The sequence below is a fragment of the Hyperolius riggenbachi genome, chromosome 8, assembly GCF_040937935.1.
Source record: "Hyperolius riggenbachi isolate aHypRig1 chromosome 8, aHypRig1.pri, whole genome shotgun sequence".
Classification (NCBI taxonomy): domain Eukaryota; kingdom Metazoa; phylum Chordata; class Amphibia; order Anura; family Hyperoliidae; genus Hyperolius; species Hyperolius riggenbachi.
Window position 1 is genome coordinate 248734105 of NC_090653.1, and position 121896 is coordinate 248856000.

Here is a 121896-nt window from a genome sequence, read left to right on the forward strand (position 1 = left end):
CACACCTCCTCCATCGAATTTGTTGATTTTACATTTTACACAGAAAGTAACCAAATCAAAACTAGAACATACTTCAAACCGGTCAATGCAAATAACTACATTCATTTTGACAGTTTTCATCACCACCCCTGGATTACACACTGAACACACCCTACAGCCAATACCGGAGAATTTATAGGAACTGCATTGACCCAGAACAATATGACATTCAATCCAATGTACTTACCGAAAAATTCACAGCCAACAAATTTCCCCTGCACAGTGTTTCACGTCACTTCTCCATTCACCACAACAATAACCCTGACCTATTTCACATCACTCTCATCGACTCAGTACGCGCATATCTGCCTGATGCCTTTGACATACTGAAAAAAACTGAGATGTATTGGATCCAGATTTTGAGGACCCTTGTTCCAGAGGGCCTCAATGAACAATTAGAGAAATTACATTAACATACCAAACAGATATATCTGCCTTTTTATCCCTGCCGCTCTCTTTTAGCCTTTTAATTCCTTTTATCATCTCTTGAACATTTTATGCTTTTTAAAAAATGGTATGATCTATATCTAGCTACCCTAATGATCGTACATACCGTTTATCGGTGAACTAATTGATGTTTAAAAGGGTTGGTTTGTTTCAAGCACCTTATGTTCATAATTTTTTATTAATTTTATTATGCCGGATTTTTGTATTTAAAATTGAATTTATGTAGATTGTTTTATCCCTACAGATGCACCACCATATATTCACCCCTAGATGGCAATAAGTTCCAGCTATACATGTCGCCCAGTCATTCATTATTTTGTTATGCATACGATCTTCTGTGCCTCCATGCACTGGGCCCCATAAATATTTTTTCCAATATAGAACCCCCTCCTAAGCTGAAACGCCGCCTAATCCGAGCAGCAAAGCGGCTCCCTCGCTGCAATTTTTCAAATATGTTATGCCCTCAGCGTGAGCCCACAAATAAGATGGCCGCCGCGTCCCTCCAGCCCTTACAGCGCATGCGCCTAATTTAAATAACACTACAGGCTGCCGCATATAATGCGGACGTCAATTTTGTTCATTTTATTTGTCCATGGGGTGCAACGTTATCGTTGCATCCCCCTTACTATGCTTACACGCAAACCATCTGTTTTGTACCCTCATTGGTGCGCCGTTTTCGACACACTTGCTGCCGAGTTTTTACACTTGTCAGCAGCCGATTGGCTGCTCATCTTTCCCTCCAAACTTCCTGGCCCCGCCCACTCTACCCCCGTAGCAGCCTCGCATTGGGCAGTACCTCTCTGCCACCACATTAATAGCACCTAGCGTCCTCAGCTTTGTACAGAGGCGCTATACGTGCTACCCAAGAGCTACTGGTAAGCCACACTTTATATACTTATTCTCCGCTGTGTTTTTCATGACTATCACCATTCTCATGCACATGCATAGCTTTGAGCTGTACTGTTTTCTAACTATAGGCTAAAAAAATCTTGAAAAATATCCTCCATAATGCATAAATTGCACATTAAGTTCTTTTATATATATGTGTCACCGGGTATAATCATATCTGGCCCACGGCCAAATATATGACATCCCCTTATCTGCATACATTTAGTTACCACATAGACAGGTCACCTTATACTCATTAATATGTTATATGGCAATATGTATATACCTTGCTATACGGGTACCCACTGTTTGTCTGTTTTCAACAATCACATTAACTTACCACTACCACTTGCATACAAACCGCATGCAAGGCTCATACAAGCCCTATGCCACAATTGGTACTAATGAATGGAATCTGTCATTTTTTGCAATTGAGATCTTTATGTATATGAGCCATACGAATTTGCTTTACATCACGTAGCTCACTGCAGTACTGTATGTTTTGTCTACAGTTTATCCCGTTATATTGCCTGATGAAGCGGGCTTAGTCCTGCGAAACGTGTTGCATCTATTGGGGTACTAATAAAGTGTACATTTATGTCAGACGAGTCTAGTCTGCTTTCGGAGGTGAGTCCACCACTGCCTCCCCAGCATCTTTTAAAAGTTGTAATTACTGTTTTTACACTGCTGGCGCCTCTGTTCATCAAAGTGATTATGTTGTCTTAGTTGTTGTTCTTTACCTGTAGACTGTACAATGTGCATTAGCAAGGTTGGATTTACACTTTTTCTGCCCCCTAGGCCAACTCTCTTGCAGCTCCTCTTCCATGTACAGAATGCCAATCCCCCCCATCCCCCCCCCCCCTAACATTCAAGTACAGCTGCCCCCTTCAGTTATATACAGATCCCCTTAGGCAGCAGCTGCGTATTTCTATGTGATGCTCCTTATTTTATATAGGTGGCCTGTGCGCTCCTCTAGATTGTCTCACCCAGCTCCTACACCTGTAGTGTAAATTATTGCAAAACCTCACCACCAGCACGGTGATTAATTCTGTGTAAAATGCTGGATCGCTACACCTGGGGGGGTGTCAACCACCCTAAACAATGGAAAGATAAAGGTGGAGCGCTCCACAGCATCCACACTGTGATGCACTTCCTGTAAGGCCCAAATTTGGATCCCAACAAAGAAACAAAGATGCTAAAATACAACACTAGTCTGGTAAATATCACATTGAAAATTGGATCATCATTAGATCAACAACAAAATAAAGCATAACACTAGAGCAGTCCGGTCGTAATAGGCAATAGATGAATAGTTCTCCAACCCACTGATTTCCAGCTGGATACAAAATCCACTTGGATTACATCCAGGAAAAAAGCTCCACAGCACAAATATAGTTCACAGTACTTGACTCTGAGTTCCCCTTAAATTGCACCGATCCACACGAATGAGCTAAATTACTCTTACCATCAAATGTGGCTGATTGTTTAAAGATCAGCAGACAGGGCATGCATGTATCTGTAGTTCCTCGACCCAGATTTCACTTTCCTCCTAAGTAAAGCTCAAAGAAAGGGACAACATAGCGTAATCCTGTTTCACTATCAAATCAACACCACCACCAGTGCTTGCAGCGTGTATCCTTAAGTTATAACACCGCAGTGAACAATAAGGGGAATGCACGCTCACCTATTACAATGGCTGATCCTGTGCTGACCAGCTAAACACGCTTTTTAGTCGGAAGTTTCTTCAAACTGCATTCAGACCTTTAAAACTCAGAAGACAGTGCTCCCATAGCATAATTCCATTTTAATAAGTAAACCATTACAATATATTGCACTCACATGTGTTAAAAGATCTATGCGCATTTAAAACATTAGGACGTCCTCACCGCCGCTTCCTTCATCGAGCGTCTTCACACACCGCAGCTGAGACCCCGCTGCGGTGTGTGAAGACGCTCGATGAAGGAAGCGGCGGTGAGGACGTCCTAATGTTTTAAATGCGCATAGATCTTTTAACACATGTGAGTGCAATATATTGTAATGGTTTACTTATTAAAATGGAATTATGCTATGGGAGCACTGTCTTCTGAGTTTTAAAGGTCTGAATGCAGTTTGAAGAAACTTCCGACTAAAAAGCGTGTTTAGCTGGTCAGCACAGGATCAGCCATTGTAATAGGTGAGCGTGCATTCCCCTTATTGTTCACTGCGGTGTTATAACTTAAGGATACACGCTGCAAGCACTGGTGGTGGTGTTGATTTGATGGTGAAACAGGATTACGCTATGTTGTCCCTTTCTTTGAGCTTTACTTAGGAGGAAAGTGAAATCTGGGTCGAGGAACTACAGATACATGCATGCCCTGTCTGCTGATCTTTAAACAATCAGCCACATTTGATGGTAAGAGTAATTTAGCTCATTCGTGTGGATCGGTGCAATTTAAGGGGAACTCAGAGTCAAGTACTGTGAACTATATTTGTGCTGTGGAGCTTTTTTCCTGGATGTAATCCAAGTGGATTTTGTATCCAGCTGGAAATCAGTGGGATGCTCCTTATTTGCAAACTCATTATTCCATTTGCAGGCTGTTCTTCTGTATGCAGCAATCCCTCTTCCATGTCCAGCCACCCCTTGGCCACCAGCTGCCCAAGGCCTGGGCCTGTTTGACCCTGAAAACAATTTTAAATCTCGAGGAACCTCTGCCTTTATTTTGCATGAGGCATAGATTTTAAAAATAGGTGAAGCTGTTTATTTCCCTACCCCCTATTACAGTGCCACTCATTATACTGTCTCCTTATTCTAGTGCTCTTTAATAAAGTGCTCATTATTATTCTGACCCCCAATTTAGTGCTTCTTTTCATAGTACCCCCTATTATCATTATAATAGTGGGGTGTCCTTCCCGCACGATGGGGGAAAATGCCAATGAACCCCTGCAAAGTACTCAAGGAACCCTGGGGCTCCAGGGAACCCTGGTTGAGAAAGCCTGGTCTAGATGGTCAAAAGGTTTCTCAATCCATTCTTGATCCCATCGCTGCTGTGCAGGGTCCCTCCAAACACACCTGACAATACCTTGTCAGATATGTTCCCTACTAGCGTTTGTGTGCGCAAAAAACACAAAAGAGAAAAAAATACATCTTTATTTCCCAATAATATATTGTCGCCATACGATGTACTAGGAACATAATTTAAATATTGTGTTTTCACATAGGCAGAAAACAAGTAGTTCAAGTATGGCCTTGTTCCCGCCACACGCAATCTGATTCACTTTTTAGTGTACATGCAAGCAGCCAATTGCTTTGACATTCACTTTCACACAAGACAGGAAGTAAGTAAACGCATCGCTGGATCCCGGCAACGTATGTATTTTAACACGCTCTGGCTCTGCATGCGCCTGCGGCAATGCCCGATTTCACCCACTCACACACCCTTAGCACCCTGATAGCAACGACACCCCATCCTGTGTCGGTGCTATCAGAGTGCTAATGAGAATTTAGGAGGCTACAGACCCGCCAGTTCCCCTGGTGCCACCACTGCATACAAGCACTGTGCCTTGTATAGTAAAATCTGCTCTGCATTACACATATCCACTGCTCTACTCTGCCCAAAGGAGAGGGGCCATAGAAGGGAAGAAAGAAAGATCACCCCCATTACCGGTGTGGGATGGGATGCGTTTTACTGTCTACATTATACAAAAGCTACCCAACACTACATGGGGGGGGGGAGGGGGGGTGAGCAGTAGGACACACAAAGTCTACTGGAGGCAAAGAGAGTTGTTCAAAGACTGTTGTGGGGTGGTGGCATATAACTTTAGTTTGCCAAAAGAGTCTGTGAGCCAGTCCACTCCACAGCAAAACCCTCATGCCCAGAGCCGGGACAAGGTCCTCCAGCACCCAAGGCTGAGACACCAAAGTGCGCCCCTCCATCCCACCCACGGTCCACCCCAGCCGTCACTGATTGCTATTAGATTAAGAGGCGCCCCAGGGCCCCAACCACTTAATCTCTAGCTATCTGACTTACAGTCACTGCCATGTATCCCCTTTTCTTATTTCCCTCTGCTTCAAACACAGTAGGTGAATGATAGCTGTGTGAGTTGTCCGCACCCTCCTACACTGCACCCGGAGACTGGAGCCTCTCTCGCCTCTGCCTCGGCCCGACCCTACTCATGCCACCCCCACACAATTATCAGGGCCGGATTTAAGCCAAGGCCACCTAGGCCATGGCCTAGGGCACCACACGAGCAAGGGCACCAAAGCAGCAGGCTAAACCGGTGCAGCATGTGCAAGCTTGCAAATGCTGCAATGCAGGGAGTTTAGGCGAGCGCCTGACCGGGGTACTCTGCTGCTAGCCGCCTGTGCACATTTACATTGTGGCTGGCAGCTATGGACATGGGCAGCATTTACGACGGAAAGGAAGAGGAAGCTTCTGCACTGGAGAAATGAGTGACACTGATGGCTGCTGCGGTGTGAAGGTGAGCTGGCTACCTATAGTCAAAGGGGGGGGGGGGATTAAGGGAGTCATCTGACGACCTATACTGGAGGGAATGGGGGAGGTGTAATCTGGCTACCTATACTGGTGGGAAGGGGGAAGTGTCATCTTGCTACCTATACTGAAGGGGGGCGGCTGGTGACAGTGGCCTTGGGCAGTAAAGAGTACAAATCCGGCCCTGACAATTATAGGTAGGCAGCTAGAAGGTGCCAAATCCCCCCCCCCCCCCCCCATTGAGGAGTGGAGCAGTATACATCATTTGCTTCCGGCAGTGGGACAGGTCCTCCTCACTCTTGTTTAGTGCAGCTCTGCACCATGCAGCCTATCCCCTTGCAGCTCCCATCTCTGCCATTTCTATGTCATGTGACAGGCAAGCTGATTGGCTGCACAGCATGGCTACACTGAAGAGAGGTGTGACCTGTCCCACAGCCACAAGTAGATAATGTATAACGCTCCACTTCTACTGCACTGTATATCATCACAGGAGCGTATGGAGGAGGGGTCACACTATGGGTTACCACACCGGTGACACCAACTCCAGTGACACCTTTGCTGTGCACTCTGTGATTGCTGATAGGAACAAGGCCAAATCTGTATTACAAATGATAAAATTGAACAGACCAAAGTTTTTAATGCTTATACAAACCATGCAATTTTTCTGTCAGATTGACTGATCGATCATTTCCAGCATGTCCTGATGTGCTTCGAGAAAGAGATCAATTTTATACAGTACTGATCTCACAATCAATCTCTTTCTCAATCGAAAGCAGACCCACCTGGTGGTGCCTTACCCTAAGCGGTAACTGGTGGTGCCTAACCCTAAAGGTGCATACACACATCGGATTTTTCCAAATGACCGTTCGTTTGGATGTCTGAACGACCAGTTGTTTGGATGTCAAATGTGTACAAACAGGCGTTCAGCTGGTAACGCTGGTTTTGACGGATCTGCTTGGCGAATTGGTTAAATCCAGTGTTATTAGCTGAACGACTGTTTGTGACGTCCAAACGACCGGTCGTTTGGAAAAATCCGACTGGTGTATTTACCTTAAGACCACCCTGGTGGTGCCTAACCCTCCCACCGGTGGTGCCTAACCTTAATCCCCCAATTTGTGTAAAATAAATTAGTATATGTTTATTTATGGTTTTATGTAACATAGAATAAAAAAAATGATAATGGAGGAGTCAAAATGTAAAAATAAACTTTTTTATACATAAGTTTAAGTAAGTTTGCTGAAAAACAACAATTTGTAAAATAGGTGAGTATAGCGGAAGATGCTTGCAAAATGTTGAAAAGTAAACAACTTTGTTTCTGAGAAAGCATAGGGAACAGTTTTAGAAACAAATATTCAGCTTTAGAAATAATTATTTGTTAAATAATGAGTTATTGTAACCAATACATTTGGTATGGAAATGAAAGTTAAAGATAACAAGCAATATAGTTGTTTTATATTTTCACAGCCCCCTTTTGTAAACAATATAATTGTTTTACATCAATGCAGCGCCCTTTTTATACACCTGGCGCCAATAGAGAAAAGATTTGTATTGACATGAATGAGGCGCTATTGTTACTGGATACCTTCTGCCACTGCCACCAACTGGTAGACTACAGAGTTGGTCAAAAGTTCAAAGAATTAAAAGCCCAACACAATAGCCGTGATAATAAGTGATGCAATGAAATAAAAATATTCAAGGCTGTTATCCAATTTTTTTCCCACCTACGTACAAGAAGGACATTGAGAATTGAATTGCCTGCCATGGTAATCTGGTATAGCTTTACTTGATTATACATTTTAGATTACAAATTGTGGGGTGTCTAGAGTAGAGTAGACAACATAATGTTGATACCTAAGGTATGGTATTTTGTATTACATGTATGATGTCTTCCTGCCTATGATATATTTTGATGCAAACTGCTGTAAATTGTCACTGTTCTTGAAATTTAATAAACAGTGTTTTTGTTAATCAAAAAAACTAAAACGAATGGGCATGGATCAGAGGTAATGATCACTGATGATCCCAGCACCCACTAATGCTTTTAAGGTCGCTTCTGGTAAATGAAACATGAAGACAGCTGTTAAGGGATACCCGAGGTAACATGTGACATAATGAGATAGACATGGGTATGAACAGTGCCTAGCACACAAATAACTATGCTGTGTTCCTTTTTTTTCTTCCTCTGCCTGAAAGAGTTAAATATCAGGTATGTAAGTCGATGACTCAGTCCTGACTCAGACAGGAAATGACTACAGTATGACCCTCACTGATAAGAAATTCCAACTATAAAACACTTTCCTAGCAGAAAATGGCTTCTGAGAGCAGGAAAGAGATAAAAAGGTTCAATAGTTCATAGATTTTAACTCTGGCATACTTCAAGGAATGTTTCATTGAGCAAAAAAATAAATAAAACAGTTACAACTTAAAAAGTACATTTAAACATAAAATAAAACTGTGGAAGATCTTAAAAAGTCATTTTTAGGAGAAGGAAGATAGATACAATCTTTTATTGTATTCGTTTATTTTCGCCTCGGGTGTCATTGAAAGTCTCTGATAAGTAGTTAACTTGCATCAGGCAGCAGAGGGGGCAGATCCATGTTCATATAAACATTAAGGTACCGGATTGGATAACTGCAGTCTCACTGCGTCAAAGATTGGTCTAGCAGTTTCAGGGCTCCGCCTACCAGGTAGAGGCTCCCGGTGATGAGGATCTGAATATGCGCTGCCTCTCTTAGCAGTACAGAGCCAGAGCTGGCTACGGGATTTTGATGGAGTAGATTAGAGTCCATGCTAGGGAGGTTGGGGTCCCTCCCTTGTGTGGCCCATTGCAATGCATGTGAGATACAGGGGAACACCAGCGAGTTGCAGTTTAAGAGATAATCTGCTGAAGGGGCGAGGAGCAAGGGAGAACCGCGGGGGCTGTCCTTAATCAGGGTGTCCACAGGCAGAGAGGGGGCCCAGGGATCACAGCTTCTCTCCTGCATTAGCATGTTCCACGTTTCCTGGTTTTCCAGGCATCGGATGAGAACGTTTTCCGGTGTCACATTGAAATTCTGCTGATCTGAAGAGAAAAAGAAAAATTTGAATTCTCCAAGCTGCTCCAGACAGTGGCTATTCCTCCTGAGTATAAACAGTAAATGTATCTACACTTCTCTGAGTTGTCAGACAGGATTCAGTAACTTCACATTACTTAACCTCCCTGGCGTTCAATTTCTGCTGGATTTCTGAGCAAAAAGTGGTTCAATTAATTTTCATGAAATTTTCCCCTGTAACTTACCAAAATGAGTCAAGCAAGGGGTCTAGTATACATTTTAAGTATACTAAAAAAAATTCAAGCACAAAATCAAGTCAAAGAAAGAATACATGTATTTTTCCCTTTCTGTCAGGCCACAATTTCCCCACTCTTCAGCTTTTTGGCAGAAAATGTGCAGCTTTCTGCATGTGTAGTTTCCCATTAGAATTCAGGAAAATTTGCAAATGAACGCAAATTGTAACGCGCAAATGCATGTGAAAAAAATGGAACCCTACCATAGAACTGCTGGACGAGCCTGACTCATCCATACCGTTTTTAGCTATTTTTCCATGGACAAGTCAGGCTTGTCAAACGGGTTAAAGGTTGTCTCCTTTGGGATGTCCTCAGACTCCATTAGTACCACACCCTCTAGGTTAAAGCAAAGCTTTTGCTAATAATGACAGTACAAAGTAACATAGAATGGAAAAATACTTAGCACAAGGGAAAAGCTGCCTGGCAAAATGCTTGGCAATTTACCTAATGGTCAGTGAAACCACACACCACTTCCATTAGGAATGCCAAAGATATGCTAAATCTTTATTATCAAATTATCATTGTTTTGGTTGGTGTAACATCCCCCCAAAAATTGCCAAAAAATAGTTAGTGCACCAAATATATATGTATACCCATTTTTATTCTAAAATAGGTCACTATATATCCCCTAATTTATATTCTGTTTTTACCTGGTCTGCGTGCCTTTGCTGAACTGTGCTGAACTGTGCAGTGTCAACACGGTAGTGAGAAGGCTTTTTTTTTTCTCAGCTACAGTGGCTTGCAAAAGTATTCGGCCCCCTTGAAGTTTTCCATATTTTGTCACATTACTGCCACAAACATGAATCAATTTTATTGGAATTCCACATGAAAGACCAATACAAAGTGGTGAACACGTGAGAAGTGGAACGAAAATCATACATGATCCCAAACATTTTTTTAAAATAAATAACTGCAAAGTGGGGTGTGCATAATTATTCAGCCCCCTGAGTCAATACTGTGTAGAACCACCTTTTGCTGCAATTACAGCTGTCAGTCTTTTAGGGTATGTCTCTACTAGCTTTGCACATCTAGAGACTGAAATCCTTGCCCATTATTCTTTGTAGAACCGCTCCAGCTCGGTCAGATTAGATCGACAGCATTTGTGAAAAGCAGTTTTCAGATCTTGCCAGAGATTATCGATTGGATTTAGATCTGGACTTTGACAGGGCCATTCTAACAAATGGATATGTTTTGTTTTAAACCATTCCATTGTTGCCCTGGCTTTATGTTTAGTGTCGTTGTCCTGCTAAAAGGTGAACCACCGCCCCAGTCTCAAGTCTTTTGCAGACTCCAAGCAGTTTTCTTCCAAGATTGCCCTGTATTTGGCTCCATCCATCTTACCATTAACTCTGACCAGCTTCCCCTGTCCCTGCTGAAGAGAAGCACCCCAAGAGCATGATGCTGCCACCACTATATTTGACAGTGGGGATGGTGTGTTCAGAGTGATGTGCAGTGTTAGTTTTCCGCCACACATAGTGTTTTGCATTTTGGCCAAAAAGTTCCATTTTGGTCTCATCTGACCAGAGCACCTTCTTCCACATGTTTGCTGTGTCCCCCACATAGCTTGTGGCAAACTGCAAATGGGAGTTCTTATGCTTTTCTATTAACAATGGCTTTCTTCTTGCCAGTCTTCCATAAAGGCCAACTTTGTGCAGTGCACGACTAATACTTGTCCTATGGACAGATTCCCCCACTTGAACTGTGCATCTCTGCAGCTCATCCAGAGTCACCATGGGCCTCTTGACTGCATTTTTGATCAGCGCTCTCCTTGTTCGGCCTGTGAGTTTAGGTGGACGGCCTTGTCTTGGTAGGTTTACAGTTGTGCCATACTCCTTCCATTTCTGAATGATCGATTGAACAGTGCTCCGTGGGATGTTCAAGGCTTTGGAAATCTTTTTGTAGCCTAAGCCTGCTTTAAATTTCTCAATAACTTTATCAGTGACCTGTCTGGTGTGTTCTTTGGACTTCATGGTGTTGTTGCTCCCAATATTCTCTTAGACAACCTCTGAGGCCGTCACAGAGCAGCTGTATTTGTACTGACATTAGATTACACACAGGTGCACTCTATTTAGTCATTAGCACTCATCAGGCAATGTCTATGGGCAACTGACTGCACTCAGATCAAAGGGGGCTGAATAATTACGCACATACCACTTTGCAGTTATTTATTTTTAAAAAATGTTTGGAATCATGTATGATTTCGTTCCACTTCTCACGTGTACACCACTTGGTATTGTTTTTTCACATGGAATTCCCATAAAATTGATTCATGTTTGTGGCAGTAATGTGACAAATTGTGGAAAATGTCAAGGGGGCCGAATACTTTTGCAAGCCTGTAACGATTGGGTGTGCAACTCAGACGTCTGATTATTGTGTGATCTGCAGAATCACAAATAATGCAGATTCTATACCTGATTATGTGGTGATCTGCAGTATCACCAATAATGCCAGTATAGATGAGAGGACACAGAAGTGTAGTGTTTGGTGCAACAGTTGTATAAATAATAGACCTTACCAGAGGAGCTGGTAAAGTACTAACAGCAAGAGTGTCAATAAAGTTTGGCTAAACCTTACCAGGGGAGCTGGTAAGGTACTGTCAGCACAAGCGACTGTATAGTTAACTAGACCTTACCAGCGGAGCTGGTAAAGTACTGTCTATCAGTCACAGGAGCTGTATAACTTAAACTAAACCTCAACAGAGGAGCTGGTGGGTATTAGTCAAAAGAGCACCTCACCAGTGGCAAGGGCCCACTGGTGAGTAGAGGGGTCAGACAGGCAAGGTTCGGCAACTGAGAGGTGAATACAGTACAGAAACTTGAGGCAGAAGAATAGTGAGTTATCAGGCAGAGGTTCAGCAACTAAGTCAGATAGGCAGAAGTACAGAATCGATAAGCAATAGCAAGGTCAGAGTATAGCCAGAATCATACACAGGTTATCAGTAATACAATATAACAATAGTCCTAGTCTTGTGTGAAATCCCTGGTTTCCTCCCAGATCAAAGCACACCGGATACTAGTCTAAGGTCTGAGCGCTAACACGAGTGTATTCGCAACAGCAGACGAGTTGCGAATGACCAGTGAAGGTTTAAGAAGCCGAGGAGAGCTTACAGCCGCGCCCCCTAGCAATCAGCCAATCCGAGCGGCGTGAGTCACCTCTGATGTCAGCCGACCGGCAGGTCAGCTGACACGCCTTCTTCCAGCATAAAGGACTGTGTGTCTCTCATAGCATGCAGGGGAGGCGGGGGAGTGGCAGGGAGAGAGAGCTGCCCAATGGCAGCTCAGGAAACCCTGTAGGAATGCACCTAGCGGGTGTTTTTAACAGGGTATTCCTCTCCCCTGTGCTTACCTCCGAGTTAGTGACAAATCTTGTCGCTAAACTTGGGGGGCTATAGCGTGATGGTGTGGGGGGGGGGGCTGAGAGCGGCGGTTAGGAGGGCACAGAGCCATGTCATTTGGCAAAGTTTACTGGACCCGGGCCTCATTGTGCAGACCACGGGCCGCATTCTTCAAATTCCACCCCTCCCTCCCTACAAAATTGCAAGCGGGCAGCGGGGGATTTGAAAGTCACCTCACTCATGGACGTCCCACGTCTTGTCTCCATGGCAATAAGACGTCATATGATGTGACGTCAGAACGTACCAGCGTATCACACGCTGGCTGCCGGCGTGTTATACACTTGCGCTTCCTGATGTCATGTGACATCCAGTTGCCATGGAGACGTGACGTGGGACATCTGTGATGAGCGAGGTGAGTTTCAAATCCCCCGCTGCCCACGCACAATTTTACAGGTAGGGAGAGGGAAAGAAGGAGAATCCGGCCGCCTGTCGGTGGGACGGAGAAGCAGTAAACACGGGCCGTAGTTTGCCCAGCGCTGCTTTAGACTGTAGATGGAAATTGATGATTATACCATAGGGCGGCATGGGGCGCCCCGCACCGGGTGTCGGGCGCCCCAGGGGGTGTCACCAAGGCCTCCCACAGAGGCCTGTGCACTGTGCAGGCAGGACAGGAGGGGGAAGCAACCCGGAAAGGAGGGGTGGCGGGGAAAGCGGCGGGGAGGGGGGCCGGACCCCCCACCTCCTTCACCTGGGTCCCCTCCTTCTGGCGCTTCCCCCTCCTAATTAGCAGTAGTTTGATGAGCGGGCAGGAGCGGGCGGAGAAGACTTACCTACTTCCTACGTTCCAGGTGATGGCGCATAGCGTCATCGTCACCTGACGCTGGTCTCCACCTTCTCCACCGCCCACTGTGCTTCCTGATTTGCGGAAGCACAGTGAGCGACAGAGAGACCAGCGTCACGTGAGGATAACGTTATGCGACATCGCCTGGAGCAGGTGAGTAAGTCCTCCCCGCCCGCTTCGCTAAGCTGCTGGCTGCTGCTAATTAGGAGGGGGAAGCGCCGGAAGGAGGGGACCCAGGTGAGGGAGGTGGGGGGTCCGGCCCCCCTCCCCGCCACCCCACCTTCCAAGCTTCCCTCATACCTGGGGCACCTATGGTACACCGGGGGCACCTATGCTACACCGGGGGCACCTATGCTACACCGGGGGCCACTATGCTACACCGGGGGCCACTATGCTACACTGGGGGCCACTATGCTACACTGGGGGCACCTATTCTACACTGGGGGCCACTATGCTACACTGGGGGCCACTATGCTACACTGGGGGCCACTATGCCACACTGGGGGCCACTATGCTACACTGGGGGCACCTATGCTACACTGGGGGCCACTATGCTACACTGGGGGCCACTATGCTACACTGGGGGCCACTATGCTTCACTGGAGGCACCTATGCTACACTGGGGGCCACTATACTACACTGGGGGCACCTATACTACACTGGGGGCACCTATGCTACACTGGGGGCACCTATGCTACACTGGGGGCCACTGTGCTACACTGGGGGCACCTATGCTACACTGGTAGCCACTATGCTACACTGGGGGCACCTATGATACACTGGGGGCACCTATGATACACTGGGGGCCACTATGCTACACTGGGGGCCACTATGCTACACTGGTAGCCACTATGCTACACTGGGGGCACCTATGATACACTGGGGGCACCTATGATACACTGGGGGCCACTATGCTACACTGGGGGCACCTATGCTACACTGGGGGCACCTATGCTACACTGGGGGCCCCTATGCTACACAGGGGGCCACTATGCTACACTGGGGGCCACTATGCTACACTGGGGGCCACTATGCTACACTGGGGGCACCTATGCTACACTATGCTACACTGGGGCCACTATGCTACACTGGGGCCACTATGCTACATTAAACTATACTGGGGCCACTATGCTATACTGGGGCAACTATACTAGCTATACTGGGGCAGTGGCGGTGCCAGGGGGGTGGTTTGGGTGCTGAAGCACCGCCTAATATTGTCCAAGCACCCCCAGCGTGAACTGATTTTCGGCGTCTAATAGACGCTGTGTCAGTTCACTGACAGCAGCAGCCCGCAGCTCCAACAGCGGCAGAGCAGGGCTACAGTAAAATGGCGTCCGAAGCCCTGCTCTGGAGACTAAATCTGCAATGCAGGGCTTCGGGCGCCATTTTCCCGTAGCCCTGCTCTCAGCGCGGGAGTTTCAGTTGCTGGCTGGCTGGCTGCAGAGGATCGTGGGAGCTGCGCGCCGGACGGAGGCCGGGACAGGAGGTCTGCTGCTGCTTCAGGTGAATACATTTTTATTTAATTTATATTAGCAGGTGTATCGACTGTTCTGGCCAGGTCTGCAACATGATTGAAGTGTTTTCTGGCCAGGTTGGCCACATGATGCATATATTTTCTGGGCAAATCTGCCAACATGATTGCATGTATTTTCTGGGCAAATCTGCCGACATGATTGCATGTATTTTCTGGGCAAATCTGCCGACATAATTGCATGTATTTTCTGGGCAAATCTGCCAACATGATTGCATGTATTTTCTGGGCAAATCTGCCAACATGATTGCATGTATTTTCTGGGCAAATCTGCCGACATGATTGCATGTATTTTCTGGGCAAATCTGCCGACATGATTGCATGTATTTTCTGGGCAAATCTGCCGACAGGATTGCATGTATTTTCTGGGCAAATCTGCCGACATGATGGAACGTGTTTTTTGGGCAAATCTGCCGACATGATTGAACGTGTTTTTTGGGCAAATCTGCCGACATGATTGAACGTGTTTTTTGGGCAAATCTGCCGACATGATTGAACTATTTTCTGGTCAAATCTGTTCACATTACGTGTATTTTCTTGAGAAAACCTGAACAATTATGTGAATTTTCTGGGGAAAGGCCCACTGTCCTTGTGTTGCACTTTTAAGCGGAACCCGAGGTGAGAATAATATTGGGCTGCCATATTTATCTCCTTTTAAGCAATACCAGCTGCCTGGCTGCTGTGCTGGTCCTCTGCATCTAATTCTTTCAACCATAGACCCTGAATAAGCATGCAGCAGGTCAGGGGTTTCTGACAATATTGTCAGAACTGACAAGATTAGCTGCATGATTGTTTCTGGTGTAATTCAGTTCACTACTGCAGCCAAATAGATCAGCAGGGCTGCTGATTGTTTAAAAGAAAATGAATATGGCAGCCTCCATATCACTCTTATCCCGGGTTCACTTTAAATTAGTTAGCTCTGCCCTCATCCGGTCATGGCCACGCCCATTTTTCACCACGTCGCGCAGTGCGCGCCGCATGTTTTAACCGCACCCATTTTTTGTTAGCTATACTGGTGCCACTATACTAAGGACAACTTTAGGGGGGGGGGGAGCGAGCCTACACCTGGCATTACCCGCCGTGTCACGTTTAGCATGCCACATTTGCTGTTTTTTTTTTTATGGGGGGGGGGGGGGGGGGGGTGTGTCTTTGTAATACCCAGCACCGGGTATCAAATGCCCTAGGTACGCCACTGCATACCACTTCAATGGAAAATTCAATTTTTTGTTAAAAAATATTCAACCCATTCAACTAAACTCTTTATATAGTGTAAAGATCCTTAAAGCTGGGGGAAAAAAAGTAAAAAAAAAAAAAAAGAAACACAGTTTAGTTATGTGCAGGATTGAGACTGTACATTTATACGTCATTTCAGGTTAAACTGATTTCTAAAAATATTTAAAAAAATAAATAAAAATTACCCTAATAAATTTACAGAAAGAAAAGAGAAACAACAGCAGTCCCATGACTGCTGCTACTCCATGCACTTCAGCAATGCTAACTTGGCTAGGCTTCAGGCAAAAACACTTTAACCACTTGAGGACCCACCCTTTACCCCCCCTTAAGGACCAGCGCTGTTTGATGGGATCTGTGCTGGGTGGGCTCTGCAGCCCCCAGCACAGATCAGAGGGCACGCAGAGCGATCAGATCGCCCCCCTTTTTTCCCCCCTATGGGGATGATGTGCAGGGGGGGTCTGATCGCTCCTGCTGGTGGCATGTTGCGGGGGGGGCACCTCAAAGCCCCCTCCGCGGCGACATTCCCTCCCCCTCCCTCTCCTACCTGTCATGCCCAGTGATCCGGGCTGCACAGGACGCTATCCGTCCTGTGCAGCCAGTGACAGGACGTCCTCTGTCACATGGCGGCGATCCCCGGCCGCTGATTGGCCGGAGATCGCAGATCTGCCTTACGGCGCTGCTGCGCAGCAGCGCCGTACAATGTAAACAAAGCGGATTATTTCCGCTTGTGTTTACATTTAGCCTGCGAGCCGCCATCGGCGGCCCGTAGGCTATTCACGGAGCCCCCCGCCGTGATTTGACAGGAAGCAGCCGCTCGCGCGAGCGGCTGCTTCCTAATTAATCAGCCTGCAGCTGGCGACGCAGTACTGCGTCGCTGGTCCTGCAGCTGCCACTTTGCCGACGCACGGTATAAGCGTGCGGTTGGCAAGTGGTTAACTAGTTTACAGGCGAGCAGGTCAGTAAAATTAATTTTTGTTTTCAAAATCTTTATTACCCTTTTTTCTGCCAGCCGATTTGTCCTACACGTGAATATCTACTGCCCAGCAGGTTTTAGACTTTTTGCACTCATTCGGTTTACTTAGGATTTTTGACAAGAAAACCCTACATGAAATAGGACAAATTATATATTGGTTTTTTTTCCGTAATGAATTGGGCTTGAACACTGAAACAAAATGTTGTACTTTTTCTGGAGATATAACAACATTTTTGAGTGAAATATTTTAAACAAAAAGTGAAATAAAAAATAAAAGATTTTTCTGTTGTGTTTTTTTCCAAAGAATTAAATGTACTGACAGATATGTTACTTTTTGTAAGAGCCCTGATTCTGCTGAATCCAACTATATAAGATCTGTACAGGTAGCCAGGTATAGGTGCCGCCAATACAGGTAGCTAGATATAGGTGTAGCCAGTATAGGTAGCCTGGAATAGATGCCACCAGTAAAGGTAGCCAGGTATAGGTGCAGCAAGTATAGGTAGCCAGGTACAGGTAGCCGGGTATAGGTGCTGCCATTACAGGTAGCCAGATATAGGTGCAGCCAGTATAGGTAGCCAGATATAGGTGCAGCCAGTATAGGTAGCCAGACACAGTATAGATGACAATGGGAGAGGGAGGGTCGACATCATCCTCCCTCTCCATGGGCTCCCCTCCTGTGCCCCCCTGCAGAGCTGGTGCAGTGTGCAATTAACTCACCTGCTCACTCGCACCATACGATGCGTCGCCTCTGGCAGCAGGCTTCTCTCTGGCCGCCCGATCTCTGTATGACGAGTAATCAGGAAGTAGAGTCATTGGCACTGGAGACGTAGAAGACCGGTGGCATGCAGAGCTCCCTCGCCTGGAACAAGGAAGAGATGAGTACCCTGTCGCTGCTCTCTTCTCTGGATGGGGGAGACGGGGAGCACTGACAGGGGCCCGAGATGAGAGAGTCAGGCTCCCCTCCCTACTGCTGTGTGGCCGCTGCTCCTTCTCCTCCTAAAAATGGCCCTAAGCATGCTGTCTTTTGCCTTCCCCCACCGCCGGGTGCCCCTGCAGCTGCATCCATAGCAGGGGTGATTGTTCCACCCCTGAGATAAAGTCTGGCTAGATCTGGCTCCCATTAATTTGTATTAGGATGTGTGTGCATGTAACCTCTGACTGGGTAAAGCAGGAAGATTAGGTTCATCCAACTGGCCCAACGTGCGCTCTTACCTGCGAGCTCCACTCCGGACACCTCTCTGATGTTCGGGCAGAAAACAGCGTAATCAAAATGGCAGGGCTGCAAAATAAGACATTTGCAAATATGTAAACAGTGTGTCTTGTCACCCTATACCAACAAGAATCTCATTTCTATGGGGTTGATTTATATGTTATTGGTGGGCAGAGGAGGGCTGCAGCAGCTGCACCACTTTGCTTTCACTTTCTCCCCTCTCTTCATCTACTGATGCCCATGAAGACTCATGTTGGCGGTGACTGGCAAAACACATGTGCAGGAACTGCTCTCTGCAGCCACCCCCTGGCTCTGTCCTAGTGGAACATCCCTCTGTGCTATGACATCAGCTCACTATGCGGCAAGGAGATCAGGTGGGGATGAGGCAGGCAGCTGGTAAATGGACCTTATACTGCGCTGACTCTGCACAGAGGAAGTTCAAACCCTCCCCATGCTGCATGTACCTTTGATTGTCTTTCCTAATTCTCGCTGCACCCAGGTGGACCTTTCTTCCCCAGGAGACCCCTCCTTCCTAGCCAACACCTCCTCCCTGACCAACCATTCCTTCCCAGCTACCTCCCTCAACCCCTGCAGATTCTCCATGTCCTGACTGACTTGATTATCTAAACTGACACCACCCTGAATATTCCCTCAATTCTCACTGTTCCCTCCATCCTTTCTTTCCTCCCACCAGCCTGATAACCTCTCCATTCCGGCTGACCCTCTCCACCCTGCTTATGTCCTGCACGCATCATCCTCATCCCCCCCCCCACACACACACACCTTCACCCTAGCTGACCCTCTCCATCCTGGCTATGGCCTGCACCCATCATCCCCACCTACCTCCACCCTGGATGACCCCTCCATCCTCACTTTCCTCCCACCTCCCTGTGTAAGCTCTATATTTAGGCTGACCCTCTCCATCCTGACTATGGCCTGCACCCATCATCCTCATCCTTCCCACCTCAACCCTGGTGACCCCACCATCTAAGGCTACACTCTCCATCCTAACTATCGCTCTCCATCCTGGCTGGCACCCCCTCCAACCTCTACCCTGCCTGGAACCCTACATCTTGACTATCTTCCTAAAATCCAAACCACTCCAATGCTGGCTCTGCATACGGAGAGGAAGGACACTATAAAGGAGCACTATAAAACACACACTGCCAGATCTACCATGACGCGACCCAAGGCAATTATTTCAGGGTGGCACATCTGTCTCAGTCTGCAGCAATATTCTGATGACTTCATGTACATTACAGGCAAAGCAGAAGACCTTGTAGACTATCCCTTTCAGCCCTCTGAAGACATCCCTTATGCTGGATACACATGGTTCGTTCCCGCACTCGATTCCCATAGATGCGCCGCTCGATTCCCGTCGATTCGTTTATTTCAATGGATCGTTAGGTCGATTTGGCATACTTTACATGGCAATCGACCTAAAAATCATCGAAATGCGCTCAGAAATGTTCGTGAATAATCGATTCGTCGGGAATCGAGCGGCGTATTCGATGCGGGAACGAACCGTGTCACACAGGCTAGTGACCTTATGGTGTCTGATTACGGACACAGTACAGAGGGTAATAGCAATCTGTATTACATATCTGGAGATCAGAGTGATCGGATTTGCCTGGAATCAACAGGAAACATTAACAAATGTATGGGCACCTTCATAAATATAAACACCAGGAACTATCAGAAAATGTTCATTTGTTTTATGGAAGTATCCTAAAATATAATAAAATCTTAAAAACAGGGCAATAGGATATAGATCAGTGCTGATTAGTAGTCAGATACATGTAGATATTGCAGGGCATTAACGGTTCACTCAGTTCAAAGAAAAACAATTATTCTCAATCTAATTGATCTTCTTTCTTTCTCGTGCTAATTGATTCTATTAGAAGCTTTGGTTACTAAACTGTTGTGTATGTGTAAACATCCTAGAATATCCTTTGGTCTTAAAACAGGTCAATGTTTATGACTTTCTGTAACTTTGAGTCATTCGGGCCCCCCCCCCCCACACACACACACACACACACTGAGCAGGAAAGATGAGGAACAGGCAGGGCCGGCGCTACCATAGAGGCAAAGGAGGCAGCTGCCCCAGGGCCCCAGAGCTTGTAGGGACCCCCAGTGGCTACAAGAGGGAAAAAAAAATTCAAATCGGCCTTATAGTTTTTGAGAAAATCGATTTTAAAGTTTCAAAGGAAAAAAATACACATTTAAAAACTTGCCGACTTTAATGGTTAATAGCAAATCCACCGTAAATGCTAGAAACCCTAAATTTGCAGGATATGTTAAGGAGATCATTAGGAATAGGAGGAAAAAAACAATTTTTCAAAAAGACCTTATAGTTTTTGAGAAAATCGATTTTAAATTTTCAAAGGAAAAAAGTATACTTTTAAATGCGGTAAATGTAACTTTTAGTAGCAAACCTAACGGTAGTGTAATTTTACATGCATCAAACGAAAGCGCAATAAATTTCCTGACAGCTGTCTGCTGTAGATTATGTGGACCCTGAGCCTATCATAGCCCGAATATTTTCTGGTATTGGAATTTCTAGATGGAACAATAATGTCAAGTAGTGGTTTTTTTTTTAAATTATTTTTACATGTTCACCTGCAATTAATACATGCTTGAAAATGCAGATAGGAAACCGAGAGCCCAATATAGTGTAGCAATTCAGCTAATCAAAACAAAAACAACAAGGGTTCTACTCACAAGCATGGGTTACCACACAGGTAACCACTAGCAGAGCAGGTTGGGAGAATAAGAAACATGACCCCACTCGGGTATTAAGAAGTTTCTCTCTGTAGTAGAGAGAAGGGTGGACTAGACCGAATACAAACATTTTGAACAGAGACGCCAACAAGAATAAAAACGTCTAAAAAACGTTTAAAAGGGGGAAGTTAATGGTGGACTTGTTTTTAACTGTTGCATTTTGGAGCATCGAATAAATGTTATTTTGGTTAAAAATAACGGCTTTCAGTCTGTTAATCTGCAAGGGGGGTAAGTCCACCATTCCTTTTAAACGGGTTTTAGATGTTTTTATTCTTTTTGGTGCCTCTGTTCAAAATTTTTGTATGCAATTAATACATACTTACTCTGTAGAATTTGCATAGCTCCCAACTGTCCCTCATTTGGAGGGACAGTCCCTCTTTGGGAACCCTGTTCCTCTTTCTCCCTCCTTTGCCCCTCTTCCAGGACTCATGTACAGATCTATGAAAATATATGTATTTCTACAGAAAAATATGTTTAATTGGGTCTAAACTTTATTCTCATCCTTTAAATTGATATATTTCTTATTTTCAAATGTTAATATGAAAGAAAATGATCCAGGATAGAAAGGACCAGTGTGGTTTGAATTATAAAACATATTTTTCTTTTGAAATCTTTATAGTATGCGTGAATAGTGGTGTGGAAGGGGGCGTGGTTAGAGGCATGGCAGGGGTGTGGCTTAAGTGTCCCTCTTTCTGATCTCAAAAAGTTGGGAGGTATGCATTTGTTGCCTTAGTTGAACAATTACCATTTGTTGCTTTGTGTTCAGTATTATGCTGTGGAAATATAGAGTATTTTTGTGTACAATTAACAGATTATTGTTAGTATCGGAATTAATAATGTGCATTGTGACTTACCTGGAGAAGTTTCAAGAAGCCAGTTGTGTCTCTATCACCAGAGGCATTAAACACCAGCACCCGAACCACAGAGCCCCTGCAGTGACATTACATCAAGGTTACAGCACACACCTAATGCCACTAAAGTGATAGCTGAAGCCTATCACAGCCGATCGCACTGATAGGCTGACGGGGGAGGGAGGGTTATACAGTTTTAAAAAAACAACAGGATTTTATTGAGAAATAACATAAATAAATTGTAATAGATAGCGGAGATACCGCCGCAGAGAGAAGCGGCATGGCGGCTATCTCCGCGTATCAGCCAGCGGCCTCTGCCGCGCGGTTACATGCTGAGACTTTGCCTGGTCCTTCTATTGCTCACAGGTTAAGGGCTACGCACGCGCGAGCCGAGCAACAGGACCTTTATGCATCTAGGAGGGGAGTCAGCTGACGCGCGGTCAGCTGATTCCAGCCAGCGTCCGGATTGGCTGAGTGACTGGGGCGGCGCTGTGGAGCATGGTTGGGTATATATAGGACAGGCCTGTCAGTAGCTCCTCGTCTGCTGTTGCAAATGCTATCGTGTTAGCGCTCAGACCCTAGTCAGATCCCAAAGTGTGCTAGAACCGGCCGGTGCCGGGGATCCACACTTAGCCAGATTCTGTTGATAGCTTAAAGTACTAATTGCATTGTTTATTTTTTATGACTTTCTGCTTACTCTGACTATCCTCCTGTTTGTCGATTCTGTACCTCAGCCATCTGATTCACGTTGCCGACCCTGCTTGTTATTGAAGCTGAATCAGTCTTCCGTTTCTGTACTGTACCTGTCCGCTCGTTGCCTACTCTGCCTGTCTGACCTCGCTACCCGCACCAGTGGGCCTAGCCACTGGTGAGGGAAATTACTGTCTGTATCATCTACTCCTAGGCTGCAGTACTGTCTGTATTGCCTACACTTAGGCTGCAGTACCTTCTGCATCAACTACGCCTAGGCTGCAATACAGTTCGTATCACCTGTTCCACAGGGGATCGTTAGTGCAGTACTAATTGTATTACTCCTCCTTGTGCTGTGCACCAAACACTACTAGGCTGCAGTACTACCTGAATCACCTGCTCCACAGGTGATCAGTTGTTCAGCTCTGGTTGTATTATCTGACATAGACTCTGCTGTCTCTATGATGACAGAGTCATGTGAGCCGGTCAGGAGCCGCTTTCATTGGCTTCTGACCGTGTCTATCAATGCCAGCCAATGGGAGCAGCTTACATTGATAGACACGGCCAGGAGCCAATGAAATCGGCTCCTGACCAGCTCACATGGCTCTGCCGTCACAGAGACAGGCAGAGCCAGTGAGCTGCAGTGAGACTCGTCGGGTTTGAGCGACACGATCGGCAGGGAGTGATGGAAAAGGCGGATGCGCACTGCGGGCGGTGATTGAAATCTACGTCCTACCAGCCAGGAGACCACCAAAACAGGGCGTGGATTTCAATCACCGCGGTACTAAATTAGTTAACAGAGAACAGAGGGACTCACAATAGTATTTTAAAGCTAAAATAGCAGTAGTCAGAGCACTTCTAGTAGGATGGACTGAATGGTGTCAATCCGAATAAACCTGCTTTTATACAAGAATGTGGCTCTCCTATCTCACACAGTAGGTTTAGGTAAGGCTTGGTTCACACATAAAAAGGAATCCTTTCAATTTCTGGTAGTTGGCATCAGAGTTTTGCATGTGTTTCTATGGCTGTGTTCACACATAAATCTGTACATTTCTGGTCCGGTCCTGTCCTGTCAGTTTTGTATGAAGTGGATGGATAGTCAGGGCCGGCGCTTCTACAGAGGCAAAGGGGCAACTGTCTAAAAGTCTCTGTGCGCACGGAGCCTTTGAGAACGCTCATCGAGCGAAACGTACGTCAGGCATACCTCTGCTCTCACACCGCCCCACAGCCTGTACTCGAAGGTTGGGTATGTTACAACAACTTTAATGGTTATGCTGGCAAAACTCTTTGTGTTTTATGGATAAGCCTGCACAAATAAAGCTTTTTTAAGGACACTGCTGTGGTGCCGGATCAATCCCTTTTTACATTTTATGAATATATAATTTTACTGACATTCTACTAGTGGCAATAGCCAGTGCCTTTTTTTCCAGGAGCCATTTTATATGTATGCAGCCGTTTTTAGGGGCAGGCGGGCGGTTAATGTCCCCCCCTTCCCGAGGCTTGCAGCGGTGGTGGTGGGGTGGGGGATTCATAGTGGCCGGGGGGAGCAGTAACTCACCTCTCAGAGATCCACATGCTGCATGTATTCTGCATCTGGAGTCTTCTGTGGCTACCTATACTGGGAGGCTGCATCTGGCTACCGCATCGCAACAATGTACTCGGGTATATGGGGGAGGGTGTGTGTGTGTGTGTGTGTGTGTGTGTGTGTGTGTGCGCAATTTTTACACCCTCGCCATGGGAGCTATGTAGCCTAGAAACTGTCCTGAATGTATTTGTTATCACAGCGTACTTACATCCCAGATTTCTCCTCATTCAGCGCCACCTGCTGGAACCATCTGACACAGGCCTTAACACTTTTGCTGGTGTGCGCTCCATCAATGTAATAGGAGATGGGACCTCGCTGCAGGACCTGCGCACGTCCCAACCACGACGTGTCCTGTAAGCCTACAAATGGCAACATAAACATCAAACAACAACTGTATTGTAGGATGGACACTGCCTCCTGCTGGCCATAAGGCCTAATTGCCAATTTAATCCAAGTATGCCTGAATAAAATGTATATACACAGGGAGATTTAAAGTACCCCTGAACTGGTTTTTAATGAACATATGTTTAACTCTATTTTATTTGTGGTGCTGTGACATATGTTACAGCACCATCCTCCCCCTCCAGCGCCCCCTGTGGCCCCCGCTCTGCTCACCCGTAATATTCGACTGAGCAGAACATCAATAAAGGGCGAAAGGAAGAGTTCTTCCTCTCTGCTCATCCTTAGTAACGCCCCCTCCACTCTGCACTTATAGTTCCTGATGGTGTTACTGCACCCAGAGCGCAGGAGAGCCGTGACATGTGTGGACTTCTGTTGATTGAGCTTAAAAGGATAGTGTACAATATCAGTAGAGATATGAATGGTTGCTCAAGAACCACATAGCCCATTTTCTCCAGTGACCACTAAATATGGGTGGGTTTATGGGCAAATGGAGGACACAAATGGGTAAGCATAAGCCCTTCTGTGACCAGCCAGAGCTGCCCACCAAGCAAGGTAGACTTGGCAGATGTCATGTTGGTGAGGCTTGGCCTAAGCCATACCTGCCAGTATTATTAGGCCAGGAAGAACATCCCCATCTCTGTGGTCCACATATTGGAGGGGGGGGGGGGGCAGTGTTTGACCCAGCAGCCTCCACAGCTCTACCACCATTACAGTGAGGTACAGAGCCAGCAGGGCCTACAAGACACGATCAACAGACCACTGCTTGAACAAGCTTGAGATAGATTAGAGACTTTTTATCCTTTTGTTAGGTTTACCCCCCTTTTAATGCTTACCATTAACCATTGGAAGACTGGGGCGGAAAGCTGAAGCCAGGGGAAGAGGCCACTTCGTCAGGGGAAGTCTCTGGATTGGAACTTTTGGCTCTCCAAATCCTAAACAGAAGAAAAAAGTAGAAGATGGCTTCACTTCAGCTAATGGATTACTGGATTGAAAAAAAATAAAGAATATCACTTTAACGGAATAAAAATTAGGCAGGGTTTACACTTAAAATGTGCCTGTGAATTACGAAAGTGTGAAAAAGCATTTCCGGGTCAGCTAATGAAAGACAACAGAGAATCACACTTCTGCTAAAATTTGTTAAATTATGGTCGTATTTTCGTTGACTCGAAGTAAAAAAAAACATCTTGCAGCATAAATTTGCAGATCCCATGCGAGTTCCCATTGACTTTCATTAGCTAGAGTACAAAGGAACACGCAAAAACGTGCATAGGAATGCAAATTTTAATGCAAAAAAACTGCATGCAAAAAATGTTCAGCTCTTTTATTAACAATTAGCAATTATCAGAATAATTTGATTATTACTCAGGTGAACGCTGCAAAGTTTTACCACCTGACAAACACTATTTAAAAGCATTCAGTGTCTAGGTCTGTTGAACATCACAAGATCTTCCCTGCTCTATAACCAAATCAGGGCCTTCTGTGAATTAAAAGTCAAATTAAAGTCTGGCATAATAGGCTACATACACACTTGAGATAAAATTATCTCAAGTGTGTATGTAGCAGTCCATGGTGAGCTTTGAGAACAGAGTGATTATGTAGAACGTGGATGTTAGATGAAGCTCCGCAGCCTACCAAACACTGCCGATGGTGGTTTTTGTTCATTGGGGTGTGGTTAATGGGGACGTGAGCACAGACAAAGATGGGGTGACTTCACAGTAAATTAGGTACTCACACTTGTTGAAGGGACACATTTTGTTTTTAAAGAGGCAGAGACACAGCTGTAATCCTTCCACCCCCCCCCCCCCCCAACCCCCTGCGTTTGCCTATGATTTCCTCAGTTTTTTCACCTGCCAGCTCCTATGTGTCCATCTTATCCCCTCCATTCTCCCATGTTCTGTCCCGGTAAAGCCCCCTACTAAGCCAGTCGTGGACTACTGTGCATGCACGGTGCCGCTTGTGGGCACCCCCCTCCCTGATTGTGCCAAGACTGTAACTGCTCATACGCAGAATGCTCCCGAGTGGGCATGGTCAGGGCCAGGGGCGTTTCTAGGGTCCTTGGAGATCGGGGGCACCTGTGGGCACCAGGCGGGGAGGTATATGGCAAAAATGGGCGTGGTCATGAGGTGAGTGGGCGTGGCGATGGGTGGGGCCAAATGTACATGAACTTAGCAGCGGTGTAAGCTACAGATAACGGGCCTGCCCATCGAAATATTGGATGGAACCCCCTGTCCTTTATTTAGATAATTTACAATCAGTATAGGCATAGATCAAAGATGTATACGCACATACAATTTTAATTGGTCAATCACTGACCCCCAATTTTACCACCCCGTGCAGTAAGTGGGCCAACAGACAATGGCCTCAATTCACTAAGATCATGCTGGAGATAATAAGGCAAGAGAAAACTTACCTCCACACGTGAGAGAGTTATCTTACCTCTTCATTCCTTAAGTTACCTCTCCTGTAGTTAATTTACCTCCTCTGTAGTTAATTTACCTCCTCTGTAGTTAATTTACCTCCTCTGTAGTTATTTACCCAGGCTTAAGCCCCAGCTGTCAACCTCTTAGCCCCCCTTAAAGCCACCCCCACGGCGGGCCGTGGCTGCGCGGTTCAGAACGTCGGAACTTGGAAGGAAAGAGGAGGAGGAAGAGGGCTGGCCTGTCAGACGTCCCTGCCTGTAATTATACTGACAGGTGCAGCCAGGCACAGTCAGAGCAGCCCGCATGGGAAGGGGACATTCGGGGCAGTTAAATTTGAGTCACGTCACGTGACGACGTCCATCACGTGACACTCACGTAGTGTGCAGCGCGCTCAGTCTCCCCTTCGCCTGGCTCGCGCAGCTTCAGAGAGAAGCTTGCCACTTTCGCTCCGTCCAACCAACAGCCGTTGTAGGTGGCAGCAGCAGCAGCAGCACCGGGGACTCAGTGCAGCCAGCCACACCAGACCAGACCAGACTGTGTCACTACTAGTGACTCGAGGTGGGTTACCGTGGGGTAAGCAGCCAACTTGAATGATTTTTTTTTTTGGGGGGGGGGCATGTGATGCTGATGTGACATGTGAGCCTGGGGCTCCCAGACCCAGACCACCACCAGCCAGGCCTGAGCCTCCCTCTCTCTCTCTGTCTCCCCTCTACTCCCCAACCCACCCCTCACCACCACCAGCCAGGCCTGAGCCTGGGGCTCCCAGACCCAGCCCACCACCAGCCAGGCCTGAGCCTGGGGCCTCCCTTCCTCTCTCCCTCTCTCTCCCCTCTACTCCCCAACCCACCCCTCACCACCACCAGCCAGGCCTGAGGCTCCCAGACCCAGCCCACCACCAGCTAGGCCTGAGCCTCCCTCCCCCTCTCTCTCTGTCTCCCCTCTACTCCCCAACCCACCCCTCACCACCACCAGCCAGGCCTGAGCCTGGGGCCTCCCTCTCTCTCTCTCTGTCTCCACTCTACTCCCCAACCCACCCTCACCACCCAGGCCTGAGCCTGGGGCTCCCAGACCCAGCCCACCACCAGTCAGGCCTGAGCCTGGGGCCTCCCTCCCTCCCTCTCTGTCTCCCCTCTACTCCCCAACCCACCCCTCACCACCACCAGCCAGGCCTGAGCTGGGGGCCTCCCTCTCTCTCTCTCTCTGTCTCCCCTCTACTACCCAACCCACCCCACACCACCACCAGCCAGGCCTGAGCCTGGGGCTCCCAGACCCAGCCCACCACCAGCCAGGCCTGAGCCTGGGGCCTCCCTCCCTCTCTCTCTCTCTGTCTCCCCTCTACTCCCCAACCCACCCCACACCACCACCAGCCAGGCCTGAGCCTGGGGCCTCCAGCACACCACCAGGCAGGCCAGAGCTGCCCTGGGGCCCCTATCCCACCACTACCACCACCAGCAAGGCCTGAGCCTGGGGCCTCCAGCCCACCACCAGGCAAGCCAGAGCTGCCCTGGGGCCCCCAGCCCACCACCACCAGCCAGGTCTCAGGCCTCCAGCCCACCACCAGCCAGGCCTGAGGTGCCCTGGGGCCCCCAGCCCACCATCACTAGCCTGACTACATATACTGGGGACAGCTATACGCCTGGCTACATATACTGGGGACACTGGCTGTCTGTCATTATGTGCATTAACTGGTGAAACGCTGTCTCTCATTACATGCATTTACTGGGGAAACGCTGTCTGTCATTATGTGCATTTACTGGTGAAAAGCTGTCTCTTATGTGCATTTAATGGGGAAACGCTGTCTGTTATTACATGCATTTACTGGTGAAAAGCTGTCTGTCATTACGTGCATTTACTGGTGAAAAGCTGTCTGTCATTACGTGCATTTACTGGTGAAAAGCTGTCTCTTATGTGCATTTACTGGTGAAAGGCTGTCTGTCATTACGTGCGTTAGCTGGTGAAAAGCTGTCTCTTATGTGCATTTACTGGTGAAAAGCTGTCTCTTATGGGCATTAACTGGTGAAAGGCTGTCTGTCATTATGTGCATTAACTGGTGAAAAGCTGTCTCTTATGTGCATTTACTGGGAAAATGCTGTCTGTCATTATGTGCATGAACTGGTGAAAAGTTGTCCCTTATGTGCATTTACTGTGGAAACGCAGTCTGTCATTATGTGCATTAACTGGTGAAAAGCTGTCCCTTATGTGCATTTACTGCGGAAACGCAATCTATCATTATGTGAATTAACTGGTGAAAAGCTGTCTCTTATGTGCATTTAATGGGGAAACTGTCTGTCATTACATGCATTAACTGGTGAAAAGCAGGCTCTTATGTGCATTTACTGCAGAAACGCAGTCTGTCATTATGTGCATTAACTGGTGAAAAGCTGTCTCTTATGTGCATTTAATGGGGAAACTGTCTGTCATTACATGCATTAACTGGTGAAAAGCAGGCTCTTATGTGCATTTACTGCAGAAACGCAGTCTGTCATTATGTGCATTAACTGGTGAAAAGCTGTCTCTTATGTGCATTTAATGGGGAAACGCTGTCTGTCATTACGTGCATTAACTGCTGAAAAGCTGATTCTTATGTGCATTTACTGGTGAAAGGCTACCTGTCATTATGTGCGTTTACTTCATTTTTTTTTCCATGTAACTACGTTAGCTGGTACAACTACATTACAGTTAGCCCCGCCCACATGACATCATGACCACGCCCAATTCCTCGCCGCGGCGCGCAAAGCGCGGCCCCAAATCCCCCCCCCAAGCCCGGCCTGCCAGCCCTCGTGCCCCCTTTGAGCCCCCCCAAAAATCTGAAGCTGGAGCCGCCACTGTCTTTAAATCTGGAGTTATTTTAAGGATTGGAGAGTTAATTTAAAGACAGAAGAGTTAACTTTAGGCTTGCCTGAGGTAAAATGTTTCCTGAATACTACATGCCTTATCACCATGGTAACAACTCTAGAAGCGTTATTAAAGACAGGAGATAAGTTTAGTGAATTGAGGCCAATGAATTTTATGAACAGAGCTAAAATTGGCTAATCAAAATTGTATGTGTGTACCAGGCTTTACAGCTAATACTGTACATACTGAAAGTAGCAGGGATCAGCATACAATACAGCTGGTTTACAATCAGTAAAGGCACAGAGTAACACCTTACACTGTACACACTGGAGGTAAATCAGCACACAGTGCAGGCACTAGAGAACAGCGTATACTGTACATACTGTAGGCAGCAGAATTCAGCACACTGCAGCTAGCGTGCCAAAAATATGAGGATCACGTTGTGCGGCGTGCTTATCGCGCCGCACCGAAAAATGGGTGGGCCATGGACCAGAATATAGGTGTGGTAACGGGTGGAGACAAATTTACATGAACCTAGCAATGATGGGACATTAGATTATGACAGTGGTGGCGAACCTTTTGGAGGCCGAGTGCCCAAACTGCAACCCAAAAGTCACTTATCTATCGCAAAGTGGCAACAGCAATTTAAACTAAATACTGTACAAACGTTTTAACTCATACATGAACATTATGGAAAATCCAAGTTGAAAATAAACTGTGAAGATAAACAATTTCATCCATCCTACTCCTGAAAAATGTATTCAATTTTTTAGAACCTCCCAGTTTTATTTTCTGTTTTAAAAAGCTAAAAAAGTAGGTTTAAAGGAATACTTAAGGGGAAAAAAAATGACATTTACTCACCCGGGGCATCCCTCAGCCCCCTGAAGCTGGATGGTGCCCTCGCAGCCCCGCTCCGATCGTCCTGTCCCCGCCGGCGGCTACTTCCGGGTTCGGCGACAGCCGCCGACAGGCTGGGAACGCGGCTGATTTTCCGCGTTCCCACTCGCTATATGCGGCTATAGCGTAGCTATATACGCTATAGCAGCATATAGCGAGTGGGAACGCGGAAAATCAGCCGCGTTCCCAGCCTGTCGGCGGCTGTCGCCGAACCCGGAAGTAGCCGGCGGGGACAGGACGATCGGAGCGGGGCTGCGAGGGCACCATCCAGCTTCAGGAGGCTGAGGGATGCCATTTTTTTTTCCCCTTAAGTATTCCTTTAATGCTATTGTCTCATATGATAAGGATTCAGCTTTTCCCATAGTCTCGCAGTTAGCAATCATGTGACCCCCAACAAGACAAATTCAGCAATCATGAGGCCCCCGACAAGACAAATTCAGCAATCGTGTGGGCCCCGACATGACAAATTCAGCAATCGTGAGGCCCCCGACATGACAAATTCAGCAATCGTGAGGCCCCCGACATGACAAATTCAGCAATCATGAGGCCCCCAACAAATCATGAGGCCCCCAACATGACAAATTCAGCAATCATGAGGCCCCCAACATGACAAATTCAGCAATCATGAGGCCCCCAACAAATCATGAGGCCCCCAACAAGACAAATTCAGCAATCATGAGGCCTCCAACAAATCATGAGGCCCCCAACAAGACAAATTCAGCAATCATGAGGCCTCCAACAAATCATGAGGCCCCCAACAAGACAAATTCAGCAATCTTGAGGCCCCCAACAAATCATAAGGCTCCCAACAAGACAAATTCAGCAGTCATGAGGCACATAAATAGACAGCATTTCACATAAATAGGCAGAATGCCCCCTTAATATGGTAGCCCCCCAAGTTAGGTAGTGAGTGACAGGGACCCCCAGGTTAGCTAGTGAGTGACAGGCGCCTCCAGTTAGGTAGTGAGTGACAGGGACCCCGATAGTGAGTGACAGGGAGCCCCTTTAGGTAGTGAGTGAGTGACAGGGAGCCCCTTTAGGCAGTGAGTGAGTGACAGGGAGCCCCTTTAGGCAGTGAGTGAGTGACATGGAGCCCCTTTAGGCAGTGAGTGAGTGACAGGGAGCCCCTTTAGGCAGTGAGTGAGTGACAGGGAGCCCCTTTAGGCAGTGAGTGAGTGACAGGGAGCCCCTTTAGGCAGTGAGTGAGTGACAGGGAGCCCCTTTAGGCAGTGAGTGCCAGGGAGCCCATTTAGGCAGCGAGTGAGTGCCAGGGAGCCCCTTTAGGTAGTGAGTGAGTGCCAGGGAGCCCCTTTAGGTAATAAGTGAGTGCCAGGGAGCCCCTTTAGGTAGTGAGTGAGTGCCAGGGAGCCCCTTTAGGTAGTGAGTGAGTGACAGGGAGCCCCTTTAGGTAGTGAGTGAGTGCCAGGGAGCCCCTTTAGGTAGTGAGTGAGTGACAGGGAGCCCCTTTAGGTAGTGAGTGAGTGACAGGGAGCCCCTTTAGGCAGTGAGTGAGTGACAGGGAGCCCCTTTAGGCAGTGAGTGCCAGGGAGCCCCTTTAGGCAGTGAGTGAGTGCCAGGGAGCCCATTTAGGTAGTGAGTGAGTGCCAGGGAGCCCCTTTAGGTAGTGAGTGAGTGCCAGGGAGGCCCTTTAGGTAGTGAGTGAGTGCCAGGGAGCCCCTTTAGGTAGTGAGTGAGTGCCAGGGAGCCCTTTTAAGTAGTGAGTGAGTGACAGGGAGCCCCTTTAGGCAGAGAGTGCCAGGGAGCCCCTTTAGGCAGTGAGTGAGTGCCAGGGAGCCCCTTTAGGTAGTGAGTGCCAGGGAGCCCCTTTAGGTAGTGAGTGAGTGCCAGGGAGCCCCTTTAGGTAGTGAGTGAGTGCCAGGGAGCCCCTTCAGGCAGTGAGTGAGTGCCAGGGAGCCCCTTTTGGCAGTGAGTGAGTGACAGGGAGGCCCTTTAGGTAGTGAGTGAGTGCCAGGGAGCCCCTTTAGGTAGTGAGTGAGTGACAGGGAGCCCCTTTAGGCAGTGAGTGCCAGGGAGCCCCTTTAGGCAGTGAGTGAGTGCCAGGGAGCCCATTTAGGTAGTGAGTGAGTGCCAGGGAGCCCCTTTAGGTAGTGAGTGAGTGCCAGGGAGCCCCTTTAGGTAGTGAGTGAGTGCCAGGGAGCCCCTTTAGGTAGTGAGTGAGTGCCAGGGAGCCCTTTTAAGTAGTGAGTGAGTGACAGGGAGCCCCTTTAGGCAGAGAGTGCCAGGGAGCCCCTTTAGGCAGTGAGTGAGTGCCAGGGAGCCCCTTTAGGTAGTGAGTGCCAGGGAGCCCCTTTAGGCAGTGAGTGAGTGCCAGGGAGCCCCTTTAGGTAGTGAGTGAGTGCCAGGGAGCCCCTTTAGGTAGTGAGTGAGTGCCAGGGAGCCCCTTTAGGCAGTGAGTGAGTGCCAGGGAGCCCCTTTTGGCAGTGAGTGAGTGACAGGGAGGCCCTTTAGGTAGTGAGTGAGTGACAGGGAGGCCCTTTAGGTAGTGAGTGAGTGACAGGGAGGCCCTTTAGGTAGTGAGTGAGCGACAGGGAGCCCCTTTAGGCAGTGAGTGAGCGACAGGGAGCCCCTTTAGACAGTGAGTGAGTGCCAGGGAGCCCCTTTAGGCAGTGAGTGAGTGCCAGGGAGCCCCTTTAGGCAGTGAGTGAGTGCCAGGGAGCCCCTTTAGGTAGTGAGTGAGTGCCAGGGAGCCCCTTTAGGCAGTGAGTGAGTGCCAGGGAGCCCCTTTAGGCAGTGAGTGAGTGACAGGGAGCCCCTTTAGGTAGTGAGTGAGTGACAGGGAGGCCCTTTAGGTAGTGAGTGAGTGACAGGGAGGCCCTTTAGGTAGTGAGTGAGTGACAGGGAGGCCCTTTAGGTAGTGAGTGAGTGACAGGGAGGCCCTTTAGGTAGTGAGTGAGTGACAGGGAGGCCCTTTAGGTAGTGAGTGAGTGACAGGGAGGCCCTTTAGGTAGTGAGTGAGCGACAGGGAGCCCCTTTAGGCAGTGAGTGAGTGACAGGGAGCCCCTTTAGCCAGTGAGTGAGTGCCAGGGAGCCCCTTTAGGTAGTGAGTGAGTGCCAGGGAGCCCCCGCCGCACCCCCCCTTACCTCGCACTCGCAGACCTCAGGATCAGCGGCGACCCGACCAATACGAGCGGGCGCCGGACGCACCCGCTGTATATGCGGAAGTGATGTCACTTCCGCATATCAGTGCGGGCGCTGGGTCCTAGCTCCCGCACGATTGGTCGCCGCCTGATCGAGGTCTGAGTAACGCGGCGGCGGCTGGAGGCAGCCGCGGACAGAGGGGGTGAGTGGCGGCCGGGCGCAATGCACCTGCCCAGGCGCGGCCCTGCGGTCACCCCTGGGGAAGAGATCCGTGGCACTCCAGGACAGATTGGGGGCACGTGCCCCCCCCAAAATAGGGCTAGCGACGCCCCTGGTCAGGGCCACACATGCGCAGTGGCCTGTAACCCAGCTATATCAAAAAATATACTGTGGGACAATGGAGGGGACCGAATCGGTATTGAGGGAACTGGCGGACTACAGGGGGCTGGAGGAGAACCCAGGTAAGTATAAATCCTTGTCATAGGTCTGTGTCAGGTTTGTTTTCATCGGAAAGCTGCCTAGAGAGAGAATATTTAAATCTTTTTTAGTTGATGACTTTGAAAGAACACAATTAAAAAAGCAAAACAAAAACAAACCTAAATTGTATAAAAGATGTACTTCAGTATGGAAACCTGTAATGCATTTGCATTGCCCTTCGATGTAAAATGTTAATGTTTTTTGATGATGACTGTCTGATCACATGCCATGAAGCTATTTTCTTGAATAGAAAAGGTCGGCCTCCATCTTCCAGTAATCAGACATGTCAGGAGTAGAGATAGCTCGAACTATTGGGTTCGCGAACTGCGAACGCGAACTTCTGCAAAAGTTCAAGTTTGCGCAAACCATGCGAACCACATAGACTTCAATGGGCAGGCAAATTTGAATACATACAGGGACAATTTCTGGCCACAAAAGTGATGGAAACGTTTTTTCAAGTGGTCTAACACCTAGAGGGGGGCATGGCGGAGTGGGATACATGCCAAAAGTGCCTCAGAAAATTACATATTTGATGCAGAGTAGGGTTACAATCTGTAAAGGGCAGAAATAACATTAGATTCCTAAATTAGACGCATAAGTGCTTTAAAACATCTTGTGTGTGTAGACATCGATCAGGTATTGTAAGTAGTGTACTGCTTCACACTGACAGACCAAACTCACTGTTTAACGCATAGCCGCAAACAGCTGTTTATGTAGTGATGGCCGTGCTGGTGCGCACGTTGGCGAGAGTGCATGCGATGGTGGATTTCCAGCCTATATGGTTGGGCTGAGGTAGCTCAATGACAGAACAACAGTGACTGTCCAGCTGATCAATTTTAGTCTGTCCACAATGAAGCAACTACCTTATTATCTTGGGTGTGCCCCCAACACACTCATATAGGTAATTGTTTCATTGTGATACGCAAGCCCCTTTGCTGCGGCAAGGTAATGATCATGAAGGGGAATTGACACATGTACATGCCTTTTGTTTTGTTGTTGCAGCCACAGTGCAGCCAGAAAAATTAGTACACACAAGAAAAATTATTATTATTTGTGGTAGCGGGGATCTGTGGGTGAGTGCAGCCTGATTGGCTGCCATGTATCTGCTCACTGTGATTTAGGGAGTCAAAATTTAGCCCAATGACGAGGTATAGGGAGCGGATCGAACCGCCCCATCTGTTCGCACCCACCACGAACGCGAACAGCTGATGTTCGCTGGGAACTCTTCGCCGGCGAACCGTTCAAGGCCATCTCTAGTCCGGAGGTGTAGGGATGGGCATTTACCTGGACGTCCTCTTCTCTGAAGCCACGTGTGAGCTAGCTGCAGGGCCAGCGAGGCGTTGCTTCTCTGATGATCTCCGGCCAGACCAAGGTGAAGAGAGAGACCTTCTTCCTCCTCATAGTCCTCTAGGTCTGGGCAGATTAATAGAGCACACTGGGAAGACAAAGAGAAGCAGAGGGTGAGTGTGCCAGTCAGGTCCAGGCTGATACACATCTGCAAGTTAGGCATTTACCCCAATCTCCTGCGCTCTGCCTTTCAGCACCTGGAGAGGACCGTCTGGCTGTTTAACAGTAAACGCTGGAACACCTGGCTGAGAGACAAAGCAAAGCATGTTACTTTCACTTAAGAATATTTTCTAAAACTAATATCACTACTATGCACTGAGAATGTCTAACAGAGCACCAGGGACGTTTCTAGCCTTTTCGTCACTCTAGGCAAGAAGTCCTGTGTCCCCCCCCCCCCCCCCCCCCCAAAAAAAAAAAGCAACAACAAAAAACCAACAATAACCACACACTAACACACTGGAGAATAAAACCACGTGCCATAGAGTGGATGCATGATACAAGTAGTCCCTGAGATACCAATAGCCCACCGATACTGTTTGCATTTCGTTGCACCCTTCCTGCTCTACCCCAGCTTAGTGTGTAAATGCATAATATAGCGCAGCAGAAGCTGTGCTCTTAAAGGGGAACTGAAGAGAGAGGTATATGAAGGCTGTCATGTTTATTTCCTTTTAATCAATACCAGTTACCTGGCGGCCCTGCTGGTCTATTTCTCTGCAGTAGTATCTGATTAAAACCAGAAACAAGCATGCAGCTAGTCTTGTCAGATCAGACTTATAAGTCTGAACCACTGAAACACCTGATCTGCTGCATGCTTGTTCAGGGGCTATGGCTAATAGTATTAGAGGCAGAGGATCAGCAGGGCTGCCAGGCAACTGGTATTGTCTAAAAGGAAATAAACAGGACAGCCTCCATATACCTCTCTCTTCAGTTCCCCTTTAACTCTCTGGAGTCCAGTGCTGTGCTTCCGCCTGTCTGCTCACCACTCATCCTAGTGCCCAGCATCTCCTACCGCATGTAGCGTGATTACAGACAACATGAGGAGAGCCAGCACTAGAGGGAGCAGAAAACAGACAGGATGGTCAGACAGACACAGCACTGGACTCCAGAGGGGAGGTTGGAGCACAGCTTCTGCCTTTACACACTGGACTGGGGGAACACAAGGGGGGCAGGAACAGATAGTGGGACAAGAGGACAGAGGGGGACAGAAGGAGGCACAGTGGGGCAGATGGAGGCACAGAGGGATGCACACAGAGCCAGATCATCCACAAGGCAACAATGGCAGGTGCCTAGGGCCTGGAGAGAGACTAGGGGCCCAGTTTATGCTAGCTCTCAACAAATCTTGCCAAAACAGCTAGGTGGCAATAAAGGGTGGGCCCAAAGTCATTGCTTGCCTAGGGCACCATTTTGACTTAATCCATCTATGGACGCACGGGGGAGACAGAAAGAGGCAAAATGGGGGGCGGAGAAGGAGGCACAGGGGAGCAGAGGTGGCATTGGGGACTGAAGGAGGCACAAGGGGACAGAAGGGGTCACAAAGGGGACAGGAGAAGGCACAAACACCCATGGGGGCATTGTTTCTTTCGGAAGGTGTGGCTTAATCAGTGCAGGGCTTAGTTATGGGATGGGCACCAATGGCACTCAAGGGAGTGGCCTGGAATGCTTATGCCTAAAAACGCCCCTGAAGAGCACACTGCTAGATACAGAGCAATTAAAAAAGGGATGCCGGAAGCACCCTTATAAATACGCTGCAGCTGTAGGCGGCATTGTTAAAGGCCATGATTAGCAGTTATAAACAGTAATTTGGGTTCCAGAAGGCACAATAAAATAGTGGTCGTCAGGGATACCTGCTATGCAAATTGCGAAGCCCCGCTATTTGATTTTGCTTTTGTTTATACATATGTACCATGCTTAATTGTATACAACGCTCTGCTTAAATGTATGCACAAACTGTAATGTTGTCCTATGTATGCTTGTCCCACGTCTACGTATGTACCATGCTTAACCGTGCTATTTTCTTGTTTTTCACCAACGACCCTGTATGCGCCAAAACCAATTCCGGGTACAATCCACCGTTGTACTTGGCGAAATAAATTCTGATTCTGATTTATCGCCGCTGATCACTGCTTTTAACATTGCCGTCTATGGCGACAAAAATAACACCTAATAGGCGGCAGGGAGGAGTTAAGGATAAGCACCAAATAGGGGTGTTTTATGGATAGGAATTGCAAGGGGGATTGGGGGCTGAAATAAATCTATATGTGTATGAATAGTTTTAGATCCATCTCAGTGGTCTGGATAGTGGCCATGTTTCCCAACATGTCCTCCAAGGAACACAGACATGGATCTGCCACAGTTATATTTCACAACACTTTAGTCCCTAGACATGTTACTACTAACCGTCCCTCAGAGGAGTTCACAATCTTCTATCCCCTCCCATAATCATAGTCCAATGTCCCAATATACTCAAGGCCAGTTTGGGTGTGGTTGGGAACTAATAATGAACTTATCTGTATATTTGGGGGGATTTTTTGGATGAGGGAGAAACCCCACAGAAACGTACAAAATCTGTGCCGATAGTGTCCTTGTAGGCTGCTTACACACCAAGACGTTACAGGCGCAGGTTAGTGCGCCTGTAACGCTCCCCCAACGCACAGCAATGTAACACAAGTGGGCTGTTCACACAGCCCACGTTGCGTTACATGTAATGCTGCACGTTCGGTGCAAAGTGCAGCATGCTACGGCGTTGGAGCGGCTATAACCGCGTTAGACTGTTTGCACATGCGCAGTGGGGGGCGGAGAGGAGGCGGGGAGAGCCAGCTACAGTAGCCGCGCACATGGCTACTTAATATTCACTGCACTGGCGGCAGCTGATTGGCCGGCAGGACCACGTGATGCGGAGTGTCTCGCTCCGCATCACGTGGTCCCGCTGGCTAATCAGCGCCACTCTGGGAGACATTATAGGAATCGAGCCGCCGAACGCGGCTCACTCTACCGTCGGCTTTTGCAGCACCATACGTTGTGTTAGGTGCACGTTATGCGACCTTAACGTGGCACCTAACACAACGTCTTGGTGTGCAAGAAGCCGTAGCCTACATTTGTGGCCCACATTTAAACATCTATTACACCACCATGTTTACCTTTTAAAGGCTACCCGAAGTGACATGTGACGTTATGGGATAGACATGGATATGTACAGTGCCAAGCACACAAATAACTATGCTGTGTTCCTTTTTTTTTCTTTCTCTGCCTGAAAGAGTTAAATATCAGGTATGTAAGTAGCTGACTCAGTCCTGACAGGAAGTGACTACAGTGTGACCCTCACTGATAAGAAATTCCCTTTTTATCTCTTTCCTGCTCACCGAAGCCATTTTCTGCTACAAAAGTGTTTTATAGTTTGAATTTTTTTATCAGTGAGGATCACACTGTAGTCACTTCCTGTCTGAGTCAGGACTGAGTCAGCCACTTACGTACCTGATATTTAACTCTTTCAGGCAGAGAAAGAAAAAAAAGGAACACAGCATAGTTATTTGTGTGCTAGGCACTGTACATACACATGTCTATCTCATCATGTCACATGTCACTTCGGGTATCCTTAAAATACATTAAAATAGTGGACCTGAACTCATAACTACCTCTCTGCACTAAAAGATATGCAACAGCATGATAACCTTTAAAGAAAAAGATTTCTTTGTTACAGCTGATACAAATCTTGCAATAAATCTGCAGTGTACCTACTTCCTGCTTTCATGGAAGCAGACATGTTGTTAACATCCTGTGTTTACCAAATAGATCTCTGCTGTGGCAGGCAGCTGACACAGCTAAGGGATGATCAAATTACAACTTGTGCTTAGTTATAGATAAGGGGGAAATAGGCTAAACTCTCTAAATACATACAGGGTGCATTTCTATATGTTTTCCTTCTGTCCTGTGCAAGAGTTAAGGTCCACTTTAACCAGTTTGGGACCGGCCGTAGTTAAAACTACGCCACACTTGTAGCTGCCTAAGCTTGATGCGGCAAAGTTTTAAAATGGCAAGAACTGCATAGGTGTTTGACAGCCTAATGAACTAAATTGAGTAAAACAACCAAGCTGAGATTCTCCAGACCTTAAATATGCCCCCTTTATGCCAGGCGATGTCCTCAATGGTGTCACCCAGTGCGGCCGTGTGATCAATATCAAGCGTTGAGACCCCACAAACGATGGGATTCCTGAGGGAGATAACCAATAAACTGTGACGATCAAATGTAAATAGCTGCAGTGGGTTCACACACATCAGATTTTCTGCATAAAGCAGAGTTTTTCAACCTCAAACAAAAATGTATTCAGTTCATGTAAGAATTATATTTTTGCACACCAGAAAGCAGCATTTATCCTTATGAGTATACTCATGAGTGAAATGTCATAAGATTATGCAGCGGTTCTGGATGTAAGCCTGGATTCAGGGGCATAAAGAGATAATGTACATATTCAGTAGTGATGCATTGAGGCAGACCATAGTTGCTCACTTAAATGGAACCTAAACCGACCTGTAGAAAAAGTGTTTCACTTACCTAGGGCTTCTGCCCACGCCATCACTGAAAGATACTCCGGTCCCCGCTGCGCCTCAGTTTCGATTCTGGTGACTAAACCAGTCAATGGCCACTGTGCCTACGCACTCCTCGCACGCGTCCTTGATCGCATTCCCGTCGCTGGGAGCTTCCTGCGCATGCGCAGTATGAGGACATCTCTACAGCTAAGTCACCAGAATCAAAACTGAAGCGTGGCGGGGAACAGGAGGAGCGAGGGCACAGGGCTGCTGCAGGGAGAAGAAGCCCCAGGTAAGTGATACTCTTGTTTTTACAGATTGGTTTAGGTTCCCTTTAGAGCTGAATTATTGGAAATACCTTCTGTTTTAAGAACTACACTGAGCTTTTTAGTAGGAGGGCTTTTCGGTCTCTTTTAGTCCCCTAACCCAGTCCTCAAGGCCCACCAACAGTGCATGGTTTTGTGGAAAGCCACTCAGCTCTGCTGAGACGCTAATTACCTCACCTGTGCATGTTTGTGGTTTCCTGTAAAACATGTAATGTTGCTGGGCCTTGAGGACAGGGTTGGGGAACTCTGCCCTATACTTTCCTAGTAGTTCTGGGTCAACCCGAGCTGCTTGGGTATTCTGCAGCTTTTATTGATAAGATTTTAATTTTACACCAAAAGCCAAGCTTGTTAAAGGGAAGGTCCGAGAAAATGTGTTATTTAAAGAGAACCTGAACTGAAAATAAAAAGTCAAAATAACCATACACAGGTCATACTCACCTCCTGTGTAGTCTACTCCTTAATCTCTTTCTCCTTTCCCGCAATTAAATTCTCCATCCTCCATACTGAATATGGCATTACCCCATAACAGCTTCCTGGTCAGAACACTGTTAAACTGTAATATCGCCTGTTTGAGCCATAGGGAAACATGGACATTACCTTGCACATTCAGTTGTAACTGACAGCTGCTGATATGTAACTGACAGCAACTGGTATATTTCAGTCCTGACAAAATATTGTCAGAACTGGAAGGGATCACTGTAAGAAGAAAATGGTGAGCTTCCGAGAGGAACTGACGGTGAGGTTAGTATGTAATATACATTTGCAGCTACCTCATGTATTTATTTTAAATAATTTTACTCGCTTCAGGTTCCCTTTTTCTGCAGCTTATCTTCGGCCTTCCAGGTCTGTGCTATTCAAATCCCCCACAACTTGTGTGGGAGACACAGGCGCAGTCTATAATTTATTACACTGTGGAACATTGTTGCCTCCAAGTTCGGCGATGTCATATCCGGCCTGCCTCCAGGCTCCTCCCCGCAATACGCAGGTGCTGCCCATAAGCCTGAAGAGTCTCTGCGCCTGTGTGCCACACATACCAGTGCATTTCTAAAGGAAATGCATAGACTAAACTACTTCCGGGTCACCAAGAAATAACGGAGTGATTTACTCCCGAACGGAGGGAGTAAGAGGGAAACCATGAATGCGGTTTGAGTCAGCTGTACAGCCTGCACAGCGGAAGGTAGTTTTTTAATTCATCTTGGATGTATCCTTTAAGGCTCATACATGTCCAACAAAGTGCATGACCAGTGCAGCTAGAGACTATGAGGCTCCATATCAGAATTTTTTTGGGGCCATCAGATTTAGGTACTTTTGAGCAATGCCACCTGCCCCTACCCTATATGAGTTGACTGTGCAGTTTACATTTCCACGCATTCTACACTGCGTTTAGTCCATAGGCTCTGAAACAAAGTCAGAGGGTGAAGAATCAAAAGTGAACACAATAAGTACCACCTCGGCCCCCTCCTCTCCAGGTTGCTATGGTTGCTAAGGCTATTGCTACGCCCCTGTGCACGACCAATACAATGACAAGACCAACACTACGACAAACCATTGACGACTTGTGTTTTCTGGACACCAACCACCTAAATGACCAGCTTATTTAAATACAGGGGTTGAAGAGGTTGAAAGATCGGCACCGGATGCAGCTGGCAGCCTAGGCAGGGTTGTGTGGTACACTTACTGTGCCTCCAGAAAAACAGCAATAGTTGAAACTTCCAAAAAGTGAACAGCTCCGGGCACCAGAAATGTTGCAAAACCACCTCTTTATTTCATCCCCACCCGACAAGACATACAGCAGGGCTAGTCTGACAGCTTTTTCGCAAGCGTGATGCTCGCTTCCTCAGAGAGTCTCTGAGGAAGCGAGCATCACGCTTGCGAAACAGCTGTCAGACTAGCCCTGCTGTATGTCTTGTCGGGTGGGGATGAAATAAAGAGGTGGTTTTGCAACATTTCTGGTGCCCGGTTTTATTTAAATACAGCATGAGCAAGTGGCACAACAAACTGCGCGACATGGCCGCATTCCAAACAAGTGCATTGTTCAAACGATATTGTACACACATGGCCAGCTGCACCATGGCAGCCTAACAGTCATGTGAGTGTGAGTTGATCTGCCAGATGGATCATGCAAACCGCCTGTTATCAGTCGCTCGTCTTGTCATTTGCCACATGAACACACACCAGATTGTCGACCAACACACCAAAATCAAACAACAGGCATGCGGTTTGGTTGAGAACCTTTAATCGCTAGATGCGGCCATTTTTGCAGGTCTATCGACCCTCTGATTTGGTAATTTTATCGAATAGGAGGAGAATTGTTGCCACAACATGTCCGCAGGATCGATGGTTCAATCAATTTCAGGCCGCAATCGGTCAAAAGCAACCATCAGACATGCTGGAAAATTTCAGTAACAAGCACTCAATCAGGTGCCTAGCTTTTAAAAAATGCTGGGCTATGATTGGTGGGTGGTGCAGCCAGGGCCAAATCACTCCTTTTCCTCCCTCTTCCCTTCCTGTGAGGTAACATGAGTTACCTCTATGCACCGTCCCTCTCCTTATGATTTAGTTAGTGGGTTAATACAGCTAGTTGCAGTGAGTTATGGAGCCCCAGGTTGAGTGGAAGACACGCGTTTCGTAATTATTCGTTACTATTCGGGGGGGGTTGATATTGGAGTCCCGGTGCTTTAATTGCTTGTCTTTTTTGTTTTCTTTGGGTGTTTATTATGTATCGCTTACATGGCCGGATTTCTGGCAAGGCCACATAGGCCATGGCCTAGGGCACCAGATAAACAAGGGGCGGCCTGCAGACAGTGGGCATTATTTGCAGGGCATTATTTGCAAGTGTCCAAACAAATGAAAGTGATCAGGATAACTGCACTATTAGTACCAGCTGGCATCTGCCTGTGCTGTGCTACAGGCAGCTGCAGTCCGTTAACCAAACGTTTGTGAACAGTGTGTGACTAGCAAAAAGCCAGACCTTGTCCAATGACATAGCAGCAGCTCCAGGCAGTTACAGAAGGCCGGGTCTCACACACTTGGCGTGGGGGATGAAAGGACCAGGGGCAGCACCAGCAAATAGTACAGAATACAGAAGGCAGCCTCTCACAGTACCCATTTCTTAATTATTGATTGGCCAGCGCTGTTACCCTGGAGACAGCAGTGGGTACAGGACTCACTTTTACGTGTTGCTGACCCCACCCAATGTCCAATTGTGAGCCACTTTTGACTATGTGTGTGTGGTGGAAGGCTCCCACCACGCCCATCACCTGTAGATCGCTTGATTGACCAGTTCCTCCGTGTGACATGATTGATTCACTTCATGTTGCCATGGAGACCTCGGCACTAGCCCCAATAGTGGACACCATCGGCCCAAAATTTTTTGGATTCGTGTGTGTGGAGAGAGGTGGTAGGATACGGTTTCGGTTGGGGCGGCTGGTAATAGTCGGCCTTGGGCGGTAAGAAGTACAAATCCGGCCCTGATCGCTTATGGTGATTGGTTGTTGTTCTTCTTCTCTTGCAGGATTGTCACAGCGGAATCGATCTCTTTGCTGGTGGAGGAGAATACAGTGGGACCAAGGGGGGGATGGGAGTGTAATGTGAGCTCTGGATATCAGATAACAGGTGGGGTGTCCAGGGCTGTTGTTGGTGGTAAACAACATGGAAGTGGAAGGAATTTGAGCTCTTGGAACACTTGGGTGATAGAGATGTCACAAACATCAAATTTCCGTTCGCGAACGTCAAATCCGCACTTCCGGAAAAAGTTTGGATTCGCACGAATCGCGCTAACCTCCATAGACTTCAATGGGCAGGCGAATTTAGAAACATACAGGGACTCTTTCTGGACACAAAAGTGATTTAAAACTTGTTTTAAATGGTCTAACACCTGGATAGGGGCATGCCGGAGAGGGATCCAATATCTGGATTTACATCACAGGAGCCTATAGGCACAGATGGCCTGGCACCCTAGACTTCGCCCTCCATGAACCTACAAACCCCTCTGAACAGCACCGCAAGTGTGCTGGCTGGCCCAGCTGTCACTTCTCCCTTACTTCCCTTGCCCGGTGTAGGTAGCTAGAGCTATTTTAGCTGGTCAGTGGAATGCCAAGACCCAGGTGAGTAACCTCTATTTACACTCTGCTCAGGACTCTGTATAGGGAAGGAGGGAGGGAGCCACTAGGGGAGGAGAGCCGCCTTTCCATCAACAGGCACCTGCAGGGCTGTATTTAGGGTTGGGGCTCCCCTAGGCACCCCAAACCTATGGCGCCCCCCCAGGAGAAAGTTGGCGGCGCGCGAAGCGCGCCGCGGCGAAAAATGGGCGTGGCCACAGAATGCAGTGGGCGTGTCCATAACACAGTGGGTGTGGCCAATTAAAATATCCTAGTAAGAGTGCAGCCCAAAGTCAGTGGGACCATGGTTTCTCCCTGGGTATAAGTAAAGTGACCTTAAAGAGGATCTGTAACATAAAAAGATCCCCTGGGGGGTACTCACCTCGGGTGGGGGAAGCCTCCGGATCCTAATGAGGCTTCCCACGCCGTCCTCCATCCGTCAGGGGTCTCGCTGCAGCCCTCCGTGGAGTCCGGGCAGCGGTGACGTCATTATTTACCTTCCTGGCTCCAGCGCAGGCGCTCTGACGGCTGTCGGCTCCGAACTACACGGAAATACCCGATCGCCGTCGGGTCTGCTCTACTGCGCAGGCGCAAGTTTCCGGCGCCTGCGCAGTAGAGCGGACCCGACTGAGATCGGGTATTTCCGTGTAGTTCGGAACGGAAAGCCTCCACAGCGCCCCCCGCTGGAGCCAGCAAAGGTAAATATTAAACTAACAGTCGGCACAGTCGCCGGCTGTTCGGAGGGCTGCGGAGAGACCCCCGTGGGACAGAGGACGGCGTGGGAAGCCTCATTAGGATCCGGAGGCTTCCCCCACCCGAGGTGAGTACCCCCCAGGGGATCTTTTTAATGTTACAGAGTCTCTTTAAAAAAGCAAGTAGGAAATGTTCCCCCCTCCCCAAACCCCCCCCCCCCCCCACACACACACACACACACACTAGCCAGTGTTCTCTCGCACAAAATAGTGGTAGGTATTAGTGTGAGCTCCCCTGAGAAAAGTCAGTAACATGACTATGTTCTCTGCAAAGTGCTGCAGAAGATGCCAGTGCTATATAAATACATAATAATATGGTAGGACATTAGACTATGGGAGAATTAGATTGTAAGCTCCTCAGAGGATTGTTAGTGACATGACTACGTACTCCGTGAAGTACTGCTAAAGATGTAAGTGCAATATAGTACAGTGGTATGGCAGCATGATGGCGTAGTGGTTAGCACTCTCGCCTTGCAGCGCTGGGTTCCTGGTTCGAATCCTAGCCAGGTCAACATCTGCAAGGAGTTTGTATGTTCTCCCTTTGTCTGTGTGGGTTTCCTTAAGACACTCTGGTTTCCTCCCACATCCCAACAACATACGATACAGATAAGTATAATGTTAATTGGCTTCCCCTAAAAACTGGCCCTAGACTACGATACATACATAGACATATGACTATGGTAGGGATTAGATTGTGAGCCCCTCTGTGGGACAGTTATATGACAAACCAATACATACTCTGTACAGCGCTGCGTAATATGTTGGCGCTATATAAATTAGTATAAGTACAGTAGCCAGGTCTATAGGTGTCCAAATGTAGACATACTATAGGTGTCCCCAGTATAGATATCCAGGTCTATAGGTATCCCCAGTTTAGGTAGTAGTCAGGGGCGTAACTAGAAATCACTGGGCCCCCTTGCGAGAATTTGGATGCCCCCCCATAGGTGCCAAATAATCATAATGGGGCAGCGTTTCACCATAAAATAATCGTAATGTGTGCAGCATTTCAGCAGAGAATAATCACGAGTGCAACATTTCAGCAAAGAATAATCGCAATGTGGGCAACATTTCACCAGAAAATAATCGCAATGTGGGCAACATTTCACCAGAAAATAATCGCAATGTGGGCAACATTTCAGCAAAGAATAATCGCAATGATTGCAACATTTCAGCAAAGAATAATCGCAATGTGGGCAACATTTCACCAGAAAATAATCGCAATGAGTGCAACATTTCAGCAAAGAATAATCGCAATGTGGGCAACATTTCACCAGAAAATAATCGCAATGAGTGCAACATTTCAGAAAAGAATAATCGCAATGTGGGCAACATTTCACCAGAAAATAATCGCAATGTGGGCAACATTTCACCAGAAAATAATCGCAATGAGTGCAACATTTCAGCAGAGAATAATTGCAATGTGGGCAACATTTCACCAGAAAATAATCGCAATGTGGGCAACATTGCACCAGAAAATAATCGCAATGAGTGCAACATTTCAGCAGAGAATAATTGCAATGTGGGCAACATTTCACCAGAAAATAATCGCAATGTGGGCAACATTGCACCAGAAAATAATCGCAATGTGGGCAACATTGCACCAGAAAATAATCGCAATGAGTGCAACATTTCAGCAGAGAATAATTGCAATGTGGGCAACATTTCACCAGAAAATAATCACAATGTGGGCAGCATTTCAGCAGTAAATCACACAGTGGGCAGCATAACACCAGTGGGCTGGCTGAGTACCTGGCTGGGTGAGCGGGTAGTGGGCTGGCTGGGTAGCTGGGTGAGCAAGCAGTGGGCTGGCTGAGTAATTAATTGCAGTATTTGTATAGCGCCTTTCTCCTGTTGGACTCAAAGCACTTGCGAGGCAGCCACTAGAGCGCACTCAGTAGGCAGTAGCAGTGTTAAGGAGACTTGCCCAAGAAACTTCTTACTGAATAGGTGCTGGCTTACTGAACAGGCAGAGCCGAGATTTGAACCAAGGTCTCCTGTGTCAGAGGCAGAGCCCTTAACCATTACACTTTCCAGCCACTGCCTGGCTAAGCGAGCGGGCAGTGGGCTGGGTACCTGGCTGGGCAGCGGGCTGGCTGGGTACTTGGCTGGGCATGCGGGCTGGCTGGGTACCTGGCTGGCCATGCGGGCTGGCTGGGTACCTGGCTGGCCATGCGGGCTGGCTGGGTACCTGGCTGGCCATGCGGGCTGGCTGGGTACCTGGCTGGCCATGCGGGCTGGCTGGGTACCTGGCTGGCCATGCGGGCTGGCTGGGTACCTGGCTGGCCATGCGGGCTGGCTGGGTACCTGGCTGGCCATGCGGGCTGGCTGGGTACCTGGCTGGCCATGCGGGCTGGCTGGGTACCTGGCTGGCCATGCGGGCTGGCTGGGTACCTGGCTGGGCAGCGGGCTGGCTGGGTACCTGGCTGGGCATGCTGGCTGGCTGGGTACCTGGCTGGGCATGCGGGCTGGCTGGGTACCTGGCTGGGCATGCGGGCTGGCTGGGTACCTGGCTGGGCAGCGGGCTGGCTGGGTACCTGGCTGGGCAGCGGGCTGGCTGGGTACCTGGCTGGGCATGCGGGCTGGCTGGGTACCTGGCTGGGCATGCTGGCTGGCTGGGTACCTGGCTGGGCATGCTGGCTGGCTGGGTACCTGGCTGGGCATGCGGGCTGGCTGGGTACCTGGCTGGGCATGCGGGCTGGCTGGGTACCTGGCTGGGCATGCGGGCTGGCTGGGTACCTGGCTGGGCATGCGGGTTGGCTGGGTACCTGGCTGGCCATGCGGGTTGGCTGGGTACCTGGCTGGCCATGCGGGCTGGCTGGGTACCTGGCTGGCCATGCGGGCTGGCTGGGTACCTGGCTGGCCATGCGGGCTGGCTGGGTACCTGGCTGGCCATGCGGGCTGGCTGGGTACCTGGCTGGCCATGCGGGCTGGCTGGGTACCTGGCTGGCCATGCGGGCTGGCTGGGTACCTGGCTGGCCATGCGGGCTGGCTGGGCAGCGTGCTGGCTGGGTACCTGGCTGGGCAGCGGGCTGGCTGGGTACCTGGCTGGGAATGCGGGCTGGCTGGGTACCTGGCTGGGCATGCGGGCTGGCTGGGTACCTGGCTGGGCATGCGGGCTGGCTGGGTACCTGGCTGGCCATGCGGGCTGGCTGGGTACCTGGCTGGCCATGCGGGCTGGCTGGGTACCTGGCTGGCCATGCGGGCTGGCTGGGTACCTGGCTGGCCATGCGGGCTGGCTGGGTACCTGGCTGGCCATGCGGGCTGGCTGGGTACCTGGCTGGCCATGCGGGCTGGCTGGGTACCTGGCTGGCCATGCGGGCTGGCTGGGTACCTGGCTGGCCATGCGGGCTGGCTGGGTACCTGGCTGGCCATGCGGGCTGGCTGGGTACCTGGCTGGCCATGCGGGCTGGCTGGGTACCTGGCTGGCCATGCGGGCTGGCTGGGTACCTGGCTGGCCATGCGGGCTGGCTGGGTACCTGGCTGGCCATGCGGGCTGGCTGGGTACCTGGCTGGCCATGCGGGCTGGCTGGGTACCTGGCTGGCCATGCGGGCTGGCTGGGCAGCGTGCTGGCTGGGTACCTGGCTGGGCAGCGGGCTGGCTGGGTACCTGGCTGGGCATGCTGGCTGGCTGGGTACCTGGCTGGGCATGCTGGCTGGCTGGGTACCTGGCTGGGCATGCTGGCTGGCTGGGTACCTGGCTGGGCATGCTGGCTGGCTGGGTACCTGGCTGGGCATGCTGGCTGGGTACCTGGCTGGGCATGCTGGCTGGGTACCTGGCTGGGCATGCTGGCTGGCTGGGTACCTGGCTGGGCATGCTGGCTGGCTGGGTACCTGGCTGGGAAGCGGGCTGGCTGGGTACCTGGCTGGGCATGCGGGCTGGCTGGGTACCTGGCTGGGCAGCAGGCTGGCTGGGTACCTGGCTGGGCAGCAGGCTGGCTGGGAAGCGGGCTGGCTGGGTACCTGGCTGGGCAGCGGGCTGGCTGGGTACCTGGCTGGGCATGCGGGCTGGCTGGGTACCTGGCTGGGCAGCGGGCTGGCTGGGTACCTGGCTGGGCAGCGGGCTGGCTGGGTACCTGGCTGGGCAGCGGGCTGGCTGGGTACCTGGCTGGGCAGCGGGCTGGCTGGGTACCTGGCTGGGCAGCGGGCTGGCTGGGTACCTGGCTGGGCAGCGGGCTGGCTGGGTACCTGGCTGGGCAGCGGGCTGGCTGGGTACCTGGCTGGGCAGCGGGCTGGCTGGGTACCTGGCTGGGCAGCGGGCTGGCTGGGTACCTGGCTGGGCAGCGGGCTGGCTGGGTACCTGGCTGGGCATGCGGGCTGGCTGGGTACCTGGCTGGGCAGCGGGCTGGCTGGGTACCTGGCTGGGCATGCTGGCTGGCTGGGTACCTGGCTGGGCATGCTGGCTGGGTACCTGGCTGGGCATGCGGGCTGGCTGGGTACCTGGCTGGGCATGCGGGCTGGCTGGGCATGCGGGCTGGCTGGGAAGCGGGCTGGCTGGGTACCTGGCTGGGCAGCAGGCTGGCTGGGTACCTGGCTGGGCATGCGGGCTGGCTGGGTACCTGGCTGGGCAGCGGGCTGGCTGGGTACCTGGCTGGGCAGCGGGCTGGCTGGGTACCTGGCTGGGCATGCGGGCTGGCTGGGTACCTGGCTGGGCAGCGGGCTGGCTGGGTACCTGGCTGGGCATGCTGGCTGGCTGGGTACCTGGCTGGGCATGCTGGCTGGGTACCTGGCTGGGCATGCGGGCTGGCTGGGTACCTGGCTGGGCATGCGGGCTGGCTGGGCATGCGGGCTGGCTGGGAAGCGGGCTGGCTGGGTACCTGGCTGGGCAGCAGGCTGGCTGGGTACCTGGCTGGGCATGCGGGCTGGCTGGGTACCTGGCTGGGCAGCGGGCTGGCTGGGTACCTGGCTGGGCAGCGGGCTGGCTGGGTACCTGGCTGGGCATGCGGGCTGGCTGGGTACCTACCTGGCTGGGCGAGCTGGCTCCTGGCTGGGTAGCTGGGCTGCAGTTGCCAGCGGCGCGTGTCTCCCGGGCTCCTGCCCTCCAGCAGAGTGGCAGCTGTTGGCCAGGCCCAGGACGAGATCCTTAACTCTGCATGCCCCCTCCTGGTCTAGTGACGTCACTAGACCAGGCGGCGGCATGCAGAGTTAAGGATTATGTCCTGGCCGGCCGCAGCCACTCTGCTGGAGGGCGGGGGTGAGCGAGCTCCCCTTATCTGTAAGTGCCCTCTCCGCCGCTCGCCCCCCCAACCCCCCCCCCCCCCCCCCCCCCCCCCGCTCAGCAAAAAAAAAAAAATTTAAAAATTTTTTTTTATGAATAGAAAAAAAAAAATAAATAAAAAAAAAAATAAATGAACTATAGGTGGCCGCCCCCCCCGAGGACCCGCCCATGGCACCGGCCCACGGGTGCCTCTTAGTAGATACGGCCCTGGGCACCTGTAGGCATGTGCCTAGTGCCTTTTGGTAAATTTAGCCCTGTCAATATCACTACAAGTGGGCACAAGTGTTGGTGGTCAGTGCCAGTGGGCTCTGTCTGTGTACTATTAGACAGACACTGAGAATATGCAACAGTTTAAGCACAATACAGTGATAATAACAGATGCCCTGGAGCACTAGTGGTCAAACTGTGCTTGTGTGTTAGGTGGCACACCTGATGGGACAGTGTCTTCCCCTCCTGCTGTACCCTGTGTCCTCCACCTATCGTATTGCAAGCCTGATGGGGCAGTGTCTCCTCCTCCTGCTGTATCCTGTGTTCCCCTCCTATCATATTGTAAGCCTGGGACAGTGTCTTACCCTCCTGCTGTATCCTGTGTTCCCCTCCTATCATATTGTAAGCCTGATGGGACAGTGTCTCCCCCTCCTGCTGCATCCTGTGTTCCCCTCCTATCCAGGGCCGGGCCGAGGCATAGGCTGGAGAGGCTCCAGCCTCGGGGCGCAGTGTAGGAGGGGGCGCACAATTCATTCAGCTGTCATTCCTAATTGTGTTTGAAGCACAAAGAAATAAGAAAAGGGGATACATAGCAGTGACTGCAAGCCAGATAACTAGATATTAAGGTGTTGGGAAGGTTGTGGGCCCTGTGGCACCTCTTAGTGTAATATCAATCAGTGTGTGACGGTTGGGGTGGGAGGGATGGAGGGGCGCACTTTGGTGTCTCAGCCTTGGGTGCTGAAGGACCTTGTCCCGCCTCTGCTCCTATCCTCTATAATAAAACCTGTGTCCCTGCGTCCTCTTTTGTCCCTGTGTCCCTGCTTCCAGACCTGACAGTTTGCTGTCTGTAAACCTCATTGCACTGTGGAAAATAACTTTTTTCCAACTGCCAAGCAAGCAAGCAAGCTCTCCCTGAGTGCATATACTTCAGACAGTGGTGGAGGAAGGGCAAGCAGGACGTGTCTGTATGCGGGTTGCGCGGGGAGGTAGCGGCTGTAGCCCAGCACCCGTTTTTTAACTGGTAGGCCTTTTTATTCTTCATACTATAAGCCCAATAGGACAGTGTCTTCGCCTCCTGGCTCCTGCTGTATCCTGTGTTCCCCTCCTATCATATTGTAAACCTGATGGGATAGTCTTATTTCCCTTTTGCGCATATCTTGTTTCACTTTTGTGATTTACAGCCCTCATGTATTGTACAATGCTGAGTGATAGGTTGGGACTTTTATAAAACATAATAAAATACTCAGTTACAACCTGGGATCCAATCATTTAAAAAGCCAGCAGTACAGAAAAAGATTCCTGGATGGGTGATTTGGTTGCTACAATTATCCCCATTCATTATTTTCAAGCTGTATTGTACATACCTGATAATATTTGTGCAATCAAATTCTCCGCCCCTTCCGACCTCCAGCAATACCAGATCCACCTGTGAGACAGAATCGGGCCAACGTTACACCAGAATAAACAATACAGGGGCAGGAAGACTTACCATCCTTATAGCTACAAACCTTCTCTTGGAGGAAGACACGGAACGCCATGATGTTCAGGAAACGGAAAAAGTTAGGCATGGAATCTTCCTGAGACAGTTAAGAAACATACGTTAAAGGAGAACTCTAGGACATAGTGTATAAAAGTACCCCCAGCTATATCATTTAAAGCGGAATATAACCCTGCATTTCAACTTTGCTCTAAAACATTATTTACAGTATATTATATGCAACCAGCATTTTTTTTTTACTAGACCAGCATTGGAAGGGTTACACAGGGCTTAAGGCCTCGTTCACATCATTTAGCGCAGATGGATGTGCGATCGGAACGCAACGCGTCCGATCGCACGCCATCTGCGCTACTATGTGCTGCGCTGCAGATCCCATTCATTGTAATGAATGGGATCTGCGCTGCGATTCCCAAAAATGCATGCAGCACGTGATAGCGCAATCGCGCTGCCACACAGCGCATATGATGGGAACGGTAGAAGGGCTGTCTATGCCCTTCTACCGTTCTTGCGCGTCGCACACTATACGCGCTGCCAAAATGCGCACGGCAGCGTGTATAGTCTGAACGAGGCCTTAAAGTTCCTGGAGATTTCTGCAGACGCATGGGGAAGCTGAAATAGATACATTTTGTTTACATAAATGTATCTAAGTGTTGAATGTGACTCACTCTCTCTCACTGAGATGGAGCTTGGAGGACAGCCAAAGAGTGTGTAACATTTATCAATAGATACATTCAACTAAATAGAATGTATCTATCTGAACTTCTGCATATCTCTCCACGGAACTTTAAACCGCTGTGTTTAACCCTTCCAATGCTGGTCTAGTAAAAAAAAAATGCTTTTTGCATATAATATGCTGTAAATAATATTTTAGAGCAAAGTTGAAATGCAGGATTATATTCTGCTTTAATGTAAAGGTGGCCATACACCTTTTAAGCTTTGTATATGCACTAGATCAGGGGTGTCAAACTCAAATACACAGTAAGCCAAAAATAAAAACCAAGTCAAAGGCCAACACTGAAACTTTTGGAATATTGTTCAAATTTTGTGATTTTTTTTTTTACTTTAATTTTTGTGCATTGAATCATAAACAAGTAAAGCTTATAACCTTCTGACTTACAATGCAACCCCACATATGAAATGCAGCAATCAATCACACATATGAAATGCACCAATCACCCTGTACATATACTGTATTTTTTTGACTATAAGACTCAATTTTTCTCCCCCAAAAGTGGGGGGAAAAAGTCACTGCATCTTATAGTCCAAATGCAGGGAGCTCCTGACTTGTAAATGCCTGCCATTGCCAATACGAACCTCCAACCTGCCGCAATGTCGGGGACTCCCTGTACTGTGCCCATGCAGAGGATGATACAGGGGGACAAACAAAGGGCACAGGGAAACACAAAGGGACATACGGGAGGACACAAGGGGGACACAAAGGGGCATAGATGAGAACAGGGGTGGACACATGGGGGACACAGGAGGACACAAGGGGGATAGAGGAGGACACAGGGAGACACAAGAGGTACAAAGGGGGCATAATCCACAAGATGCCCCTTCGCCATGGATGCACCAAATTTAGTATATATTATTTTTCCCCTGGTTTTTGTCCGCTAAATCTAGATGTGTCTTATAGTCCGCAAAAAATGGTAATTACCCTTCATATGAAAAGGACCAATCAACCTCACACATGATATGCACCAATTATCCCCACGTATGAAATGCACCAATTATCCCACATATGAAGTGCACCAACTACCCCTATATATAAAAATGCAGCAATTACCCTACATATGAAAGGTACCAATCACCCCCATATCTAAAATGCAGAAATCACCCCACATATGAAATACTCCAATCACCACACACACACTTCAAGATCTGGTCTGAATTTATGGACCACTAGAGCTGTCAATTTAAGATCCAGAATATCATCTGCTGTTTATATTGCACATATAGATTGATCACTTTAGATTCCTTTTGTATGATCTCACTTGTAAAGTCATTTGACTTTAATTGTTGCAAAACTTTCAATGTGCTTCAATGCACATTAATTACTCACACATCCCATGACTGGCCCATGCTTCTGCCATGTTGGGAGACACTTAACCTGTCTCCTCACACTGTTCCTCTTAGCCCCCCACTCTTGCCCATGCTGCCCCCAGGAAGGGCCGAAAACTTTGGATCGGGCCTCCTCCTCCCCCTCTCTTTCTGCACTGGTAAACTGAGAACCAATGTTAATCAATTGGCTAGTGCACACTTGAATGTGTTTTCCCCATGCAGATAAAACAGACAGCAGTGAAGCACTGCACGCATTTTCTCTATCAATTACATTAGCTTCTGTGATAAAGCGTGCATGTTTTCACTCATACAGACACACACAGTGTGCAGAAAATGCATACAGAAAACTGACAGACGACTGTGCTCCCAGCCTCATCTTATTACACTCACTCTGCCCATCTCTGATGGAGCAGAACTGGCTCTGCAGACTTCTCCAGCATCACTACAGTGCAGAGCACTTAGGGTGGGGTAGAGATCTTGGGGCCTGGGTGCTGTACACAATACCCTGCTGCACACTGGATAGGGACAATCTACAAATCTTTGTCTGCAAAACTTTGTATGATTCCTTATCAGTGGCTGAGCAGATACAGTAATTACAATAATTGTGCAGAGAGCAGAAAGATTTTTCTCTCTGTGCCCTTAGTTGTCAGCCTATCAGGACAGGGAACTCCCCCCCCCATGGGCCCGCTGTGGCTTCTGGGCCCCCCTGCGGTTGCATCCCTTGCAGGGTCTATTGTTATGCCCCTACCCCCAGGTCAGGATTTCAGGGCCTCTACCGACTCCTCTGGGACAATATGTTTCACTAAGAAACTGCACGTAACATGACAACCTGTAACCTTCCAGGCCACCTGCTTGACTTGTGCTTATCAGTCCGCACTGCTAACTAGGCTGAAGTTCATAACGTTGAACCTTTGCCTTTAAATTAATTCTCCAGCTTAGTACCTCAAAATGAAGAACACATCAGAAACAAATAAAAAAATAGTGAAAGCCTCTGAAATGCAGGAGTGTGCCGAGCAAGAGAAAAGCCACGCCCAGCGTTTTGTTGTTAATGGTTGAGATGGTGAAGAGAGCGGGAGTGGGCGGAGCAAGAGCATAGCCACGCCCAGGATTTTGTTGTTAATGGTTGAGATGGTGAAGAGAGCGGGAGTGGGCGGAGCAAGAATGTAGTAGAGTGTGGCCATGCTCATCTCTCTGCTGTTGTGAATAAGGCTGAAGAGGGTGGAAGTGGGTGAAACACGAGCGTGGCCAAGTAATGTAGACTGAGGAACCACTTGTGGGCCACATTTTATGCCACTGCGGGCCTGATTTGCCCACAGGCCAGAAATTGACATGTATGCACTAGATGCTTCTCAGCCAAGGTGGCTGCCAAGAATCTAGAGTGTCTATGAGAGCCCCGGTGCATCAATGAGAAAACCCAGAGCACTGTACTCCTCCTTACCCCTCCCACTCTGCCGTATGTCATCCCTTCTCCCCCTTCAATTGCAAAAGCATGTTTCGCTAGCCTATAGGCTAGTAATTTGTCTGTACAGCATTCAGCCCTGAACTGTCACCTGAGGAATGGAGTCCCGATCACTGTCTTCATACATGTGTTGAGGCTTTAGATAAGTGGTAGATCAGGTAAAAATTCTAGATTGTTCTTTTACCTCTTCTATCACTCTGCACCACTTAATGCTTGACACATCTTCGGGAGAAATCTTGTGTAATATCAGTTTCAATGCTGCAGTTGATATCTCTGCCAGATGCACTACAAAGCTATGCAGAGTCTACAGCATATCTGTTACAGGCAGAGGCGTAGCAATAGGGGATGCAGAGGTTGCGACTGCAACGGGGCCCTTGGGCCAGAGGGGCCCTCAACTACAGTATTAGCTCTCTATTGGTCCTGTGCTCATAATAATCACTTCTATAGATACTTTGAATAGTAGTAATCATTAACAAACTGTTCCCCATCCCCCTTCTTGCACCTCTGACACTGTAGGTGCCATTGGCAGGTTTTGCTGCGCCATATCAATTGTTATATATAGAGTGCTTGGGGGGCCCCATTGTAAAACTAGCATCGGAGCCCACAGCTCATTAGCTATGCCACTGGTTACAAGCAATTCAGCACCGGCTGCCTCTGATAGCTTTTACTGCCTCTCTGCTGCCTCCCCATTGGTGGAGAGTAATCCCACAGAACCATGGGCAGTGCTGGGAGGTCTGAAGGGAGAAACATTGGAAGCTGTCAGACCAGCAGGTAGCAGTGGCGTCACTAGGGGGTTGGGATAGGTGCGGACCACACCAGGTGTCACCAGCAGAGGGGGTGACACCAAGGTCCAAACTAAGGAAGAGGGGAGTAAGGCTATGTAAATACAGACCATTTTTGCTGCAAAAAAATGATTACTCGTTTTGTTTCAAAGTAAGAGGGATAAGGTGTGGATTTTAGCACACCTTGTCCCCACACTAGAATGCTCTCTAGTGTGGGGATAAGGTGTGCTAAAGCCCACAGTCTCTGCAGTTGACACTGACAATGAGCAAAAAAGTTTGGGTCAGCTATTTTCTTGAAAAAACAAACAAAACAAAACTAAAAATCCATAGAGGAATGCTATAGATAGCAGCTTGGCTTAAAGGTGCGTACACTCGCCGGATTTCCGCAAATGACCCGTCGTTTGGACGTCCAAACGACCGGTCGTTCGGACGTCAAATCGGGCGTGTGTACAGTCTGTCGTTCAGCTGATAAGACCGGACTTGAGCAATCCGCTTGGCAAATCTGACGTGTGTATGTACCTTAAGGCTTCACAAAGGGCAATTACCTAAAACAGCAGGCTGTCACCTGACAAGCTGTCTTCTTCTCATTCCTCTATGGATTTTTAAAAAGTTTTCAAGAAAGGAGCTTGTTTTATGATTACTGGTGGGTGACCCAAAACCTTTTTTTGCTTATCTGTATTGTTTAGCCTGGTGATTGGAGGCTCATGGAGTAAGAGAGGGGTGACACCATGAGTTTCCACACCAGGTGACACCAACCTTAGTGACGCCTGTGGCAGGTTGAAGTAGTTCCTCTCCCTCTACAGTGTCACCAAAAAAGGAAACTATGGAAATCTCTATAGCTAAGTACCCACGAAACAATAGATGGTGGAACTGCGCTAATGAATGATTGTTCCATGATGTCTCTTTCAGGGGCGTAACAATAGACCCTGCGAGGGAGTCAGCCGCAGGGGGGCCCAGAAGCCATAGGGGGGCCTGTCCTGAGAGAGACAACTAAGGGCATGAAGAAAAAACTTTCTGCTCTCTGTACAGTTGTTCTAATGACTGCATCTGCTCAGCCACTAGAGATGTGGCGAACGGTTCCCGAACCGTTCGCCGGCGAACATCTCTAAATTCATGGGCCTCTTACTACTTCCGGGTCGCAATGACCCGGAGTAGTACTCCTGCGCTGCCCGGCGGAGCGCGTCCTAGATCGCGCTCCCGTTGCCGGGCACTCTCTGCGCATGTGCGTGACGTCATGAGTGACGTCACGCTCATGCGCAGAGAGCGCCCGGCAACAGGAGCGCGATCTAGGACGCGCTCCGCCGGGCAACGCAGGCGTACTACTCCGGGTCATTGCGACCCGGAAGTAGTAAGAGGCCCAGAGAGGTTCGCCAGGCGAACTGTTCGGCCCAACTCTATCAGCCACTGATAAGGAATCATACAAAGTTTTGCAGAGAAAGATTTGTAGGCGGTCCCTATTCAATGGGCAGCAGGCTCTGCTGTACAGCACCCTGCCCCCAGGTTGGCGGGAGGGGGCCCCATCCAAAGTTTCGCAGGGGGGCACAGTGATTTCTAGTTACGCCTCTAGTCTCTTTCAACATTGGAAGTGGCACCATGCGAACGACGGGACTTGAAAAATGATTGATCAAAGGAAACAATTTTTCCTCTAAAGTCAATGGACAATGGAAGTTTGAATGATTTTTTCTGATGTGGCCCGTCGTGACGGTCTTCCAAAATGAACGATTAGTGCGGTTCCTCGGCGGTCTTTAACGTTCGCTTAAAGTGGTCTGAAACTCTGACATAACGTTTAATAAAAATGTGTTTTTCTACTTTTTAGTATTCATTCAGTTATCATATTTGCTTTAGTGCACGAGTAATATTGTCTGTTTACAAATTACAAGTTTCCAAAGTGTAGGTTTTCTTGCCCTGAAAACTGTCATTGCATTTTATTCTAAATGCTTTTTATTATATATTAAAATTCTCTAATGAGTTCTTCTAAGCGGTTTGTGTGCCTGAAGCACAGAGAGCTTCTCAGAAAGTGTTTTTTACTTTTTACACACACATGTATGAACATTGGAATGTAAACAAAGATACTGTTATCTTCAGTTTGGAGGCGGATTTGAAGCTGAACAGCAGGACAAAGTGCTTTGTTTAACCATTTCAGTGATATTCTGCAAAAAAAAAACTGGGATAGTAGCTTTCAAGCTGCGAGGAATCGTTTAGAGCAAAGTAGAATATTAATTTTCATTAAAGGACAGTTACGATATCATGTGGAATGAACAATTGTTGGTCAAAATCTTACACAAAATCTTGCCTTGGTTATCGACCGATGTCAGGGCCAGTTCTAATAACTATGGGTCCCCTCGGCAAATTTAACCCAGGGGCCACCGAATAGACACCCCCCAACCAAAAAGCGGAAGTAGGGACCCTTTGTTGCAGCCAAATTTCTATCGAGGGCCCCTGAGTCAGAGTCTGTAATTCCCTGGCTCTCCCGAAGACTCTGCAGGGGCCCCTGGGAACAACAGTTAAGTTGGGGGGAGGGGGGGAGGAAGACACCTTGGGAGCCTGGGGCAATTGTCCCCTTTGCCTCTATGGTAGGACTGTAACATTCTAGCTCCATGTAACGAACGGTGTAACACAGAGAGGGTCTGATTACCGGTGATCTGCAGTATCACCGAGAATACAGATATATACCCGATTATTGATGATCTGCAGTATCACCGATAATCAGATATATCTCTAACCTCTGGACACCTGGGTAATAAGAGTGTTTGGTAAAACAGAAATACTTTGAGGATGGCACCTGAGGAGCAGGTGCCCAGCAGTAAGGAGTACTGTACAGTAACACGTTCCTTCCGCAAGCCTGAGACTCTCCCGAGGGAGGGGTCAGGCTAGGAGTAGGAAGGACAGAGTGTGAGTGACACCAAGGAAGGGTGTCACCCCCAGGTCAGTGAGCTATCTCTTGACTGAGGAGATAGCTCTCGAGGTCGGGCAGGCCGGGTCGGCAACAGACAGACAGATCAGGGACAGAGACAGGAGACAGATGCGGAATCTTAAGACTAGCAGTGTTTGGCAACAGAGTATCAGATATAGCGAAGTACCTAATCAGAGATCAGAAGAGTAGTCAGGAAAGCAGAAGGTCATAACAAATAATCAACAATGCCTAGTCTGGGGTGTGAGCTCCTTGATCATCAACACCCTGGAAACTGGTCTAAATAATAACACAGATAATATACAGTTTTCCCTAGACTGAGGTGTGAGGTCCTTGATCATCAACACCCAGGAATTGGTCTAGATAATAACACAGATAATATCACAGATACTGACAAGGTCTGAGTGCTACCACGTAGTGATCGCAACGCCAGACACCAAAGAAATGACCAGCACCCAGTATATACGGTATACACCAGCGCTCTCCAGCGCCTCCCCTAAGTGCTGGACCAATGAAACCTGATAGAATTGTCAGATGATCGGCTAGATCAGCTGACACCCTTCTGACTGCCATAAAGGCTCTGCCTCTCAGCGCGCGCGCGTCCTTCTGAACCTGTGTGGACTATCAGTCCCAGCCACACCAGACATGTGTTGTAATGCATCTGTTGGTTTGAACGCGGGGCCAGCTGCACCGCTGTCAAAGCATGCGGCGGTTTCCTCGCGTTCGGCCATACTGTTAGTGGTAAGCCCATGTGTGCAAACCGCCGCGTCGGACGCGGAATCCGCCGCCTTGTTCACTGGGCATGCGGCGGTTTCTCCACGCTCCGTCAGGCTAGTGGATGCAGGCCCATGCGTGCAAGCTGCCATGTTGAACTCGGAATCAGCCGCCTTACTCTGAGTACTCGCGGCGGCTTTTCCGCGTTTTCTCACACTCCACCCAGAAATAGAAGGGTTTTAGCTGACCGTTCACCTCATTATAAGCCCCTCCCCCACTGTCTCACCTTGGTTTCCTCCAGACGATTGTAAACTTGCCAGAAGTATTTACTGAACAGCTCCTTGCTGATTGGCTGCCCATTGATCCGGATCCTTTCCCGAATGTCAAACAAATGAGGAGAGCTACAATGTAATCCAGAGGTAGACAGGTTATATAGAGTACATGAGGGCCCTGAGCTGTATGGAGGCCCCAATTACTAACTCACTCCCTCTGCCTGGATAGTATAATGGTGAAGGATTCTGCCACTGACATGGGAGATGTGGGTTCAAATCTGAGCTCTTGTTGTTCAGTAAGCCAGCACCTATTTAGTAAGGAAACCTTGGGCTAGACCCCCTAACAATGCTGCTGCTTACTGAGTGCATCCTAGTGGCTGCAGCTCTGGTGCTTTGAGTCCGCCAGGGGAAAAGCGCAATATCTATGTTATTTGTCTTGTCTGATACAGGGATCAATCTTACTGATCTTTCTCAACATACAGGAAATAAATAAAACCAGGGAACATCAACAGAAAGAACTAAGCTATCATCACCTGCAGGTTCAGCTAGGAGCTTCCATCAGCTGCTGGGAGAGCTATAGATAGCCTATAAGGTAAATCAGCTTCCGCAACAGTGCAGAAGTTAGAGTATGGGCAGCTAGACAGGCCTAATGGATAATGTTACTGTAGTCATATGCTACTATCAAGATTAGATGCAGTAGGTCCTGACAGTACACACTAAACCTCATTTGAGAAGGTGGCAATGCTGCACAATAGGCTGCCTTACCCTTAAAGGGAACCTGTACTGAGTAAAATTATTTAAAATAAACACATGAGGTAACGTCAAATGAACATGAAATAGTTACCTTGCCATCAGTTCCTCTCAGAAGCTCACCATTTTCTTTCTGACAATGATCCCTTCCAGTTCTGACAACATTTTGTCAGAACTGAAATATATCAGTTGCTGTCAGTTATATATCAGTTGCTGTCAGTTATAGCTGAGTGGACAACTGATGTGGCCGGTAATGTCCATGTTTCCCTATGGCTCAAGTTGGCGACGTTACAGTTTAACAGTGTGCTGACCAGAAAGCTGTTATGGGGTAATGGCCATTTTCAAAATGGAGGACGGAGAATTCCCTAGATCACAGTGAACAAACAGGACATGGGAGAGGAGAAAGATTGAGGAGTATACTACACGGGAGGTACATATGGCCTGTGTATGTTTATTTTGACTTTTAATTTTCAGTTCAGGTTTTCTTTAATGTGCGTACACACGCACTACAGCAGCCAACGACGGGTCTGTCGGCACCTCCCGCTGGGCGGGTTTTCAGCAGACTGTAGTGCGTGTGTACGCACTGTCGGCTGACTGATAAGGCTGTTCCTGAACGATCCGCCGGGAACAGCCTTATCAGTCCACCGACAGTGCGTACACACGCACTACAGTCTGCTGAAAGTCTGCCCAGCGGGAGGGTCCGACGGACCCGTTGTTTGCTGCTGTAGTGCGTGTGTACGCACCTTTACATACTGTTTTGACGTGTACCTATCTATTTGATGGTTATGCATAACAAAGTGTCTGAAAATCTCCTGTAAGTTTACAATTACCTAAAGAATCCAGTCTTTAGGCCACAGTTCCGAAGTATCTGCTCAGCAAAGGCACATGTAGATCCCTAAACAATGAAAACAGCATAAAATAATATCACTGCACAGTCATCCTCAGCAAATCTCAAAACATGATATCAATATAAAAATGAGGTAAGGACAGAAGTTGAAAGGATGAGAAGGGCTGGGACATGGCGTGCATCATAAAAGGGTTTCTGGAAAAAAGGGCGCGGGATATAGCCGAAATTATAAGTTGTAATGTAAAATATTTTTCGTTTATAGCTTATAAACGTAAATTTAGTGCTAAATAGGTTGTATAAACGGAAGTGAAATGGCAAAATACTATCTATAACAACAAACGATATCGGAAATGGAATGTCAAATAGCGTCTATAACATAAAACAATATTTATACTTGTATTAAGCATAGTAATACAATGGTAGATTGTACAGGTATTTTACTGCAATTATACCTAACTGTAGGCTCACACAGATCTATCCCTAACCCCTAGACCCCCCCCTTTGTGTAAAAAAACATAATTTAATAAATTGTATATATTACAAATATTGTACTGTAACTATACCTAACCCTACTCTCACACAGAACCCTCCCTGTACCCATCTCTAACCCCTAGACCCCCCTGGTGGTGCCTAACCCTAACCACCCCCCTCCCCCTGGTGGTGCCTAACCCTTAAACCCACTGGTGGTGCCTAACCCTAACCACCCCCTGATGGTGCCTAGCCCTAAGACCCTCCCCCCCGCCCCTTGGTGGTGCATAACCCTAACCACCCCCCTGGTGGTTCCTACCCCTAACCACTCCTTGGTGGTGCATAACCACCCCCCCCCCCCCCGGTGGTGCCTAACCCTAAATCTCCCCTGGTGGTGCCTAACCCTAACCATCCACCTGGCGGTCCCTAACCCTAACTATCTCCACTGCACAAACACCCTTACACACATATAAACAATAACAACAATAATATAGTTAATCCTTAAAATACTTCACTATAAATAACATGAATAGAATAGAATAATTTATATATTTGTAATAGAATAAATAGCCTTAAAATCACATACACATTAATAATATTATAAATAGAAAAAGGTGTATATATATATATATATATATATATATATATATATATATATATATATATATATATATATTAAAATAAATAGGCTTACAATCACGTACGCATTAAAAATATTAAAATAACGGAAATATTAAAAGTGATATATTAGTAAGTTAATAAGTCTGAAAACTTTCATCTACGCATTATTGTAAAAAACAAAGTTAATACCAAAAGCGATGTATTTCTAATAAAATAAGGTTGAAAACGATATTTAAGCATTATACATATGAAAACTAATTTTAAAATGATAAAGTTTAAACGAAAATTTACTTGTTACAGTCCTGAAAGCGAAATTTAAAAACAAAAAATAAGTGAAACCTACTATAAGCGAAATTTAAAAATGAAAAAATAGGTAGTCAAAACGAATTTGTAAACAATATTTGTAATAAACCTTTTTCTGTAAATGAAAACTTTTGTTAACACGATCCCTGCAAGCGTTATTTCTCAGGCGCCCAAATTTCCTGTCGGGCGCCCAATAGCCGATATTTTGCATTACAGTCTATGGCCACGCCCTTTTTGTCCATTAGCCATATGCACCCTTTTTTACTGCTTCCTGGGACGCGTGCACTATGTAGTCTCTCCTCTTCCACCTCTGCCAAATCTAGATACCCGATTGACCACTCCCTCCGAGCACCTCCCTCCCAAACCCCTGTAGCCCATGGTTGCTTGCCAATGTCACTGCACTTCACTCTGTGAGAGCTACTTGGATCATTCATTAGCAGTCCTTTCTGAACATGTCAATGACAATACTCTACTACCTGCTGGAAACATTTCCCATAAGTGAGTGGTTGTCCCCTGCTGGCTGTTGGTTTACAACAACAGCAAATAAGAAGCTAGAACAGTACAACTCCATTCCTTTAGAGGAGGAGCTGAACCCTCTGACCAAGCAATGATATATCAGAGAAGATATGAGATAAGTAAATAATATTTCCATATTTTGGACTGTTATTGCCTAAGTTGTGTGTCTATTAGGAAAAAGACCAGCAGTTTATCGCTAAAATAAAGGTTAAATGCAGGTGCAACAAAAAAAAAAGTTCGCCATCATGTTTTATAATTGCACCTATTTAGCTAGGGGCTTTACACAACTAGATGTCAACTATTATTTTGAAAGGAAATCTGTAATGAAAAAAACCCAAAACCCTAAGGGATACTTACCTCGGGAGGGGAAGCCTCTGGATCTTAATGGGCTTCCCCCATCCTCTTCAGCCATTGCTGACAGCCCCTGAACTCCCTGCGCTGCAATATTTACCTTTTGGGCTCCACTGCAGGCGCAGTATAAGCTTTCCAATCAGGGCACTGGCAGAGATAGCCGATGCTGCTGCTCACAGCACCGCCCCTCCTTTCTTACCTTTGAATGGAGCAACAGCACGTGTACAGAGCTTGGAGCAGCAGTGTGTGTACAGAGCATGGAGCAGCAGTGTGTGCAGAGCATGGAGTAGCAGTGTGTACAGAGCATGGAGCAGCAGGGTGTGTACAGAGCATGGAGCAGCTGTGAGGAACTTAACAGAGTCAGGTATGAGCACAGCCCTGTGCCCTTGCTGTGTGAATGCTTCACTTTCACCTTCATTAGCTGTTCTCATTATTATCTGTATCCAAACTGCTCCTGATCGATCCTGTTGTCGATTGGGGGCAGATTGGACATTTAGAAAATAATTGTCAGATCCTGTCGGTCAGAGGTGAAATTGCATTATATGTACCCAGCATGATGTGCTACCATATTATTATACTGTATTATGCGTTTCTGAGGGAGACCTCTCAGGAATCGCCCCCCTTGAAAATCCTGGGTTTGCCCCTGCATCCATACATTGACACACATGACTGCAGTCCACTCTTGTCCTCCTGTGACTCACCTTGCCTTTTGTTCCAGTTACATGGATTATGTTTAACTGATCCAAGTCTTCCACCTGGGCACAAAGGAGCAAAGCAAACTTTGTAAGAACAGAGAAAAACAACATAACATTTCTGCAGCTAAGACATACTTCTGAACATTTCAAACAAGAGCAACAACTGTACTGACTTTCAGAAAGAGAAGTCAAACTCTTCTGGACTGTAGCAACCATCAAACATTACAAAGATAAAGGGATTGCAATTTTCAACCATAGGGAGACTATTGAATATCAAGTGGACCCAGAAGTTGTTAAGGTTCGGGAAAACAGAACTCCTGGCCCTTGAGCATGCTCTAAGACTGCAAAAACATTGTTTTGAACTGTACAGAAAAAGCTTACAACCAAGCAGTTGCTGACTGCAGTGACCCAACTTCAACACATTTTTGAGAAAGTTTAGACATGGTTGATTAAAATCCAAGACGAGCCAAAATAAATGGAACTGAAAAAATCCTTAGAAAAGTTTATTTCAGGGCCAACTGGCAGGGAAGTTAAGACTGAGAGGAGGAGGACCTAATCGTTGCGGTCAGGGCTACTGGACAGCAAACTCAGGGGTCTGATTCTAGTGAAGGAGAAGTCATTAGGAAACCCCCTTGGCTCTAACACCCACTGAGAAGCCAGGGTGTGCCAGGGCCACATTAGGAGGTGCATCAGGAGTGGAAGAGGAGGTTCAGAGAAAAAGCCTAGCAAAAACGCGTCCAGTGAAAAATGGCGCTGGCAAAATAATGGCGCCCCCTTCTGCCCGATATTTGTTTATAACGATATTTATCATTTTAAAGGTTAAAATAGTGCAGACCTTTTGAACGAAATTTATCGTTTTAAAACTTTTTTTTTTGTCCTGCCTGAACGATATTTATCGTTTTAACCCCTGCTTTGCTGCCGTTTGGAAAATATCTGCCCGCCGGCTTTATTGTTTAATAGCAAAGCCCCCTTAAACGCTAAAAACACCAAATTTGCAGGGAATGTTAAGAAAAAAATTGTGAACAAGAGAAATTTTTTTTTTTTCAAAAAGACCTTATAGTTTTTGAGAAAATTGATTTTGAATATTCTCTTTCTGACCGTGGGAAAATTAAACGCCCGCCGACTTTAGCGGTTAATAGCAAAGCCCCTTTAAATGCCAGAAACACCAAATGTGTAGGGAAATGTTAAGAAGAACAGTGGGAACAACAAGAAATTTTTTTTTTTCAAAAAGACCTTATAGTTTTTGAGAAAATCGATTTTAAATCTTCAAAGAGAAAAAATATCTATTTAAATCGCAATGACATTTCTGCGGAAACAATCCCCTTAAATCCTAGCAACACCAAATTTGCAGGATAAGTTAAAAAGATACTGGGAAACAATATTTAAAAAAAAAAATTGAATTTTTTTTTTTATTTACATTTTTGGGTTATGTTCTGAGTGTGGGAAATTTTTTTAAAAAAATGAGGTGGGGTCCCCCCTCCCGAGCCTCTGTAACCCCTTGTCTCCCATGCAGGCTCGGATAGCCAGAATGCGGAGCCCCGGCCGACTGGGGCTTCGCACCCTGAGCAATACCAGCCCGCATGGTCCATGGTATGGGGGGGCTCCGGGGGGGAGGGGCAGCCAAGCCTTCCCCTCCCTCCCCCCGGAGCCCTTGTCCAATCCATGGACAAGGGGCTCTTCCCCACCTCCAGTGCCCCAGGAGGAGGTGGGGGCGACGACTTCCTGGGGGGGGTTCATGGTGGCATCTGGGAGTCCCCTTTAAGAAGGGGACCCCAAGATGCCCATCCCCCTCCCAGGAGAAATGAGTATAGGGGTACAAAGTACCCCTTACCCATTTCCACAAAGGGTTAAATGAAATAAAAACGCAACTGTAACGAATGGTGTCAGCAACACAGATTTTCTGATTATTGGTGATCTGCCGTATCACCAATAATACAGATGCTATACCTGATTATATGGTGATCTGCAGAATCACCAATAATACTAGTATAGCTTGACACAGGACACCCAATGTGGTATAGTGTTTGGTGCAACAGTAATGGAGAAGTTATCTCTCGAGGAGCGGGAGATACAGACTGTACTGCAACCAGGGCCGGATTTAGGACAAGGCCACCTAGGCCATGGCCATGGCCTAGGCCATGGCCTAGGGCACCACAGGAGCAAGGGCACCAAAGCAGCAGGCTAAACTGGTGTAAGCTTGCAAATGCTGCAATGCAGGGAGATCAGACGAGCGCCTGACCGCAGTACCCTGCTGTCAGCGGCCTGTGCAGCAGCCACCTTGCTCTCTGTGCAGGTTTGCATGTGGCCGGTGACTATGGACTTGGACAGCATTGGAGACATAAAGGAAGAGGAAGCTTCTGCACTGGAGATGAGCAAAGAAATAAGTGGGAAGGTAACAGACGGCACCATTGTCTATTGATCTACGATTGACCATTACATGCGCGCTAATCTTCCGGGGTTCCCTGTTTATGGGCCCCGTATGTGAGTTATCGTTTTTATATCTATTGCCTTTTAAAGAAATTTTATCTAAATAAACAGGTTACGCTTAGATATTGCCGTTTTTGTTTCCTATATAAATTCCTGAAACTTTACCTCCATACGGATGTCCACTGGATCTTCACGACGTCTGATGTTCCCTGGACGTTATCTGTAACCTGAGCCATTTTACAACCTTATAATGTGGGTTGTTTGGAGCTGGTAAGCCTTTTCTAGTTTTGATGTTTGGCGGATATCTACCTCTGAGCATTTGATATATTGTGGTGAAGAATTTACCATTCCCTACATATAATGACTTTCTAAACCTGCGCTGACCTTTGATGTATGCCTGACTTCTGAACTTTTGGACATTGTTCTTCTCAGCGGCGGTTCCATTGTCCCTTGGCGCCGATATATATGTGCTACTATATAAAGAAATAAGTGACACTGATGGCTGCTGCAGTGTGAAGGTGAGATGGCTACCTATACTGAAAGGGGGGTGGGAAAAGGAGGGATTAAGGGAGTCCTCTGGCTACTTATACTGGAGGGAAAGGGGGGAGGGGTCATCTGGCTACCTATACTAGAGGGAAGGGGTGAGGGGTCATCTGGCAAACTATACTGGAAGGAAGGGGGGAGAGGTCATCTCGCTACCTATACAGAAGGGAGGCTGGTGACAGTGGCCTTGGGCGGTAAAGAGTACAAATCCGGCCCTGACTGCAACCAGTGGACACTTGAGGGGCAGGGACCACTTGATTGGAGTATGGTGGTGAAGATTGGTCTGCAGCCAGAGATTCCTGAATGAACAAGGAATCAGACTATACTGCAGTCAAGGATTCCCTAAAGGCTAGGAATCAGACTGTACTGCAGCCAGTGGACCTAAGAGGCAGAGATCCACTGGCTATGCTGCCTGATGGCCTCCAGAGGAGGTGGTGACCATAGGATAGTAATAGCAGCAAGTAAACACCTGAAGAGCAGATGTCACAAAAGTACAGTAAGGCTGCTCACCCAAGAGCTAGGTGACAGCCAGAAAGGTCAGACAAGTCAGGTCGGCAACACACGGACAGACAAGGTACAGAAGCGGAAGACTGATTCGGTATCCAGGTACAGGCAGGGTTGGCAACAGATAATTAGATGGGCAGAAGTACCGAATCAGAGTACAGGAGAGTAGTCAAGAAAGCCAGAGGTCATAACAGGTAACAAATAATATGTCACTGTCCTAGACTAAGGTGTGAGGTCCTTCGTCTCAACACCCCGGAACTAGTCTAACGGATAGGCAGTGACAATATAGCTCTCTCCTAGTCTTTTCGTGTGAGGTCCTTGGTCACAACACCCCGGAACTGGTGTAACACATAAACAGTAGCAAGACAGTAATGACCTGGTCTTGAGTGTGAGGTCCTTGGTCTCAACACCCCGGAACTAGTCTAACACATAAACAGTAGTAAGCAATAGTAATTCAAACTATCAAAAGAATCTGACTCAGTGTGAATTCCCAGCTCCGGCTGGTTCTAACACACTGTGGGATCTGACTCTGGTCTGAGTGCTAACACGTAACTATTCGCAACAGCAGACAACTTGCAACTGACAGGCAAGTCCCATATATACTAAAAGCGCTCCACAGCGCCGCCCCAGTCACTTAGCCAATCCAGAGCATAGCCGGAGTCAGCTGATCGGCCTGATCAGCTGACTCCCCTTCTAGCAGCATAAAGGTCCTGTCGCCTGGCGCGCGCGCGTAGCTCTCCATCTGTGTGAACTAGAAGGACCAGGCAAAGCAACACCATGCTGCTGCGCGGCATCAGCCGCTGCCTGAGACGCGGAGATAGCCGCCATGCCGCTTGCCCATGCGGTGGTATCTCCGCTATCCATTACAGCAACCACGAGAAAAGTCCTTTAATGTTCTAAATTAACCACAAATACTTACCTGTACCTTTAAGAAAAAAATCCCACGCCAATTAGGTCCCACGACAGTATCCTCCATCTTGCGACCTTCTGATACATCTTGATTGAAGATCTCCTGCCGCCCCGACGCCACACACGCCGCCCCGCCGAACTGCTCTCAGCTATGCTTAGTATAGCTAAGAGCAAAAAGCATCTTTAAATTTTAGCTCCAATGGTCCCCATTGGTTCCTTAACAGACCAATGGGGGTCAGGAGGATCCCCATTGGTCGATAAGGAACCAATGGGGAGCCTTGGAGCCAAAGTTTAACCACTTCAGCCTACAGCTTCGAAAATCTTATGCATCCAAGCAATGTTCACCTCCCATTCATTCGCTAATAACTTTATCGCTACTTATCAAAATTAATTGATCTATATCTCGTTTTTTCCGCCACTAATTAGGCTTTCTTTAGGTAGTACATTTTGCTAAGAGCCACTTTACTGTAAATACATTTTAACAGGAAGATTAAGATAGAAATGGAAAAAAAACATTATTTCTCAGTTTTTAGCCATTATAGTTTAAAATTAATACATGCTACAGTAATTAAAACCCATGCATTTTATGTGCCCATTTGTCCCGCTTATTACACCATTTAAATTACGTCCCTATCACAATTTATGGCGCCGATATTTTATTTAGAAATAAAGGTGCATTTTTTCAATTTGCGTCGATCACTATTTACAAGCTTATAATTTTAAAAAATGTAATAAGATACTCTCTTGACATGTATATTTAAAAAGTTCAGACCCTTAGGTAACTATTTATGTAGTTTTTTTTTTTTTTAATTGTAATTTTTTTTATTATTTTTTTGAATACAAAAATGTATTTGGGTAATTTTAGTTTGGGAGGTAAATAGCCAATTTTAGATGTAAAATAATGTATTTTTTATTCAATACAGGTATGTGGGTGCAGTTTACTATTTGGCCACAAGATGGCCACATTCAAAAAGTTCCTAGATGCGAACGATGTCGCATCTAGGAACTAAAATGAAGAGAAGTTGTTTCCTGGGGGCAGAAATACCACGCTCTCTGAAGAGAAAGCGTCGGTATTTTTGCCGGGGACTTGGATCGGTGAATGGGAATTATATTCCCATTCACTGATCGGGGGGGCAGCGGGAGGCAGCGGGGGCGCGCGCGGGCGCGCGCCCGATCGCGCGCACCACACGGCTGCAGCACCACTGCCTATCTGGACGGATATATGCGTCCAGATATGGCGAAGTGGTTAAAGATGCTTTTTGTTCTCAGCTATACTAAGTATAGCTGAGAGTGCGTCTATACAGACGCATTACCGCTAACTCCCGCTGCCCTCCCTGCCTCTCTCACACCTGTCACCCTCACCCATGCTGGCACCCATGGGTGCATTAGGTGCCAGCATGGGTGAGGGTGACAGGTGGGGGGAGGCAGGGAGGGCAGCGGGAGTTAGCGGTAATGCATCTGTATAGACGCACTCTCAGCTATACTTAGTATAGCTGAGAGCAGTGCGGCGGGGGCGGCGTGTGTGGCGTCGGGGTGGCGGAGATCTTCAATCAAGATGTATCAGAAGGTCGCAAGATGGAGGATACTGTCGTGGGACCTAATTGGCGTGGGATTTTTTTCTTAAAGGTACCGGTAAGTATTTGTGGTTAATTTAGAACATTAAAGGACTTTTCTCGTGGTTGCGTTTTTATTTCATTTAACCCTTTGTGGAAATGGGTAAGGGGTACTTTGTACCCCTATACTCATTTCTCCTGGGAGGCGGGTGGGCATCTGGTGGTCCCCTTCTTAAAGGGGACTCCCAGATGCCACCATGAAACCCCCCCCCCCAGGGAGTCGTCGCCCCCGCCTCCACCTGGGGCAAGGGAGGCGGTGAAGAGCCTCTTGTCCAAGGATTGGACAAGGGGCTCCGGGAGGGGGGGGGAGGAGGCTTGGCCGCCCCCCCCCCGGAGCCCCCCATACCATGGACCATGCGGGCTGGTATACCTCAGGGTGCGAAGCCCCAGTCGGCCGGGGCTCCGCATTCTGGCTATCCCAGCCTGCATGGGGGGCAAGGGGTTACAGAGGCTCGGGAGGGGGGACCCCACGTCATTTTTTTCCAAACATTTCCCACACTCAGAACATGACATAAAAATTTTAATTTAAAAAAAAAAAATTAAATTTTTTTTTTGAATATTGTTTCCCAGTATCTTTTTAACATATCCTGCAAATTTGGTGTTGCTAGGATTTAAGGGGACTTTGCTATTAACTGCTAAAGTCGGCAGGAATTGTTTCCGCAGAAATGTCATTAGCGATTTAAATAGATACATTTTCCTCTTTGAACATTTAAAATCGATTTTCTCAAAAACTATAAGGTCTTTTTGAACAATTTTTTTTCTTCGTGTTCCCACTGTTCTTCTTAACATTCCCTACACATTTGGTGTTTCTGGCATTTAAAGGGGCTTTGCTATTAACCGCTAAAGTCGGCGGAGGTTTCATTTTCCCACGGTCAGAAGAAGAATATTCAAAATCAATTTTCTCAAAAACTATAAGGTCTTTTTGAATTTTTTCCTCTTGTTCACAATTTTCTTCTTAACATTCCCTGCAATTTTGGTGTTTTTAGCTTTTAAGGGGGCTGTGCTATTAAACGTTAAAGTTTAAACGTTAAAGCAGACATTTTCCAAAGGGCAGCAAAGCAGGGCTTAAAACGATATATATCGTTCAGGCAGGACCAAAAAAAAAAGTTTTAAAACGATAAATTTTGTTCAAAAGGTCGGCGCCATTTTTTAACCTTTTAAAACCATAAATAACCTATGATAATGTAAGTGAATGGGGCGCCATTTTTATCTAAAGCTGCTGGGCGCCATTTTTCACTGACCCGTAGCAAAACTGGTAACCTGGAAGAAGAGCCCATCTGTGAGGGGATACTACAAGAAGCATTAAATAAAGTTGGGTGTATGGATCAATCGATGGAGAAACTGAGGGTGATTAATATATTTGGAAATTATCTACTGGACAGAGGGGAATAACTACTGAGCAAAGGACTTAATTTCTCCCTCACATGTGAATTTGATATGTGCGCCTTTGAGGTAGATCTATATAAAGCAGTTCAGAAACATCAAGACCAACCTAAACAAGGATGTGCAAAGCATGAACCCTGCACCCACTGATGTTTCAACCATGGAATTATTCCCGAGGAATTAACTAGTAGTGAGATTCATCTGGAAGCCTTATGGGACTTGGAGGAACTATGAGTATTGGGTCAAGCTGAAGACACTTAACCTTTTCACTTTGAGATGCTATTGTGCAATGTGCAGGAACAAAAGACTGAAAGCTTTAGGCCCTGTAGATCAGTGAAGGACTTCCCATCCATACAGGGTTTTCCTATAAATATTATTTACTGTAACTTTTTATCTGATGTGAAGGCACTGATCTACCTTAAGGTGAGTTGGAATATCTCTCCTAAAGAAAGGAAGGCCTTGGAGTGGTTTGTATACAAACGTTATTGCTGTCTGTGACTCGGCAGTCATTTAAGAGGGTGAAGGTCTGTGTGATACCTGGATGTAAATTGATAGTGTCAACTTTTAGGTTGCTGACTGAAGAGCACGTGAAGGTCTACAATTTTTTTTACAGTATCATGCTATTTGCATTTTTTCTTTCTCTTTTTTTTCTGTGTAAATTTTGAGATAACCTACAAAAGGAGGAACTGGAAACATCTGATGTTGGATACGTGTGAGCGCAGTTTAAGGAGGATTTGAGGTACCTGGAGTTGCCATGGGGATGACGGTGCAAACATCTTTTTGGCTTTGTGGGAGGATGAATAAGTGCAAAGTGTGGGCAACCCTTATAAATTCCAAATTTGCAAATGGTATTGTTATGTGAATGACCTAACCCTTAACCCTCCTTCTACCTAACCCTTCCTCTACCTATGCCTAAGCCTTAGCCCCGACTCTGGGGGAGCCTAACCCTTAACAATCCCCTCCCCCACGGCAAAGCCGTGATTTGCAGCAGTGCAGAAATGTGGGTGCCCAGGGACGTCCGATAAAACAGCAGGTGCTGAGGCAATGCAAACTACAGATTTTATAATGAGCACCCATGGCAGTGCCCTTCATTCCAAGGTGCATGCGGTGCAATTTTTTCTAGCATAGGGCTGTAGCTCTCCTGCTCCCATGCCAGCACAGACCATTTTTTTTAATGGTGATGATTTTATGTGTGTTCATTTGTTCAGCATGAGCAGGGACGGATCTAAACCAAGTTGCGCCTGGGGCAAGGTCAGGTTTTGGCGCCTAAAGGTCAGGTTTTGGTGCCTAAACTGCCATTCCCCATCCAGTTTTGGCGCCTAAAGGTCAGGTTTTGGCGCCTAAAGATCAGATTTTGGCGCCTAAACTGCCATTCCCCATCCAAATTTTGCCGCCTTTTTAAGAATTCAACAAACTGCGCCTGGGGCAAGAGACCTGCCTGCCCCCCCCTAGATCCGTCCCTGAGCATGAGGGATGGCAGATGACGAGTGGGCCGGACTGTTCGTAGTTGTATAAAAAGTGTGGGGTGAATGCGAACTTCACATGATGTTCGCCAGTGTTTGCTGCAAACTGTTTGCCTACGAACAGTTCGGCCACCTAGTCTTCCATCTGTATTTGAGTATTAAATGTTTGCTTTCTTGCTGACAGGTAGAGTAGGGACTCTTTCTGCAGAGGAAACCTCAACGCTAGTGAAAGAGTCTAATACAGAATTCTGCTGCATGCAATCCATATTTAAATCTAATATCCTCTATTTTTTGCAACTGAATACAATTTGAAACGTAGCCATTTTTATCACTACTAGTGTTCAACATGAACAACCCCCGCTGTACTGGTAGCCAATTATACAATAGTGCATAGAATGTTTGCTGTTAGCAGGGTTTGTAAAAAAGATTTATGCATGTGAGCAAAATCAGTAATAGTCACAAATATATAATAGCCAGTTCACAATGCAGTAAAAAACACAGCGTTTTACGGAACGCAAAAAACGCAAAACCGGACAATTAACGTATGCTCTGTTATTAATAGGATGTGTTCACACTGTCAACTGGAACACAAATCCAATGCCCACAGACTGGAACGAAGATGCAAAGTCTAGACCAGGCATGGGCAAACTTGGCCCTCCAGCTGTTACGGAAATACAAGTCCCATAATGCATTTGCCTTTATGAGTCATGACTGTGGCTGTCAGACTCCTGCAATGCATTGTGGGACTTGTAGTTCCGTAACAGCTGGAGGGCCAAGTTTGCCCATGCCTGGTCTAGACCTTCTGTGGTTTTTCTCAACCATATCACGATCGCACCGAAAATGCTGCAGATCAGATGCAATGAAAGTCCATGAGACTAGGCTGGTCGCTGCATGCAGAACGCCAGCTCACCTGTTCCATGGATCAGTTCTGCCACTGCTGACCACCACCATTCGTTTGGTCTGAAGCAGATCAGAGCCCAGCATAAGCAGGGGGCACCCCATTGGTTTGCAAAAAAAAAAATGGCAATCCTACTTCAACAGGAAAAACTCTCATTAGTTCATAGCGGAACAATGAGAATCCTCCATTTCTAGGGAAGGCTCCTGTTGATTTTTTACAACTTGCTTACACCAGGCTCCGAAACAGTTTTGATACGAGGAGAGGAGCGGCGGTGGACAAAGCGGATGGTGTGGTATGCACATCCAGCACATCCTGCGTGGATACGTCAGGCCATTTCTGCATTTGCATGAAAGTGTGATTAATGATTATTGGATACTTTAGCATTGTTTTATCATGTTTCTATGCCAAGTGCAAATTAAACGACCATGAAACATCCAGGAAACCCTGGGAGTGTGTTCAGCACCAGTGGTCTTATCATGGTGTAGGATCGGGTGTCAGGGCCGGTTAAGGTGAGGGGAGGGGTGCAGCAGGTCAGGTGTCAGAAGACCTCAACTTTAGTAGAAAAAAGTCACTCTGTCCATGCATCACTTACCGCCAGGCCCGTCCTCTCCAGTAAGGTTTTTATAACCTTCATCTGCTCCTGGGCATCACCCCGCTGCCGCGCCAACTGGTCCAGGTAGCTGTCGTGCCTCTGTAGTGTGCCCAGCGCGCGGATCGCATCCTGGCCACAAGGAGAAATCTTATTAGCAGACATGTCATTAATTATATCATTAATTATATTATTAAAAAAAACCCTTTTCTATAGAAGTGATAATAGTTTAATCATCCTCAATAATGTGTATGTCCAAGGGAAGGGGTTGGAGTTATGAAGATGGCAGGTAAGCAATGGTGCAAATGGAAGAGGGGAACACATGCTAATGGGGGATGCACACAGAAAAGGAAAGCTTTTAGTAAAAAAGTTAGAGAGGGGAAATCTGCACATGGAAAAAGGGAACTTCTGCTAATGGGGGATGCACATAAAAGAGGGGGACATTTGCTGATGGGGGCTGTGTATGTCAGAGGAAACCATCTGATATGGGGCTCTCGCTGAAGAGGGGACATTAAGTAATGGGGGAGACAGGGGGAGCTACACATGAAAAAGGGAAGCATCTGCCAGTTGGGGGCTACCAGTTGGAGGAGTTTCTGCTAATGAGGGTGCATATGGAAGAGGGAACATACAGTTTTTGAGGGATGTTTCTACTAATATGGAGCTGCACATGAGGGAGGGGACTAGTTCATATGGAAAAGGGGTTGTTGTACATTGGAAAAGGGATTGGCTGTTACATTGCAATCCTTCTACACTGGCCGATTTCCCATCCTGTGTGTGTGTGTGTGTGGGGGGGGGGGTGCTCTTGTCATGTGATGAACTCTAGAGGCCATGCTATAGGATACTACAGGCATCATGGCATTTACATTACATGACCACTAGAGGCCTCTGGTGTTTGACCTCCACTCTTTATCACATGCATAGCCAGCCTTTGACCTGAGCTATCGGAGCGGTCGCTCAGGGCACCAGCTTTCAAGGGGGCACCTATAGCTGGCTACCTATGCTGAGGGCATCTACACCTGACTTCCTATACTGGGGGCACCTATAGCTGGCTACCTATACTGAGGGAGGGCACCTACTCCTGGCTACATATACTGAGGGCACCAACACATGGCTACCTATACTGGAGGCATCTACACCTGGCTACCTAAGGGGGGAGACCTACACCTGACTTCCTATACTGCGGGCATCTATGCTTGGCTATCTACAGTACATTAAGGGTACCTACACATGATATCCTATACTGGGGGCACCTATACCTGGCTATCTACCTATACTGAGTTTAAGGGCATTTTTCTTTAAAGGGAAGGTCCAAGCAAAAAAAAAAAAATGAGATTCACTTACCTGGGGCTTCTACCAGCCCCATGCAGCCATTCTGTGCCCTCGTAGTCACTCACTGCTGCTCCAGTCCTCCGCTGGCAGCTTTCTGACCTCGGAGGTCAGGGCCAAATTGAGTACATTTTTACACATTCCCGCTAGTGCAGGAACATTAACACATACATTTTTACGCGTTAGTGGTGAAACGCGTAGATTTTTGTTCCTGCACTAGCTGGAATGCGTAAAAATGTATGCAATGTGGCCCTGACCTCTGAGGTCAGAAAGCTGCCAGCGGGGGACTGGAGCAGCAGTGAGTGACTACAAGGGCACAGGATGGCTACATGGGGCTGGTAGAAGCCCCAGGTAAGTGAATCTCATTTTTTTTTTTTGCTTGAACCTTCCCTTTAAGGGGTGGGGGGGTGCACTGCGGCTATAATGCGTGGTGCAAATTGTCAGTGCTGTGCCATATGTGATGTGTCACAGAGATCTGAGCATTTGGCATGATGTGTCACAACTTCAAAAAGGTTGGGAACCACTGACCTAGGAGGTAACTCAGGAGAAAAGGTGAATTGCATATGGGCCTGTGTGTGTGTGTGTGTGTGTGTGTGTGCGCGCGCACGCGCGAAGAGGATAAAGGGGGGGGGGGGGCACAAAAATCAGGTTATGCTCAGGGCGCTGGGAAACCTAAGGCCGGCCCTGATCACATGACACAGTCCTCCAGGAGAGAGGAGACAGGAAACAGATCCTAGCAGTGGACAGGTGAGTGTAAACTCCACTGCAGCATTGGTTGTTGCAAAATCGAATGCCGCTAACAATATACTCTCAACTCGCCTCCAATCAAGCAAAATTTTCCATCTGGCATGATTGACCAATTTGATTGATTTCAGCCAAAGATCAGGAATCGTTTGCTCGATCGACCAGATATCGATGCAAAAAAATCAACCAGTGTATGACCACCTTAAAGGTTACCTGAAATGAGTGGGATATGGAGGCTGCCATATTTATTTCTTTTCAATCAAAACAAGTTGCCTTGCTGTCCTGTTAATCCTTTGCCTCTGATACATTTAGCCATACACTCTAAACTAGCAAGCAGCTCAGATGTTTCTGACTCAAATCTGACTGGATTAGCTTCATGCTTGTTTCAGGTGTATGATCCAGACACTACTGCAGCCAAAGAGATCAGCAGGGCTGCCAGGCAACTGGTATGTTTTAAAAGGAAATAAATATGGCAGCCTCCATAGCCCTCTCACTTCACGTGTACTTTAACTTGCTCAGAACCGTGGAAGTTAGAATCTACACAGCATCTGTGGCTCTCAAGTTCTGATGTGGCGTAGTAGACTTTACACAATGGCTTTCCACAGTCCTGAGATGATTACTGCTCGCTGTGGCTGTCGACTTGGCAGTTTCCTCCTATCGGTAAGGAGCCAGTTTAATTGGAAACCAGTTGATCACTGTGAGCCAATCACAGTGATCACTTAATGTCTGCATGAAAAAAAGGCTCTGGTCTGGGGTAGTGTTGGGCGAACAGTGTTCGCCACTGTTCGGGTTCTGCAGAACATCACCCTGTTCAGGTGATGTTCGAGTTCGGCCGAACGTTCGGCAAGCGCTGTGATTGGCCGAACGTGTCACGTGGTTCGGACCCGAACGCGCTCTGATTGGCCGAACGGGTCACGTGGTTCGGGTAAATAAATACCCGATCCAAGTCATTTCTCCGCCATTTGTCTGTGGGTTTAGCTTTGGGTAGGCAGGCAGGGTAGTTCTCTCTCCAGCCAGGCTAGCCAGGGTCCCCCGGTCATTGTGTCGCTGCTGGGAATAGTAGTACACCGCTCACCCACACTAAATAGCATTGTGTTTACTGCCACTCTGTGTCTCTCTGCTGGGAACAGTAGTACACCGCTCACCCTGTATAGCATTATGCTCTGTGTCGCTGCTGGGAATAGTAGTACACCGCTCACCCACACTATATAGCATTGAGTTTACTGCCACTCTGTGTGTCTGCTGGGAACAGTAGTACACCGCTCACCCTGTATAGCATTGTGCTCTGTGTCGCTGCTGGGAATAGTAGTACACCGCTCAGCCACACTATATAGCATTGTGTTTACTGCCACTCTGTGTGTCTGCTGGGAACAGTAGTACACCGCTCACCCTGTATAGCATTGTGCTCTGTGTCGCTGCTGGGAATAGTAGTACACCGCTCAGCCACACTATATAGCATTGTGTTTACTGCCACTCTGTGTGTCTGCTGGGAACAGTAGTACACCGCTCACCCTGTATAGCATTGTGCTCTGTGTCGCTGCTGGGAATAGTAGTACACCGCTCACCCACACTATATAGCATTGTGTTTACTGCCACTCTGTGTGTCTGCTGGGAATAGTAGTACACCGCTCAGCCACACTATATAGCATTGTGTTTACTGCCACTCTGTGTGTCTGCTGGGAACAGTAGTACACCGCTCACCCTATATAGCATTGTGCTCTGTGTCGCTGCTGGGAATAGTAGTACACCGCTCACCCACACTATATAGCATTGAGTTTACTGCCACTCTGTGTGTCTGCTGGGAACAGTAGTACACCGCTCAGCCACACTATATAGCATTGTGTTTACTGCCACTCTGTGTGTCTGCTGGGAACAGTAGTACACCGCTCACCCTGTATAGCATTGTGCTCTGTGTCGCTGCTGGGAATAGTAGTACACCGCTCACCCACACTATATAGCATTGAGTTTACTGCCACTCTGTGTGTCTGCTGGGAACAGTAGTACACCGCTCACCCTGTATAGCATTGTGCTCTGTGTCGCTGCTGGGAATAGTAGTACACCGCTCACCCACACTATATAGCATTGTGTTTACTGCCACTCTGTGTCTCTGCTGGGAACAGTAGTACACCGCTCACCCACCACTGTATAGCATTGTGCTCTGTGTCACTGCTGGGAATAGTAGTACACCGCTCACCCGCCACTGTATAGCATTTCTGTACTGCCACTGTACTGCTGCCAGTCAGCGTGTACTTTTACGGATAAGTGAAATGAAGAAGAAATCCTGTGAAAGAGGGAGGGGCAAGGGAAGAGGTGTTCCCCCTGACGGTTCACGTACAGGCCACAGTGGAGCACCGAAGAAAACCCACTCAATACCGCCCATGTTGTCCAGGAAATCAACCCTCACAAATCCAAAAGAACAGGACCAGATAATTAATTGGATGACCTCTCAAGCGTCCAGCAGTGGGTTAAGCAGCACCAGCACATCACGCACGAGGTCCGATTCCTCAGCCAGTTACAAGGAGCCAGTGGGCACAAAGCAGACACAACCGGCAGCGACACCACGCACACAACTGCCAAATAACCAGTCCGAAGAATTTCCTCAGGACACAATGGGGTATTCGCAGGAGCTATTCCCAGCCCAACAAACTTCCACCTTTCAAAGGTCAATGGAACTGCCAGAAATGTTGTGCCCGGATTCACAACCATTGACTGTGGGAAATGCACCGCGCACTGAAATGCAAGGCGAGTCCGAGGAGGACTCGGAAACCCAAATCCCAGAGCAAGTTGGGCAGGAGGGGTTTCAATTGCAGGAGGTCGGCCGAAAAGATCTTGAAGACGACGGAGTGTGCTGCGCAGAGGTTGTTGTGGGGAGCTCTACTCCACGGCGGCGGCCCACAATCACATATGACGAGTTTGAGGAGATGGAAGAGGAGGAGGAGGGTATGGACAATGTTGACAGAGACCCAGATTTTGTATGTGAAGGAGAACATCGCCGTCGTAGCAGCAGCACAGATGAGTCTGTTGAAGAACCCACTGCTGCACGAGTTCGACTTGTGCCACAAGGTAGGCGGCGCGAAATTTCAGGCACCACAAGCGTGGAAGTTCAAGTGAGACAAAAAAGAGGCGCAAACAGAAATCGCCAGCAAGGCAGGTGCTCCAAAGTCTGGCCTTTCTTTGAAGACTGCAGTGAGGATGGTACCATGGTGATTTGCAAGGTGTGCAAGACCCGCCTGAGCAGGGGGAAACATATTAACAACCTCTCCACCACCAGCATGACCCGCCACATGGTATCCAAACATCCCACTCTGTGGCCACCAGGACAGGGTACCAGCAGCAACACTGCCTCCCTTGGGGTCACCAGACTCACCACCAGACCCTCCTCAGCAGCAGCAGTAGCCCAGCCATTGCGTGGTTCACAACAACATTCACAAACATCAGACGACGCTGACACTGTCACTTTCCGGAATAGTGCTCTTGAGGTCTCCCAGTCATCAAACACAACAACCAACAGCCGTTCAGTGTGCAGCCCTACGGTTCAGTTGTCTGTCTCGGAGATGCTTGAGCGCAAGAGGAAATTGCCAGCAAATGACCCCCGAGCCGTGGCACTAACAGCCAGCATAGCCAAGCTTCTGGCCTGCGAAATGCTGCCATATCGAGTGGTGGAGACAAACAGCTTCAAGGGCATGATGTCAGTGGCCATCCCACGTTACGTGGTTCCCAGCCGCTACCACTTTGCGCGCTCTGCAGTGCCTGAGTTGCATGAGCACGTGGTCAGCAAAATAACCCGAAGCTTGAAGAATGCCGTTGCCTGCAAGGTTCACCTCACCACTGACACCTGGACGAGTGCGTTCGGCCAGGGTCGATACATCTCCCTTACCGCGCACTGTGTGAACCTTGTGGAGCCTGGCAGCGATTCCTCACCTGCTGCGGCGCGGGTGTTGCCCACACCGCAAACAGCTGCACCGCCATCCCTCCCACTGGATAACAACAGCAGCACCTACCTCTCTGACTCCTTCTCCTCCAACGCATCTCAAAGCTGTACCTCATCCGGAAACGCTAACCCAGCAGCAGTAGGATCGTGGAAGCAGTGCAGCACAGCTGTTGGCATGCGTCAGCAAGCGTTGCTGAAGCTGATCTGCCTTGGGGATAAGCAGCACACAGGGGAGGAAATTTGGAGGGGAATAAAGGAACAGACGGATTTGTGGCTGGCACCGCTGGACCTGAAACCGGGCATGGTTGTGTGTGATAATGGGAGTAATCTCATTCGCGCTTTAAGGTTGGCTAAGCTGACACACATCCCTTGCCTGGCGCACGTGATGAACCTAGTAGTTCAGCGGTTCCTGAGGACATACCCAGGCGTGGCCGATCTTCTGTTGAAGGTGCGACGAGTGGCCAAACATTGCAGAAATTCCAGTACTGCTTCGGGGGCACTCGCCAAGATGCAGGAGCGCTTCAATCTCCCCCACCATCGCTTGCTGTGTGATGTCCCTACGCGCTGGAATTCTACGCTGCACATGCTAGCCCGCTTTTGCGAGCAGAAGAGTGCAGTGGTCCAGTACATGACGGCGCAGTACCGAGGCGCATCCGGACAGCTGCCAAGCTTCTGTGGATCCGATAGGGCCAACATGTTGGACCTCTGCCAAGTCCTCCAAAATTTTGAGCAATCCACGGCACGCTGCTTGTGAGCAGTGACAACTCTTCAGTCAGCATTACCATACCACTGCTGTGTTTACTGAAGAAGTCAATGTTGAAAATCAAGGAAACAGCTGTCATGATGCAACTGGAGGAATCTGAAGGAGAAAACGATCAGCGTGATGGTACCAACATCAGGCCATCCGCCTCAGGAAACGCTGGCCCCAGCAGCTATGACGAAGAGGAGGAGGAACAGCTGGAGTTGGAGCAGGAATTTCATGCCACCACTGACGAGGGCCAGAGCGGTGCACGTTGGACTTCCACAATTCAGCGCGAATGGTCAGCAGAAGCAGACCAGGAAGAAGGTGACGACTATGATGCATCACAACAACTATCACAACGCTCACAAGAGGATGATGAGGATTCTGGCAGGACTCTGGCACACATGGCTCAATTCATGCTAGACTGCATTGAACGCGACCCACGCATTGTGCGCATTCTGGACAACACCAATTACTGGGTTTATACCCTTCTGGATCCACGGTACAAACACAATGTTCCAAAACTGCTTGAAGAAAGAGTCAGACAGGTCAAAATGGAAGAATACCAGCAGGCCCTTGTGGAGACTTTAGAGAGGAGATTGACATCCTCCCACTCCTCCAGCCAGTTGTACACCGACAGACTGACTTCCGCAAACACAGGACGACCAGGAGGGCAGCAAACAACACAAGCCGCAGCTAGTGCCCAAAAGGGAATGGTATCGGCAGTGTGCTTGGAGTGGGAAAATTTTCTGACACCCATGCAGCAGCCCACAGAACAGTAAGTGTGCAGATCCACCTCCAACACCGATCGCCTGGAGAAGATGGTCAAGGACTACATGTCAGATGGCGTAGCTGTGTTGAACAATCCATCTGCACCCTTTAACTATTGGGTATCGAAGCTAGACACCTGGCACGAACTGGCAATGTACGCAATAGAGGTGCTGGCTTGCCCGGCAGCCAGCGTTATGTCGGAACGCTGTTTCAGTGCTGCCGGAGGCATCGTCACAGATCGGCGTATCCGCCTCTCCACAGAAAATGCAGACCGTCTGACTCAAATTAAAATGAATCAATCCTGGATTGGAAACGACTATGCAACACTCCTGGACCCCAACCAAGTAACATGAACAATGACCATCTGTGATGGTGTAACGATCCGCTCAGCTGCCTGCGCAGGCAGGCAGCCTTTTGATCATTATTCAGGTCTGCATGCTGCAGGACTCTGGAAAGAAGACCTTCTGTCAGTTTTGCAGCTTGTGCTTGCTGAGGAATTTGCATACATTGTCATGCAAATTGCCTGGCCACATTCATTGGAGGCGTGTACTATAAGTACTATGTGTGTCCCACAATGCTTCGCTGCTCATAGAGGTTTGTTCCTTCTGGACTCACCTGGAGTGTCAGCCACTGCTATCTTAGTATAGTTAATTCTTGGGGAGTGCTCCTTGCATTCCTAGTTAGTGCAGTCAGTTTGTGTATAATTTGTACTGCCTATTCTGTCCTGTCTTGTCTGTCGCGATTGCGCTGTCACCAGCGGCGGTTGATAGCGAATCGCTCTGTCTTGTTTGGATCACACTAGCCTCTAGCGGTAGCGGCTGTGGATCCTTCTGATCTAGGTCCTGGAGTGTAAGCTGGAGCAGCGGTTGCTACCAGCTACCTCATCTGATCTGTCTTGTTTAGATCGCACTAGCCGCTAGCGTTAGCGGCTGTGGATCTTTCTGATCTGTGTTCCTGCTTGGATCACACTTGCTCTGGCGGAAGAGCGGTGGATCCTTTCTGCCTAGTTCCTGTTTCTCGTGTGTCTGTCTTGTCTGATACGGGCGCTTGCTGTAGGCTCGATGAGGTAACCGTTAAGCAAGCGTTCACGTTCTTTGTTTCGTGCTTGTCTCTATTGTGCTTATCACGTGGAGACCGCGCATAACCGCGTGTACTGTTGCGAATGAGTGCGGTGTTCGCGGTTAGCTAGCGTTTATTATTTTCCGTATCTTCTCATTGTATGATTTGCTGTGCCTTTGCTATCCTCGTATTCTGTTCTGATCTGCCTTGTGTCACTTCTGGCAATCGCCGTTCTTGGCGGTTGCGTTTCTGTTTCGCACCTGCTGTTGTGTGTGCGCGGTCGCGGGGTGGCGACTAGATTGGCGCACACACATACAACCTGTCCCTTTGCTCGTTCTCATTCGCAATCGCTTCTCTTGCGATTGCGTTCTGCGCTTCGTGCAATTCCTGTCTGGCATTTGTGGAGGTGCAGGGGATTGGTTCCTTTGCGCTCCCCAGCGCCCTCTGCCGACAGGAATTTCCCTCTACTGGTGCTTGCACCAAAAGCTGGGTTCTAGCATCTTGACACGCTTGTGGAGGACCTCCGCAGTGTCAGCGCACATCTTTGTGCGCTGAACACGGAGATATCCCACAATCGTTACAGATGGGTTAGCGTTTCCGGTCCCTGTTTATTGAACCTCTTATCTTTATTACATTTATGACTGCATGGCGGCAAAAAGCATGCTATCCGCACGCTTCTTGTCCTCATGCAAGGCCTGGGTTGTTGTGTCTGAAAGCGTGGCCTTCTCCTCCTGCGCCTCCTCCTGTTCCATCACGTGTGCTGCTGCTGGGTTAGCGTTGCCGGTCCCTGTTTATGGAACCTCTTATCTTTATTACATTTATGACTGCATGGCGGCAAAAAGCATGCTATCCGCACGCTTCTTGTCCTCATGCAAGGCCTGGGTTGTTGTGTCTGAAAGCGTGGCCTTCTCCTCCTGCGCCTCCTCCTGTTCCATCACGTGTGCTGCTGCTGGGTTAGCGTTGCCGGTCCCTGTTTATGGAACCTCTTATCTTTATTACATTTATGACTGCATGGCGGCAAAATGCATGCTATCCGCACGCTTCTTGTCCTCATGCAAGGCCTGGGTTGTTGTGTCTCAAAGCGTGGCCTTCTCCTCCTGCGCCTCCTCCTGTTCCATCACGTGTGCTGCTGCTGGGTTAGCGTTGCCGGTCCCTGTTTATGGAACCTCTTATCTTTATTACATTTATGACTGCATGGCGGCAAAAAGCATGCTATCCGCACGCTTCTTGTCCTCATGCAAGGCCTGGGTTGTTGTGTCTGAAAGCGTGGCCTTCTCCTCCTGCGCCTCCTCCTGTTCCATCACGTGTGCTGCTGCTGGGTTAGCGTTGCCGGTCCCTGTTTATGGAACCTCTTATCTTTATTACATTTATGACTGCATGGCGGCAAAATGCATGATATCCGCACGCTTCTTGTCCTCATGCAAGGCCTGGGTTGTTGTGTCTCAAAGCGTGGCCTTCTCCTCCTGCGCCTCCTCCTGTTCCATCACGTGTGCTGCTGCTGGGTTAGCGTTGCCGGTCCCTGTTTATGGAACCTCTTATCTTTATTACATTTATGACTGCATGGCGGCAAAAAGCATGCTATCCGCACGCTTCTTGTCCTCATGCAAGGCCTGGGTTGTTGTGTCTGAAAGCGTGGCCTTCTCCTCCTGCGCCTCCTCCTGTTCCATCACGTGTGCTGCTGCTGGGTTAGCGTTGCCGGTCCCTGTTTATGGAACCTCTTATCTTTATTACATTTATGACTGCATGGCGGCAAAATGCATGCTATCCGCACGCTTCTTGTCCTCATGCAAGGCCTGGGTTGTTGTGTCTCAAAGCGTGGCCTTCTCCTCCTGCGCCTCCTCCTGTTCCATCACGTGTGCTGCTGCTGGGTTAGCGTTGCCGGTCCCTGTTTATGGAACCTCTTATCTTTATTACATTTATGACTGCATGGCGGCAAAAAGCATGCTATCCGCACGCTTCTTGTCCTCATGCAAGGCCTGGGTTGTTGTGTCTGAAAGCGTGGCCTTCTCCTCCTGCGCCTCCTCCTGTTCCATCACGTGTGCTGCTGCTGGGTTAGCGTTGCCGGTCCCTGTTTATGGAACCTCTTATCTTTATTACATTTATGACTGCATGGCGGCAAAATGCATGATATCCGCACGCTTCTTGTCCTCATGCAAGGCCTGGGTTGTTGTGTCTCAAAGCGTGGCCTTCTCCTCCTGCGCCTCCTCCTGTTCCATCACGTGTGCTGCTGCTGGGTTAGCGTTGCCGGTCCCTGTTTATGGAACCTCTTATCTTTATTACATTTATGACTGCATGGCGGCAAAAAGCATGCTATCCGCACGCTTCTTCTTGTCCTCATGCAAGGCCTGGGTTGTTGTGTCTCAAAGCGTGGCCTTCTCCTCCTGCGCCTCCTCCTGTTCCATCACGTGTGCTGCTGCTGGTGTAGCGTTGCCGGTCCCTGTTTATGGAACCTCTTATCTTTATTACATTTATGACTGCATGGCAGCAAAATGCATGCTACCTGTGCAAAGAAAACAGACATTTCCCGCATTTAAAAGACAGTTTTCCCTTTGAAACTTTAAAATCGATTTTCTCAAAAACCATAAGCTCTTTTTGCTAATTTTTTTTCCCTCTTGTACCCACTCCCAAGGTGCACATACCCTGTAAATTTGGGGTATGTAGCATGTAAGGAGGCTTTACAAAGCACGAAAGTTCGGGTCCCCATTGACTTCCATTATGTTCAGAGTTCGGCGCGAACACCCGAACATCGCGGCCATGTTCGGCGAACGTTCGCGAACCCGAACATCCAGGTGTTCACCCAACTCTAGTCTGGGGCTAGAGCCTTGCGGTCCGAAAAGAGTTAAGGTACAGTGGGCTGCAAAAGAGCAGCTGCCTGTAAGGAATCTGGCATGTAGCGGAGCTGTGAAACGAGGACATTCTAGGGATGAACAAACAAATTGTACCTTGTAAGCAACATCTTGTTAACATGGATACAGAAATGTGCATAGGCTAAATAGAATTTGAAACTGCTAGTTAATTGAATCTCAAATTAAGGCAGAATGGGGCAGATTTCTGAAAAGCAGTACAAGGTAATTTTGAGCTAAACCGGTGCAAAAATTGTTCAAACCACTGAGACACATTCATCTGAGCTTCTTCACCAGCATTGCCCGAATTTTCATTGTGTTGCTTTTGATCAATCTGGCCTCTTTGCTGCAGATGGCTGACTGCTTGTTTGACAAGCAGTTCAACCGCCTGGCTACCAGCGCCAGCCACAAGTGCTTTTCAGCCACAAGTGCTTTTCAGCCACAATCAAATACAGCCGAATGGCAGCGTTTGATAACACTGCGCATGCCCAGTTGGACTCAAGGCACTGTTTCCCAGCTGCAAAAAAACATAGCTCAGATGCAACAACATGGGGAGGGGGGGGGGGGGGGGGCTGCCTGTCCAGAAAGGGCCAGGCGGTGGATGGAAGCAGCTGAAATGCAGTGAATTTACTGACTTAAAGGGAACCTAAACTGAGAGGGATAGGTTATTTTAAGGCCAAGGGTCCTATCAACAAAGAGGCCGCCCAACAGATGCCAGGTGCAGGGGCACTTTATTTAGAGGCAGAGGCTGTGGGTCCTTCCAATACTCCAAGGAACAGACCCCAGAAACCAAATACTATCCAGCTTGCGGTCAGGGGGACGCTTTTGCACTACTTCCAGCAGTGGGAGGAGGTGATGAAGAGCAAATTCATATTGCAGACTTTAAAGTGGGATTGTCACCATAAAATTTCAACAGCAACTGGTCTGAGTGTATTAAGTGATAAAGATGCTAATCCTGCATTTAAAACTTTCAAAACTTTTTCTGCTGTTATGGTTTGGAGTTATCACATACTTTAGGAACACTGGCCCTTTAATAGTCAGTGCCAAACAGTTGCATGCTGGGGGTTCTTTTTATCTATAATATATTCCTCTTCTTCCATTTATTTCCCTGCCTAGCTGCCTATCTGAAACACGATCCTCTGCTCACTTGTGTTTACAAGCAAGGCTGAGGTGACTCAGCAATTGGGGGAGAAAAGAAAAAAAGTTAAGGTCAGAAATGACATCAGGATTTAGCCTCAAACTGTGGGCAAAAGACATGGTTCCTACCAGGAACAGAATTCTCTTCATTTACTATATAAAATTCACTGAAATCAAACGTGGACAGTACAATAAATGTGTTATGTAAGTAGATCAATTATTTATCTGCTTATATACAGTATGTGTTTTTCCCTGGCATAGTATGTCTAATCCTACTGCTTTAAGGGCTTATTCACATCAGGAGTGATTTCTTTTTTTTTTTTAAAGCGGTGACGATTTTAAAAATCACTTTAAAAGCGCTTGTGCAATGTTTGTTTATGTGAGTATTCTCACATAAGCGATAAGCTTTTTTTTTTTCCAATCGCAAACACGGCTCCTGCACCATTTCCAGAGCGTTTGTGATTCAATGAAAAGTATAGGAAAAATTGCTAAGCGCTTGAAAAAATGCTTTGAAAAGCGATTTCATCAGCGCTTTTAGGAATAAATACATTGTATTTATTCATTTCCAGAGTTCACTTCCTGGTCGATGTCAGGAAGTTAAAAAAAAATCGCTACACAAAAGTGATTAGAAAAGTGCATAGAAAAATGCATTTCAAACTGAAAATCACTCTGAAAGCGCAGGGAAAAGCGCTTACAAAACCGCTCCCAAAACCGATCAGCACTTGCGATTGCGCTGATGAATCTCCCCACGCAAAAATGTAAATACCAAAAACTCCAAACAACCCAGTCAAAGCTCAGGCCTAGGTACACAAGATGCGTTTTTCCGCTCGATTTCCCGCTCGATTCTCGTATCTTTTCTTATCAATTTTCATTCACTTCTATGAGAAATCGAGAGGTAAAACGATCGAAAGTAATATCGGACATGACGGAAATGATCAATCGAAAGCATCTATTAATCACAAAACTGCAACGTGCATAGCATAGAACAGGAACTTCTAGGATGTAGTTTGCATGATAAACACTATCCAGAAAAGCCAGGGGTTTTACTCACACATTTTTGGGGTAAAGCCTTCAGGCAAATTTCGCCTCATCATAAATCTAAAAGATCTGAATCATTACCTCAAAGAGAAAAAAAAAATCAATATTGAGAGCATACAGTATATTGAGTAAGAAACATCCTGTTACCAGAGTTTTTCATGGCCACTCTGGACCTTCAGGATGCATACCTGCATGTCCCAAATGGCAGAGGCGTAGCTAGGATTTTGAACGCCCGGGGACAAAGACAGTTTTTGCGCCCCCCCCAGAGAAAATGGGTGTGGTAATATACTAGAATGTGGCCATGGTCATGGAGGCCACTATGTGTGCAGACAGGGAGCCCACACCGTAGGTAACCAGAGAGGCCACCTTTAGGTAGCAAGAGAGCCCCCCCCCCCTTCCCTTTTAGGTAGCTAGAGTAACAAAACTATGTACTCTGCAATGTGCTGCAGAAGATGTCAGTGCTATATAAATACATAATAATAATATGGTAGGACATTAGACTATGACTACAGTAGGATTAGATTGTGAGCTCCTCTGAGGGCACACAGTGACATGACTATGTACTCTGTAAAGTGCTGCAGAAGACGTCAGTGCTATATAAATACATAGTAATAATATGGTAGGACATTAGACTATGACTACAGTAGGATTAGATTGTGAGCTCCTCTGAGGGCACACAGTGACATGACTATGTACTCTGTAAAGTGCTGCAGAAGACGTCAGTGCTATATAAATACATAGTAATAATATGGTAGGACATTAGACTAGGACTATAGTAGGATTAGATTGTGAGCTCCTCTGAGGACAGTCAGTGACATGACTATGTACTCTGTAAGGTGCTGCAGAAGATGTCAGTGCTATATAAATACATACTAATAATATGGTAGGACATTAGACTATGACTATGGTAGGATTAGATTGTGAGCTCCTCTGAGGACAGTCAGTGACATGACTATGTACTCTGTAAGGTGCTGCAGAAGATGTCAGTGCTATATAAATACATACTAATAATATGGTAGGACATTAGACTATGACTATGGTAGGATTAGATTGTGAGCTCCTCTGAGGACAGTCAGTGACATGACTATGTACTTTGTAATGTGCTGCAGATGTCAGTACTATAATAATAATAATAATATGGTAGGACATTATGTAGGACTGTGACCTTAGAGGAGCTCACAATCTAATCCCTACCATAGTCCTAGTGAGGTCAGGCCAGCCAAGGGTCATACACGTAGGACACAAGATGAAAGCAGATGAAAAAGTGCTTAAAGAGAACCCGAGGTGGGTTTGAAGAATATTATCTGCATACAGAGGATGGATCTGCCTATACAGCCCAGCCTCTGTTGCTATCCCAAACCCCCCTAAGGTCCCCCTGCACTCTGCAATCCCTCATAAATCACAGCCACGCTGCTGACAAACAGCTTGTCAGAGCTGGCTGTGTTTATCTCTATAGTGTCAGTCTGCTGCTCTCCCCGCCTCCTGCAGAACTCCAGTCCCCGCCTGCATCCCTTCCCTCCCTGCTGATTGGAGGGAAGGGACGGGGCAGGGATCGGAGCTATGCAGGAGGCGGGGAAGCAGCTGAGACTGACACTACAGATGTACACACAGCCTCACAGCATGGCTGTGATTTATGAGGGATTGCAGAGTGAAGAGGGACCTTAGTGGGGTCTGGGATAGCAACAGAGGCTTGGCTGTATAGGCAGATCCAGCCTCTGTATGCAGATAACATTCTTTAAACACACCTCGGGTTCTCTTTAAGTACTAGCAGAGGTTAGTCTAAGCGGCAATCCAAGAATAATAAAAAACACAAAGGGGTCAAACCAGGCAGCAATCACAGACGGGTCAGTTCCAAGCAGAAATTCAGTCCAGGCAGCGATCAAAGAGAAGTCAAATAACAGGCAAGGTCGGTAACCAGATAATCCAATAAGAGTAATCACACCCACTTAGCAGAAGCGAATGCTTTCACGGGCAGTTTAAAATGGCAAAGGAGCAACCCTAAATACCTCCCCTGCACCAATCAGCAGCCTAGCTGCGACTGGCCAATCAGCTCCTGAGCACTTCCTACTAGCGCAGCATCTCATAGCATAGTGTGGGCACACGGCTGCCCTACTTCTGCGACCCCCAGTCTATGCACGCATATGCATCACCACGTGGGGGCATGAGCCGCCTGAGACCCGGAAGTGCCGCGGGCGCACGGACCAGGTAATATTACACTGACTGAGCCAGCCAGGAACTAGAGAACTACTGCACATGTATGGACCTGGTCGCATGCCTCCTTGGTTGCGTTCACGTGGCCAGAAGCCCTGTCATAAGCCTTAACTAACTATGCAGGGGCAAAACACTCATCGCCACAGGAGCACGATCAAGGAGGCGAGCAGCCAGGGCCAGATATGGGCAGAAGTCTGATTACCGGCAGCGGAAGATCATAGTGACAGTGAGGGAGCCAATGGACTAAGCTGGAGGAAGCCCCAGGTAAGTATAAATGAGCACACGCGTGTCTCATCTCAGGCTTCTTTGAACTAGTGCCTGCTAAGGGCCCATTTCCACAGCGAAATACTCAGCGTTTGCCCACATGCGAGCTGGACTGGGAAACGCTGCCTATTCAGACACCTGCATGCTGTCCAAACTGCTTGCTGGTGCGATTCTGGTAGGCATGCTGCAGTTTTCTGTTGCATGCATCTGAATCTCTATAGCCATGCATGGCCGGGCTGCAGGGATTCTGGTGTGTACTCACATCAGTGCAAGCTCCGGTGTGTGTCTCGCCAGACGCATGCCAGCATAATGGAAACCAGCCCTAAAGGTACCCATACATCTAGCCAGATTTTGGTGGCCAGTCGATCAACAGACAGATCTCTCTCTGATCGCAGAGAGATCTGTTGGCCGGATCGGAGAGAGATCTGTTGGCCGCCACAAACCACAGACTAATTCCCGATCAGTTTGAGCTTTAAATCTTTTGGCAACCAGCCTTGTGTCGCCACCTTGGCCGCTGTCTTCCTCTGATGTACATGTCCCGTAGAGTTATACTTTACCTGTCTTGTGTCCGCTGCTAAGTCTGTACTCCTCTTCCGGACTCGGCTGCCAGTGTTATAGCATGACATCACACACGCGCCCTGCATACAATATGCTGGCAACCACGTGGGGCGCAAATCCGGAAGAGGAGTGCAGACTTAGTATCGGACACAAGACAGGAAAAGTATAAATGCACGGGACATCAGGGGGGGTACATGTACATTAGGGGAGGACAGTGGTTCGGGGTTTCCATCGCATTTATTGCTTGCGATCATCACATGCCATTACCGACACGCACCCGATCAGCCTGAGATTTTCCAGCATGTCCGAACGATACGGTCTCATCGTCGAGCGAGCATGCTTTTGCCGGCACAGATTTTCATCCAATTCGATAATTATCAAATCAGATGGTTGATCAGCCACCAAATCTACAGATGTATGGCCACCTTTAGTGTTAAGAGAGAAATAAAGAAGAGGAAATGGTGTCAGGAGGAAAGCTGATTAAAGATTAAACTAACACTAAAAACGAACATGTCACAGCTGCTCAGAGGGAGCATGTATGCAGATCAGCAGTAGTGACCAGACATTACTTCTGCTACACAAGGACTATGAGTGGGGTCTGCAATAAATTCCTCATCTTCCATGATGATGCACTGTGAGCTCACTCAGCAGCATGTCCCAGCAGACAAGAAGGCTGACAGGAACACTGAATGACAGGCAGAGGGCTGGGGGGATGGGTTACAACAATGCAGCCAGCAACTACAGGCAAGAGAAGAGAGATGAGTGCAGAGATCAAACCTTCCCATGCTGGAACGCTGCACTGCTGGGCTCCACTAATTAGCTGCTCTCTAATTCTCTCTGTAACTCTGCTGGCAGCTCGATGCACGTCCATGCCTGTTGAGGTAAACAGAGGGGGTGGAGCCTGACCAGCGGGGACAGTAGGGGAGGCTGGGAAGGAAAGAGGCTGGGCGACAATTGGCTGGCTGAGACAAGGTGCAGAACTGGACTCTGTAGTCTGTCGGCTTTGTAAGCTGTGTGGCAATCATGCCCCGGCTGGCGGCCCGGCCCCCCCGTGATGTCACTGACAGCCCGGGAGATCCCGGCCAGCCCAGCTAAGCGAGGTACTGGTCTGGGAGAATTAAAAAAAAAAAAAAAGCACACTGCACGGCTGGGCGCCCTTAGGGACCCATCGCCCGGGGGCACATGTCCCACCCCGCCCCCCCAAGCTCCGCCCCTGCTCAGCAGTGTTACATCGTGGGAGACATCAAATGTTCACTCCAACCAGAATTATCGCAAATACCTTGTGTTCTAAGAAGGCAAAGTTTTGTTTTGCATAACATTTTAGAGTTGGGGAGCCGCATCACACTGCCAAAAACAGGTCTTCAGGGAACAGCAGGTTAGTACGCAGTGTTTCCTGTCTGGCCACCAGCCAAGCAGGAAGTGACGTGTGCTTGCAGTCACTTCCTGCTTCAGGAATGCATTCAACGCATGTGCGCCGCAACGTCAAGTATTTAAAAAACCCTGCGTCACCATAGACTAATATGAATTCCAAGCCAAGGCAGATCGCCGCGGATCCTGCACGGTAAAGTAGTTCTGCGCTAGCGTTAAATTGAGCACTTCCGGAGCAGCGTACCACAACGTGGGAAATACCAACTTCCCCATAGGGTTTCATTAGGCTGCGATAACAATCTGCCGCACCGCACCAGTGTAAAAAGGCCCCTTAAATGTACCTGAAATGGGGTCACAAAAAAAATTATACATATCTGGGGCTTCTTCCAGCTCCCTCCGGCCTGATCGCTCCCTTGTCACCCTCAGTCGCCTCCTCCTTCGCCCGCAATTGGTCCCGATAAAATTCTCCAGTCTGCTAGGAAAGTGTTTTATAGTTGGAATTTCTTATCAGTGAGGGTCACACTGTAGTCACTTCCTGTCTGAGTCAGGCCTGAGTCAGCCACACACATACCTGATATTTAACTCTTTCAGGCAGAGAAAGGGAGAAAAAAAGGAATCCATTAGTTAATTATTAGTGTGCTTAGCACTGTACATACTCATGGCTATCTCATTATGTCCCCCCCTTCCTCCTGTCCCCTCCGGCCTGATTGTTCCCACGCCATCCTCCTCCGACTCCCCGTTCATTCACAATTGGCCCCGGAAAGTCCACTGGTCCGGGGCCAACCGCACATGCACGGCCTGGCCGTGTGCCCCACACACGTGCCGCATTCACAATGCCAAGAGTGTTCTGCAACTGCACAGTACTACTGCGCAAGCGCAGAATGCTCCCTGCAATGGGAGTGAGACGGGGAGCACACCTGGCCGGTCTGAGCAGTTGCAGAACACTCTTGGCGTTGTGAATGCGGCGCATGTGTGCACACGGCCAGGCCGTGCATGTGCGGTTGGCCCCGGACCAGTGGACTTTCCAGGGCCAATTGTGAATGAACAGGGAGTCGGAGGAGGATGGCGTGGGAACGATCAGGCCAGAGGGGACAGGAGGATGCCCTAGGTATGTATATTTTGTCCTTTTTTTTTGCCATCTCAGGTTCCCTTTAACCACTTGAGGACCACAGTGGTAAACCTCCCTAAAGACCAGGCTAATTTGTACTAAAACGGCCACTGCAGCTTTAAGGCCAAGCTGCAGGGCCGCACAACACAGCACACAAGTGATTCCCCCCCCCTTTTCCCCCCACCAACATAGCTCTCTGTTGGTTGGGTCTGATCGCCCCCCCAGTTGTTTATTTATTTTTAAATAAATATTTATTTGTGTGTTTTTGTGTCTTTTTTTTACTCTTTGTCTTTTTTTTTTTCTTTTTTTTAACAAACCCCTCCCTCCCCCCAGCCGGCCAATTCTGGCGATCGACTGTCATAGGCTTCTGCCTATGAGAGCCGATCGCTCTCTAGTGCCCCAGGGGGACAGCCGTGTCACACAGATGTCCCCAGTACAGCGCTGCTGCTGATCGCAGCGCTGTACTATATGTAAGACGGTGGTTGCGCCGTCTAACAGTCTCCCGAGAGGCAATCGCCGCTCGGAGACTGAAGGCGGGGAAGCTCCGCCCCCCGAGCAGAGAGGAGCACGCAGCCTGCACGCGTTCTGCAAAACAGAGCCCCAGGACTTGACGCCAATTGGCGTTAGGTCATCCTGGGGCTGCCGCTGCAGCCACACCCATTGGCGTGAGTAGTTAAGGTGAGAGACATACAGACGCTGACATATTTATTACACTTTAAATAGTGCACATTGCCTGGCTGTCCTGCTGATCCACTGCCTCTAACAACCATGCAGATCAGATGTTTCACATATCTGACAAGATTAGCTCCGTGCTTGTTTCAGGTGTGTGATTCAGACACTACTGACCAGAAAGATCAACATGACTGCCGGCAGGGGCGCCGCCAGCATACAAGCAAGCCAAGCCCCTGTTTGGGGCCTCACACTGCGGGGGGCTTTGCTCTGCTGCTGGCGGCGGGCAGGCCCCCGGGCGGTGGGCGTGCGGGCACCAGGCGGAGCGGCGGGGAGAGAGAAGTTTCAACTTACCTTCCTTGATCCTGCCAGCTGCTATCTACTTCCTGTCCCGGCGTCTGTCGCTATGGTAACGATGCAATGCGCACTGGGAGAGGCTGAAGATAGAAGCTGCGTGCTGGATGAAGGCAGGTAAGTGGAAGCCTATCTTTCCCCGCCACTCCGCACACCCTCCTGGCTATGGGGGGGGGGGGGAGCATCTATCTAACCTATACTAGGGGACATATACCTATCTAACCTATACTGGGGGACATATACCTATCTAACCTATACTGGGGGACATATACCTATCTAACCTATACTGGGGAACATATGCCTATCTAACTTATACTGGGGGACATATACCTATCTAACTTACACTGGGGGACATATACCTATCTAACCTATACTGGGGGACATATACCAATCTAACCTATACTGGGGGACATATACCTATCTAACTTATACTGGGGGACATATACCTATCTAACCTATACTGGGGGACATATACCTATCTTACCTATACTGGGGGCATATACCAATCTAATCTATACTGGGGGCATATACCTATCTAACCTATACTGGGGGAAATATACCTATCTAACCTATACTTGGGGCATATACAAATCTAATCTATACTGAGGACATATACCTATCTAACCTATATTGAGGGCATATACCTATCTAACCTATACTGGGGACATATACCCATCTAACTTATACTGGGGGACATATACCTATCTAACCTATACTGGGGCAAATATACTGGCAACTGGTATTGTTTAAAAGGAAATAAATATGGCAACCGTCATATCCCTCGCACCTCGGGTTCCTTTTAAGATGGGAGTCAATTTTGGCAAACCAAGGGAGACACTAAGCCTCCCCAGGTGATAAGAACAGTCTTGCAGCCCCATTCTTCACCAGTGGCATTGATGGGTTGCAAACTAACAGTCAGAAGCCCTTGTGCAATGCCACCTTAAACCAGGGCCAGGCAGAGGCAGAGGTGAGAGAGGCTCCAGCCTCAGGGCGCAGTGTAGGAGGGGGCGCACAACTCCTTCAGCTATCATTCCCCTATTGTGTTTGAAGCAGAGAGAAATAAGAAAAAGGGATACATGGCAGCGATTGCAAGCCAGATAACTAGAGATTAAGGTGGTGGAGGGGTTGGGGACCCTGGGGCGCCTCTTAGTCTAATAGCAATCAGTGTGTGACGGCTGGGGTGGGAGGGATGGAGGGGCGCACTTTGGTGTCTCAGCCTTGGGTGCTGGAGGACCTTGTCCTGGCTCTGCCTTAAAATGTATGTATTGTTAGAGAGTCTCTTTCTGAATAAGACAAGTTCGAGATTCCAAAACTATGAGCCAAGAATACAAACAGAAGACAGGCAGAAACAGAGACCTTTGTTTTCATACCTCAAAGTGAGTCTCCATCAGTGAAGGCGGAAGTCAAGTAATGTGATGATAAACGTCAACTTCTGGACAAATGGTCTTCTTATGGACTTATGTGACTGTTTCAGGGAAACAACAGAGGCAAATATCTAGCTTCTATAGCAGAGAGATAAATTCTAACTATAACATTTTCAAAGAAACAATAAAGTCTACACTGCTGCAAACCTGCAGATCAAGATATGCAGCTTCCCAACCGTGAAACACAAATATGTTTAAAATGCCTCGAAGGGGAAATATTTGTATCTAAGATACCGGCTGCTATATCCTCTTTGTTAAAACTTATCATTAGTAAAACAGAACTAAACATTTTTCCACAGTCTCTGTCCACCTCTCTGCCTGATATAACAATGAGGGCTGGAACCCACTAGAGCAATTTCTTGAGCGTTTAGGGAACGATTAAAGGGGAACTGAAGAGAGAGGTATATGGAGGCTGTCATGTTTATTTCCTTTTAATCAATACCAGTTGCCTGGCAGCCCTGCAGGTCTATTTCTCTGCAGTAGTATCTGAATAAAACCAGAAACAAGCATGCAGCTAGTCTTGTCAGATCTGTCTTTAAAGTCTGAACCACTGAAACACCTGATCTGCTGCATGCTTGTTCAGGGGCTATGGCTAATAGTATTAGAGGCCGAGGATCAGCAGGGCTGCCAGGCAACTGGTATTGCTTAAAAGAAAATAAACATGACAGCCTCCTTATACCTCTCTCTTCAGTTCCCCTTTAAATGCTAGCGATTTCCCTAAACGCTCAGCTAATGTTAATGAATGGGCCAGATTCCACTGGAGCGATTGCGATTAGCAAAATCGCAAACGCAGAACATGCAGCATTTTTGAGCGTTCGCGTTTCTGCAATGTAATGTATATAAACGCTGGCATGAATCGATATACAGAGCGATTTTGCTAGCGTTTTTAAGTTACTGCACACTGTAAAAAAAAATAAAATTAATTGAAAGGACCAATCAGAATTAAAAACGCTAATCGCTAATTGCTACACAATCGCTGGCAAAATGCTTACACTTTTTAAAATTGCTACCAAAATCGACAGAAAACGCTCATGAAAACGCTCATGAAATCGCTTACAAAACGCTAATTAGAAACGCTAGTGATAAGCGATAGCGATTTGTAGTGGGTTCCAGGCCTGAATGTTAATAACATCCCTATAACTTCAGTTCCCAAAGCATGGTGCTTAGGGGTAATATTTGACTCCTTTCTCTCCTTTATTCCTCACATTCACTCCCTAACCGTCTCCTGTCATCTCCAACTCAAAAGCATTTCTCGAATCCAACCTTTTTTTACTCAGGGCACTACTGAAATGTTAGTACATGCTCTTATTATATCTCGCTTGGACTATTGTAATATACTGCTGTGTGGACTACCAACTAACAGAATGACACCCCACCAATCTGTACTGAACTCGGCTGCTCGACTTTCTTCTCGCTCTTCCTCTGCTGCTCCTCCCTGTCAACTCTTCCTTAACTGCCAATTAACCAGAGGATCCATATCAAACTCTTAACCCTAACCTACAAAGCTCACACAACAATCTCTCTCCCCTGTACATCTCCTCACTAGTTTCCAGATACCATCCCAACCACAATCTCAGATCTGCGCACGACTTTCTTTAATCCTTTTCTAGAATCACCTCCTTGCATTCACATATACAAGATTTCTTACGTGCCTTATCCCACCTCTGGAATCCACTTCCAAAACACATCTGTCACTCTTCAACCTTTGAAAACTTTAAAGTGTACCTGAGATGGGGCCACAGAATAAAAACATACATACCTGGGGCTTCCTCCTGCACCCTACGGCCTGATTACTCCCACGCCATCCTCTGCTGTCTCCCCGTTTGCTCACAACTGGCTCCGTAAAATTCACCAGTTGGGGCCAGTCGGTGCAGGCCCAGTCCAGCCAGGCGCACTCCTCCATCTCGCTCCCGTCGCTGTGAGCATTCTGTGCCTGCGCAATAGTACTGTGCAGGCGCAGAGTGCCCCCAGCGACACTAATGCGCAGTTGGCCCCGGACTGGAGGACTTTCTGGGGCCAATTGCAGGAGAACAGGGAGCCAGAAGGATGGCGTGGGAGCGATCAGGCAGGAGGGGGCTGGAGGAAGACCCAGGTATGTATGTTTTTATGCTGTGGCCCCATCTCAGTTTCCCTTTAAACGCTCCCTCAAAACTTACTTTTTCCAACAAGCATGCACTCTAACTTAGGTAATTCTCCTTCAACCTCTGTCTACGTTGTACTCCTTGCAAGATAACCTTAAAACACACAGCTTCTACGTATGCACACTGTATTCTACCCCACCTCTTGCCCGCCACCTTCTTTAAATTGTAAGCTTGCAAAGGAAGGGCTCTCTCACCCGTCTGTGTCTTGCAATCTGTTATTCATTTTATTCATCAAGTATTTTGGACCATTATCTATATTTGGTGTACACCATTCTGTATCATTATGTACCCCATGTTTGCTGCTTACTTTGTACAGCACCGCGGAATATGCTGTAGTAATAATATGTAATAACTAGACCTCGCGCTAGGCATTTGCCGCTACACTCCTTACAATTACCTCCAGGTTTCCTATTCTCCTAATTTAACCCCCCCCCCCCCTTCCTCCAAGAACAAAACCTGAAAATTATGCAACAATGGGAGAAAGATCGAAATATTTGACTCATGTACGATCAGTGGATAAGCAGTGCTAAAACCCTATCGAAGGGTAGCTGTCAAGCCTCAGAGCTTGAAACGTCTAATAAACTTCTTCATGGAACTTACTTGGTACCAACTAGGGTGAGCTGGATGATACTTGGGAAGTCTACCCTATGTTTTTGTTATGTCAATCAATGGGAACTATTGAACACACCTGGTGGACCTGCCTAGTAGACTCTAAATACTGTATTAAAATTGAAAACCTTATCTCCTTTGTATTTGAAATCTGGGTTAGTATAGACCCTAAAGTCTTTCTACTCAGAATCAGAATCAGACTTTATTCTCCAAGCACGACTGGGTCGTGCCCAGAATTGGTTCTGGCAACAGCAGGTCACCGCAATAGACACCGTAACACTGATTGTCAAGGACAGCAGCATCAGGTTACAGCAGCAACATATTGACATTAGCAGATAAAAATAACAGTAACAATAATAGAACGATAACAAACAATGACAACAACGTCAGGTCATAGCAGCAACTGCCTGATAATAAGCAGAAAGCAATAACAGTAACAATAGCAATAGTGAGACCATAGAATTATCAGTAGCAAAACCGCAGGGTGCAACAACAGTAGCTGAAGCCTAAGGGGGATAGGGAGGGGCGGCCACAGGGGGGGAGGGGCATTGAGAGAGTTCAAGAGTTTTATTGCTGAGTGGGAAAAAGTGTTCCTATGGCATGGAACCTCTGGCCTGATGGGAGCCAACTGAAGAAGCTATGGCCTTGGTGTCAGGGGTCGTTGGCAATTCTAATTTCTCTCAAGTGCAGTCTGGTGTTGTGAATGAGGTCTAATGGGGGAAAGGGTTTCCTGATGATCCTTTCCACTGATCTGATGACTCTCTGAGCTTTTTATCTGTCGCTGGCGCAGGAACCAGCGTACCTGACCAGGCCATGAAATTTAAAAGACTACATTTCTAAAGCATAGACGTATACTGTCACAAACCAACCATGGAAAACGCAATCAATCGGTTTTCTGATTGTGATTCATGGTGCAATCAAGATTGCACATCTAGGAATAGCACCGAGCAAGAACCTGGGGTCTGGCTATTCCAGCTAGATAACACAGATTCTATTCAGGAAACCATTTCTGTTCTGGGAAAATAGCTTCCCCCCAACTAACAGCTAGGTGTTAATCCTAGAATGGAAAGCCCCATTTGGCTACTGGGGCCAGCATCAAGCTTTCAGCTCAGCATGGGGGCAGACTTGGTGAAACCACTCTGGCCAGATTTTACATAACTGTATTGTATGATTTTTTCTTTTTTAAGAGATACCGTATATATGATAGGTATGAAAAGATCGCTAGTAATGTGATGGTCATTTTCATCCCTCTTGTACGTTGTATCCCACTTCTCAGTAATGGAATGTCCTACACTATTCATTGTAAAAACAAAACAGAGGACACCAAGAGCCCAATAGTGCAATATTGTCTGGTAAGCTAAGCAATATATAATGTAATGTCAAAGGTTCTTATACTCACAAAGGTGGGTTACCATCAGGTAACCACTTGACAGGCAGGTGGTGAGTATTAGTACCTGACCCCACTCAGGTATAAAAGTCGCTCTCTGTAGATAGGAAAATGGGGAAAGAACCCCTCCACCAGGGGTGGACTTAATCGTGCTGTAATATGTACGAACAGAGGCGCCAAGCAGAGTAAAGCAATCTTCTAAAAATGATAAAAAGAGGGAAGTCGAGGTGGACTTACCTCCCTCTGGTAGTGGACATATACTCAAATGCAGAGTAAAAAATATACAATTTATTCACAGCTCCATAACATCGCTACGCGTTTCGCGGTCAACAGGTCCGCTTCATCAGGCAGTACAGGAGCATATAAAACTGGTTCAGGTCCATAAAGCGTGTGAGCGCCTCTGTGAGAGGCGCTCACACGCTTTATGGACCTGAACCAGTTTTATATGCTCCTGTACTGCCTGATAAAGCGGGACTGTTGACCGCGAAACGCGTTGCGATTTTATGGAGCTGTGAATAAATTGTATATTTTTTACTCTGCATTTGAGTATATGTCCACTACCAGAGGGAGATAAGTCCACCTCGATTTCCCTCTTTTTATCATTTTTAGAACATTGTTTTACTCTGCTTGGCGCCTCTGTTCGTACATATTACAGCACTACACTATTCATGTCTGGTATTAATATGTTCCATATTATTTGGGGATTGTGAATTTGCTATTATTATTTGTGTGCAATGAACGGGGTCTGAGATATGGAAAAGTCATATATTTGGGATTTGTTTCCCCCCCAAAAAGTAAAGAAACACACTTCTTCCAGCAGCAGGGGCCGAGCCGGAGTGTGCCCCTCAGAGCAGATATGTATAAAAGGAACAAGGCATTTTCAGCAAAAAGTCCTCATTTTAACACCGCATATGGATTGAAGCTGACAAGAGAATCCATGGCTAGCTTCCTGGTAGTAAATAGCTTGGCATTTTTCTCTGCGGAGAGAGAGGAGGCGAGGCCAGGCAACAGAAGTTGGGTGATGCAGGGACTTCAGGACGGCATCGTGGGACAAGGCTTCTCGGGTAAATATAACTTTGTTTTACTTGCAGGCTGACGGATTTTAGGATTTACTCTGAAGGTCCTCTTTAAGGTAATTTTCAGCTACCGACCTGCTTTAAGCACCGCGGAAAGAATTCTAGCCAGGGGCATAGCAATAGGGGTTGCAGAGGTTGTGACCGCATCAGGGCCATTGGGCCAGAGGGGCCCTGAAGGACCTTCCCTCAACTACTGTATTAGCTCTCTATTGGTCCTGTGCTCATAATAATCACTTGTATAGATACCTTGAATAGTGGTAATCACTATTAGCCAGTAATAGGTGCCCCCAGTATAGGTTAGACAGGCATAGGTGTCCCCAGTATAGATTAGCCAGGCATAGGTGCTGTGTCCCCAGTATAGTTAGCCAGGCATAGGTGCCCCAGTATAGTTTAGCTAGGTATAGATGCCTCCTGTATAGGTTAGCTAGGCATAGGTGCCCCCCGCATAGGTAAGGTAGCAAGTAATAGATGTCCCCAGTGTAGTTTAGCTAGGCATAGGAGCCCCCAGTATTGGTTGGCAAGGTATAAGTGCCCCCAATATAGGTTAGCTAGACATAGGTGCCCCCAGTATAGGTTAGGCAGACATATGTTCCTCCAGTATAGGTTAGCTAGGCATAGGTTCCCCCAGTATACTTTAGCTAGGCATAGGTGCCAGGCATAGGTGCCCCAATATAGGTTAGCTAGGTATAGGTGCCCCCAGTTTAGGTTAGCAAGGTATAAGTGCCCCAGTATAGGTTAGCTAGGCATAGGTGTCCCCAGTATAGGTTAGCAAGGTATAAGTGCCGCCAATATAGGTTAGTTAGGCATAGGTGACCCCAGTATAAGTGATGGAGGGGGGCGTGGCCATATTGGGACTCAGCCGCGGATATGTTGATGCTTTATAAGGGGGAATGGCCTAAGTTAGAGCATATGCTTGTCGGAAAAGTGAGTTTTGAGGGAATGTTTAAAGATTTCAAAGGTTGGAGAGTGACGGATGTGCTGTGGAAGGGCATTCCAGAGAAGGGGTTAGTGCGGCAGTGAGAAGTCTTGTATACAAGAATGTGAGGAGTTATTTCTAGAGGAGGACAAAGGAAGCTCATGTGTAGATCTGAGATTGCGGTTGGGTTGGTATCTGGAAACTAGTCAAATGTACAGGGGAGAGAGAGATTGTGGAGAACTTTGTAGGTTAGGGTTAAGAGTTTAAAATGGATCCTCTTGGTAATTGGCAGCCAATGAAGAGCTTGACAGAGAGGCGCAGCAGAGAAAGACCAAGAAGAGAGGTGAATGAGACGAGCAGCCCAGTTCAGTACAGATTGGAGGGGTGCCAGTCGGTTCGTTGGTAGTCCACCAAGCAATATATTACAATAGTCCAAGTGAGATATAATAAGGGCATGTAAAAACATTTTATTAGTGTCCTGAGTGGGAAAAGGTTGGATATGAGATATGTTTTTGAGTTGGAAATGACATGAGCTGGCTAGAAAATGAACGTGATGAATAAATGAGAGAGAAGAATCAAATATTACCCCAAGCACCGTACTTTGGGAACTGATCGGGGTGTTATTAACATTTATTATTATATCAGGCAGAGAGGTGGACAGAGATGGTGGAAAGATGATTAGTTCTGTTTTATTCATATTAAGTTTTAAGAATCGAGAGGTCATGAAAGAGGATATAGCGGACAGACATTCAGGAACCCGTGTGAGGAGGGAGTTAAGGTCTGGGGCCAAGAGATACAGTTGTGTATCATCTGCATATAGATGGTATTGAAAGCCAAATAAGTTGATTAAGTTACCAATGCAGTGTATGAAGATGGAAAAGAGGAGGGGACTGAGGACAGAGCCTTGTGGTACCCCTATAGACAAAAGATGTGGTCTAAGTAAGAGATGGTGAAAGACCTTCCAGAGAGATAGGAAGATATCCAGGAGACAGCAAGGCCCTTTATGCCTATAGATGAAAGGATCTGTAGGAGTAAAGAGTGGTCCAGAGTAACAAACGCTGATGACAGATCAAGAAAGAAGGATGATATGGAATAATGGCCTTTGGATTTATCTTTAAAAAAATCATTGTCACTTTAGTAAGGGCTGTTACTGTGGAGTGGTTTGCCTGAAAGCCAGACTGGAACTGATCAAATAGGGAATTAGCAGATAAATAATGGCTTAGTTCAGCATGAGCAGGGGCGTAACTAGAAATCACTGTGCCCCCCTGCGAAACTTTGGGTGGGGCCCCTTCCCGCCAAACCTCAAACCTGCAGAGAATAGAAAGCTTTTTCTCTCCAAGCCCAGACTCCTCAAGCATCACTACTGGACACAGCACATGTGAAGGGGTAGAAAGGCTGGGGGTAGAAAAGAGCTGTACACAATATCCTGCTGAACACTGAATAGGGATTGTCTACAAATCTTTGCAGATGCAGTCATTAGCACAATTGTGCAGAGAGCAGAAAGTGTTTTCTCTCCTTGCCCTTAGTTGTCAGTCTCTCAGGACGGGCCCCCTGTGGCTTCTGGGCCCCCCTGCTGCTGCATCCCTTGCAGGGTCTATTGTTACGCCCCTGAGCGTGAGTATGACGTAATATGTAATTTAGATGCAAATGGGAGAGGTGACACTGAGCGGTAGTTGGCGAGTGCAGGGGGATCTAGAGATTTTTTTTAAGTAGTGGTGTTGCAACAGCCTTTTTGAGTGAGGACAGGAAAACACCAGTGGAGAGGGATAGGTTAAACAGAGATGTTAGGACAGGGATGAGGAGTGAGGAAAGCTGCGGAATGAGATGGGAGGGGATAGAATCCAAAGAACAGGTGGTGAGATAAATTTTGGAGATTAGAGAGGACAGAGAATGTTCGTAGAGTGGAGACAAGGCAGATAGAGAGCAATCTACAAGAGGGTGGAGATTGAGGTCTGCATGGAAAAAAACACTTTGGATGTTGGCAATTTTATCAGTGAAATATGTTGCAATTTCTTCTGCTGATAAGCATTAAAAGGAGGAGGGTGGGGTGGACAGAGGATGAAGTTAAAAGTGCCCAGAGGAGAGAACATTTCTAAAGTTGTTTAAAGGGAAGGTGCAGGGACGCTACAAAATAAATAAAAATCCACATCCACTTACCTGGGGCTTCCTCCAGCCCGTGGCAGGCAGAAGGTGCCCTCGGCGCCGCTCCACAGGCTCCCGGTGGTCTCCGGTGGCCTACCCGACCTGGCCAGGCCGGCGGCCAGGTCGGGCCTCTTCTGCGCTCAATTGTGCGTTTCACGCCAGCGCGCTGACGTCATCGGACGTCCTCCGGGCTGTACTGCGCAGGCTCAGTAGTTCTGAGCCTGCGCAGTACAGCCCGGAGGACGTCCGATGACGTCAGCGTGCCGGCGTGGAATGCACAATGGAGCGCAGAAGAGGCCCGACCTGGCCGCCGGCCTGGCCAGTTCCGGTCGGTCACCGGGAGCCTGCGGAGCGGCGCCGAGGGCACCTCCTGCCTGCCACGGGCTGGAGGAAGCCCCAGGTAAGTGGATGTGGATTTTTATTTGTAGCGTCCCTGAACCTTCCCTTTAAGGGTTTTTGTATGAAATGAAGTCCTCATTAGTATTGGCTTTTCTCAGCCAGGGTTGGCAACTGATGCGGTGTGGGCAGATATTGGTAAGAGGTAAGACTGGATCCATGACTTGCGTAATTGAGCTGTAGTCGTGTGTCGCTGCCGAGTCTGGGTCAGTGAAATATGATGTGAGGAAAGGTCTATATTGCAGTAGTTTCTGAGTATATGTGAGTGTGCTTGTGCCAGTGTAGTAAGAAGAGAGGGGGAGAGAAAGAAGTTTAATAAGTTATGATCAGAGAGCGGGAGTGGAGCATTAGTAAAACCAGTGATAAAACAGAGACAACTGAATATGAGGGTGTATGACCATTAGAGTGAGTTGGAGCAGTGGACCACTGAGACAGGTCATAGGAGGAAGTGACAGAAGTTTGTTGGCGACCGAATTGTTGGTGTTAGAGATGGCCCGAACCTCCGATTTTAGGTTCGTGAACCTACCACTAAAGTTCGTTACACTTCAATGGGGAGGCGAACTTTGAAAACTAGAAAAATGTATGCAGGCCACAAAAGTGATGGAAATGATGTTTCAAGGGGTCTAACACCTGGAGGGGGGCATGGCGGAGTGGGATACATGCCAAAAGTCCCAGGGAAAAATCTGGATTGGACACAAAGCAGCGTTTTAAGGGCAGAAATCACATTGAATGCTAAATTGCAGGCCTAAAGTGCTTTAAAACATATTGCATGTGTATACACCAATCAGGGAGTGTAATTAGAGTACTGCTTCACACTGACACACCAAACTCACTGTGTAACGCATAGTGACGGCCGTGCTGGACTGGTGCGCTCCATAGCCAGAGTGCAGGCAGTGGCGGTTTTCAAGCCCATATAATCGCCGGGCTGTAGTAGCTCAATGATAGTACAACAGTGACTGTCCAGCTGATCAAATTTGGTCTGTCCACAATGAAGCAACAACCTTATTATCATGCCTGCCTAATTTTTCTGGCTGCACTGCGGCTGCAACAACAAAACAAAAGGCATGTACATGTGCCCATTCCCCTTCGTGATCATTACCTTGCCGCGGTGAAGGGGTTTGCGTATCACAATGAAGCGATGACCGCCGGCTATATGAGGGTCTCGGGGGTGGCACACCTAAGTCCTTTCTGATAGGACGCTTGAGGCAGGGCACGACAGAAGTTGGATGGCAAATTGGGACAGCTCTGGCCACAGGTCAAGCCTGCTCAGTGCGCACCCAGTAGTCCAAGGGTTAATCGCTGCTCGCAGTGTCTACATCCACACTTAAGGCCAGGTAGTCGACTACCTGCCGGTCCAGGCGTTGGTGGAGGGTGGATCTGGAAGCGCTAAGTCGAGGCGTTAGACTAAAGAATGTCCGCATGTCCGACATCACCCTGAGATCGCTGGAGCGTCCTGTCCTTGCCTGCGTGGACATGGAGGAGGATTACTGGCAGTGGTACCTTTATTGCTTTGTGCTGTGACATCACCCTTAAACGCATTGTAAAGCATAGTTGCCAGCTTGTTTTGCATGTGCTGCATCCTTTCTCCTTTCTGGTGAGTTGGTAACATGTCCGCCATTTTGTGCCTATACCGAGGGTCTAGTAGAGTGGCCACCCAGTACAGCTCATTCCCCTTGAGTTTTTTTATACGGGGGCCCCTCAACAGGCTGGACAGCATGAAAGACGCCACCTACACAAAGTTGGATGCAGACGTACTATCCATCTCCTCTTGCTCTTCCTCAGTGACGTCAGGTGAGTCCTCCTCCTCCCCCCAGCCATGAACAATACCACGGGAACGTCGAGCAGCACAAGCCCCCTGCGACGCCTGCTGCGGTTGTTCTTCCGCCACCGCCTCCTCCTCCTCCTCCAAAGAAACACCTTCCTCATCATCTGAGTCTGACTCCTCTTCCCCACACGACTCTTCCTCCTCCTCCCCCCTCTGTGCTGCCGCAGGTGTTGAGGAACCATCTGACTCTGATGTAAATTTCTCCCACAACTGTTCCTGTCTTAACGGTTCTTCTTCACGCTCCTCCACAGCTTGATCCACCACTCTACGCACAGCACGCTCCAGGAAGTAAGCGTATGGTGCCTTCACTGCGACTCACCAGGTTGGTCACCTCCTCAAACAGCCACATGAGCCTGCATGCATTTCGCATCAGTGTCCAGTTTGGGGGCCAGAACATCCCCTTCTCCCCAAATTGTGTCTACCGAAATTGTAGAGGTACTGGGTGATGGCTTTCTCCTGTTCTAGCAGGCAAGAGAACATGACCAGGGTCGAATTCCAGCGAGTCGGGCTATCACATATCAAGTGTCTCACCGGCAAGTTGTTTCTCCGCTGAATGTCCGCGAAGCGTGCTATGGCCGTGTAAGACCACCTGAAATGCCCACACAACTTCCTGGCCTACTTCAGGATGTCCTCTGAGCCTGGGTACTTTGACACAAATCTTTGAATGACTAGATTCAGCACATGTGCCATGCAGGGTACATGTGTCAGCTTTCCCAAATTCAAAGCAGAAAGGAGATTGCTGCAGTTGTCACGCACCACGTTGCCGATCTCCAGCTGGTGCAGGGTCAGCCACTGATCCACCTGTTTGTTAAGAGCAGCCAGGAGAACTGGTCCAGTGTGACTCTCCGATTTGAGGCAAGATATGTCTAAGATGGCATGACACCGTCGTACCTGGCATGCAGCATAGGTCCTGGGGAGCTGGGTCTGTGTTGCTGGAGAGGAGATTGCAGCACCAGTACAGTTGAACTGCCACTCAGCCAAGGAGGAGGAGGAGGACGACAGCGAAGAGGATGTAGCAGGAGCAGAGGAGGTGGCAAGAGGCTTGCCTGCAAGCCGTGGAGGTGTCACAAATTGGTCCACTGCACAGCCACGTACTCCCTGCTTGCCATCGGTCACCAGGTTGACCCAATGGGCTGTGTAAGTAATGTAGCGTTCCTGACCGTGCTTGGCAGACCAGGCATCTGTGGTCAGGTGGACCCTTGACCCAACACTGTGTGCCAGAGATGACACCACTTGCCTCTCAACTTCACGGTACAGTTTGGGTATCGCCTTTTTAGAGAAATAATTGCGGCCTGGTATCTTCCACTGCGGTGTCCCAATGGCCACAAATTTACGGAAGGCCTCAGAGTCCACCAGCTTGTATGGTAACAGCTGGCGAGCTAACAGTTCCGCCATGCCAGCTGTCAGACGCCGGGCAAGGGGGTGACTGCCTGGCAGAAATTTGCTTCTTCCGCTCAAAAATTTCCTTCATGGACAACTGGCTGCTGTGGGCAGAGAGGAGCAGGAACCGCTCAAGGCAGTGCAGTTTCTAGGCTAAAATGCACCCAGGGCGAGGGTGTAAAAATTGCGCCCCCCCGAAGCAAGGTATGGGTGCCTGCAGTATAGGTTAGCCAGGTCTAGTTGCACTCAGTATAGATTCCCCCAGTATAGGTAGCCCAGAATAGGTACCCCAGTATAGGTAGCCAGCTATAGGTCCCCCCAGTATAGGTAGCCAGGCATAGGTGAGCCAGTATAGTTGCCTCCGGTATAGGTTAGCCAGGTAGGTGCCCCCAGTATAGGTTAGATAGGCAGGCGCCCCCGGTATAAGTTAGATAGGTAGGTGCCCCCAGTACACACTGGCGAACTGAGGGGGCTGTTCTGGGTGTCTGGAACCTCCCCCCTGCACTGAGCTGTGTATTCAGCCAGGGAAGCCTGCATAATATAAACAGCCTCATTCTCCCTCCCTTCTTACTTCTGGTGCCTACCTCCAGCTAATAGAATGAGAGAGGCAGCCGAGCTTCCCTCACAACCCTCACAAGAAGATGCAGCCTGCAGTGAGAGAATGTTGATTATGGAGTCCTGGACTCTCCACAGCAGGGAAGTGTCAGACATGATGAAATTAGAGTGCAGGCAAGCTGGTAAATATGCACAGCATGATGCAGAGCTTGCCTGGACTCAGGGTCTGTGGGCAAACATCTGTCTGGTCTCTCCCCATTGTTATAATGACTGCATGTGTGGATAAGGTGTTTAACAAGCTGAAAAGTTTTTGACAGTCCCTAGACTCCAGGAGGGCTTCTTTCTGACTTGTGTGAGAGACTGACAGGGACAGGAGTCCAATTACAGGCAAGTAGCCTGTGTGATGTGGGACTGCAATACAGATACATTCTCTGCTCCATCTCAGGCTATTCTCAATTTCTCCACTCCTCTCTCTGGGCTAGTGCACGCCAAAATGACAATAGCAATCGCTAGCAATTTGTAAGTGTGATTTTGTGAAGTGATTTTCAGAGCGATTTTTGAATGAATTGCTCAAAAACATGCTACATGCAGTATACCTGCGATTTTGAAAAAATCACAACGCTGCTGTGGGAACACCCACATAGGGTAACATTAGCCAAGCGCTTTTCAAATCACTGTTGATTTGAAAAACGCTCAGAAGCCCTCTTGGTGTGCAGCAGCCTCCTTCATTCACCTTTGTTTCCCTCTTCCCCTAGAGCTGGCTGTGTGTTCTTGTCATACAGGAAAGCTAAATAAAAGTGCAATCCTGGTGAGGCAAAATATTATTATTTAGTATTTATATAGCGCCGCCATCTTCCGCAGATGCATATATCCCTGCATCATATGGGTATCGCTTGCGCTATGTGAAACTATGTAGCATATTCCACTGAATTGTCCAAACTAAGTCTATCTCCCGTTCCTCTCTCGGGGAGTTGTTCCAGCGCTGTCCCCTGTTCAAATTTGCTGCTACCAGAAGACCTCAGAAACACTCGTGTCCTTGAGTACTTCCAAAGATAGGTAGCTCCGTAATACGCCAGCGCACTTTTGTGCATGGGCAGTATGGAGCCACCTGTATTCGGAAGCACTTGGGGACATACGTGCTTCTGGACCTTTCAGGAACCCCCCCCTTAAAAATCCTGCGTTTGCCCCTGAGTACAGGTTAGCTAGGTGGGTGCCTCCAATATCGGTAACCAGTATAGTAGTCACCTGTATAGGCTAGCTAGATGGGTAGGTAGGTGCCCCCAATACAGGTTAGCTAAGTTAATGCTCCCACTATAAGTTAGATAGGTAGCTGCCCCCCAGTATAGGTTAGATAGGTAGGTGCCCCCCAGTATAGGTTAGAAAGGTAGGTGCCCTCCAGTATAGGTTAGATAGGTAGGTGCCCCCCAGTATAGCTTAGATAGGTAGGTGCTCCCCAGTATAGGTTAGATAGGTAGGTGCCCCCCAGTATAGGTTAGATAGGTAGGTGCCCCACAGTATAGGTTACATAGGTAGCTGCCCCCCAGTATAGGTTAGATAGGTAGCTTCCCCCCCAGTATAGGTTAGATTAAGTAGATGCCCCCCAGTATAGGTTAGATTAGGTAGGTACCCCCCCAGTATAGGTTAGATTAGGTAGCTGCCCCCCAGTATAGGTTAGATTAGGTAGCTGCCCCCAGTATAGGTTAGAATAGGTAGCTGCCCCCCAGTATAGGTTAGATTAGGTAGCTGCCCCCAGGATAGGTTAGATTAGGTAGCTGCCCCCCAATATAGGTAGGTAGGTGCCTCCCAGGATAGGTTAGATAGGTAGCTGCCCCAGTATAGGTTAAGTAGGTGCCCCCCATAATGGAGGGGGGAGCCGCAGCCTGACCTCTCCCTCCCTCTCCCCAGGCCGCCCTCCGTGCTCCCCCCTTGGACTGCAAAGCAATGCGCAGGGAAGCGCTATACAAAACTACTCACCTCCCTGCTGCTCACTCGCCGCCAGTCTCCTCTCTGCATAGATGTTGATACACACGCTGCTTCCACACGCTGCTTCCTGTTTAGCTGGAAGCAGCGTGTGTGTATCAGTGTCTACTCTACGCAGAGAGGAGACTTGCGGCGAGTGAGCAGCGATTGGAACCAGGGAGGTGAGTAGTTTTGTATTGCACTTCCCTGCACATTGCTTTGCAGTCCGAGGGGGGAGCACAGAGGGCGGCCATAGGAGAGGAAGGGAGGGAGAGGTCGGGCCGCTCTCCCCGCGGCTGCGCCTTCCCCCTCCATCACAGCACCCCCTCCCAACAGCGCTCAGGGCGCCTGCACGGGCCGCCATGGCTCAAGGGCAGAGGCGGAGTGGAGGAGGGTGGCTGTGAAGGTGCAAGGGAGAAAGCGCCTGAAGATGCTGCACCTGAAGGAGGAAGAGGAGAAGGAGGGTGGCTTTTCTTTTGTGTGCTGCTTTTGCTCAGGTGCTCTTCCCATTGCAGTTTGTGCCTTTTCTCCATGTGCCTTCGTAAGACGTGAGTGTTGGCCTTTCCACGGCTCAATTTTTGGACAGCAGATGGCATTGCTCTGATCTGAGGCAGAGACATTAAAAAATGTCCAAACCGCTGAGCCCCCCTGGGGTGATGGCACTATGGTGGCATCAGCAGCTGACGTTGAAGGGCATGTTGGCTGGCTGTACATAGGTGGCGATACATGGTGCCGGACACTGCCACCAGCTGTTTCTGACGACGAGCTCCCCCTGCTTCTTTCAGCAGTTCGTCTCCTACTACTCCTCTCTGACTCCCCCTCTGAACTGTCCCCCTGTTCATCTTCTCTATTGGAAACATACGTGGGATCCGTATCATCATCATCATCATAATAATCCTGCCCAGCTTCGCTTGCCTCAGACACCTCCAAAACGGCACCAACAGCAGGTACCTCATCATCTTCATACGTTACGTCCATAGTGTCGCCGCCTAACTCAGACATATGAGGTGGTGTAACTTTCTAAGCGCCTTCATCTGGTTGTAACAATAATGGCTGTGAATCAGTTAATTCCCCACCAATTAACTCCTGCGAAGTGTCAAATGCAACGGATGTGGTGCTTGTAGTAGTGCTGGTGGCTGCGGAAGATGAGGTGTTCTGTGTTAAATAGTCAACCACGCCCTGACAATCTTGGGAGTTCATGGGACGTGCCTTCTTCTGAGCACTGTACTTTGGTCAAGTGCCACACAAAATCACATCAACACGACCTCGCACAGACCTGCCGGGTGGCCTTCCTCTGGGTCTGCCTCTGCCTGTTTTGTCCGTTGTGTCTATATCGGGGGGGATGAAGTGAAAGGTATGCACTGACTTGACTAATACAATGTGCAGTCACACAGGTGCAGTTAACAGGTATGCATGGAGTGGTATATCACACTGCGTGCACTCATGTAGGTAGGTGGGTCCACTGAACACAACAGGTAGGTATATGCAGTGATGAGGTGGGTGCACTGAACACAACAGGTAGGTATATGCAGTGATGGGTATTACAATGTGCACCTGTCACACACAGACAGGTAGCGGACAGGCACAGTGACACTGCGTGCGCTCTAATCACGTAGATAGGTGGGTGCACTGTGAACAACAGGTAGGTAGCTATATGCAGTAATGGCTATTACAATGTGCACCTGTCACACACACAGGTAGTCACTGAATGCGCTGGGCCTGGCAGTGGCACACACACATTATGAATTAGCAAGGCTGTCTATGCAACACAAATGTCTGTGGGACACACAGGAAAAAAAAATAGATCACAAGATTAGCTCTCAAAAGAGCTGTTGAGGGGTGCTATTTTAGCAATAGGAATCAGCAAGGAGCAAGCTTATAAGCCTACAAGAGCTTACTAATCTTTCCCTATGAGAGAGTCTGCAGCAGCTGTCCCTTCTCTATTTACTGCATGCACACGAGTGAGTCCACAGCCTGACGCTGCCTGCCTTTTATAGGGGGGGTGGGGCTCCAGGAGGGAGTGTAGCCTGATTGGCTACAATGTGCCTGCTGACTGTGATGTAGAGGGTCAAAGTTGACCCTAATGGTGCATTATGGGGGCGAATCGAACTTTCGGAAAAGTTTTCGGTTCTCTGCGATCGCGAACCACCGGAAGTTCGCCGGGAACCGTTCGGCAGCGAACCGTTCGGGCCATCTCTAGTTGGTGTCAATAGGAATGTTAAAGCAATCCATTATTATGGTAGGGATTTCAGAGGACAGGAACTGGATAAGCCATGCAGAGAAGTGATCTAAGAAGACAGAAGCAGGGTCAGTAGGTAGGTAGACAATTGCGATCTGGAAGCTAGAGGGAGAGTAGAGTTGGATTGCATGGACTCTAAAAAATAGGAAAGAAAGAGGAGGAATAGGAGTGAGTGGCTTAAAGGAGCATCTATCAGAGAGAAGAATACTCACACTACCTCCATGATTTTTCCCACTTCTAGGAGTGTGACTTAAGTTGAATCCCCAATCAGGGCCGGCCTTAGGTTTCGCAGCACCCTGAGCGAAACCTGATTTTTGTGCCCCCTCCTTCATCCTGTGTGTGCGCGCACACACAGGCACACACACACAGGCCCATATGCAATTCACCTTTTCTCCTGAGTTACCTCCTAGGACAATGGTTTCCAACCTTTTTGACATTGTGACACATCAAATGCTAAGATCTCCATTACACATCACAAATGTATAAGGCTGCATTTCCACTTGTGCGGTGCGAATCGCCGCGGTAAAAATTCGCATGCGGATGCGAAATTCGCATGCGGGTCCATGCGAATTTTCATGCGTATTCGCACGCGAATTCGCATGGATGACGATGTAGGCGAATTTAACCATGGCAGTGCTGGTGTGCTTTTCCATTGTTTCTATGCGAATTCGCATGGAAATTCGCATGAAAATTCGCATACCCAAACCTCATGCGAATTTCCTATTAAATACATTGTATGCGATTCGCATAGCGGTATGCGGTATGCGAATTCTGATGGCTCTGCCATGCGAATTTTTTCTGCACAGGAAAACGCAAAGGAATCCTGACAAGTGGAAACAGTCCCATTCACTTGTATTGCTATGCGAATTTGCATGCGAAAAACGCATGCGAATTCGCGATAGTGGAAATGAGCCCTAATAGAAAAAATACTATTAATAACCACGAATGGATGGAAAGAGCGCATTATCCTGAATACACTTTAAAATGAAGGCTAGAACCTCTCAGGAATATTAATAAAAAGAATCAGTGGGACAGTTAGCCCCCCCCCCCTCCCCATTTAGAATGATAGCAAAGAACCGACAATTTGCACCACGCATTATAGCCGCAGTGCACCCCCCCCAAAAAAACGCCCTCAGACTCAGTATAGGTATAGGTTCCCCCAGTATAGGATCTCATGTGTAGTTGCCCTCAATATAGGTTGCCAAGCATTGGTGCCCCCAGTATAGGAAGTCAGTTGTAGGTCTCCCCACATAGGTAGCCAGGCGTAGGTGCCTCCAATATAGGTAGCCAGGTGTTGGTTCCCTCAGTAAAGGTAGCCAGCTATAGGTACCTTCAGTATAGGAAATCAGGTGTAGGTGCCCTCAGTATGGGCAACCAGCTATAGGCGCCCCCTTGGAAACCGGCGCCCTGAGCGATCGCTCCAGTCGCTCAGGTCAAAGGCCGGCTATGTCCCCAATAAGAGAGGGTTGCAGGTGTGACTGTGTCAGAAGGAGTCAGTCAGGTTTCTGTGACCCCAAGGAAGGTGAAGTGTAACGATTGAGGAATTCTCTGAACGATTGTGGAAATCCTCCACAAGCGTATAATTTGCGAGAACCCAGCAAAAGGTGCAATGCACCTGTAGAGGGAAATTCCTGTCGACAGGGGGAGCTGTGGAGTGCAGAGGAACAGCTCCTCTGCCCTGCCACACACGCCAGACAGGAATTGCACAAAGGGAAGAAACGCAGGGCAAGATAGCCCTGAAAGAGAGAGATCAAAGCGACAGAGGGTATGCGTGTTCACCAAACTAGTCGCCACCCTGCGACGATGAACACACAACCATGAAGACAAAGTGAGAAGGCAATCGCCAGAGATGGCGATTACTAACAGAGACACAAGACCGAATAAGCACAGATGAGGAATGTATGTATGTCCACCAATCTAGCCGCCACCTGCGACGGCAGACACACAACAAGGAAACCGAGTGAGAACGCAATCGCCTGAGAAGCGATTGCGAATGAGATTGAGCAAAGGGACAGATTGTATGTGTGTGCACCAAACTAGTCGCCAACTCGCGACGGTGCATACACAACAGCAGATATGAAGTAGGAACGCAATCGCGAGAGAGGCGATTGCCAGGGGTGACACAAGGCTACAGCAAGGCAGAATACGAGAGTAGCAAAGGCACAGCAAATCATACAATGAGAAGATAAGGAAAATAACAAACGCTAGCTAAACGCGAACACCGCACTCATTCGCAACAGTGCACGCGTTTGTGCGCGGTCCCCGCGTGATAAGCACAACAGAGACAAGCACGCCTAACTAACAACCGGCAGACAAACATGAAACAGAGGATGCGAGCGCTTGCTTAACGGTTACCTCACCGAGCCTCCAGCAAGCGGTCGTAGCAGACAAGACAGACACACGAAAACATGAACAAGCGAGAGATAGGATCCACAGCACTAGCGAAAGAGGCTAGTGTGATCCAGGAAGACAGATCAGAAGGGGCTACCAGTAACAACCGCTGTTCCGGTTAGCACCCAAACACACAGAACGATCTCCTGTCGACCACCGCTGGGACAGGACAATCGCAACAGACAAACAAAACAGATATGCAATCCTAACTGCACTAGGGAAACTGCCTAGTGCAGTCTCAGGAATTACTCTGGGCTAATCTTCAAACAAAGAGCAAGGCTGATACTCGAGGCGAGTGTTACACAGGAACTAACTCTTATGACCAGCCACTTACTGTGGGAAACATAGCTCTTTACAGAGCAAGCCCACAAAGGATGTGGCTAGGCAATCTGCATGACAAACGTATGCAAAATCCTCAGCAGAAAGCTGCACAACTGACAAAAGGTCTCTCTTCCAGAGACCTGCAGAATGCAGACCTGAACAGTGGTCAAAAGGCTGCCTGCCTGCGCAGGCAGCTGCGCGGATCCTCACATGAAGGCATTGGAAGTGAAAAGATCATTGATGAAAGGGAGTTTGATGGAGACTGAGCGGGCATTCCAGAGGCCAACAGAGATGTGTGGAGGAGGAGGGGGGGGGGGGGGGGAGGGAAGAGAATATGAATAAGGTTCTGGCAGTTGGGATGTACACCTGTCTGACTGTTAGCAGTGTGATTGGTAAAGAAGAGTGAGGAGTGAGCAAGTAGAGAGGAACCAGGGTTTGGTGAAATGTCACCAGCAGCAAGGAGAAGGAGGAGGCAAAGAAGGGTGAGATTGGATTTATGGGTAGAAACAGCATGAAATGTAAAGTGAGGTTGTGTGAATAGGAAAATCTCATGAGAAGCAAGCTGTGGAAATGATAAAAGAGAGAGAGGAATCTTCAGCATGTTGCTGACAGCAGGAGGATGTAGCGTGTGTAGAGATCTGAGAATAGCAGGAGAAAGCAGGGTAATGGTAAAGACCAGGCAAAACATGTTTGCACTAACCTTGAGTCAGATTAGCAGAGTCTTGTGTCAGTTTCTTTTGTTCCCTTCTGGTTTAATTCTGGTCTTTGGAGAATCCTTAACACTGCGGAGAAGGATTTTACCTTTCATTCAAACCCCCATAGATGCTGCAGTCGGATTGACTTATTTTTCGTTTCTCATGCTTTGTTAGCCTGGGGTGCTAGTTCTCATATTAGGAGCCAACTTTGGTCAGATCACTCAGCGGTTTTCCTGAAGTTTAAGATCCCAGGCCACACCTCCTAGGTTTTCTTGGAAATTGAAGAACGTCTTGTTACACAAACCTGAATACAAGCCACGTATTGCGCAAGCCGTGCAAGCTTATTCAACAACGTAATGCTCAAGGGGAAGGAGTGTCTCCTATCTGAAAATGGTTCGTTCAGAAATGTGTAATGCTTGGTGTGTTCATTCAGCAGGTTGCCAAAAGGAACAAATATAAAGCAACTCAGATGAAATCTTTATTAGCCGACATCTATAGATTGGAACAAACGCATAAAAAGTTACAGGGGAGCCAAACATTGGGTGAGTTGCAAGAGACCGGAGATAAGTTAAAACAAATCCTTGAATTCTCCTGGATGGATAATTCCATGAGGTATACGAGCCATTTATATGAATATGCAGTCTTTGAGGCAGAAAACAGCATCTTCCTTTATTCCATCTGTTTTGAATAAATATAACAAGAGAGTGCATTCAGCCAAGGAAAATAGCAAAACTACTCAGGAGCCTTCTGATGATTGCTTGAAAAAAGTTCTTGGGACAATACAAATTTCCTTCACTGACGAAGGAGCAACTTGATGCTGGATGCATGGCCGGCCTTTGACCTGAGCAATCGGAGCGGTCGCTCAGGGCGCCAGCTTCCAGGGGGGCGCACATGTTGTGCATTCAACTGTCCCTGGCCGCATATCTACCTGCTGGCTCCGGGTCTGTCTCTAGCTGCTGCGAGTGGTAGCTCCGCCCCCTTGGTGCCGCTGGGGGTGATGGGATGAAGACTCCAGGAACCTGCTGCTGCCTCTTGCTGAGTCTGTGTGAGCCGTGCACGCCAGTAGCCCCGCCCCTCGCTCACAGGAGATGTCTGCGCATTAATCAGAGAGAGACCTGCTTGTCACTCCTGGCCATCTTCTGTCCCAAGCTATAAGCAGAAAAGTAAGATACCCCAACTGTCTCCCGGTTGGGGAAGTGAGGGGGTGCCTATATACGCTAAATGGGATCTGCTTGTACTGTATACTATACACTATTTATCTGTCTAGCTATATACACTAAAAGTGGGATCTGTTTATATACTGTATACTAAAGGGGGGAGTTTCTGCCTATATACACTAAAAGGGATCTGACTGTATACACTATATACATTAAGGGGGGGGGGGGGGTTGATCTGCCTATATACACTAAAGAGGATCTTGCACATGGGCGTGTGTGTGTGGGTGCACATGGGCGTGTGTGTGTGGGTGCACATGGGCGTGTGTGTGTGGGTGCACATGGGCGTGTGTGTGTGGGTGCACATGGGCGTGTGTGTGTGGGTGCACATAGGCGTGTGTGTGTGGGTGGGTGCACATGGGCGTGTGTGTGTGGGTGCACATGGGCGTGTGTGTGTGGGTGCACATGGGCGTGTGTGTGTGGGTGCACATGGGCATGTGTGTGTGGGTGGGTGCACATGGGCGTGTGTGTGTGGGTGCACATGGGCGTGTGTGTGTGTGTGTGTGGGTGCACATGGGCGTGTGTGTGTGGGTGGGTGCACATGGGCGTGTGTGTGTGGGTGCACATGGGCGTGTGTGTGTGGGTGCACATGGGCGTGTGTGTGTGTGTGGATGCACATGGGCGTGTGTGTGTGGGTGGGTGCACATGGGCGTGTGTGTGTGGGTGCACATGGGCGTGTGTGTGTGGGTGCACATGGGCGTGTGTGTGTGGGTGCACATGGGCATGTGTGTGGGTGGGTGCACATGGGCGTGTGTGTGGGTGGGTGCACATGGGCGTGTGTGTGTGGGTGCACATGGGCGTGTGTGTGTGGGTGCACATGGGCGTGTGTGTGTGGGTGCACACAAAGAGGCTGAATGGGGGGGAGCCAATTTAAAATCTGGTTTCGCTCAAGGCGCTGCAAAACCTAAGGCTGGCCCTGGCTGGATGAGCCTATTTCTGAGGAGGAATTCCTATGCTCTCTAGAGGGTTGGAAAACAGGGAAGGTGGCTGAGTATGAAACCCAGCATTTCTTCTTTGCTCTAAAAGATTATTTAGAGCATATATATACTACCACCATTTTTTTTTACTAGAACAGCATTCAACTAGTTAAACACAGGACTTATGCTGGGCATACACGGTTCGTTTTTTAGGTGATTAGATGGTTGGATAGATACTTTCCGACAGGTCCGATCTCCCTTTCGATTCTTTCGCTGCTGGATTTCTGATAGAAGTGAATGGAAAAAGATAATAAAAATGAGTAGAAGATAAGATAATCGACTGCAGAATTGAGCGGCAAAAACGATCGAGAAGAGAAACGCATGGCAGAAACGAGCCGTGTATTCCCAGCACTACAAGCTCCCTGCAAGGAAAGCAGGACGCATCCGAACTAGAGATAACATTATCTTGTGTTTACTTCATTGTATCAAGTGAGGAATGTAAAGACTTCTCTGACTGAGCAGACTCTCCTGAACACAGACAGACACTCAGAAAGCATTTCTGCTTACATTACAAGATTAATAAACCAGTTATGAATAAAATGCAAAGGCAGCTCTCAGAGCAAAAAAAATTTACTTTGGGAACTTGTCATTTCTAAATGAATAATAATACTTAAGCACAAAAGTAAATATGATAACTGTATGGCATATAAAAAGTAGGAAAACATGTTTTTATGAAATATTATGTCAGAGTTTTATACCGCTTTAATGCTTGAAATTAATTATATTTACAAAAAAAGAAAAGAAAAAAAATAAACAAAAATAATTAGAACATTCATTTTTAGTGTGTAACCTAGTCAACATTAGTCAAACGCACATTAGATAAGTAATGTATTGTGTTTATATTGCGAGTTACACTATATACAGGTCCTTCTCAAAAAATTAGCATATTGTGATAAAGTTCATTATTTTCTGTAATGTACTGATAAACATTAGACTTTCATTTATTTTAGATTCATTACACACAACTGAAGTAGTTCAAGCCTTTTATTGTTTTAATATTGATGATTTTGGCATACAGCTCATGAAAACCAAAAATTCCGATCTCAAAAAATTAGCATATTTCATCCGACCAATAAAATAAAAGTGTTTTTAAAACAAAAAAAGTCAACCTTCAAATAATTATGTTCAGTTATGCACTCAATACTTGGTCGGGAATCCTTTTGCAGAAATGACTGCTTCAATGCGGCGTGGCATGGAGGCAATCAGCCTGTGGCACTGCACAGGTGTTATGGAGGCCCAGGATGCTTCGATAGCAGCCTTAAGCTCATCCAGAGTGTTGGGTCTTGCGTCTCTCAACCTTCTCTTCACAATATCCCACAGATTCTCTATGGGGTTCAGGTCAGGAGAGTTGGCAGGCCAATTGAGCACAGTAATACCATGGTCAGTAAACCATTTACCAGTGGTTTTGGCACTGTGAGCAGGTGCCAGGTCGTGCTGAAAAATGAAATCTTCATCTCCATAAAGCTTTTCAGCAGATGGAAGCATGAAGTGCTCCAAAATCTCCTGATAGCTAGCTGCATTGACCCTGCCCTTGATAAAACACAGTGGACCAACACCAGCCGCTGACATGGCACGCCAGACCATCACTGACTGTGGGTACATGACACTGGACTTCAGGCATTTTGGCATTTCCCTCTCCCCAGTCTTCCTCCAGACTCTGGCACCTTGATTTCCGAATGACATGCAAAAGTACTTTAGACCACTGAGCAACAGTCCAGTGCTGCTTCTCTGTAGCCCAGGTCAGGCGCTTCTGCCTCTGTTTCTGGTTCAAAAGTGGCTTGACCTGGGGAATGCGGCACCTGTAGCCCATTTCCTGCACACGCCTGTACACGGTGGCTCTGGATGTTTCTACTCCAGACTCAGTCCACTGCTTCCGCAGGTCCCTCAAGGTCTGGAATCGGTCCTTCTCCACAATCTTCCTCAGGGCCCGGTCACCTTTTCTCGTTGTGCAGCGTTTTCTGCCACACTTTTTCCTTCCCACAGACTTCCCACTGAGGTGCCTTGATACAGCACTCTGGGAACAGCCTATTCGTTCAGAAATTTCTTTCTGTGTCTTACCCTCTTTCTTGAGGGTGTCAATGATGGCCTTCTGGACAGCAGTCAGGTCTGCAGTCTTACCCATGATTGCGGTTTTGAGTAATGAACCAGGCTGGGAGTTTTTAAAAGCCCCAGGAATCTTTTGCAGGTGTTCAGAGTTAATTAGTTGAAACAGATGATTAGGTTAATAGCTCGTTTAGAGCAGTGCTGGGCCGAAATTACGCATTAGCGTAATTACGCATCGTAATTCACTACAAATGCACCGTAAGCGTTACGTGTAAGGTTACGGTATTACGCGTAATTAATTACGCGTAGACCGTGGGGTTACGTTTTACGCGTAACAAATTACGCGTAAGACAGTAAACTCCCATTGAAATTACACAGTCTGCCGTAATCGCGTAATATTACGCTCCCGTATAATATAAAAAAGCCGCCGACTTTAAGGGTTAATAGCAAAGCCCCCTTAAGTGCTAAGAGCCTCAAATTTGGAGAATATATTAAGGAGATCAGAAGGAATAAGAGGAAAAACATTTTTTTCAAAAAGACCTTATAGTTTTTGAGAAAATCGATGTTAAAGTTTCAAAGGAAAAATATATACATTTAAAAACCCGCCGACTTTAACGGTTAATAGCAAAGCCTGCTTAAAATTTAGGAACACCAAATTCACAGGGTATATTAAGGGGATCAGTGGGAATAAGAGGAAAAAATTTTTTT

At 47.9% G+C, this 121896-nt stretch overlaps 1 protein-coding gene across 6 annotated transcripts; it reads right to left on the reverse strand.

Moving 5' to 3' along the window:
• Positions 1–7110: 7110 nt before the first annotated feature.
• Positions 7111–117187, reverse strand: LOC137527734 (folylpolyglutamate synthase, mitochondrial-like). Of its 6 annotated transcripts, none has more exons than XM_068248559.1 (16): positions 116960–117187; positions 96869–96963; positions 75379–75507; positions 65053–65106; positions 62076–62140; positions 60510–60624; positions 52307–52375; positions 52163–52224; positions 39779–39881; positions 35842–35919; positions 35612–35762; positions 25433–25531; positions 24406–24556; positions 21926–22001; positions 18293–18359; positions 7111–8904 (listed from the first exon to the last, which is right to left on the reverse strand). In XM_068248559.1, exons 2-16 carry the CDS (start codon positions 96884–96886, stop codon positions 8483–8485), a joined length of 1659 nt encoding a protein of 552 aa, XP_068104660.1. In that variant the 5' UTR covers positions 96887–96963; positions 116960–117187; the 3' UTR covers positions 7111–8482. The 6 variants fall into 6 exon arrangements, with proteins under 6 accessions (XP_068104660.1, XP_068104661.1, XP_068104662.1 ...); XM_068248560.1 differs by lacking the exon at positions 116960–117187 and adding an exon at positions 108306–108360; XM_068248561.1 differs by lacking the exon at positions 116960–117187 and adding an exon at positions 106689–107480.
• Between the last annotated feature and the right edge of the window lie 4709 nt (positions 117188–121896).

What these genes read in the sequence shown, in the direction of transcription:
- LOC137527734 (XM_068248559.1), bottom strand. An exon ending in ATCGTCTGGAGGAAACCAAG is followed by an intron (nt 52,376 to 60,509) that starts GTGAGACAGTGG and finishes TAACTGTCTCAG; the next exon opens with GAAGATTCCATGCCTAACTT. An exon ending in CAGTCTTCCAATGGTTAATG is followed by an intron (nt 24,557 to 25,432) that starts GTAAGCATTAAA and finishes TGCCATTTGTAG; the next exon opens with GCTTACAGGACACGTCGTGG.